This window comes from Corvus moneduloides, chromosome 5, assembly GCF_009650955.1.
Source record: "Corvus moneduloides isolate bCorMon1 chromosome 5, bCorMon1.pri, whole genome shotgun sequence".
NCBI classification, from domain to species: Eukaryota; Metazoa; Chordata; class Aves; order Passeriformes; family Corvidae; genus Corvus; species Corvus moneduloides.
In genome coordinates, this window is record NC_045480.1 from 70,354,761 (window position 1) to 70,498,939 (window position 144,179).

At 39.8% G+C, this 144,179-nt stretch overlaps 2 protein-coding genes across 5 annotated transcripts; one reads left to right on the plus strand and one right to left on the minus strand.

The window, feature by feature from the left end:
• Positions 1 to 265: 265 nt before the first annotated feature.
• On the minus strand, positions 266 to 79,409 carry SYNPO2 (synaptopodin 2). The gene is given in 7 exon segments (XM_032110369.1): positions 266 to 4,542; positions 4,544 to 4,675; positions 4,678 to 5,040; positions 16,895 to 19,077; positions 22,175 to 22,965; positions 27,202 to 27,353; positions 79,145 to 79,409. Coding segments are annotated over 7 exon segments (3,870 nt in total). The 5' UTR covers positions 79,274 to 79,409; the 3' UTR covers positions 266 to 4,422.
• A 12,311-nt stretch (positions 79,410 to 91,720) lies between these two features.
• Positions 91,721 to 136,655, plus strand: SEC24D (SEC24 homolog D, COPII coat complex component). 4 transcript variants are annotated; one of them, XM_032110372.1, is made up of 23 exons: positions 91,721 to 91,824; positions 96,883 to 97,065; positions 97,958 to 98,084; positions 99,479 to 99,627; positions 100,971 to 101,255; positions 102,016 to 102,137; positions 104,833 to 104,944; positions 106,246 to 106,373; positions 119,992 to 120,130; positions 121,311 to 121,426; positions 123,781 to 123,905; positions 126,364 to 126,555; positions 127,175 to 127,268; positions 129,176 to 129,292; positions 129,591 to 129,758; positions 130,229 to 130,325; positions 130,949 to 131,094; positions 131,673 to 131,811; positions 132,242 to 132,360; positions 133,029 to 133,208; positions 133,343 to 133,534; positions 134,030 to 134,119; positions 134,960 to 136,655. In XM_032110372.1, the coding sequence occupies exons 2-23, from the start codon at positions 96,927 to 96,929 to the stop codon at positions 135,098 to 135,100; spliced, it is 3,117 nt and encodes a 1,038-aa protein (XP_031966263.1). In that variant the 5' UTR covers positions 91,721 to 91,824; positions 96,883 to 96,926; the 3' UTR covers positions 135,101 to 136,655. The 4 variants fall into 4 exon arrangements, with proteins under 4 accessions (XP_031966263.1, XP_031966262.1, XP_031966264.1 ...); XM_032110371.1 differs by lacking the exon at positions 91,721 to 91,824 and adding an exon at positions 93,584 to 93,669; XM_032110373.1 differs by lacking the exon at positions 91,721 to 91,824 and adding an exon at positions 93,810 to 93,833.
• Positions 136,656 to 144,179: the final 7,524 nt, after the last annotated feature.

The window sequence follows — 144,179 nt, forward strand, 5'->3', positions numbered from 1 at the left end:
TAACCCTTTGTAAATCCTTTGTAGAGCAAACTCTTAAAATGCTGTTGTGGAGCTTTTTCAGTTCCCAAGTTTTACGTGCATCAATCACTTTTTCTTGTACTGGGGACAAAATCCTGCTTACTTTACAAATGCAAAAACTGCTTTGGGATTCATTTCATGTCAATAGTGAAAATCTGATCTGGCTTTCCACAGATAGATTGTTTATGCCATCCTTATTTCCTTAAGAGCTATTTATCCAAGTGGCCTGCATAGTGTAAAGACTGGGTTCACAATTTATTCACAATATTTATTTCACGTTTGAACAGTATGTTTTCAAATGAGATATGAACAACAAGAGAGTACAGCAAACAGAGGGTAGGTGCAAGTAAAGTAGGCAAGTGACTACAGTAAGTAGATTTTAGTTGCAGATTTTTATGGTTGGGATGAAAATGTTCAATCAATAAAAACAGTTCTGATTGTATTATTTAACCTGGGTAGATTGTACTTCACTGTGTTTCCTTCCTCTGCTTAGTCAGTATGGAAATGAAATTCCACTAAATTTGATAAGTTGCCTTTTGACCTGATGCTGATTTAAGCTTCTAGAAGCTCAACCAGCACGAGGTCACTGACAGGCAAAGTCAGTGAATCTAAAAATGGTGCAGAAAAAATGAGATTAGGCTTTACTTGGGTTCAGATTATTTAAACAAACAGACAAGAATTTTAGGGAAAAACAAATTGCTGTTTCTCATTCTGATTGGTCAAATCACTTTATTATGTGATACAATTTACATTGCTGGCATGCACTGTCAAAATAAAGTGTCCTTTGCAGTGAGCAAAAGTCTTTAGAAGTGAAAAGTCTTTTATAAAGATAACACAGTCTCTTGCTACTAGGCAGAAATGCAGTGTGAATAGATATTTGGTTGTGTTAAAGCAAACCAAAATGAAAACAAACTATGAACAAGAGTTGTGAACATCATCATCTAACATAACTAAAGAAACTAAGTTTTCAGTTATATTGTGTATTCAAATGCTCTGTATGTTAACAGAGACATCTCTGAGGGTGAGCACAAAGCGAAAGATTTAAAATATCATGAGAAGTTTTTCTTCACATTTACTGAGGCAGATCTGTGCATTCAAAAGCAAAATGTGAGAAATACTTGCATTAATATATTCAGAACTCTCACACATCCGTCACAAACTATTTGATAGAAAGATGCTTTGCTAGTGGAGGAATGGGGTGAAGAGCAGAAAGTGGAACATGCTGTGGGGTCCTTCTAAAAGCTCTGATGCATTAATATTTCATTTACTGGTCCGGGCCTGCTGCTTTCTTTGAAATCCCTACATGGTCTCAATCTGGATTTAGCCTGATTTCCTTCTAAACAAGGCTGTGTGATCTGTCTGCATGCCTGCCCTCATGTCTACCCTCCCATTAATAACTTCAAAAATGTTTATTAGTTCCATTTCTCTGTGGCAGAGGAACAGATCTCAGAGACAATCCATTGCCCGCAGACTTGTAAAAAATAGACGGCATCAGGGAGGCCAGATCCACTTACCAGTGTTGCTATTGAGGGAAATGCTGCAGTGGGAACTTATTCCATATTAGATATGGGACAATCCACATGGGAAAGAGAGCTAGGAAATTGTCAGCAGGAGGAAAAAAAAAAATCTGGAGTAGGTCGTGGTAAACACCCAAATGAAGTCTATGGTAAGATACAAAGCCACATGAAAATCAGCGTCAGGAATTCTCATGTTCATGGAAGTACTCATTGATTAATTCCTACTTGTGTAACTAGAATGAAATTGTAAGGCTGCACTTTTTTTGTTCTAGGGGTTTGACAGAAAGTCCATTATTCTGTCTGAAAACTCCTTTACTTCCATGTTTGTTGCATGCTTGGGGTGGGGAATTAGGGCTTCATCCTATAGAAAGTTTTCCCATAATGCTATGTGATCACAGCATTAAAGCCTTTCCAAGGTCACTTTGTATCATGATTTTTTTTTTGCCATATCAAATTTAAACCACTTTTGGCAATTTTTAATTGGCATGTTTCTTAAAATTAAGCCCACATTAGCTTCTGGTAGATGCATGACCTCAGAATTCACAGCACTAGTTTCAATGGGAATGTAAAAGTTAGATGTCAATTCTTAGAAATGAAATAATGGTGTTGGTAAAAATATGCCTCCACTGCAAACTCATTAATCTGGTTTTCTGTTTAATGATGTAAAGGAAACAGTTTTAAAACAGAAACCTGAACTTGACCTGAAACAGGGACTTGTTTTGTTATGGTAATATGGACCACAGGTCAGCAAAATATGTAAGAGGTATGCACTTTTCAGAATGTAGGTCTTCTGTGAAATGCATATGCACTGGTATTTATTAAATGGTTAAGGCCTTGATGACCTTGAATGATAAATTTCACTGAATTTCAATTTTATTTATAATTTAACTGAAATTAAGTGAAGATTGGCATGTACTTCCAAGGCAATAGGGTTAGATCTGAGGATAAGCCCTCAAGGATAAGGGGACTTCACAGTCCCATTGGTGGAATATTCCAATTGTGATAAAAGGGGACATTAAGGGACTCTGCAGAGAAACATATATTTTTGCCTGTGTGGCAGGAAAATTTATTCTGATTATGTACATGTATAACTCTGAGGTGCAAAGCTCATTTTCAGGCATATCATGGCAGCCTTGTTCATGTAATTTTTCTAAATCACCTTTTTTTTGCAAATTCATATTGTGAAATAAATCTGTAGTGCTATAGCAATATGATCCTATTCTAAAGGTTTACCACTCTCATATCTTCATTTCCTGACTGGGCAGAAGGATCAGTTGTATTTCAGGGAGACCTCTGCTTGGCTACAGAATTTCTGCCAACTTAAACTCATTAAAGCTATGTTTTTCATGTAATTATTTGCTTTTAGGGGAAGTTCCAGCTCAACTGAACTTGGATTTAATTTCATTTTCCTTTGTACCAATTATATTTTATAATTGCTATAAGTGGAAAATTCTTTGTTGATGGAAATGTTTTGTAATGTATTTTTTCTTGCTGCATATATGTTTTAGTTTCTTTCCAATCTAATCCCTTCACTCCCAGTGACAACCTTACTGAAACTAAGGATAGTTAAAAGTGCTTCTGCAGTAATGACTGCGCTTGACAGATCCTTCAAGAATTCCCACAAAATAGGAGGATTGACAGCACTTTGTAAAACTTGGGGTGTTCATTTAATGCTTTAGCAACATCTAAACTACCCAGGAAGCTTGGAGTACATACATTTTTAGCCACATAATTCTATTGTTTAAATAAGCCGTAAATGCAAGGTATGTCTCACCAGCAAAAATCATCCACCATCCCTTCAGATCCATCAACATCACTTAGGTATAGCCAACCACCCAAATATTTGCTCCTAGACTCGCACTGTGTACTACATGTCAGAAACCCTCTGTCACATACAAATTTCTACATAGAGCAGGAACTGTCCTTGACAGACAACTTATCTATGTCTTCCTAACTGAGGATACAACTCAAAAGCTTTCTAAACATTGAGTCTACCTTAGAAAACATGAATAACTGCCCAGCCAATCAGATTATCAGGCATTGGAGCAGTAAATGCTCAGGAAAGGAATTCATTTCACAGAGAAATAAAGGGCTGTTCAGCCTATGACATGTTTGATAGTTTATTACGAAAATTACTTGCAATCCAGTTTAAATACACTCCTCATCTCTTTTGTTGTCCAAGTATCATGGTATTGATCTCTATTAACAATGCCTTTCTTCCTGGTGTTTTCAGATAAATTGCAAGGTGTAAAACTTCATTGAAACTATCTTGAAATCCATCTGAAATGAGTGACTGTGTATGATTTCCTGTATCTACATATTGTGGCGATTCAGGTACCATTGCCACAGATGTATTTTAAGTGTTGCCACAGTAAAGATATTCACTGATTTACCCTCTTAGCTCATTATAGAAATGTAGTAAAAAACCATATGGCAAATAAGTCAGTGCTTCAAAGTCTTCCACTTCCATTATACCTTTTGCAATTCTGACTATATTTGGTAACTTGGAATCCATGTCAAACACACTCAGAAAACCTACAAGATCCTGTAAAATACTTCTTGGGTTTAAAATGCCCTTATTTTACTTTTTTTTTTTTTTTTCACATTAGCTTAACTGCAAGCATCTTTGCTGTCACTTTCTACTTCCTTGCTAGATTTTTGCATCGAGTACATGGAATGCCCCACTTTCATCTCCCCCCTCACCCCAAGAAATGCGTATTTTTGCCTTTTGACAAACAGAACAATCTTAGGTGTAAAACTGAGTCTATTCTAGAGGCTGCTAGCATTGCAGTCATGTGAAAACTGTGCTCCATTCAATTTCGTCTCCTCATTTTTTACTTCAGAGATTGCCAGGCCAGCAAGAAACTTTCCTTCTCCAACTCAAATCTTAGGGCTTGTTAAGCTGGAGGAAGGGAAAATGCACTAGGCCCTTCAGCTGCTCATGTTGACGCCTCCATCCCCTTGGCTGTGGATTGTAGTTTGAATCAGCTGTTGACAAGCAATAGTCCAGACCTGGAATCCATGGACATTATATCAGGATCTGTTCTGGAGCGCTGAGTGCAGTAGGGATACTGCAGCTTAGGGCCAGCCTGGGCAGGGACATTTGGGGCAGACAGGGAGCTTTTTGGGGTGATAGAACCCCCGATTGCTTCCCTCCTAGTAAGGCTACACTACCACTCGGGGCTGGAGCCTCATAAGAAACTTTAAGTTTCCATTCATCTGGTGGCTCAGGAAGTGTTTTCCTGCGAGCAGCCGATACCACGTTAGCAGCAATGGATTCCTGCATACTTTGGGGGCCAAAAGCTTCATCCACTAGGCCAAGGGGAGATCTGGCCGCTGCTTCCCAGGGAGTCAGTCTCTTGCCAGGCTTGTCAGCTGCTGCATCTGGCTTGCTGAAGTAATCAGGGGCAGGCTGAAATACAAGAGGAGAAGTAGGAGACATGGCTCGAGGAATGAATGAAGAAGGTCTCCCAGGAAGCGATAATGAGCGGCCACTGCTTCTTCCCTAGGAAGACAAAATACCAAATATAGTTACAGTTATTAAACAGCAAGATAGGAAGCCCCTTCTCTTCACTTCCAAACTGGAACAAAATACCCTGAAAGCATGTGACATCCTGGCAGTCCCTTTTTATGTTTACGAGTATCTTTTAGAACTTTAATTAACTGGAAAGGCAGGAGGTAGAGAAAGAAACAGGAACAAAGACGCAGCAAATTGAATTTTTGAGGAAAGTAAGCAGACCAAAGACAGGCTTTTACTGAAAAAGTACAATGGCGTTAGTAACTGTGCAGCTTTCCCACTACTTAGCTGGTGTGCCTTGCTCTGAAAAGACCATTCTTAATGCAAAGGGGAGTCGTGTTGTGACAGTTCTCTGTGTGTTTACAAGATTCTTTCTAACATTAGGCACAGCCTAATTCATCTGGTAATAGGCTCTGTCTAGAACATCTGTCTAAGAACATATCTTTGGCAATCTCCTTTTAAGAAAGGCTTTTCTTACTGAAAAATTATTAGACTTATCCTAGTTTTCACTTTTTGGGGCACAAAAATGAACACAAGCAATTAAAGGCGTTAATGCAATCATTCAGTTAATACCCTTACATGACACTACTTTTGGCTTCTTTAAAAGGCAATGCCCTCGGAATTTCAGTACATTCCGACCCACTTATAGGAGCAATCCATTCATTTTTGACAAATCCTAATCTTCTTAGTAATGCAGCACTTTGAAACAGAAACTGTGATCATGAGAAGGTTCTGCTGCTGCAGCCATTTGGCAGCACACAAAGCAGGTACAGCCTGTCCCCAAGCCAGACCTGCTCTCTGTGTTTCACAAATTACATTTTCTTAGAGCCTCTGTAAATGTGGTTCCTAAACTCACTGATTTACACTCATTGATTCATATCTTCAGGCTTAAATGCCTCTAATTCTGAAATCTGCTGTGAAATTCCTGGGTTGTTTTGCCATGGGCTTTGCTAGAATCTCATCTGAACAACATTGGTCTGTATTACTTTTCCTAATGAGCTTCCCAAACTTAAAATACTGTGAGCATGAACTAGAGAGTAGCCAACAGGTGTGTGGTCAGTCAAGGTATAGCTGATCTAGCAAAGATTCCATAGAAATGTCACATTTTAAGTTTTTCTGCCACAGGATCTTGCTGCATTTGAGAAACTTGACAGGCCACAGCTTCGCGCAGGCTTTTAAGTCATGTTCTAATAGCAGCCTTTTGTACGAGAGGTGGAAGCTCAAGAGACTTCAGATTTCATCATTTTCAGTCAGTTTGGTGGTGCTTAATCTGAATCGCTTTTAAAAAGTGTAGTGACACACAGAGGTTATGTCATGAAAGTTTTGACAAGTTTCACAATTGGTGCTTTATGACAGGACTATCCTTTCACCTCTTAGCTATGATCAGCTATTTCCAGTCTGCATTTTCAGAGAGGAAACTCCCCAACATTATTAATCCTACCCACACACACCCCTATGTTAGAAATTAACCAGATAACTCAAACCACAAGAAATTAAGTAGTAATTAAGAAAATAAAGCAATTGAGAAGATAAGGTTGTAGAGAGGGATGAAAAAGTTGATCAAACAGGTCCACCTCGTTAGTCTACCTGTGTTAGCTCCTCTCAGGAGGGTTCTAGAACATTGTCCATGCTGAGTAGATAGAAAAGTTCCCCTTTTTTAATGGAAATTCCCGTTCAAAGCCCTGTGAGTACTTTGTAGGATTTCAGAGATGCAGAGGGAAATGATACTGTTGAAACAAGTGTTGGATAAAATATTTGGCTTTTCAAGAGTCATATGAAGATACTGTTTAGTCTGTCCTGTTCAGAGAAAAACTCCAGAGTTCATCAAGTTATAGAAGCATCTTTTTGGCATAACCATTAGTGATAGAGCAGGAACTAATTGTCTTTGATGGAGTTTAATCAGAGAGTGATGAGTTATTAAGTGTATTTCACTACTTTTTTTATCAAAATGAGTCATTCTACTGTATTATTTAGGTAGAAGTCCTGGTCTGGTCTTTTCTTTCCCACTTGATAACTCGTCTTTAGAAAAAAGTTCTGGAAACAGTCTGGGTTTTAACTTTCAAGTTCCAGAATGTGAAATTGCATGTCTGTTTCCTCTAGCTTTGGTAAAGTAAGGATAATCTCTGCTTCTGTGAAGTAAGGACTGAACAGTTTAACTAACTGTTAACTTAGTTTAACTAAGCGTTTAACTAACAGTTGTCTTCTTGGGTTGTAAGAGGACGAAACCTGTGAGGGCAAATAGCATTCCAGATGATTTACCTGGAAGAAAGCTGAAGTATATGGAAAGATCCTTGTCCATTCCATAAGGGTCTGATGGAATTTGAGGAAAAATCTGAGATTCCCACTTACTAGCTAACACACTGCTTTGGTATTCAGCCCCTTCAAGCTCACAAACACAGACTTAGGAATTAAGACAACTTCCACTCACTAGAATTCACCATTCATTTGCTGCAGGACAGCAGCAGCCAGACGTGCTGACACTTTCTAATATTTCCCCTTCATATTTAAATCTTGGAGATACATCTTTTGACAAGCTTGTACTAAAAAGAATGCACAAACCCCAGACTGTAAGTGACACAGTGGAAAATATGGAGTGCAAGTAGAGAATAATTACTCTCCCCTCTGTCTCCCTTAAGCTACAAGAAAATCATAAAAAGAGGGGTAGAGATTTTCCGTTCTTCACCTCAGAAATCAAGGAACAAGGGAGAGAAAAGTGAAATGCTACCAGAATTATTGTTTTATCACATTTTGTATTCCTGTACTATTGTGGTAAAACAGTTAAGAGAAAATTGAAGTATCATGCAGCAAGACAAACTAGAGCCCTCTACACGGAATAATTTTGTTTTCTCCATTGCCTGGATGTTTTCAGAGGGAAAGACCTTTTCTACAATAGTTATTGAAGGGAAAGTGATTCCTAGGTGTGAAGAAGAGGAAAGGCTGTTCAGAGCTGTCCATGCAATCACACAATCCTGACAGCTGCTGACTGCCTTGGGTGTCTGTGCAAGCAGGTTAAACTGTTTAGGTTAGGTTTAGGTTAACACTGATTTTTAAAATAAAAACTAGTTATAAAATGCTCACTGAAGCGAGCATTTATTGCACTGCAAGAATCTTTGATATTTATGTGTGTTAATATAAACTAAAATTTATATAATATTACTTCCAAAAGTAACTATTTCCATATATAAGTGAATGAATGTAAAAGCAGTACTTAAAAAAGGTGTATGCATGTATAGATTTAGTTAATGTAAGATGGATGAGTGTGACTGTCTACCTTTGATTCAATACTTTCTTTATAGTCAGGAAAAATGGGTTCTTTGGAACTTAGAGCTATTTCAATTTTCTTGTTAATTATAAAAAGCTGAAAGACAAAAAGAACAATACTTAGGTTTATAAAATAGTGCAAATTTTAAAGGCAGGAGTCAGAAGGGTATTTTTCCTTTTCCAGACCAAATGTGAATGCAGCAGCTGTTTTCCTGTCTCAGGTGGCACAACTCCTTAGTAAGAGAAAACTCAGTGTGTGTGTGTTTACATGCCACAGCTGCCTTTTTACCAGTCAAGGAGACAAAAGTGAGTTGGACTCTGAATAGTCCAGTGAAACTCTCTCAACATAAACTCCTCCCTCATGAAGTCACTTGAAGAAATTGGACCTTGGTGTCCAAGTCATTAAAGCAGCTTTATTTTTATCTTTTCATTATGGTCCTGGTCTTTAATCCCATATCAAAGCATGCTAAAATCTGAGTTAACATAATGCCTGGATGCTGTTTACACAGGAAGGGGGGCAAAGGAGGAGGAAGCAGATAAAACAGTTGTTTTACCTCAAAAAGTCACTCTGTCTTTATAAAAAGCCAGAGTGATGCATTTCTCCTTTGGATTTCTGTGGGCTTGTAATGGCCACTGCAGTTAGAGACCAAACCACTGAGAAAATGGTAGGACAAAATAAATAATACTGAATTTTTATGCCTTTCAATTCTTTCCTTCTTTCCATTTTTTTTTGTAAAACAGGAAAGAAGGCACTTCAGCTTTTTAAACTGACCTGAGTATAGAAGGGAGGACATACTGTTAATATCATTACAGCTTTTTTTGTCCCAAACTATTTACTATTTAAACTTTATGTAGATGAAAAGAATAATTTCTCTCTGAAATGCTGACAGCTCTGCAGTAAATGCTACAGCTATTTGCAATACAACTACCAAAAGTTTTGAAATCAAATGGGAAAATCATATTATTTGAAACTCTTGAAATATTTTACAATTGAATAAAAATGGGAATGAAGAAAATTTGAGTAATGGCAGGGGAGGGGGGAATCTCACCTGTATAGTAACTAAAACCTTGTCAGTGACTGTAGCTGAGACCAAGGAATAGATTAGAATAACATAGTTCAGGGCCTGATCCTGACTTCCTCAAAGCTGTCTTGTCAGGGTTTGATTATGAAAATTTATAGGGAATTTTAGGACTGGAATCTGATTTATTCTAAATCCAGATTATTTCTAAAAATGGTATTATTTCAGGTGAGAACAACCTTGTTTTCATAATCTGTTTACAAAATAATGAAACAGGTACTGTCATTCATCTCACATAAGTTTTGTGACAAATTTTACTTTTGAAAATAAAGTGCTTTTTAGTTGTTAGGCCTTCACTACAGCAAAATGCCTGTGTGGTTAAAAAACATAAGACTATTGCTAACTTGTCACAAATAATTTAGTTAGCTCACTTTGCACCTTTGTGAATGAAAGAAAATCAGCTTTTCATTATCATTTAATCTTTATCCATATGCAGCTCTCAAAATACAATACATTTATGCCTATGGAAAGCAAATGGCTGAAACTTTTGACCATAGGCATCTTAGATTTCCTTGAATAAACCTTCATTTCTTGTAAGGAAAGAACATTTGGCTGCCACCTTCTGGATTTTATATTGCACAGCTATGAGTGCAAAGTTGGCCCTATTTTCTGACATTTCTACCTTGAGAAGTGGTACCACTGCCTGCTTTCAAACTGGTTTGACAGAAATCTTTGTCTGAAGTGTCCCATATTTCAGTGCAAATGTCCCTACGTGTGAACATTCACTCTGAGAGCCTTATGCAGGCTCAATAGGAGCACCAAGATTTTATAGCCTGTTCCAGTCCCATGTCCTGTGAGTCAGGAGGGTTTTATTCATTCCTACAAGTATCTGGTGGTTCAAGCCCTGCTGCAGGACCCTGTTTCAGTGTGCTCCATGACAGTATTCCAGGGTTTAGTCTGGGTCTTGAAAAGCTACCTTGAAGCAATGCTAGTGAAGTTGGAAAGTCAGCTATTCCAAAGCTCTGAAAAGCAAGCACCATTGCCCAGTGCTGATGCATTTTGATTAAATTTTAGGATTTCCGTGATATCTGGTGCCAGTTCAGGGCTTTATTTAGGAAATATTAGGATTCTCTAACACAGGAGTATATTGTGAACAAAGGTGCTTTTGCGGGTTGGGATTCATAGCTGGTCACTGAGGAGTTCCCTTTGTGGAATTCCACCTGGAGGGCTGCCATCTGTTAACACTCGCAGAAGGATGGTTGAGGATCACATTCTTTGACAGAGTAACTGGTGCATGTACTGCTGGACTCAGCAGATGCCTTGAGTGCCTTGAACTGGACACCCAAGGGCTACTGAGTGTCCTGTGTCAGTGCTGCTCAATTCATGCATTATTTAGTAATTTGTAGAATGCAGCAGCGTAAAGATGAACTCTGGCTTCTGAATGATTTGGGTGCTGACAGCAAAAGTCTGTAAGAAAATAATTCTGTATCAAGGGCACTTTTTGAAGAGTGTGCATTGAGTAAGGAATGGTGCTGAGCACGGGATGATGTCAAAACAAGAGCAGGAAGAGAGCTGTTTGTCAGATGGGCATTCCCTGATTGGAGTCCTACAGCAAAAATAGCAGACATGACATGATTGCAGATGTTCTGCCCACACGAAACACCCACGGAGGTTGGATTAAGCTGACACAGGCAACAAGAATTCCAAGTGCCTCACTTTGCAATCCAAACAGCAGTGTTTAAATATTGTTTTTCTCATAATTCTGTATACACAGCGTCAGTTGCTTTACTTCAGTACTATTCAGTACTCTAGGAAGAAAACCAAGTGTACCCAGATGCCAGATATTTTGCTTTTGTTTGCAGTGTAGAGCCATGTACCGAGCAACAACCTGCATAGTGAGAGCTCTGAAAAGTACAATTCTCACAAATCAAAGGCAAAAATCACTAGCAGTTTATTTATGGTTTTTGGGGAAAAAAAATCTTTCTTTTAAAACCTGAAAATATTTGTCCATAGGTTTTTACTGCATGCAAACTTTTTTTTCTAATAGAAATGCACGGAATTCATTGCTTCTCAATCAGTTAAAGCTCACGCTGAAACTGAATGTTGTGCTCCTTGTCACCCTTTGTAACCCAACATGTGCTCCCATGATTGGGAATGTATTTTAGTTCTGTAATGATTCTCTTTTTCTTCTCTTTGTTGTATGTTTATTAAAACCATTACAATCTGCTGTTTCACATCTAGATGGAAACATCAAGAGAAACACTCCTCTGTTCAACAGTTCAGTCTTGACACCTATTTAGAAAATGGCCTGGTTATTTTTCATAGGCATCTTATCTTTTGATTGCCTGGAACTGTGAGGAGGGAATCGCACGAGATTTCTGTCTTAAAAGTGTACAAAATAATCAGGATTCTTGTTTGAAAATGCTGTATTTACATTAATTCCCCACACAGGAAGCCTTCATCCAGCTAGTCATCTGTAAAATTCAGTAAGTTATTTCTCTCATAGCTGAGTTTTCTCAGCCTAAGGGAGTGTGGCAGTTATTATAATACCACAGGTGTTTGTGCAGGTTTCACATGCAGCTGCAGTTAAAAAGTTTGTCAAGATCATTACACTCAGGAATAGATTTTTTCTTTAAATTCTGTAGAGGATAAATGGAAACTTGATTAGCACATAAAGAAAAAGTCTTTGCCTGCCTTATTTAAGGAAGCAAATATTAAACCCATGGGGTTACTGTCATATGGCTTGTCTTAGCTTGTAAAGGAAGAGTTCAAGTCTGCATCTATAGAGATCCTTTCAACATAGAGCTTCAGGATTTTTCCTACTTTTTAAATCATTTGATAAAGAACCTGAAGTGCTTCCTTTAGTAAGCAACCAGCCTGAAAACCACTAATCAAACATAACTCTTGGGTGATTCCAACTCCTCCTTTTTGTAATGGCATGCAAAAGTAATGTCTACTGTAAAATAAGGCCAGTTGTTGTCATGGGTACTGGGAATTTGTGATGGTAGCACCAAGAGTGCCATGAAATGACCAGGCTCACATATTTTTCTAAGAGATCTACCACCAGTGGGTTCATTCAGAACTTCTGAATCCACAGGTTTTTGAAGATCTTGTCAAGTTCTTCTTCGTATAGGGTTTCCATTCCAAGCTGAGTAGAGTCATTATAAAATACCATTTTGCCAAGCTGTGTAATTAAGGCTTGCACTTGCCGTGCCAAACCACCAAAGCAATCAGTGGAATCCTGGGTGTTTGACTTCAGGTAAAGAAAGTTGCATCATGTAAAAAGGCAAGACTGGAAGAGGGAATCTTTTTAGAACCAAAGGGTTTGGAATTTTAAAGCTAGCAAATCTGGAAAAGGATCCTGGAAAAAAGGAGAAAGATTTTTGCATAGTGTTAGTTGTTGTCATTTCCCTGGTATTCCCCTGCCTCACAGTGTACAGAGCATTCCCTGGTCCAGAATGGCTGAAGCAGCAGCCTGTGAGGGGCAGGCTGGTCCTTTGTTGAGGTCTCATCCTGGATACTTGATAAGCAATGCTCCTCCCAGATCACATTATGTGGTGTGAAGTTGTCTTTATAACTGCTTACAATCTTTTATCAGGGTTCAACAAAAAAAACATTCAACAAAAGTCTGGAAATAGTCAGCCATCTCTATATGCAGAATAGGTGAGCCCCTCTTGCTGATTGTTCTTTTACCTTCAGTACTTTAAAATCCTGACAGGTATTTTATCCTGTGTAGTCACTGGGTTTTTGTGGAGTTTTCTCCTCCCAGCTTGCCTCCCTCTAATTCCAGTAGTATTTTCTCTCAAAATTTCTGCTCTGCCACTTGGCACTAATTTTTCTATTTGAACCACACACAAGCTCCACATTTCCTAATTTTTTTGAGCCTGCTGATACCTCAATCTCTTATTTTTTGTTTCTTCCTTAAGAGAGCAGAAACAAAAAAAAATGAGGCTTACTTGTAAGAGATGGTAGTGTTTACTCTGTAAATGTTCCTACAGGAAAAAGTCATTGAAATCTCTTTCTGGCTGTTTCATAATATATTATTTTTTGGTGGGCAAGAACATGGTAAGAGTGGTTCCCCTAGAGCAGGGGGGAGAAGTTAAGCAGTTCTTTGTTGAAGAACTAAATTTTGTCTTTGATTGTTGCGCAAAAATTTTAAATTTTTGTCTGAAAGCCACTCATCTCCAAATCAAAACTATTCAATTCAGTTTTATGGCAAGATGTTTATAACCAAATCATAAATTGAAGGTATAGAAACCCTTGACTGAGGTAGCTGTTTTTATGAAAAGGCCGTATAGAATGGGAGATCAAAACTGGTGCAATATAATACTTCCAGTATGTGCTGTAATTAAATGTGTTAAAATCATCATAAAACACTTAAATTCCTCTTTTAATGTGAACATACGGGAAGTATTGTTACAAATGCTGCCTTTAAATTCACTGTTAAATGTTCTTTCATAGTAAACATGACAATTGCATCTTGGCAGCCTTGCCATATTATATAAAATAATTCTAATAGCTTTTTCAGAAAACCATTACAAAAGCTCACTGCCCTTTCAAAGTGAAATTTCAGATGACTCTTCTACACAAACCATTCATTTCCTTGACACTTCAGCTACGTTTGACATTATCTTTAGCTTTTCGTCTGGACCCGTGACAATGAACAGCTCAGCTTTCCTCTAAATATGTGCTTCACGAGAGATTACATCTTGGATAAACCTGTTACTCTAGGCAGACCAGTGTCCTGAAATATCAATTAGAATTAAAGACTTACCTGGTCAGTAAAAAGAGCCTTGAAGCCAAGTCAGGTTCAAGTCCCATGCATGTAGAATGATGTGTATATAAGACAGAATTCAGAGTTGGGCTTTGAATGGGATTTTCAAAAGATCCAAACTGAGTGAAGAGCACTAATGTCATTGAGACTTTTGTTTTTAACTCTTACTGGTGCTTTAAAAATCCTTCTGTCATTGTTCTAGGCCATGTGAAATACTTGTATTTGAATCCAAATGTGATCAAAATTCCCATTTTCATCATAGATGCACTTTGTAAGCTCCTGTGTCCTGTAGCCACAGGCATCAATATCAACACTCGTGGTGGAAGGACAAAGCTGCTATAAATCTCCTCATTAAGGAAATATTCTTTTGGGGATGAACAAGTACAGAAGTGTGATTATAACTTACAGATTTGCTTTACAGGAGGAGACTAAGCAAAAACATGGCAATATGAGGCTGATTGGATTTCTTTGTCTATCACAGCACTACTTACCTTTGGTGGATATCTTTATTCCGAGTACATACTGGTGTCTTAAAGTCTACCTAAAACAGTGTGTGCAACTCCAGATTGAACTTGGAAAGAGGGGGAGAAAGGAGGGAGGAAAGGGAAGGGGAAAGGAGAGAGGAAGGGCAGGGAGGAGATTTCATATTATCAGGCTAGTATAAGGAATAGACTTCCCCCAAAAACATACTGGAAGTCTGTATGTGGAAGTGAAACAAAAAAATAGCAGCCAAACCAAAGAAAAAAGCCACAAACAGGCAGAGAGGAAAGGGACAAGTTTAATGATAGAAGAAAAGCACAGATATTGACAGTGGAAAAAAGGTAGAAGGGAGATCTCCAAAGGACTAAAATATTGCTATTTTCTATTTCCAGGTAAAGGCAGTATAAATATGTCTTGAGTTTTCCAGGCTTTTTCTCCCTGAATCTCCTATCACTTTTCTGAATTTTAAGGGGGAGATGGATCCCTTGGTCATTTTCTTCTAAAGCAGTCAGTATCCCAATCTAAAATTTAAAGGGGAGAGTGCAATTTTGGAGGTCTGAAATTCAGAGGAGTGTTTTTTATTGGCTTGATTAGAGTTTTGAGTTCAGCCTGCTTTCTGCATGTGCAACCAAATGCATCCTTCTCACCTTTGACTGAAGCTTGAGTTACCGTCGTGGGACCAAACTATGGAGATTTTGTTCATACTCAGGAATGTTTTCTTTATCGAGATAGATAGTTCTACAAACCCTGCTATGATATGCAAGGTCATAATCTGGTCTGTAACTAGCTGAATGATAGTTTAAACAAATGTATCAACAGATTCTGCCATTTTTATTCACAGAGTTATGCTTTAATCTTTAGCTTCACACCTGGGATGGATTTTGATTCCCTTAGTTGAGAGAAACAATACCTTGTTTCAGCCCTAGCACCACTGATGCTGATGAAAGACATGCTAAACTACTCAAATATAGCCCCTTGATTTCAGCAAAGCTCTGTATTCCCTGCAGGATTATGCAGTACGTTTCAAGACCACAGGCTCTGAAGAATTTTCCAAAGTAGCAGTATTTCAATCCTTAGTCCCCAATACGACAAGTAAAAGATAAAAGTGTAAGACCAGAGTAAAAAGATTTAAAGTGGGAAGAAGCATTGTAGAGGCCCAAGTGAAAATAATAAAGTGTGTACAAGAGACCAGTAGGAAGACATGGTCATAATCATGATTTACTGGTAATTTCTGTGGCACAGAGTACTCTGGGAGCAAGAATCAGCACTCTACACTATAGGTAGTCTCCAGCTTCACAGTCAGTACATTCAGCTGCATGCTCTCTCTGACAATGTACAGCAATGTCAGCACTGTGCTTTCACAAGAAACTGGTGCATTACATTGCAGCTGCAAAACCCTGCTCACCTCTCTGACTGCTCAATAATTTTGATTTACAGGCTTCTCTCATACTTGCTGGGTTCAAGGCAAACTCTGGCTAAAACTATGCCTGCACGTGGGATGTGAAATTTCCCCAAAATGGGAAATTTTTAACAATTTTTCCAGCTGTCTTTCCACCTCTTTTTAGTCTTCATAACACTCCAGCATCTCTTATAGCACATTCTCTGTGAAATCACAGAGGCAATTCATGATTTTGGATCACAGCTGATCCACATAGCTTACAAGCTAAGCCCCTGGCTGATCAATCAGATTCCTGTGGAAGGACCTTTGAGCCAGGACAGATTCTGAGTGAATTCAACGGGGCTCTGTGCAAGCCAAAGGTCTATCCAGTTGTGTTCTGCTAGTGATCAGTCAGAGTCTAACACTGTGTCTATTTTTCGCTATGTTAATAATACATATTACTATTAGTTAATAAGGCACTTCTTTTAAAAAAACAACCACCAAAGTCCTCAAATCCCTAGGTAATTAGAACACAGCTGGGGAGAGGGACAGGAAGAAAGGTGTTTTCTATTAATTTGACATACCAGGAATATTGCTTACTGTTTCTGTTATTGTAGTCCTAAAGCAAAAACCTAGTGTCCTGCTCACTTCACGCAATGGTACCTCTCCATTTCAGGATGTCATGTCTATAAAGCACCTGATAAAATGCATAAATGTGCTAAATTTTTTATCTGTTTTGTTTCCTTTAAAAAGTTCAAATATTTTGGACCCAGATTTGAGGTGATACATCTGACATTCTTAAGTAAGCTAAGGAATAGCACTGGCACAGTCTGTGCGCCAGGTGACCACTGCAAACCCGTGAGTGCAAGCAAAATGGACACTAAGTTTCAGCTACCAGGTTTACTCTTGAATAACCGATGGCTTCCACACCTGTGCAGTGACGCCAGCTTTCTTGGCTGAAAATTTTGGCCTTGGAGCAGTAAACAAAGAGGATGTGGTGGTTTCTGGCTTAGAAAACGCGGAGTAGCCTGTGGGTGAATATGATTCATTTCCTGGGAGAGAGGCATTTGACGAGAACAAAGGCTGGGAACCGTAGGCTGGCACGGAGTACACTGAAGAAGGCCGGGCCCTTGTAGGAGATCCAGCACCAGGTGGAAGGTAGGTAGGTAAAGGCAGTGTTTGCTTTGAAGTGGACAGCTTCGATGTCTGCTTCATAGCAAGGCTTTCCTTAGGTGGTTGGAAAGTAAATAAAGATGGATCGAGTTGATAAGGTTGATGTTTCATAATATCCAAAGCATTGAGACCTTTCTTAGGCTTTCTTTTTGTGCTTTTGGTAGCAGCAGCAGCCTTAGAGGAAGGCTTGGTAGCAGCAGGAGGGTAAGATGGGCAGTGGATGGGATTATAAGCAACGGGTGGAGGTGCTCGGACATTAGATGAGTATTTCCAAGAAGCTGGTAAAGATGGAGTTGGAGATGAGGCTCGTGCCATGTTTGCCTGCACAGTCTCTGAATCTACCACATACTTCTCCATTCGGGAATGCCTCCTGGCAAACAGCTGTGCTCCTTTCCCACTCATAGCTGGTGGCATCTCGAAGGGAGGCTTTGTTTCTCCAGCACTTGGGGTGACTGGTGTTGACTTGGGGGCAAGGTTTGGACTCGCCAGGTTGGCCTGAGGCCCTTTGAAAGGACCAGCAAGGTTAAGAGTGCTTGGGGGATGGATAGGAGAATGAGGATACTGTGGAGATTTGGGTGGTGCAGGATATGCTGCCTGAGGTGAGACTGGTGCTGGGAAAGAAGGAGGCTTGTTGGACGCTGCAGCTGAAGGTGACCAGACTGGTGAGACTGGAGCACCAGCAGAAGGAGACACCTTGAGTGAAGGCTTTGGAGCAACAGGAGGAGGGGCCTTTTGTTTAGATGCTTGAGTCTGCATGAAATTGCAAGCTTCTGCTCCCAAACTGAGGTAGTCTTCTTCAGGTCCTGACTCAAAACCAGCTCCGGTACCTTTTTTGCCCTCTGCATTGTGTACAAGGGACAACAGGGCAGGATTAGGACTTACTTTGGGTGCATCTTTGAAATTGAACATAGGTTTGGAAGTGCTTCTTCTCTTTGCCTCTTGCAGTATCCCGGTTCTTTTGGCTGGCACAGCAATCCTTTCATCCCTGGACGCGATGTGTTCTGTGGGCTCGGTGGCTGCCCACGCGGCCGGGGCAGCCTTGCTGGCCACAGGAGCTGAGACAGGTCTGTAGAAAGCCTCAGCTGGTGGGCTGACAGAGCAGTAAGGAGGCGGTGCTGCTGCATCTGAAAGGGGACTGGTGACATTTCTTACAGGTGAAAATGGTGCAGCTGCTCGGTTTTGAACCCCGGAAGGGAAGGGCTTTGCTGTTTTATTCAAAGATGCTGCTTTTTGAGCTCCAGAGGACTGAAAAGAGAGGTTTGTGCCAGGTGCTAAGCCAAAGCCATTTTGTTGTACCACTTTGTGATTCTGGCTCACATCTGTGTAGCTTTTGCTCACACAGGTCTGCTGTCTTGACATTTCCTCCTCTTTTGATTGATAGACAGAAGAGCTCACTTTCTGGAAGTTCTCCGTCATGGTGGTTTCCCTGTGCTCCTCTGTCTGCACTGTGTTTGCCTTCATCTCCTCTTGCTCTGCTGTAATCTGATCCATCCTCTGCCGCCTCTTGGCAAACATGAGGGCCCCTTTCCCTGTGCTGTCTGCAAGTGTCTGCATCTCCTCTCCACTTTTTGTCTTCTTTTCCACCTCGAGCAGACCGCTGTCCCAGTCAAATGTCACGATCTTCCCGTCCTTGTCAATGTCAGAGAAAAAATCTTCATCTATTTCCGACTCACTCGTTGCAAGCAAACTCACCTCGAAGGTGTTTTCCTTGTCCCCCTCTTCACCTTCACCCTCTTCCCCCTCGTCCTCGTAACGTTCTAACTCCCCAGTCCCGTAGCTGACTAAAGTGTATTTCCTCGCCCTTTGGCGGCGCTTCTTGAACATCAACACCCCCTTGGAATTGGGGTTGGGAGCTGCTGTCAGCAGCAGTGCAATACTCTTACATTTAGATTTGGCTTCTTTGACCTGCTTCTCCGACAGGCTCTCACTTCGTCGGAGCCCTGTGGAAAGAATCAAATTGCGCATTAAATTCATGCGGCCCACAAAATTACAAGGAGACTAACAAATGAATTTTTCTGTACTGAAATTTATCCAGTCCCTCCTTTTCCCATATTAAAGCATTTCTTTGCTTTCCTATGGAAATTTCACTCTACTCCAGTTTTTCTCCCAGTATCAGCTGTGTTGTAAATTCCATATCCAGCATTCCTTAGAGACGCACCCATGCAGGTTCAAAGGCTACATCACTTTCTTTAGGACTCTCTTAGTTCAACAAGAACATTATGTGTATCTTTATTTCCAGCATTCTTAATTTTTATTCCCAGCACCAACAGGCAGGTGATATTTTCGTATTTATTCAGTTTCTGATCTGGTATTTTCTAAGTATTTGACCACAGTTCCTAGGGTTACAGCAGCCAGTCCCTGCCAGCCAGGCCCATGACTGCTTGATATCTGAGACCTAATGAAACTGAGCATATTCTCTCTGACTCTGGTAGCAGCTTCTGCCATTCAGGTGTTTATTTTACACCTATAGATTGCAAACTTGCTAAAAGTCAGTATGCTATTATGTATTAGCTATTTAAAAGCAAGTATACATGCAGAAAGACATACACAGAAAATATTAGCATTAGCTTTCAGCCCCTTGGAAGATGTGGGAGTTTGCCCATGGTACTCAGTGAAAGCAGGTTTCAGTCTTTTAGCAAGCATTACTTGCCTGAAATCCAAAGTTTTATAAGATACAGCATATACAGAATATTTATTTTGGAACTGTGGCAAGAGTGAATACACATTTAAGAACAGAATCAAGGAGACTCAACTAACTTCTCAAGGGTACTCACTAGATTATCAATGGCAATATTTCTGAAACCATAAACTACTGGTTTTCATCAGGTCATGTGGAAGAGGAACTGATACAGCTGCAAAGCTAATGGATGTGCTGGACATCAGTGTGACTGCTTCCTTGTAATGGGACATGGAGCATGTGCCTCATGGGGCAACACTAGTCAGGTGGTGTCCCTGCTGCTTTCCCTTCCTCATACTCTGCCACTGAATCTCATGAATGACAGCCTCCAATAGCTCCTTCCTTCAAAAAGCCTGGAATTTAAAGCTATTCCTGACTAAATCAATAGTTGCAAGGAAAAAGCATGCCTCTGGTAAAAGAAAATAGAACAGTAAATTATTTAGTATCTTTTTCTGGCATAAATAAACCAAACTTATTAAAGAAAGCCATGCCATGTGTTTTCTAGTCATGATCCTTTTAGCCATGTCAGTAGATGGAGTCTGATGCTTCTCCTATTAATGACAATTGGAGTTTTGCTGTTGTGCCAGATGACAGCACAATTGGATGAATGGTTCTCACAAGAATCTATAAAAGAGAAAAGAGCATGGTACCCAAACCAGGAATTTGTCATATTGGTGGAGAGCCAAATCACAAAATCCTTGGCTCAGTCCTGTTCCAATTCCTTACAACATTCACTGAAGGTATTTTCCAAAACTATGGGCTTTGCTGTTAGAGTGCTACCTGTTCATGTAAATATAGTCTGAGTATTATTTACAAAAAAATAATCTGCTCAAGGGATCAAGCACCTATAATAAAAGTTCTGCTCTAGTTCAGACTTAAATGCTGCATTATAACTTCTATTTTTGCAGAAAGCATGCATAGTATTTGCTGCACACAGAGTATTCCCTATGCTTGGCAATTCACTTGTTCTAATGTGTAGGTAGGATTTTATAGTAATATTAAATAATAATAATAATAATAATAAATTTACATAGTAAATCAGTGGTTCCTAAGGATAATGACCTGCCACTAGTTTAGAAGACATGAGATTGTCATAGTTTACATGGGAAAAGGACAGGATCTGTATTGTACTTGAAAGAAGAGTTTATCATGTGAAAAGTAGTTCATACTTTTGCCTTTTAAGACAGGCACTGCAAGTAATTCTCTAGGAAATGCAGGCACAGTCCCACAGTTGGTTCTGACTTCGCAGCCAAAATGTGACGCATGTGCACTTTTCTTTCATACTTCATTTAATATGCCCAAAATATGTGGGTTGCATACAGACACTTAGGCATAAGTAACTGCCTAATCCACTTGCCAATGAGACACAAATGGTTATCATGCTAAAAATACACTTCCAGAGGAATTAGCAGTGGGTTAGCAGAGGAGTTCCAGCGCTGCATATGAAATAGTTTGTCGCTACAGTATCTCACTGCACACATTCAAGCACCTTTGGCATACTGCTACTAAATCCCCAGACAGGATTCTTCACATTGTTGGGAAGGAGCAAGCAACCAATAGAAAGGTCCCAGATGAATAAAATAACAAAGAAATAAATAGATTAATTAATTAATAATGCATATATACACCCAGTTAATCAATATTGGCTCCAGTGGCAAGTTTGCTTCCATGTAAACTTCTTGGACACATTTTGAAGCTGACCTCTGGGTCTGGGAGTCAGGAGAAATAACGTGTTCACTTTACAGTCTAGAGAAGGCTGACAAAACCAAAAGGATCATGTAACAGTTATACACATGCTGGTGTCTGTCAAAATCTCTTCTGCAGGCAACATCAAGCTTTGCTGCTAGACTTTTTTGTTAACTTTTCAAAGCAGTGGCATGGCTTTGGTTTTAGATGATGCAAATGACAACGCAAAGCTTTTGCTATAAAAGGAGAAATCCACAGGATTCACTTAGACATGTGCAAGCAACTTGCTCTTTTTGTTAATATTTTACAGATTGCCACTGTATATGCATTAGAAGACCAGCAGAGTTCAGCCCTTTCTGGAGATGTAAGTATTTTTAGTTGGACCAAGTCATGAGTTAATTTCAAAGTGTTAGTCTACTAAGCAAAGTTATTCAGCACAGTTAAGGCATGGGTACACTCTTGGCTCATCACCAGGAGCATTGTATTACCCTGAAAAAATATATAAAGCAAGAACAGAAACATCATTTGAAAGAAAAAGAGAGAGGGAAAGTTAGGAAACTGCAGAAAAAATCTCTAAACTTTTTTTTTCTAATGCATTCTAAACCCTGAAATTATATCTAAAGCTACAAAAGATGCCCTCAGGCAGTGCAAATGATTAGATGGGATATACTCACTTGCGTGCCTTGCCCTGTGCTTGAGAGGTCTGTGATCCTTTTCTGAGTGCTTGCTGTCTTCTCCCTGCTCTGTGGCTTCTGGTGAGATTGCAAAGGAGAGGAGGGAAGGAGGTGCTTCTGACTGCCCTCCTTCTACTTGAGAATCAACACACCCCCTTTCAGACTGAGACCTGGGTGTTTCCTTCTCCCTGTCTGAGCAGTCTAGGATCACCTCCACCCTGGGGATAGATGGAACTGCACCTTGGATCCTCTTGACCTCTTTGCTGCTAGAAAACTGGACTACTTTGTTTGACCACTGGATGTTGCCCTCCTTCACACCCAGGGGAACTGCGATGAGGGGGCTGCTCCCGTCCTGTGGTGCACCGGGTCCTTTGCCTGGAGGGGGGCACTTTTCTGCCCCCAACAGAGTCACAGCAGGAGCATTGGTGGCCTTGTGCACGTCATTTGAGAGGGACAACTGCAGCTCAACCATAGCACTCGGCCTTTCTTCTGCCGTCCCTCTGAAAGCAGCCTCATCTGTCACAAGCACCTTGGGGGTTCCTATCACTTTAGGAGGAATTCTGTGGCTTTGTGTGGTCTCTTGCTTTGTTTCAGAAAAGTGTGTGTTGCTTTCTGCTGCTCCGTGGTGAGTCCCACTGTAAATCTCTGTGATGCACAAATCTCCATGGGGTATCTCTTGCGCTGTGTTCATTTGCAGTGTGGTGTTCTCCCTATAGTCCTCAGTTTTTATGCTCTTGTGCTTCCCATTTTCTCTTTCAGCACTCAAGGTGTCATTTATTCCACTGGAGGATCTGCACATACATAAACAATTCAAGAAATTAAGCTGCTGTAAGCACAGCCATTGTAAATAGACAGTTACAAAGGCAATTTCTGCATAGCATTTCCCCACCCTAATTAATTGTGGTACCTTCTAGCAGATCCATTTAAATAAAAGAGTTTTTCCACAATGCAGAGGTCTTAAATAGAAGCATATTTGTATCTTTCAAAATTCTTCAACTTAGCAGTTCAGTAAGAGGGAAATTACACAACACTGGTAGAACCATGACCCCACTACTAACCTGAAATGTGGAACTGTATCATTCTTAACGTCAGTGTGCTTTCACAGACACATTTCTGTCATAGGATTTCCAGAGAAATGCTGCTGAGACTTTTGAGACAATACTTCTTCATATTTCACATGTCCACGAGAAAATTAACTTTGCATGACACCAGAGGAGTGGTTAATTTTTGGCTCTGTAGCCACTACTGCTACTGTTTTAGGCACCATCCTTACATGTGGTTCCTGTCCCAAATCATTCACTCTCTAAGGAATAGAGAAGTACTGGATAAGGATCAGAGGGAGGGAAATAAATACTTGAAATACACATTCAAAGAATTCCTGTGAGGATCATCATCCTTATATATCATGGATTAATTAAAATATTCTGGGCCTATTCCAGTGATCCAGCATAAAAGGGCAGTGAACCTATACAGTATTTCCTACTTGTTTAAAAATATATTATTTCTAACTGGAAAATGTTATTTTTATTTGTGAAACCTGCACTATATTTCAGCGTAGCTCATTTTTCTAAACTATTAAGTCCTCTGGCTCAGTTAGGCTGTTTTACTGGTGTTAAGGACACCTGGTATACTCTTTAGCTCCTTCTTTCAGTACTCTGGACCATACTGCCTACTATTAATTTGAGGAGAAACCTTGTCTGTACAGCAAGGCTGCAGCATGTTATTAAGAGTTTCTATTTGCTAGAAGGTAGCAAAGCACTTTTTCAAATGAGGGAAGTGGTAGGTGTCGCCAGTAAAGTATTAATATCAAGTACTATGGAGATTTTTGAAATCAACAGCAGCCCTGGCTATCTAAAACTTTGGAACCCCTTAGAAATAAAGGTTGGAAGAAGCAGCAGAAGGAACAAATCTGTCAGTGCGCTGAGAAACTTCAATATCACTTGCTTTTTAGGCATGCAGCTTACTGCCTGTAGCAGTCTGGGTCTGCCTCAAATAACACGAAATGAGTAACATCCATTTCATCACATATGGGGCTTTGTGAAGGTCAGACAGATTTTAATTTAGGGAGCTCCTTGTGAATGCTGCTGGATCCCATCGTATGATGCTATTTGGATGATCAATTGTACTGCTCTCAAGCAGAGATAGATTACAGAAATCTGTAAACATTTCCTTGTAAGATATGGACTGGGGGCTGGGCCAGCTAAATGTTAGCCTTTATTGGTAGCTGAGTGATTGTCTGTGTGGAAGAGAAAGATTTCCGCCTTAAAAGGCCCTTGCTATGTATGGATATACTTCTACTCTATATAGACATAAATGTGTATCCTCTGTCAAAAGGCAGAATACTGGGTATGATTTCCTTTTTGTCATTTCATATTCTGTTTTGTGAAATTTTTGTTTTTGTTTCGGGCCTTTCCAGCTCCCTGCAGGAACAACAGCCCTGGTGTAATTCCAGGAAGGAAGCAGAACTCATGGAGTCAGTGTGGCAGGGTTTGTCGCAGGCTCATGTTTTCCTCCCTACATGGTGCATTTCATGCTGCGTGCACTGAGCACTCCCTTCTTCCCCTAGAAAGGTTCTCTCCAGACTCAGCAGTAGCCCAGGAGCTGCTAACACTGATGTGAGGAGGGCAGGCTGGCGTTTCAGTGTCTGTCCCCTCTCTCCATGTTTCCCAGATCCATCTGCTCAGCATTTGCCGGGAAGGTCAGTGAGATGCTCCCCCACATGGCATCTGGGAGTGCCCGCCCTGCAGGGTGTTGCTTTCCTCTCATCCTGTAAACTGAGCATTTTCTGGGCACTGCTGCTGGTCAGTAACTTGCTGTGGCTTACAGGGCATTGGGAAAACTTTGGTAGACATCAAAGACCAAGTAGCATTTTAAAAACTACTTTAAAAGCCCAATTTTCCTCCCAGTAAGAGTTGTAAGAGCAGAATTAGGTCAATAGTTAGTGCCTGTGAAAATCGCATCCTTCATGCAAAAAGTTCAGGAACAGCCAGGAGCTTCCCAATGGAAATTATTCTTCCCTGCTAACAAAAGATACTTAGGTGAAAAGATCACCAGTGGAATACCACTTTAATTATTCTTTCCTCATGATTTCCAGCATTTTCTTGAGGTGTCTGCTAGAAGCTAGTCAGGAGAGGAAGGTTTGCTTCTCATTGCTCTCAAAGGATGCTAAGACACTTCCTGAAAAAATCCTTCTGGGGGTAGTGCTGAGAGGGATAGTACCCACAAACGAGGTGGGAGGGCAAGAGAAGTGTTTCAGTCTATTCTCCCATACCTGGGAAGATACTGACAGCAGGGTCTGGGATTTGGGAGAGATGAGCTGATGAGAAGAAATTTAAAAATTCTTACAGTGAGTTTCTTTAGAACATTTTAGTCACTTTCAGAGTGCTGAGCACTGCAATTTTCTTAAAATTCTGAATGGTTTCATTCCATGAAACACTGAATTATGTGGTCTAAACACTCTGTTTTGGTTCTGATTTTCAGGACATGCCTTGAATGTTCACCATATATTCAAGCGGGGGCAATGGAGAGTCCCTTTCAGCTGCAGCATCCTGTGGCCTTCAGACAACTGAAATATCAGTTATGGAGCAGCAACAGGCAGGAGTCAAAGTATGTGGAGCTATTTCTATGGCTGAAGAGAAGACAGCTGGTCAGCCACAAATATCATTCTTACAAGTGCAGTTCCAATAGTCACATTATGAATTAAAAACAGAAGAATGCAGCTATCACATGAGGAACACTCAGCTGGTCCCCTGTTGAGCCAGGAGCAAGAGCTGTGCACTCTGGGGGAGGTAAGCTCTAATCCTCAGTTACCATCGTCCCCCTGATCCTGTCACACTAATCCATTACTCAGCCCCAAACAGCCTGAACAGACAGGCCATGCAAAATGTCTGTTAAAATAAGCACTCCTTGAGAGCATCTTGTTTTGAAGGTAGATTGTTACTTTGAACTGCTAGGCACTTGAAGAAAACTCCTTTGTGCAGGTTGCAGGAACCATGAGGAATTTCACATGCTGTGTAGACATCCCTGGTAGCCAGAAACAAGTGCCTGTTTTCATCCTTTTCAGGGACGCTGCTCTGTTAGCTGTCATGACGAATCCTGATCCTTTCCTGGTCCTGCCTGTGAGAGGGAGCTGCAGTAGCTCTGGGGGAAGCCTAAGTCCTTACAAGGAGTGTGGGAGTTTCAAGACTTTTTCTTCCTTTCTTACCCCCACTGAAAGCCAATTCAGAGTTCATCCTGTCTGAATTCACTGTCTGGGAGAATGTGCTTTACTGTAGGTGGCTCTGAACTCAGGTTGCATTTATTACACTGATGGCAATTACAGAGCAGGCATTGGAATAGACTGATGTTCAGTGAGCTGGCCTGCTTGCAAGTTTGCATGAAGCTTCTCTGCTCTAAGAAACTCAAAGCATTTTCAAAGAAAACTGAAATTCCCTCTCACTATTTTACAAAGGCAGAAACTGAAACCCAGAGAGCTGTGACTTCCCCCACCTCATCGAGTGAGGTGATAACAGCTACAGAAATAGAATTCGTGACTTCCAGGCCCTCTCCTCCTCCTGACTACTAACACATTTTGCCACCCAAGACGACCATTTGCCATGTCATCATCGAGGCATATCTGTGTAACACAGTTTCTCCATGTATAAAGCCTTTGTTTTTTGTAAGCCTCACTTCCATATCTATGGGGAATAACAGCACTTCACTGCTTTAAAGGGGTGGAGAGAATAACTGAACTCAAGGCTCTGCAATATGCATATATGGTAGTGAACACCTTGCAAGTATTAATACTTATATTTGGAGACTGTACTATTAATTCTGTGCCTGACCGCTGCTGTTCAAAGTATATACATTAATTCCTTCAGCTCAAATTCTCTGTCTTCCCTCCCTTTTCCATCCTAGCAGCGTTACAGACACTAACAACAGGACTATCAGAACCTCTCAGTACAAGGCTGCAAAAGGAGTGTGTTCAAAGCCAACATTTTCCAGGTGATTCACTGAATTGCACCAAAGCATCCTGAGCATTCCTGTACCTCTTGACAAGCATCTGCAGGACGTCAGTCAGGCTTTCCATCAGAACGATGACCTCAGCATAGGTTAGGTCTCCACAAGGCTTGCCATTGATAGACACCACCTCATCCCCCTCACACAGTCCAGCCTTGGCTGCTTTGCTTTTGCTGCGAACCTACAATGAGTCAAAAACAAATTCCAAATTACACAATTAATGTTTGTCTGAGAACAGCAGTAACCATGTCCTCAACATGCTTTTGTCTGTACAAAAGGATCAGTAATATTGATCATAAACAAATTGGTGGTAACACAAATTAATAACCTGTCTCAGTTGAGGTTAATATTGTTCTGGTCAGTAAAATACAAAACCTTCTGCTTTAATGAACTTGTGAGCTAGATGTCAAACAGGCTGGATTGATTCTTTTAAAACTGGGAGACGCAGAAGTTTAGTACAGACAACAATCAATTGATCACAGTTGAGCAGAAATGCAAAAAACTCTCATTAGTTTCTCTGAAAATGAAGACTACTAAAAGCTGAAATCTGCACTGAGATTGTAAAAGAAGAGTGTGTAAATTCAGGCCTCTCTGGGCAGAGTGTCAATATCTACATTTCCTTAGATGCCCAACTGAAGCTTTAGTCCCCAAACTATAAACATCTGCATCCCTGGAGATCCTAAATCCATGTTTAGTCATGTGAGTAAGTGCCCTGATTTATTAAAGTTAAGGCACGCCTGTTATGGTCTAACCCTCCCTGTTAAGTTCTCATTCAAGAATCCTCTGCAGCTCAGTTTTTGCTGTTTCTCTTCTTTTTCCACTGGCAGTGTGTTGTAACTTCTCACAGTCTTTGTATAACAAAACTTGGACAGCTCTAACACCACTCAAGGTATGCCGTACAGTTGACTGCTATTTTTAAAGTATGTATTTGGCAAAGAGTGTGTTATATTAACCAGGATTCTTGCAGGAGTCTATTTTAGAATGACACATACACATAAAAGGGCTGGCCTTGGATTCTTTGATCTCAATCTGCTACCTGTTGGTGTGAGTACTTTGGCCTTATACCATATCCAGTTGTTGATTCAATGTGTTATCCTTGTTAATTCTCATAGTGTTTTCTTGAAAATTTTTAAAGAAGTAGCATAGTTCTACCACACTCACAGTGGCAGAGCCAGTCCCTACCAACTGTAAGGAAGCTACTTCTGATATACTCCAGATTTGAGGGTAGAACTGGCCCACAGACTCATGGAACTGTCCCAAACTTTCTATTAAGCCACTGGGCTGGTACCTAAGATGCATTTCAGAAAGGAAGTTCCTTGGAGTCAGGATGATGGGGCGCACAAAGAGTAAGACTGCACGTTTTTCTGTGGCAGGGCCACCACATCTATCTCTGCTGTTTTGATTTACACATTCCCATATGTCATATTATGGCTCTTGGAGCAGTGAAGGAACAGCAGCCTGGTGCATACAGAAGCCAGTTTCTACCTTGCAGAGTTAACATTTACAAATATGGAGTGGTATGCTGCTCTGTTTATCTGCCCTTAGACAAGAGCATAAACATCCTTGTGCTTTGGGAAGAAATGACACTTTAGACAGTGTTTAGAGGTTTTGCTTCATAAATGAGCTAGGATTTGGGTGGAGGTTTAGTTACTGTCTTTTTTCAAATAGGAGGGTATGCTATTAAAATTTTACAAGACATCCTAGACCTGAACATAAATATTTAATGTAGATGCCATGAAGAATTTTGAGTGACCCTTTTTCAGAAAATCTATAAACATCCATTATAGAAACCTGTGAACTCTGAAATAGTATAATGTGATACCTAGATTGTGAGAACACTTGTTTCTCTTTCTTTATTTAGTGTTTGAGAAGCATTAGAAAGAAAAAAAACAGACAAGGGGATTGATTTTCTTTTCAAAGATCTTAAAAGATCATTTCAGTCCATTTTTCTGCCTTGTGAATTATTGAGAGATCACAATTCTGATATTTGGAACTTCATACAAAAATCAGCCTTCCAAATTTGAACAATGTCTGTATAAAATCACCTCAGTATTGTTTTTTGGGGGGTTTTTTTGGTTTTGTTTTTTTGGTTTGGGTTTGGTTTTTTGGTGGGTTTTTTTTTGGTGTTTTTTTGTTTTGTTTTGGTTTTTTTGGTGCTTCTGTTGGGGTAATAAAAAGGAAGACAGAGCACTCAGAAAAAGAAAATCAGCAAGGCAGATTCAGGGATAAATTATGGCAGGTTGCTGCTAGGGTAGAATATCCCATCATCATTTGTGTTATTTCAACCTCAGCATAACAGCAGCTTACTCAACAATACGTAGACTGCTTTGCCAGGCAAGCTGTAATTGTTTCTGGCTTTATTTGTTTTCACTGGAAACCCACAAAAAAGAATAAATAATTTACTCATGTAAACAGAGACTTTTCAGATTTCTGGGAAAAATAATAAAAATAAATAAATACTAAATAGAAAGAGCCACCCAGAACAACAACAACAAAATTCCGAGAAGATTTGTGGAAAGAAAGATCTTCCTGGTAAAATGTATTCAGTGGACAGTTTTCTCTCAAAGGCAGTTTTGGCAGTAAGCCTTTGAGGAGGCCACTGGGAAACAAAAGCTGTCTTTGTTAGCAGAAATACAACTTGGTCACACAGAGGACAGTAAGAAACCTTTATCCAGTTCTTGGGAACTTAAAGCAAAGCATATTTGGCTGTAAAGCAGGAGAGATTCTTAAAAAACCAGTGATTGCTCTTGCTTCATAGTGCAGCCCTGGCTTTCTCAGGTACTTGTTTCTCCTATGCACTTGAAGTTTTTCTTAAGAAGAAGTGGGTTTTTGCATAAAGTTTTTGAGTAGGATCTCACTACAAGAATAATATGTTTGTAAAGATTTTCTTAGTTTTGTAATGCCTGCAATACCAGCATAACATAGGAAAACTGAGCTGGTGCTGTTAGTGCTGAACCTGTCAAGATACCAGCTGCTACTGGGCACCTCAAAGAGCTCCACCCCATTTTCAGCTGGTGCTGCCTCTATTGCTTTCCTGTTCCCCCTCAGTCAGGACTCTTTATTATTCAATGTACCTGAAGTATGTAATTTCTTTTTATTTCCAGACCTCTCCTGTATCCAGAATTTCTCACTATCAGGAGTGCCCTTTGCTGATTAAAATGTCAAGTCCTGAGCAATTCCTCATATCCACAGAAATATTAAACTTAGGAGAAACTTGCTATGTGAAGGACTTAGCCTGGATGTTTGCTGTTATCTGAGCACCACAGAAGATCCAGGACCCCCTGGCACCAGTTCAGAGGCAGCAGGGTCTGGGGGCTGTCCAGAGGCTGTTCAGAAGGGTCTGTGAACACTTCAGGTGGAAACTGTGAGTGAGCAAGGTCTGGGTGTTGTGCTGGCCTGGTGAGAGATCACCTCCCAAAGACACAGGTATGTGGGTAAAGTGTGGGATAGGAGCTTTGGTGGTGCCTGTGGGATGCTGCTGGGGCTGGAGTAGCCATGGATGCCTACAGCACATGACAGTTCCAGTCAGTTTCTTAACCAGTAAAAAAGGAATAAATGGATGGATACACAGTGGCTGTGCTCATGTTAGTCTGGGCAAAAGGGGTATTTTTTAGAGAAAGTGAATGGGAGTGCCCAGCCCTCATTCTGTGTATGGTGTAGTGCTTTTAATTTAAACTAGATCAAGTCTCCTTCTCCTATCCAACTGGAGACTCCTTCCCAAGTAACTAGATCTCCTTTGATTTAATCTGAAAGCACTCCAGTTTGTACAACCCAAAACTGTTCCATGCTATGAAGCAACATATGGTAAATCAGGAATAACAGAGACATTTGCTTCAAAAAATGTTATCCCGATAAAGCTGAAAAGCTGGAGTAGATACACCTGCTACTTGTTGTGGCTGCAAGTGGATGCACAGACAACAACTGGGGCTCAGCTGACCAGCTGATGATTTTGGGTGTATGTCTGAGCCCTATAATAAGCAGATCAGAGTTGAGGTATGTTGAACCTGGTAACAAGGTCAGTGAGTTGTAGTTTAAAGTGAGGCAAATGGACTTGAGGACGCTCTGCAGTCCAGTTCTCTAATCGCACAACAAAAAATTATTAGGATGTTTCATCATCTTGGTTTTACCAGTGATTTTTGGGAAGGATGATGTGTATCTTAATCTTATCCTGGACTTTGGTTTATTCTGGAGCTTGGAGTACACAACTTTATCTGGGATGTGTGTCTAAGTGCTGCGCATCAGGTATAGCCTGACTGAGCAACCAATCTCAGAAAATGAGCAATATGAGCATAAGCACAGTCCATTTAGTCTAAAATTTTATCTAATAAAATAAGATTTATGTAGGTTTAAAATACACATAATTTGCACAGTAAAATTCTGAATTTAAAGCAAGCTTTCCAAACCGTGAGTTATTTTCAAAATTATTTACTGATCCTTTTTTCAGTTTGACAGCAGCTTTTGAACAGCAGAACAGGAAATATTGCCACTGGAATGGCAATTTAGTAGTGGAAATATTCTTCCCTGCCATTTCAGTCCCCTTGCTCATACAGGCAGAGTAGTTTCTTTCATTGTGGGGTCACCTCTGGAAGAGCCTATTCAGGTGAATATCCTGTCTGACTCCTGAAGCCTCATCTGAGCTGTTGTTGGCCCTCAAGGCTCAAAGCCGATTCCTGTGAACCTTATTTACCTGTGTGTCCTCAGTGTTAGGTTTGGGTCTTTGGTGGCTGGCCTTGTGTTTTGCTGTGATGAAATATGTTGTCCAAAATAGCAAGGCTTACCGGGCAAGGGACTTCTGTAGATCAGTTGTCCATCCTTATTATTGTTTACTACTTTAGTTATGTCAGCTACAAACTTTACCAGCAGTGACTTTGTGTTTTCTTTTAAACTGGTGATTAAACATTAGTACCAAAAGGTGAAGGGTGCCTAACAAGAACATGTCCTTTGACTACTTTGAATGATTCCCTAGATTAATGTTACCTTCTCAGACCCAACAACTAGCCAGATTTTAATGCAGTAATTTTTACTACAGTAGCAAACTGTGCCCTTTCATGTCTTTTGATTATCAGTACTGCAGAAATGTGTTTAAGAAATTTCTATAAAGTAGCTTTTTAAAAATAATCATTAACCTAAATATTGGGATTAGTACCCTTTCTCTATAGAACTCTAACAATTAACTAATAGAGTGACTTTGTTTAAATGTGCCTTGTGTTGAGGTTTTTTTTAGTTGTTCTATTTCCAGAGATGGTAAAGAAGATGGTAAAGATGAAATGGTAAAGAAGCGGAGAAAACAGGTGTCACTGTGCAGGAAAGCGGGAGTGGGGAGACTCTGCTTCTTCTTTTGATGTTCATACTAATGTTAAAGCAGCAAGTGTTTGATACACTGCTTTCATACGTAATTTTTTTTCCCTAAAAGAAACAACTTACACTTCTAACATTTGACACCCTGAATACAGCTCTGATTTTTCTAAATCTATTTTTCTTTAATATGGTCAGTTACCTTAATTTTGACAGAAAGTATAATTATGTTAAAAATCCAAGTTGAATGGGGTTATGTGTCAGAAATAACAAGAAGTCAACTGACTTCAATATGACCTAGTCCTGGCCATAAAGGAGGTGGCAATTCAAAGTGAAAAGACAGGAGACGTGATGAAGTGATCCAAAATCTATGTAATTAAAGAAAGTTGTATTCTGCTTACTGACAAAGTGGCAAATCGTACTACATGTGAAAGTACACAAAGTGTAGTGGAACTCAGCTTTGCCACTTAACTAAGTACAAATCAGTATTACCACAGTTAAAGGCCTGCCTGTTGATTGCTGCAATAAATTTATCTGGCTAGCATGTTTTTCTCAAATATATTTGAGGCCAGCATAAATAAATTAATATATTCACTACTTAGTTTAATTTTATCAGACATTAGCTCATACTTTCCAGAAGTTATTTTTTCTCATTAATTGATTAGCTAAGTGTTAGTCATGAAGTTCAGGATCAGGGATCAAAGACCAGTGTTTCCTGGAGACAGTATTTTTAAAAAAACCCCAAAACCCACCAAAAAAAGCACTTCATCTCTTCCATTATAAACCCTTCCATTATAAACCCCTGACAGCAAAGTCAGGGGCTGGTAAAAGTATTTAAATATATTTAAAAGTTATCTATCACTCTAATAAAATGAACGATGTACAGTGCTTTGCTATGAGCAGGAAGCAGAAGCACTAAGGGACACTTGTTAGTGTATTAGTTGTTTGACTTGTATGAAGTTAGGGAATTAAAAATGAAGCTACAACTCGCATAATTCAGCCACAGTTTATAAGTAAGGCTCTAGGGCCTTGTTTTGCAATGGTTATGCATGCAGGATTCCTTTAGACAGAAAGGTAGCCTTCAGTAAGTGAGCTTTTTGGGGTTTAGATATGAAGGACTGTACAGTAAGCTAAGCCTACCTCCTGATGTGCTTGGGTTTTTTTAGGGATCTCTGTAGATCCTTTAAATAGCTCGGAGACTCCAGGCTAATAAACACTGCTATTGCTGAATCACAGGAGGTGAAGAAGGGACAAGCTCCCATCCCCTTGTTTTCTCCATGGTTTCTGGGTGGGTTTTAAGTCAGGTTTACAATGAGAACATCCAAACTTATTTCTACCTTAACGCTCTCTTCCCCATCCCCAAGCATCGCCATCACAAGTTATAGTGTGGGCTGTATAAATAATGAGTTTTAAGGAAAAAAGTGCCCATACATGAGGAAAACTGGAAGACCTGTGTGTTCTTAATTTTAATATGTATATAATGGGAAAGTAGTTGTCAGTAGACAGATAGCAATAAGCAGACAGGAAAGAGTCATCACATCTTCAGGAAGGGAATTTGAGCCACTTGTAGATTTAACTAATGGTAGCATAGTTGAGGAAGTCCTTGAGAGGTTTTAAAAAGCCATATAATTAGGAAATATTCTTGCCTAGAACTCCTGTCTGGGCTTTGCATCCACATAAATTCATTGCAAATACCAGGTTCTGGTCTACGCTGAAGGCATTTTTGGCAGGACAGGGCTCAAGCTTAAGGATTGCATTTTGAGTAAATGGGTGAAATGCTATTGAGATAAGAGTGTCATTGACTGGAGTTGTAGTGGGATGACCTACCTGGGTGTATGTATTCTGTATACAGACTCCACCATGGCTGCATGCATTTTACTCTTACAGAGGGCCTCTTTAGAGCCAGCATACCAAATTTTAGTCTGCTTTCATTAGCCATGCCTATACTTGAGCATGAGTCTGCTGCATAATGTGGCTTGAGCTATTTGCATCTGTGCTGCCTGGAGGTGACTTTGCGTCAAGATGATTCCAGTTCTCATCCTCTCTGGACTGAATTTCTCTACCAGATAAGCTACCTCCTTTCAGAATCAGTCAGGATAAAAGTCACAATGTAAAACCTCCAGACAGAGCAAATTCACTGGGATTGTGACATCCAAGCCCTCCCCAGCTCCTCTGAATGTATGGGAATGCAGTGAGGAGCCTTGCCCCAGAGCTATAGCTCAAGTGCTGTGACTTTAGCTACTCTAAATATAGATAATATGAATAGAGATAGTATGAGTATAAAGTAGTTTTCTATATTTTACCTTGAAGTCTCTATGTCCACTCCTTTGGGGATTGTGTATAGTTACAATTTTTTACACAGTAAGACTCGTGAGACAATGCAAAATGCCTGCTAATTAACTGGGTTAAACAAAGATACTTTTAAGTTATCTCCCAAATTGTTTTCCTGAGAGGAAGCTTTGAATAATGAAGTATCTTTGGCTTGTAAGGTAAGCACAGAATATTTCCTCTCAGCAAATTCTTCCCTGTACCAGGATAAGGATATGGGGAATTGGGCAGTTCAGTACTCTTCTCCTTCTGGTCTTACGGGAAAGCTCTTAGAGACATCCATTTTCATGTCTGTCTGTAAAGGTAATTGTATTTCTAAATGGGTTATGAGACAAAATAACATTAGAGACATCAAAGGAGAAAATAGTTAATGTGTCCACACATAGTTTTGTTACTAAATGTTCAAAAAGTCTTTCCAGAAGGGGAGGTAGGATATCACACTTTGAACGCATGGGGGTGCTACCACTGATTATTGCTAAGATCATCACTGGAAAAATTGAACACTGGTGTAAGATTGTATTAGCTTATGGCAAATAGGAGATCTAGGATGCCAAGCCACACTAAACAAAGGTACTTTTTAACTTTAAAATCCATTGATCCCATGGCAAAGGTTCTGGCTTTACTTAGCGACTCACAGCTAAAGCAGAATTTCAATCACGGTTTGCTCATGTAAAAGTTCATGGGACATTCTTGTAGAGGGGAGATGGTACCAGGTAGTTATTAGTCTACTTTTTGATTAACTCTGTCTGCAGTTCTTCTGCTGCACTGCACATGTGAAATCACATTTCTTGATTCTGGATCAGTTTGGTGACTCTTGTCTCCTCCTTCCCACAACATCAGAAGTACTTACATAAAAGATCAGTTCTCTTCAGTGTCTATTTGACAAATGCATTTTGGTACATCTTCTTGCACATTCTGTCATGGGAGGGTTACAGAACCTGTTTAGCCATTTATATATTGACAGAGCATTTGTGCCATTTGTACCCAGAGAGCAGACTGATCTCAGTGAAAAGAAAAGCCTGCTCAAATTCCCAAAAGCCTTGCCTAATGTACTGGTGTATCATCTTACTGGTAGTTGCCCTTTTCTGGCAGAAATCCAAAGTTAGCAGCTGAAGAAGGGATGAGGTAATGACCTCTGAAATATTGATCTGGCATGCTGGCGACGCAGCAGATTTCCCAACAGTGAGCTTGGGTGCACAGCACTTGAAGTCTGCTGTTCATTTTGTACAACACATCCAGTGCATAGCCTTTCTTGGGGTGTACTATTGCGTACTTGTAGATGATGTGTCAAAACTAAAATGTGCTGCTGATTTGCATTTTTACAGTGAATTTTTGCCATTGGGGATCATGCGGCAAGGAGAGGAATGATGCCATTGCTTTTCAGTAGGGTAGATGTACATCGTCTGCTCTATTTCTATTCCCCTTTTCTTCTTGCCTTGCTTGAGCAATGGCTGGCTGTGTGCTTCCTGCCTTATTTTTAAGTCCTAACCAACGTTGATCTCTCCATGAATGCTGTAGCTACATTTTCATTTCTTCCTTCTCACTGCTCCCCACGCAGAGAGATAATTGAATTGTCAAGGCTGAGATTGAGAAAATAGTGCACCTTTACTGAGTGCTTTAGTATAAAGGTAGAATCAAAAGTCTTTAACTGCAGTATACTTTATGTCCTGGAGATGAGAATTTCTGTGATAAGGTTAAGGGAGAATAAGCAGAGATTTAAAATGTCTTTATTATCTGCTGCTGAACACTTGAAGGCAACATGTGAAGTGCTACAATAGACAGTTCTTGTGGTGAGTGTATCCACTGCCTAATCTGGGGCTGAGCTCTTGTCACTGAGAGAGTAGAGGAACAGCAATATGCTTGTAGTATTTGTATGGTGCCAAGATCAGGCCCTGGGTGTTTCCAGTAGAAAAAGGGTCGCATTTCTTATACCAAAATTGCAGTCAAAGCAAGGTAAATGAAAGGTAAAAAGCAAAACCTGCCACCTGAAAGGACCTACCTTCTGGGGGTGCTAAGAGAATGATGGCATATAAATATGCACACTGTTACAAGGAACATTTCTAGCTTAGACTTGTTGCTGCTGGGAGAAAACAGCAAAGGTATGTGAGAAGTAACTAAACGCTTCAGTTTATTAAAAAAGGAAAAAAAAAAAGGAATTAGTTTGCTGGAGGTCTTTGTACTTTCCCCAGTTTAGTCCAAAGCATGTTTGTGTAATTTGATGCTTTGACTTGTGACCGGCCTTTCAGATTAAGCAACCTTTGGGGGGTACACAAGGGGCATGAGGGTTTTTTGGGGTGGTAGGAGTAGGGGAGATGACTGGCTTCTTAGTGACACACAGGCTACAAATCCATCCTACTGGCAGGCAAATGAGCCACTCCGTTTACTAGTGTGCACTTTGTCAAATCCACTCATTCCTAGCTTCATATCATGTATCAATTACTGTGTTCTGTGTGGCTCCCCTGTCTCATTTTCACTCCATTGGTCACCTGCCCAAATTCTCTTCATGCAGGGGGGACAGGGAACAGGCAGAGAAGGAAAGACAGGAGGGTTCTCATTACAAATCTGGATTTGAGACAACACATTTAATCCTTAAAGCAAAACTACTCCAGTGACAGTTAAAATGTTCAGTCTCCCCAGTCCATTCCCCAAAATGGTATTGTTTATTACAATCCCTTAACATTATGTCATGAGCTTGCAAATACATGAGCATGGCATATGATCATCCTCCCGAAAGGAATAGCAAAGGCAGCAAGAAGGAACAAATGCCACCTTACAGGTTTCTGTTTCAGTGAGGGCTGTAGCTATCACTGTCAATGATGTCAAGGTTATCCTGAAATGTGTGCGCAGTGATGTATTTCTTGCTGCTTGCCTCACTGCTGAGGCAGCAATTTAGTCAACACCAGCAGGATCATGCAGAGGTAACTGGAAGCTTTGCTTCACTCCCAGTGGAGAAAGCAGTGGCACTGTGTTTATTGTGGGAGCTTTCTGTGTGTACAAAGCTCAGCACAACTGAGCCAGATCTCAGATTATGGGGTAGGGGGGCTCTGGTGGCTGTATTAGCACAAATGAGAGAGATTGTTCAAAGAAACAAAGTAACATGAGCATCTGGTAAACGCAGCATCTAGATAATATACATTAAACAGTTATTGTGTTACACACAAGCAAAGTGCTCAATGCCAAATAATCTTCACAAGAAAGCACACTGTTCCAAGTCATTGGAGAAGCATGAATCAAACAGTGGCACAAACTCAGCTGAGAGCTCTATACAGGGGCTGTGTTCCAGCTCCCATTGCTTGTAGTCATCTTTAGCTGGGCTGTTCAACTAAATAAAATTTAGGATTAGTCTAAAGAAAATGGTCCTCTGTGAAAGCTTCTAGTTTTGTTTACCAGGGTTTCACATGAAACCTCCACCATGTTGCTCTCTCTTGAACTGTATCTATTCCTTTCACTTCTCAAAGTAAGTCAGCTAGATTCAAGCTTCCCTACTTCCCAGGAAAGTTCTTACTGACAAACTTCAAAACTGCCTGTTCCACTGAAATTTCACTCTTCCTTGACATTTCTCTAATCGCTCGATTCTTCATATCTTTGACAGGTAGTGGATAAATTTATATTGACTAGTAGCTTTAACCATGAAATAGAGTTTCAGACAAGTCTCCCAATTTAAACAGTCAAAGAAAGCATGCAGAATCAAATATCGGTCTTTTAATTTCCTTAGCATCCCTCGTGCTTAGGGTGTAGTTGAAATGTGTTTTGAAACAACCTTTTAAAACTGAGGCAGTCTCAGGCCAACCCAGCTTGATGTTTAGGAGGAAAAGCTCTGCCAAAACAGGTGAATGTTTTGTGAGCGCCAACACGTAGGTTCATGTAAAGGCCTTCCAGTGTTGCCTGGCTGCTGTCCTGGACAGCTCCTGTTTTGTGACTCATCAGGAAATTTGGATGTTCATCAGCCTCACCTCTCCCTGGTGGCCAGGAAAGGAGCAATGATGGCTTGGAGGGTGGATGTACACTAAGGATATCAAAGCCTGCCAGGGGAGGTCAGTGATCTACTTCTCCTCCCAGAAGAGGAGATGAGGTTTCTGTGCTTGTGCTGGCAGCCCTCATGATGGGGAAAATGGTGGCTGGAGAATCCTGAGAGATGTTTCCAAAATCTCCAGGGAACTGGGAGACAGAAGTATTCGCTCTGTAGGCTTTCTCACCCACCTGGGCAACAACAACGGACAAGTTTTTTAACCTGTGCTTTTAACCAAAAAATTAAAGTCCATAATCTGCCATGAAGATTTCCTTATCTGAGTCTCAGTTTTTAAAGAATATATCTGGAATTTGCCTAATTTTAATTTTATCAATTTTATCAAGCTCTAAACTGGTCATAGATGGATTGATGCAAAGGGTCACAAGAATTCATCCTTCTTTTCCAGTGGCTTAATCTGAAGTGGCTTTAACCAAAGAGAACTATAAATAGGAATAAGTATCTCTACTGAAAAGATCACTTTGTCACCCCCTTAATCCTTTCTTGTGAAGGCAACCCTTGAACACATGTAACAATTTGTGCAGGTTTCATAAAATTGACATAGAGATTAGTAATCATGGTCTGCCTTTCAGCTCTTAAATAAAATCCTGTGTAAACCATGTATCAGAATTCCAGTGTGGCACCAACCAGAATAAAAACTAAGTATTTACAAGTAGAGCATGAGACCTGCCCTGGAACTGAAGGCTGAATGAAGAATTAATGTCTCACAATGTAGGGTAGAATCATCATTCTACCATCTCTTCATTCAGATTTTAAGACCAGTATTTAGTTATATTTCATAATTTGGAAATACCAGCACTTTCAAATTCATGTTAAATATGCTGCCAGGGGGATATTACAGTGCTGGAAGAAGAACTATTTTGGCATGGCAAATGGATAGTAGTAGTCAGAACACTGAGGAAATGCTGTTTTATTCAGACGGTAACTGTGGAAGCTGAGCCAGACTTCTGGCTCCCATGTCAATAGTCCAGTAGTGGCTGTTGCCCTTGCACATTTGTGTCTGAGGCCAGTCTGACACAGAGGTGCTGAGCTCTGTTTAATGCTCCTGGACTTAATGCTCCCAGGAATTAGACCTCCTATTCTTACAGTCTCCAATTCAGGCATGCTGGCAGACTTGGCTTGTTCTGTCCCTGACTTTAGTAAGAGCAAGTTGTCAACATCTTCAAAAGCTGGATGGAGAGGATTTGTGTTCCCCCTGCCCTTCCCTTTCTGTGTATTCCCAGGAGGAATGTCTGCCTGAGAACTGGAAAAACTGCTGCCCTGATGTGTGAGATTTCTGTTTGTTTGTTTTCGTCTGTCCTGTTGTCCTCAGTGCAAGTGTTGGGCTTAACTCAGGGTATCTTGCCCCGTCAGGCAGTCTGGGAAAAGCTGGCAGTTGTGTCTGGGGGTGGGGGAGCGGGACAGAAAGAGTGTTATTTTTGCAGAGCTGTAAATCCAGCACCTTTTGCCAGTGCTGCCTCTTTTTTTATTGCTTGTTTCTGAGAAGGTATTGCTGCAACAGCATCAGCTACAAATAAAATCTTGTTTGCTCAAAGTTCATGACAGGACAGGTCGTGCATTCTGGACATTTGTGGGACACTCATAAAGGAAATACAGAGCACACTTTCCAAAAGCTTCAGCTTGAAATGCAACAGTTTCCTTGCTGCCCGGAGCTTCAATGTCAAAGAGATTTCTATTTTTAGAGAGAGATTCTACTCAAAGAACTATATAAGGCTGTGCTGGGGAGACCATTACCTTTTTATTATAGATAAGGGTATTTGTTACTCAGTTGGGAAGAAAAATTCTGTATAAAAGTGGAAAATACAAAGATACTCTCACTTGGTTGTCTTTTGTGGGGGAGAAGGAACTGAGATGAAAACTGAAGACTGAATATTTGCTTTTCCAATATTCTAACTTCTCTCAACTTTTTTTGAAACCACGTACTTTAGCCATTCAAATGTCAGACAAGGCTCTTGATCTGAAGTGATGATGCAAGAGGGAAGAGATAGTTCCAAGCAGTGTTTTGGTGCCACAAAGAAAACTTCTGCTATGCCAACATGTGACAACACTAGGAAAACGCCACAAATAACCATCATTTCCTTCATGGGGAAACTAAGTAAGGCTTGATGTTACAGATTCAGCCTTTAAAGGTACAGATTTATTAATTATCCTGAGTACACAGTGCACCTAAACTGAATGGGTATTGCAGCAAAGCCATCAGAGACAGTGGTCAAGTGGCTCAGAATAGTAGTCACAGTCTATGGCAACAGAAGTGGAAAATAGAAGAGTATCTGAAGTCTGGATTTGCTAGGGAGCCTTCTTCTGAAGCCTGTTTTTTGGTCACGTAGAATCATCCAGGAAACACCTAACTTCATTAGCCTTATCTCTGGGTTTGTATTAATAGACAGGAAAAAGGTCTGTACAGAATTGGATGAACCTGTGTTCTCAGTTAACGTTCTCAATGTAATTTCTCCCACAGTTTAGAGAGAAGCTGCTGGGCTTCTGGTCTGGTTGGACTTTCAGAGGCAGCCCAGGTGACACTGGTTTTAGCAGCTGTCGCCAATGTTAGCACAGCAGCTAGGGCCAGTATGGTTTTGCTTAAGTAAGGACTAGATGAGGTAACAAAACTAAATTAAGGACACTGGTTCCACTTCTGCTGTAGTCCAACACAGCTCCTGCAAGGAATTCTGAACTGGGAACGGGACTGAAATTATGCTGGTCTTGACTTGCCTGGGGTTTCTGCTTCTGTTTTTATATTGTCTGGCTAGCTGTGACATAAACTCTTTGGCTTCAGGTGAGTAAAACTGGGAACAGATACACTGAATGAGGGGTGAAAAAACCACATCAGCTAGAAGTAATGCGTGCATTCCAGTAACAGAAGGAAAGACAGTGGTCTTGGGTTGTGCAGGAGGTAAGACAGGGCAGACTGATTGGTGGCAAAGCTGAAGCATAGGCAGCAGTAGCTGAACAGCTTGAATGAGGGGAATTCCTTCATCCACTCAGTGCACTCAGCTGGGAATAGGGAGAGAAATAACAATCTCTACTTTGACATTTGTTATTCAAAAGAAACAAAGTTACTGGCATTTAGATGTGCATTTAGAAACACACGGCGTACTGATCCTGGCGTATTATTAACAGTGTGAGAAGCAGTTCAAGTATGTTGAGGCACGCGGGTACCTTTGCAGAGTTATTGGTGAAATCAGCTTTAATTACTAACAGTACTGTGAGTATAGGGCAGGGACGGATCAGTCGGCTGGCACTGAGGGCATTTCTTGTGCTCGAGTTTAGGGGCTGCACCTGAGGGAATGAACTGAGGGATGGGGCGGGGGGGGGGGAGCGGGCCCCGCTTCCCGCGCTTTTTCGTGGTGTTGCACTGCCCCCTGGCGGCGAGCGCTGAGGGCCAACCCGCGGTCAGAGAATTGCAGGAATTGCGAGGGGTTATTCCTGAAAAACCTGAGGAAACGTGGCCGTAGCTCTGCAATAACCGTTCTGCTAAGGCCTTTTGTATTGGTCGTATTCATTCCTGAAGCGGCTCTACACACAGCAGCCCCTCACCCGTCGCAGTCCCCCTCTGCCCTCTGAGGTGTCTCTGCCCTTCCTCTGAGGAGGACCCCAAGAAAATCTCCCCATGGCCGTCCCCTCTTCCTTCCCAAACGTTTCGCTGTGCCGGCGAACCCTCCTGCAAAGGACGCGTTCCTCACTCCGATCCCCTTGACAGCTGTCTCCAGGCAGGAATCCTGGGCTGTCTTTCCACAGTTCCTGGACAGTTTCCTTCTGGGATTAAACAAATCCCACACTGTTTCCCGAACAAGCAACCGGCTGAGGGTTTAGTAGGTAATTCTGACTTTCGCTTGCTGTGCATTCAGATGGCAATGAACATTTTCCTTCTTGCTTTTATTAGTAAACGCAGCAATTTTCTGAGATTGACAAGCCATTTCTTAAAATGTTACACAACTGCTCAGTCATTTGTCTTACTAAATGTATTCTCAAGTAACTTCTTCAGTGTGATTTCCACTGAAATTTTCATGCTCCACTTGTAAGATACTGTTCTGCACTTGAATTTGTTTTTATTGTTAGCTACTGTCCATAGGGAGATCAGAACTGATAATTGCTAAATAACTAAAAGCTTCCATTTGATCAACACTACCTTTTTAATAATGACACAAATGTATTACATAGTGTTTCCACTTGTAAAATGTAAATACAAACACATTAATATACAAATGTCTATTCCAAGGCAATAATAAAGGACTATAAGCGCCAAGGTTCTTTTTCAGATATGAGAAAAAGAAGTATTAACTGAGACAAGATCTCTTTTTTGTTTGATTACAGCAAGGTATATAATCCTGCATCACTTGAGCTTTTTGCGCTACATTGGCTGGGTACATTGAAGAAAAAAGTTGAAAGACCTGAAAACCAGGGAGACACAACATCACACCTGAAATTTTAATCATCATCGATTGATAGTCTAAAATGGTTAGTACAAGTATATATATTTGATCATTTAAATTGGTTTATATTTATATTTCATTTGCAAACTCTTTTTTTATATTAACTTCAAAATTCTGATGAATGCCATTATAAACTGAATCTGCAATTTTTTCTTTAGCTTTGTTCTAATGTCTGTATCTCATGCCCCTCTAGATAAGCACATGTCTGTTTTCTGGGCACAGAAGTCTGCAGTCATGTCGGACAGTAGCATATTCTGCATGCTAAAAAATTTTTAAATAAAATAGTGAGCCCAAGCTCTTCTTTAAGAAACGAAGCAGCATCTTCTTACTGAAATGCTGCTGTAGGAGACAAATGGGATTAAGCAATATCAATGTGCTGTAAACAAACACCATCAGTCTGTAAATCGTGATTGTACAGTGATTTCCTCAGGCCTCCTCTTATTAGCGGAAGGTTAACTCAGCAGCACAAAATGCACAATGTTACAAAAACCAGCTGCACTGTGCGTGCGTTTGTACAAGCCTGAATTAGTTAAGGATAAAGATTTCTTTGAAAAGCCACCAGTTTCCAAAATATTTGTAAAAATCTTACTACTCCCGGAGTCCTTTTGTGTAGCTGTTTTGAAACATACATGCTGTGATACTTGTACTGAGTGTCCAAAAAAGAAGTGAACAAACTGGGTAAAAGAAATAAGATTGAGGGGAAATGCTAAATAGTTATTTTTCTGTTGAGTACTTTTGAGTATTGTCTGGTTGTATGTGACCATAAGTGTTTGCCATTCAAACTGAATATTCAAACATCATATATAGAGAACACCAGGCAAATGTGGGATGGTTTTTTTTGCCTTTTACCCCACTATTCTTGATTTCTTGTGATGCCAGAAAAAAATATGAGAAAAATGTATGGAATTATCATAAAGCATGCATATAAAAATGTAACTGACACTGTTAAGATCATACTTTGATGAATTTAACTTCTATCTCTAGCTTTATAAAGTTCTGGATTTATATGGATGTTGATCACTACCAGAAGGCCCAAATCTCTCTTTGAACAAGTTAGATTATGTATTCAAAGTAGGGTGCTGGAATTTGATCTGTTTTGATGGTTACTGATTTTTTTTGCTCCTGTAGCTTGGGTGCACACACACGTGCCGTGCACCTTGTACAATGCAATATAATGTAGCTTTACTTTAATGAGATGATAACAAAGACCTTCACTGTAACTGGATGTTATTTTAGTGGAAAGCTTTGCTACTTGTACAAAGTTTAATTCTCCTTGTCAGGTGAAACTGCTGTTTTCTGATTACAGGTTTCACAAATTAGGTTGTGGGTACAGCTGAAGTTCATTGTTCCCTGATTGCTCTGTGCTTGTCTCAAGCAGTAGAGGGCAGTAAATCCACTTGTCAGGAAAATGAAAATGTCTGATCACAGAAAAATTATTACTCTCCTTCCTTATAATCCCACTTCCCACTCATTCCCTATCAGTATTCCCTACATGTATAGGTATCATGTTTTTGTCTTTTTTTTTACTTAATAGACCTAATACAGGAACAATTCTAAACTAGGATGATTTTGTAAGTAACTGTAACTTGCAGGCCAGAGTACTGTTTGCTACACTGCGTATCTTGTTGTCTTGATATATTGCAAAATGGAGCAGAGAAACAAGGACAAGGGAAAAAGAAAAGGAGATAAGGCCAAAATGAAGACTCAGGGAAAGGAGTACTACAAACACAAAAGATATTAGCTGCAGTTACAGTAGTGGGTGGCTTTTCTGTAATTTTCCATGTCTCAATATTTTTTGACAAAGTGAAATATGAACACTAAGATCTATTCAATTAGGCTGAGGGTATTAACCCACAAACCATCAAAACCCAGTCAATCAAAAAACCCAGAAAGCTTGGGACTTTCCCTCATTAAAACTCTTTGCTCCCCAAAGCTACTGACTTCAAAGCTCAGTTTTGCAAAGAGGAGTAATTTGATGTGCAATATTCAAGCAGCTTTATTAAAAGACATAATTTCTGATGGAGGTAAGCACATTCATATTGCGCATTCAAAGTATTGCAAATACTTCAGTACCATTTTCACATTTCTTGATCTGTTTTTACAGTCTTCAGATTAACAGTAAGAATCACAAGTTTGATCTAGCTGAAATAGGGACATTTTACCCTTTTTTTTCCTCCTAAGACCATTCTGATGGAGCATTTCTTGTGCTTCTCTGTCTTCTTACGTGTTATTTGATGTGAACATAGGAGGATTTTCACTAAATCTCTCTAGGCAGGAAAATATCCCCATGGGATTGAAAATTGGCTGTTATCATTAGTGACAGATCTCCTATGAGTTTGTGTATTTCCTTACACGAAGCATACCACACTTTACTGCCAGAAGATTCTATCTTTGATTAGAAAACTACTAATGTACTCATAGACACCAGGGAAGGAATTTCCTTACAAGTCTTTGAAGGCATTTATCATTATTGTCTGACTTTGCAGGGTTAGATCCTTTGGAAAATGTTGGGGTTTTTTGTTTTTTTTTTAAAGTAACATTCTACATCCAAGCAGTGTTATATACTTAAAACAATAAAAGGATGCCCTTCTATTACTTCTTTTCATTAATCCCTCACTGAAGCAAGAGTATACACATATAATTGACTGATGAGAGCCCACGAGGTGTGATTGTTGGCATTGTAAAAGAGCCGCATTCAAAATGATCTGGCAAGACAAAAAGTGGATTTTTGTAATTCGTTAGAGTAACACAAACTGTTTCACTTGGAAAATGGAATTTATAAACCAAGAAGTGTCTTGTGGACACCAGTTCAGCTACAGAGGTTCTGGGGGGTGCTTAGTGTGGCTCTAAACTAAATCAGGTAAGCCTGGGGCAGGAAGCAAGTGGTAGGGTTTTATGTTTTTATGTTGGGCTTTTTCTGTAGGAAAAGAGGGAAATGTGATCCTGGGCCATATTAATAGGATAGATCAATCTGCAGAACATGGGAGGTAATTATTCATCTTTACTTGGCACTGTGAGTACCCTGTCGAGTTCAGAAAGATGTGGGCAAATTGGAAAGAGTCCAAAGTAGATCGGTAACTATGCTCAAAGAGTTAGAAAACATGACCTATGAGGAAGCTGGGGAGGAATTTACTGTATTCAGTCTTTCTCTTTTGGAAAAAAAACCCCACAAAAGCAAGTACTGTGATGGGAGGGAGGACTTAACCTCTTGACAGCAGGAAACTATTATAAAGAAGGCAGTAAAATTGTTGGTTCTTGTTTGTAGGCTTAAAACAGCAAGAAATCAACTTTGCAGTGAAGAAAATTTAAGCTTACATATTCAGTATTTCTGAGGACAAAGGAAGATTTTGCTAAGTTAGGAGTCCTGGAAACTCCTTCACTGAAGGATTTTAGAAGAGCTTAAGAAAATTTCTGACAGGAATTGCCTATGCTCGTTTAATCCTCTGGGCTAGAAGCTGGTTTCAGTGGTTCTTGAGTGAAGTTTTACTCGGGCCACAAGTCCTGATTTATGGTGACTGAGGTTTTGACAGAGTCCCATTGCAAGAGGTCATCAGTGTGGTTGGTAGATACGAGATGGTTTCAGCTCCAACCAGTGGAGTAATAACCTCTCAAGGCTCAAGCAGCCCCACACATCTCCGCTCAATGCTAGCAACCGCCTAAATAATCTTATGGAAAAAGGAGAAAACCAGCCAGGAGCCTGGTCTACAGGACCTGACTGAATGCGTAGTTGCCACAGTAGCTGAAAAGGCCCGTTACAAACATGTCTTGAATTGTGCCCTAAACAGCCTTGGTTCCTCTTATTTTTGAGAGAAAGAGTGCCTGCAACATGAATACTTGAAAATGCAGAGCCACTTTACCTCTGTGTCTGAAAAGAAATAGCATAATAGAAGAGAAATGCATTCCTTTCTGGAATAACAGCACAGAATTGAGACGCCATAAGGCCCAGGCTGATTACACAGGAGGACAGCAGCCACAGAAGAGAGTGAATCTCTCCCATTCTTGTGGGGTCAATGCAGGAAGCTACAGTCGGTGCTAGAGAGGATTCTGCAATCGTCTTGGAAGGGTTACTCCACTTGTTGGTGACTCTAACAAGGTCTGGTTACAGAAAATAAGACTCCTATAGCTCCCAGTGCCTTTATCAGGCCTTTCTTCTGGACTCATCTGGCAAAACAGATTTCAGATCACTTTTGCTATTGGGAGTGTAACTACCTTCCAAACTATGGCTAAGATGAGTTAAGTGTCTGGATGGTTCAATGAACAAGTGCTTCATTCCTTTCCAAGTTCATATCTAATATGGAGAATCTGGAATGACTTTGACGTCACCCTAATCCCCTGCAGATGCTTGCTCACCTTGCATTTGGAGAATACTTCATTATGAGTCATCTGTATTGAAGAGGCCCTACACGCTGAAATTTCAGCTCAAGACTGAAATATTGAGGCCAGAACAGGCACACACACACAAAAACTTCTGGGAAGTTTCTTCTTATTACTGTATTTATGCAGTGAGATGTAAGAAACGCCAACAATTCCTGGCATGGGTAATGTAAGGAAATTAGCTATTTGATTTAGCACTGCTGTCTATCCTCTCAAACAATTGCTGCATCTAGACTTGCTCTGAGCACGGTGTCACAACAGCTGTATTGGCTTCCTATTCAGACTGTCGAGTACCAAAATGGCAGGAGATTTTCTCAAAGACTAATGACTTGTAGAGAGTCATTGGATATGTATAAACTATAGCTTCAGCTCTGAGCAATAAATATGGGAATGTTATGTACTGCCCCTCAGGTATATACAAATACGTGTGGACCATGAAATGATAAATTCTTTCCCTACAATTAATTATGGCCAATGTAGAGATTTATGCTTCATCCAGATCTGTTCTCCAGATTTTCCTTAAGGGAAAGGGAACAGGATCAATGTATTTAGAAGAGGCATAGCATGTAACAGCAAAGTTTGCAACGTGCAAGATACATTCTTACAAGGCACCAGTCACTTGTCTTTTAACACTTGCTTGTAGTCCAGATGGGTATTTGTTGTTAAAATGTTTTCTCAAAATCTCTTGCAATAAAGTAAAAATCAATGTTATTTTGATGACTAGCTTACTTGGAGGAAGTTGGCTTAATTATGTCAGTTATCATTACAAAGACTGCAGCAGTTCCGAATATGATTCATAAAAACTGAAACTTCTTATACCTGAAGATACACCTTAAAAAATGTGGTGGAATGGAAATTCTGTTTTCTGTCCAATTCTGACAGTGGTTTAGTTTTCATTTTATATTTCCTTTCTCAGCAATTTCTTCTCTCCCTCTGGGCATTATAGTAGCTTTGCATTCAGCAATACCACCTTCAGAAGACCCTGTTTAACCTATTCTTCTTCTTATTATTATTATTATTATCAGAGAATCCTCTTGCTTGATGATTTTTCTGAATTATTCCTTGCTTTATGGTACATTACAAAAAGAGGGAATACCTGGAAGCATACTATGCTATATGGAGATGCATACGGTTCATCTGCTCAAGTTCGCATGCTGAGGAAGATGAGGAAATCATCAGCTAAGCTGAACATAGACACGCACACAAGGCACAGGAGCTCGCTATTTCTGGTACTGTTAGGGCCCTCAGACTTCTCTCCTCTATACCCCTGCTTCTCATTTTTCTGTAACTCAACTTTTCCATTCAAAGCACTAATAATTTTTAATTATAAATTATTTTGGTAATGTCAAAAGGAAATATGAGTAGTTCAAACCAGTTTTGACTACCCTGAAGTATTGTGCTTAGAAGAGTGAGAGTACTGCAGGTTGTGAAGTGAAAAATTATTCCATTTTCTTCTGGAACAATATTTGTTCTCTGCACTTCATTCCTGTCTGTTTTCACACTCAAATGAAATGAAGTGAGAAACCTTAAACCGAGATATTAAGAAGTTTTCTTACAATTAATCACTCTGAATAAGAAGCATCTGGTTCTGAGTGTACTAAATTTATGGGAGAAATCATAAATGAGATGACATCTTACAGCAGGGCTTTATCTTAATATAAATAACTCTTGTATTTCTTTTGGAACTCTGCTGTCCCCAGTCAGATATGAGAACAAACAAGACATTAGTTTTATTTCCCAGTATAAAAGTCCCTTAAAGCAGTCTACTGGGAAAAGTGAGTCTGGAAACCACTGGCATTGTCTCAGCCTAAGCTATTGGGGTTGTAATGAATTAAAAAAGGACAAAAATCTAATTTTAGTAGTGTTTTAAGTAGACTTGGGAGAACTCAAAAAGAGGATTGAGATTGCTCGCTCTTAATAAAACTTTTAGCTGTGGTTTGATTTTTTTTTCCTAAGAAGCAGCTTAGATGATATGAATATTGATTAGGGCATTGGTACACATCTCCCTGCAGATAAGGAGATGATCAGAGGGCATTACCTTTGTGTTACCCCTTTCTATCTCACAGTGCAGCCTGAGAGAGACGAGTTGCAAGGGCGGTTCCAGCAGGGAGCTCGGCAACGATGACGACGATCCTACAGACAGTTTCCTTGCATGTTATGTGCTCCTCCACAGTAGATTGCACCCAACAAGTAAATGAGACCATCTACTCCATTCCCTCATAAAGGATGATATGCTGGATTTGACATGCAGCTGGAAAAAGCATTTGTTCTAGAGGCTGTCTGCAATGCAGAAACCCAAGAAAAGGCAAGGCAAAAGAAATTTCTTTCCATTTGCCCTCTATGTAATGGCAACCATTGTAAACCAGCTGTAGAAAAATGTCCCCTTACTTAAATTTTGTTTGCCAGATCAAACATTTCTCTTGCTTTCCACTTAACACATCTCTAGCTATACTTTGTTGAATCAGCAGTGTTTCCTTTGTTTAAAAGAAATTAGTCTGTCCCGTAACAAAACATTCCTCACTGTTTTTCCTTCTTCTGTTTAGCTGAAATGTGCAGGCTTGTTCTGCAAGCACAGACTCAGGGATTTCCAAAAGTTAAAGGTCAGCCTGAAATCTCACAGCATACTTACTGTACAAAAGCCAAGCAGAGAAATGTTCAAAGAGTCTTTGGAGAGCATTATCCTAAAATATAAACTTAGAGTCACGGCAATCCCATGTGCCTCATGGTCTGTATATTTTCTTTTTTTTTTTACAAAGGATGTTATTAATATGAATTTCTTCATATCCTGAACTCTCAAAATAAAACATATTTAAGAGATCATTTTTACAATTATTCCTTTTTCCACAGACTGTGGCTATCACCTTTTAGGTGAACCTTTATTTACGGTTTTAAACAGCTTGGACTGTTGGTTTTGTTTAATGGCAAAGTGAGTTATTTTTTCTTGAGACTGTATCTTGCCCTCAAATGCCTTCTTTTGTGATGTGTTCTTAAGATAAATAGATATAACTATTGAACATTTAGTGTTCTATAATTACAGTGGATGGTCTTAGCAGTGCTGCCCATCCCATGTAATTCTCTTATCAGGGAAAACACTGGTATCTCCCTGGTCTCAAATAGCTGATTTACCCTGATGATAGAGATATTTATTGATATTTTTGCCTGCTTACTGCAGCTTAAAGCTATCAGGGAGAGTTCCTTTATGAAGTACAGAAAAATATAAGTGCACGGACACCCACACACATTTTCAGATGACTAATGCTGTTGCTGAAAAGAAAATGCTTCCTACAAATATGCTTGTAGTTGGACCTGACTCAGTGCTGATTCTTCCAAAGCTGGCTAGAAAAATATATACTAATTCCAATCAAAATTGCTCATATTCTGCTGTGAGAGAGTGGGGCTTACTCTTTAGTATCCTTAACATTCTCCACAAAAAGATGAAAGTAATTGTGAAAACTGATAAAAGAAATGTGTTCTTTCAGTAAGAAAATTGTACTGAATGCATCTCAGTAGTTTGTGGACCAGGTTTAAGGAAATGGGAAATTGAACAGGGAAAGGAGATCCTCAGGAAACTGTTGCCTAAATATGTCACAAACAAATGGGATCCAGTTAGTTTGGAAGCCTGGTTCCTTGTGATGTACTGAAGCTAAATAGCAGGGGAATCCATAAATCATGTTAAAGAGTGAGGCAAGTTGGAAAAGTTTAAAGTCATTCTGTACAAAAGTCCTCATTAGCTCACTAGCTGTTTGGGGGGATTTTTTTCTTAATATTTTTTTCTCTCTAGATAAATCAGATATGAATAGACATACAATATGGGGGAGATCTTGCAATGGCTACAGTTGGAACAGAATCCACCCCTTATACAGCAGTTTCACATTCCATTTTAGAGACTATAAACTCTTCTTTCTAAGCTTTTGTGTTAGCTTTCATCCTGACGATTTTCTATGCTAAAACAACTGCAGTTAGCGTTACTTGCTGCATGCATTTTCCTCTGTAACTCTGCCCTTCTGGTGCTCCGCATTGGAAACATCCATGGTGCAAGATCCTCGGGAAGGATTGTCTGGATCTATATCCTCAGCAGTGCTTGACAGGTTGTGTGTGCAAGGAACTTCTGAGCTGCTCAAGCCGAGCCCTTGAGTTTCCATCATCACTGCCCTAAAAGATAAACTGATGATTGGCAACCAGACCATGCCAGCCCAGCTCTGGGCTGTAGCGCTTGTATAAATCCACAGGCAACTAAGGCTCAGCCAGACACCAGGCTGCCAGACCAGGCTTCATTCCAGCTCTCTTTGATGTAAAGGCACTGCCTGGACTCTGTAGAAAGTGATACTTGTATAAGATTAAGGCAATAATTTTTAGTGCTTTACATCTATATTACACTTTTAAAGTTTAACAAGACTCAGGCTTTTTATCTATTTTTTTTTCTCTGTGCAATACCATATTCACTCCTACCATTTTATCATTGTATGTTTTTACCTACACACTATGCTCTTCTGCTGCTAAAAATTCCTTCACTCAGCTCTATTCTCCTCTTTTCCTGTGTTTATCGTTTATGTAGATACATCCATTCCCAAGATATCTTGTTATCTCTTTGCATATACATGATAGCTTCTTTTTTTAATTATTCAACCTATGTCTCCTAGAAACAAAAAAAAGAAAACAATCATGTCTACGTGTGTTCTAGAAGATGGGAGAAGAAGAGTGCCAGGTCTCTGAGCACAGAATCTCCAGGCAGTTGGTTTATTCAGTTTGGACTATGTCTAAACAAAAAATTTTGCTGCCATAATTATTTTTCCACATCTACATTTCTAAATCCTGTTGATGGATACCTAAACCCATGGCAGCGGAAACACGGTATCTGCACCTGTCTGGCTCCATGTTTCAGCTGCAGAAACCTACCTTTCCCATTGTTGTTGTCACTGGGACTCAGCATTTCCCCAATGGTCTGTGTGAAGCTGCTGTGTAATTTCTATTCTGTCCTGCTCTTCAGTACAGACAGAGGTTTGACACTTGGTATTGCTTTAGCAGATTAAAGATAGAACTCAAGTTATGATTCTCTTGCAAAATGAAAAAAAAGATCCGTGTGTTTTAGCTGCTGAGAGGATTTTCTCTTTGGACCAGTACAGCAAACAGCACCACCATCAATTTGTGGAGTCTCATATGGGCATATGAAAACCTCCAGTTGTGTGGCAATAGAAACCTTATAAAGAATTTTTTACTTCTGCTGGCTCTATTTTATGTTTCGTTGCAGGATTGTGACTGTGTAACAGTTCTGTGTGCTGTGGTTCAGCCAGCTGTATCAGCATTAATCTGAGCCTAAGCAGATAGCTCTTGTGTAAATTAATGCTGGTATATTTACACAAATTATGTGCTTGAGCACTCTGCTGGGTGATGCCTATTGTTAGTACATGTCATGTGCCACTTCTGGCTGAGAGAGTAGATAGGAATCAGTGTTTATGAGTTATAGATTCGGTCCCAAAGGATCTGAAAAACACATCTTCCAAGATTTTTTGAGAAACCTTGTTCCTCATTACATTAGCACAGCATAATGCTCCAAGTTTTGTTAGTTGCTTATTTATGTCTCCAGATTACAAGCACAAATATTGTTGTCTGTACATTTTATAATTGCTCTATGTATAGCTTGTGCAAAGATGCTTGTTCTATAAGCATAACTGACCCTAATGTTTAAGAAATCAAATATTGTGATAAATTAGCTTTATTTTTTACAGATGTTGAAAAGAGGAAGGCAGCAGTGACACTTGTCCTTCATTTAATTATAAACTCTTAAGTATGTGGTTTTTATAGCTTCACGTTTCAAAGTCACAAGCATGGCTGTGAAAACTTAAATTTTGTATTCTCTGGGTATCTCCATGTAAAAAGGCTAAACGCTTGGTAATTGAATTTAAATGAACTAATACAAATCTCCTTGCAAAATTCTATTAAAATTGCTCTGTTTCACTTGGTTCCTCATGGAAACTGAAGAAACAACAAAGCAATTTCATGCTTATTTGAAACTTAGCTAAGCTCCTCTGAGCTTACTTATTTGAAGATGTTTGCACTACTCTATGAAATGCAGTACTGAAGTCTATTATGGATATTTGGCGTTCCTTCAGGTGGTCCCCACAGGAACATTTGCTTCCTACAGAAAGTGAAACCACAATTTAAAAAACAGTATTAAATTACTTTTCTGTTTTTAAAGTGATTTTAATTTTTTTTTAAATCTGGAATTTAATGTTAGGCAAGATTAGAAGCTCTGATGGAAAATTAGTAAGACTGAATTGCTTTCTGGGGCTCATAATGGGTTCCTGTCTCATAATTCAATGAACAGAAGTATTTCTGCAGCCAGAATTTGAACTATTAGAGGATCAACTGATTTTACACAAAGTATTGTAACTGTAGTGGCTGCTTTATGCTTAGGATTAATTATATGAGGAATTTGCCTTTAGCCTTGGGGATAATTAGTACTTCACAACCTTGAGAAAACATTGACACACCTACAGACAGAAGGCAAATTAGAAAGTCTCTGTCTTGGTTGGTGTTTTATCAATTAAATCTTCTGTCTGCATTTCCTTCTTTAAAGAAAAGTTATACAACTTTTGCGAGGAGGTGCCTAAGATATTTCTGTGTCCGTGCTTAATATATTCAGAGCACAAGGTATTACTGTATGTGCTGTGATTTAGTCTACACTGGTTTAGAAGTGGCTTATTATTGCAACAGATACACTGTGAAAGTCAGAAAAGCACAAAACACTATACGGTGCTCTCAAAAAAAAAAGCAATCAGAATTAGTTTGCTAACCAGAAGCCAGAAACAACAACTAAATTTTAGAAATTAGATATTATCATATTGGAGGATCACTCACACAGTATTTCATATCTTTTATACTCATTCTGGATTATTCTTGAACATGTTAAACAGTGATGATGGAGTTGGGGATCTGTTGACACTTTAGAAATGCTTGATTTATTTATCTGTTAAAGTGCTAGGTGGCACCCTTTTTTTCCCCCAGGAAGAGGAAAGATGGATAAAAAGATGTTTATGTGGATATGAGCAGCAAAGCTGTCATTATTAATCAATTTCCAGAAGTGTCTGATTGGACTGAGGCATCTCCAGTGCAATTTCAAAAACTTTAATTGATATAAGGCCTGGAGGATCAGAGCAGCTGCTTTAGAAGGAAAGAAAAAGGTGTGGGTATTTAAATGGAAATCACAAAACTATGATCATTAAAGATCTTACCAGCTTTTCATAAACCCTCCGTGAAAGCCCTGAGAGAGAAAGACAGGGGCCAAACCAACAGGACTTCTTTGGACCTCTAAGCAAAAAGAAAACAGCAGTAGTGAAGGTAGTGATTGCTCACAGGGAAAGAGAATTCACAAAGGGTGGTCTTTGCTGGGTTTAGGTGCCCTGTGTCACTGTGATAATGTGAATATGGCCATAGTTTGGCTTATGTTGAAAAGCTCTGTATCATATTTGTTGATATTGTCTTAAAATGGGTGATAAAACCACAGCAGCTCCTCACATTAAATTCTTTAAGAGTTTTGGAGTTACTGGTGGTGGCGGTTGTGTGTTCCCTCCTTTTTTTCCCTTTTTTGAAATTTTCAATTCCCCAAAGAGCTTCGTGGTTTTTCTCTTGCATTCTATGTTCCTTTCTTTTCCTTCTCCTCTCCATTCTAGCCAGCTACTTTTGAGAGGGACAGGAGTAGCCACCGACTTGAAGTACATGATTTCATCTTCTTATAACCCTAGGGAAGATAATAGACAGTTTACTTCTGTAGAAGGAAAGAACAGGAAATCTTGTCTTATAGGAAAAGATGTTTTTGTCCGTGTATTTAAAATGGAAATTACTCTGCTCCTCATTCAGGAGGAATGCTTGTGATTGTAATAATTGTTTGGAGCTGGAACTGTGAGAGACAAGGTTTAAGAAAATGTGACCAACATAAAGATGAGTTAGGGTAGTCTCAATACAGGCTTTTTGTGTGTTTGAGGAAAGCAGGCGATACACTAGTGCAGGGTTACAAAGATGAACTTGTTTCATGTGGTTTTAATCAAAGCCAGGATGCCTGGAATTAAGGGTCATCACCCTGCGAGGCACCTTGACAAGAACTGCTGTTTCAAATAAGGCCATTGCTGACATGAATGTGGACTGAAAGTTATTCTTTGTTAGAAACCAGGCATAACAACCAAACCAAACAAAACCAGAAAGAAAACCCACATATCAACAGGATATCTCAATTTGTGTTTTACAGTAATTTATAGTACAGAAAAGAAGGAATATTGTTTCATTGTTCAAGAAAAGGAGAAATTTAACTTGTTCAAGCACATCTAATATATGATACAGTAATGATTCTGAGCAGTTCTGAGGCCAAGCCATGCTTGAAAAAATTGGCCAGATTTGTTTTCTGTTATATCCACTTCACCCTGCTCCCACAACTGGCTGCAGCATCCTCCTTGCCTCTGCTGGCTGCAGCCACAGCCCTGAGCTTGGGCTCATAAATCCGGTTCCATCTGAATGAACACATCCAAGCAGCTTCTGCGCCCCTCCTTGGTGCTCCCCAGTACTCCCAGTTGCCAGACTGGGATACAGGGGCAGATGAACCTACCTTACACTCAGCCTGACAGACTTCACACTTGTGCCTGGCTCTTTAATATGCCAGAGCCCCTTTGCAGGGCCACAGCTCATCAGGTACCACACACTTCCTCTGGCAAGAGCTCATTTTAGGTGTCTCAGAGGTCATGATGCGTTGCTCTCTATGCACTCAAATGGGCACTAGGTAAAGATTAATCAAAGCTCCATCTTCAGCTGATGGTAAAAAAGCATATGTGAGTTCAGTGTGCCAGGAGTCTGCAGGATTTGGATCAGAAGTTAAAGCTACAGTTGTTTCTGTCAATGATGCCGGGTGGTAGCAGCATTAATTTTTTGAAAAAAGAGATGAAGGTAACATTAGAAACCCACAGCTCCATGGCTTTGGTCTAGATTTAGCATTTGATTTAATCTCGACACTAAAAAGAGTTGGACACAGCTTAATACAGTGCAGTTTTACCAGGTCACGGGTACCTGTTCCCGTGTTGCCTAGCTATCTTGAGTACAAATAAACAAACCATTCAAGGTAGGCATAGCTCTGGATGAGGAGAAGGACTTAAATGTTGTTCTGGAAGACTTAAATATGCAGATGAAAATAGGTTCTGACACATTTATCCTGGGCTTTTCTGGCACAGAACTAGCCTTGTTTTTTGGCCAAAAATCGTATCAAATTCATGTTAGGATTGAAAAAATTAACTCATCCAAGGAGAAAAAGCTCAAAGACAAGACTGCAATAACATATGACAGCCCTCTGTGTGGTGTTGCACCAATGTCTACTGTGTCCAGTTACCTAGGAAAGAGGATTGTCAGATGGCTCTATGGGACCGGAGCCATCTCCCCCACAGTGGCCACGGGAGATCTAATACCACAGCTACCAGTAGGGCTTCATAAAGAAATTCCAATGTGCTTTACCCCTTGCATCCTTCAGAGATTCAAAAGCAAGTTTGAACAGAGAACTGGAAGCCTGAAGTTTCCAGGTACCTCTCTCCACACAAAAGATTTAATGATGAAGGACTATCAGAAAAAGGAGGAGGTAAAGCAATTATCCAGATGTGGCCAAAAGATAATTGCACATCTAGGCTCATTTGAATCTGAATCTCTAGTAATCTTAAATTGAAAATTTAGATGTATGTAATGCAAGGGACGGAGAAAGAAGAAGGAAAATAGTAAACACCTTCCAGTGTTTCCACTTACTGCTTTCCACTTATTAAGTAAGGGAGCTATCATGCCCACTGTTGAGGAATGGGATAGTGTGGGCCTGACTTGTACTGAGTAGCATCACGTTCTTGATACAAGCCCATAAAACACTGCAGAGCACATCTGGACTCTCTTGCCTTCTGGATTTAGCTGTGCAGGAGGAACTGTTATTTTTTTCCCCCCAGAACACTGAATACAATTAAGTGTTTCCAAGCATCATGCTTAGAACATTTATGTTGTATGAGAGTTTGATACGCTATCTTGAAATTAATGTACCTTACTGTTTTGTGTACAAATATAGCAAATCAGCAATACTGGCAAATTCTGCCTGAAAGGTGCTATCAACAGACTTCTTCCTTTAGGAGCCTAACAGATCCTTTGCAATCCTCCTTATGGACAAGCAGTGAAGCAGCACCTGTGTCTGTGTTCTCCTACTGCACTTGGAGGTTAGCTTATTGTCCTTTTGGATCAGCTTGCAGTTATAGAACCCAAACAAAGAAATCTAGACAAAAAAATTTCCTAAATAGGACATAGATGGTTACATGGCCTAATGCTCTAAAATTCAGCATGCAGTAGATTGCCAGAACATGGACATATTTTTGTATTTCCTCCTGCTTGCCAAGCCCAGTTAAATACTGAAGCATAATGTAAGTGGATGTTGCTATTTGCAAGCATCTATAGGTGATTTTTCCTGGGAATTGGTAAATTCTGTATTTCATATCAACCCTTTCAAAGATGTGTTTGGCTGATGGTTGGTTGAATGCATAATATGTAAGCTATTCAATTTTTCATTTGTATACTGTTCTGTTTTGTGATACTTTATCTATTCGGCCATAAAAGTTCTTACATGACTGTCCCTGATGCTGTTTTCATTTGGGGTTTATTTTTGGTGTGAGGAGCAGAAGTATTATTAGGATTTTTCTAGAAGAGCCTTAACTTTATTGAAAGACAAAAAACCCCAAATAAATTTGGCATATCTTCAAAGCTCTCTCAGCTGTACAGATGTGTTCTTGTTCTACAGTCCAAACAGTTTTCTTAGACCCCCCACCCGCTGGCTGAAGTAAATTTGCTCAGCTGCATAAATGAAAAAGAATGTCATACTGAGTACGTTTGGAGGCTTGTGAACCAAGTTTAATCTACTGTCATCAACATTTACATCTTCTTGTGCACAGTGTTTGTAGTGAAGCAGTTAATGCATTTAAGTTACTGTTCTTCCCTGTTTGATAACCCTCACAATCCCAGACTGAACTGTTGTATTCATCATGTACCAGGGCTTCCCAGTACCTTCACCTGGAGTCGTTTCTTTCAAACATGCCTGTTGAGTTCCTTTCCTTAAAACACCTGACAGATGAAGGAATGGGAAATGTCAGGAAAGATGTGTAAATGCCATTAAACAGGGGGAAGCACAGTGGAGCTGTTTCCCCTGGTAGAAATGACCAAAAAGATGACCCTAACACCCCAGCTGATGTTAGAGTTGATGTAGTTGATCTATGTGGAAGGATATAGAGGGAAAGGACCAGAAAACCAAGGGGAGAGTAGAAGAAAATAGGGTCCAGTTTAGGAGTTAGGTTAGACTAAGCAATGCAAGGTGTTTGAAGACACCTTTTTAAACGAAGGTAATTTAGAAGTAGATAATTCAAGGGGGGAAATTGTGTGCTCATGTCTCTGTGCAAAAGGAAATCAGAGGAGCACACTATGGGTGTTAGAACCTGTGGACGGATGAGGGACAGCAAGACATTAGATGAGGCTCTGACTGCAAAATGTGTTCAGAACTGATCCACTTAGCAACTCAGATGTGATAAAAGGCAGGTTTGCAGATAAGAGCAGTAGTTGGAAACCCAAGTCATAACTATTTCCAGAAAAAACTGTATCTGACTCAAATTTAGGCACTGGCCTGTAAAGTGGGACTATTCTGTGTGGATTCATAACTCGTCCCAGCCCCTCATCAGCTCTTTGTAACTACTGCAATAATTACTGGAACCAGCTCTTCCAATGGAGCCATTCAGCATCGTTGCATTGCCATTAATCAGCTCTGATCACATCAGTGTGAAAACCAAACATGTTTCTAAAATGAGTTTGCTGGAGCAGTTTTGGGCCCAAGCTAAAAATTTGGTCTTGGCATTCAAATGCCTCAAAATATATAAGCACAAAATATTACAGACTTCTCACCCACATTGCAGGAGTTTAAAATGGGTCAAGATAGGAAGTGTGAATAATATTTTTTGAATTTTTGGTTTGTACTGCATCTTTAGCTCTTTTAGAGTACACTTTGGTTAATAGAACCTGCTGTCGCTCTTGTTCTGTGCATCAGGCTATTTTCTTTCAGAAGTAATTATTGCAGCTATACAACAGGCTTTGAAACTCGCTGTGCTTTTTCTTGCAGTTTTGATTTTAGATATTCTAAGGAGCATGCTAAAAATGTTGTTTTACAGCTGTGGCCATATCTTGCATGTGTACTGTCAAAAATGGACTAGATTGACATTTAGCAGTTTAGCTCCTGGCAAGAGTTGGCTATTTGTCAGCACCACTGGTCCATAACCAAAAAAGGTATTACTTGGAGAAAAAAAAAAATCTTTTAAACAATTTAGGTTTCTGCTTCTGAGTGCAAAAAAGCAGGAAAAAGATATTTTATATTGTGAGCGTGGAGATTTTCCTCCAGCAAAAGTATCCATTAAGTTTTCTCCCATAGGGGTTGGTTTAAATTTAGGCTTTCAAAATACACCAAGTTGGAGTTCTGGTGGTGCTGTGTGTAAATTTGTGGTGCCACGAGCTGAGGCTGCCAACTAATGCATAGGAGAACTCAGAAACCAAGAGAGTGGAGCACTAAGGGGAGGCAGGAAAGGGACTCGGGGAAAGGACTTAACTTTCAGATTGTATGCTTGACCTCTGTCAGTCATTTGCTTTGCAGTAGGAAAAATATAAACTAAACCACTGGCCTCTCGCAAGCTTTGAGAACCCTGCTTTGCAGAAACTTGTCATTTTGAACCTTTGAAGGAAATGGGAGCTCAACTGCAAATTCCAGAGCTGTTTGAGGTAACAGTTTTATGGACTATCACTAGACTTTCTTTGGGGTTATCATATACAAAATGTATGCTGCTTCCTGCCCTATTATTTTTGATAAGCTTGTTTCCTTTATTTCTGGTTGTTAACTTGTGTTTATCTTCATTATTCTTTTCCTCTTTTTGGCAGGAAATGATAATTCCAGAATACCACCTAAATGCCAAGGTACTTCTTTATTCAACACTAGTAAGTACTTCTGTTGTCTCTGCTGGACATTGTATTATTCCCCTGAATACATGACCTAGCAATCTCTTTCAGTGTGTGCTCTTCTCATAGCTATTGCCGTGTATTACTATGTTTTTTTCACCGTGATTTTTCACTTAGACATAACTATCTGCAAAAGCTACTATCAAGGAAGTCTAAGCAGTAGGGAAATGCACTCCTATATTGCTCAAAGGACCCACTTGTCTCAATTGCAAGCAGTACTTTCTCACACCCAGTTCTTCCTAAATCTTTGGCTTTAGTATAAAGTGTAATGGCTGTTACAAATTAAAATTAGGTGTTTGCTTGCTGATGAATACCTTTACCAATGCCAAACAAATTAAATCTACAGTCCAGGAAATACTCAGGAAGCTTCCTTTTAAATCAAGAAAATCTCTCTCATTAAATCAATTAGGTAGCACTTAGAGGAAAATTGATCCAGGATATCTGAAGGCATTAGTAAAGTGTTGTGTTATTTCTACTCGATTAGGGTTATATCCTGGCCAGTGGTTTGATCAGGATATTTGAAAAATCTGGAGTCATTCTACCAGAGGAACCATTGCCCTCTCTGCAGGTGTTCAGCAGAAGTCCTCAGCAGAGGAAGAAAGGAAGGGTTTGCTCACAGTCCTGTTCTCTCATGCCATTACTTCTGGTTCCCTTTGATCCACAATCCAAGGCAGCAGCTGCTCCGTCTTTGTGGGGAAAAGAGCCTTGCTGCATCTCTGCCTGCTGTGGATCCTGAAAAATGACCAGTGTCAGAGGGGCCAAGGTGGGTCTCTGCCACGTGTGCAACCCTAAACACAATCATGTCCTCAGCACATTTGCAACTGTGCAATGCAGTGGCTCATGTTAGAAAGCATTAATAGCTCAATATGGTATAAAGAAATCTGTAAAGGCTCCAATTTCTGTCGTTATAACCCTTTCTGATTTAGGGAAACTGTTTATTTTAATAGTTCACTTAGTTCTACTGATGCACTCTAATTGAATTCAGCTGAATTGTTTCCCTGTCTGCTGCCAGCCTTCTCCCTCCTGCAGCTCCCTGGCAACCAGGTCCAGGGTAGGCCTTTAAAAGACTCTCTTTTGCAGTCTGTTGAAATGTCACTCCCCTCACTATCAGGCAGAGCACTCTCCAGACTATTGTCAAGGAGGAGCCTCCTATCGCAGCTGGCCTCCAATTCCCAGCAGCAGGACCCTTGATCACCCCTCCCAAACAGCAACCTTGTGGGTCCCTGCAATGAGCAGCACTTTGGGACAGCAGCATCAGCAACAACGGTTTCACCCACACTTTTTTTTTTTTTTTTTAATGCGAGGTCTACAAAATATATATTTTTAAAATCCATTAAAATACCCAAATTCTATATTTTGTCTATCCACGGTCTACTGCAGTGGTAAATTATGGCTGCGCCTGTAGATCTCTCATCATCAAAGGTACCTCATAAAGCATCAGCAGTGCATGTCTGAGCTCTACTGTAAAGCCTGGGCTAGACTGTAAAGCATAGCGTCATCATTCCTTCCAGAAAACTGAGTGCTTGTGACACATCCATGAACCCTGTTTGGCCAGGACATTCCCAAATGGTCCAACACAAGCAAGTTGGAAGTGGGGTGGAGAGGTCCTGGAAGCATTTTTCTTTTAAAACAGCTTTGAAGACTACAGGACATTCTAGATATATTCAGAAGAAGATTCAAATGGAGTTAGCCTCATGGAAATTTGAAATGTTCAGCATTTTCCTGTAAAATTCCTAGGAATGGGAGTTCAGATACATCAACAGTATTGCCAAAATACAGTTGTGTTTTTGCTTTCCAAATGTGAAACTCCTATTGAAATCACTTGGTCACTTTCTATTAACTTCAGCCTCAGTTGGAGCGATCTTAGGAGAAACATTCAGGGAAAAGTTTCATAGTACTTCAAGCATGAGAAAATAATAAAAAAAATGCTACTAGCACTTTGGGAAACTTTATATAAATGGCCAACATTGGACATGAACTTTCAAACCCAAAACCATGTAATAGTCTGAAATTTAAGGGAATGTGCCTTGACTACGAGGGACAAATGCGGCAAATTTCTTTACAGTATACGTACAGTAAGGAGAAAGAAAATAAAAATCTTACAAAATTCTCTTGCTAGATTAGCAATATGCAAATAGCTAGTGCTGAACTTGAAAAAAATTTGCGTTTTTCCATGATTTGCATGGAACACTTGCTAAACAGTCAGCATCCCTCCCCCAGCTACCACATCAGCTAGCCTGCACTTTTTCAGTGCATATTCCTAAAATGAACAAATCACAAACCCTGTTAAAACTTTGCTTTATGAGACATAACCCCAATTTTTCCCCCTGAAGGACAGGATACTTGAGTGCTGCAGCACAAAGAGAAGCAGAACTTTAAGTGGCATGCTGAAGACACAGTTTCATTTATAAAACTGTAAAAACTGAGATGAGGGCTGTGAGGAAAGGATGCTGAATCATAAATAGTAACAGAAGTTCTTCCGTCCTAACTTTACTATTGTATCCTTTATGACATTGCAGGGAAAACAATGCAGGGAGTAATACAATAATGTTTACTTGTAGCATTGGCAGTCTCTACTGTGCACAGTATTAATATTGTTTTATTGAAATAATTTTGTAATTTTTAACAGTTTGACTGACGGTATTGGGGTTTAGGGGAATTTCCCAGTAGCTGAAGTACGTGGGCTGCAGTAGTAAAGTCCCATTATCTGTGCACAGCTCAGGAAGGCATCGTTCCCAAGCTCGATGTCGGGCTTTGGCAGTGGGTGATCTGTCCTGGTGCATGCAGGAGCTCAATGTCAGGCTAGGCCAGATCAGAATAAAGTAAATTAGAATTTCCTTAAGAAAGGGGATTTCTGTCTTATCTATAGAACTGAAACTAGGGGAAAATGTTTTAGTATTTCCTGACCTTTTCCCCCTTCCCTTCAAAACACTACAGTATTAGGTTGACTTACAGCATTCTGAAAAACTTAATATTTTGCTCTTTAAAACTATCCTTATCATGCCCGAAACAGAAGATAACTTGGTTTGGTTTTATTAAAATCCCTTCTGAACTTTTTACACTGTAACTATTCTTCCCAAATGAGTCATACAATAACCATTCCCAGTTTGTAGTCAGTTCTCCAAAGAAGCAGAAGAAAAAAGAAACAACTTCCTTTTAAGGGAATGAGACCTGTTTGTAAAGATAAACCTCTTTCTATTTCTATTTGAAGACATTCTCCATAACCCAAGAATTGATAGCTATAAAAACACTACCTACTTTATTTGGACTACAAAAACAGTCCTAGCTATAGAACATTGTTTAATGTTAGCCTAAAGCATCTGTATATACACTCACATGTAGGGGCATTGTTGAAACGACACATGCAACATGTCAAACGAGCAGCAAGTTTACCAGAAATCTGTAAGAAACAGCTTGAAAACTGTTTGATTTCCTTTTATTTAATAGTTTTAAATAAATTAGTTTAAACAAATGAGTTTTTAATATTTATGTGAAGTGAAAACAGTTCAGGAGTATGTAATTGTATAAGTAAGCTAACAGCAATTTCTATTAAAGTGCTCTGCAATTCCCAAAAGGAATGCTTGAATGCTAGAGAATTCACATGCTCTTAGGATATGGGAAAATATCTACGTGCCATAATTCGCTGTGACAATCTCTGTAACCTCTGTAACCTCTGAAAGCCGCTGTTTTTTTAAAAGCAGTTTTGTTGTACTACTCAATTTCTGTCTGTAGAAGCTGTAATAGGTATTTAAGTGTCCTCACTGGGCATTTTGTTCTCAGTCTGTGGGCCTGCCAAGCTTATTCCATTAGCCCTGCAACCAGCAAATACCAGTTTATCTAGTACCACATGAAAAAAGATTGAAACATTGAAAAACTTGGGATTACTTGGGGTGTTTTCCCCCTTGGGGGTGGGATCACTTTGCAATCCAGGATATCCAGAAATGGATTTGAATTTTAATGAAAGCTGAAACTCTAGTAAGAACCAGATTCCAGTAGCTGGTACCGTAAGGAAAGTTGCATTTGTCATGAGACTCACAATAGGTTTTTTGAAGTTGGGCAGATAGTCACAGTTATTTTACAGGGATTCTTTAAGATATCTGGCTATAGGTACATTCTATTCAAGATATTAATTTTTAAAGTGTAAAATGTGTGATTGCATGCAAATTAAAATATCACTGGATCTGTTACTTATATAGGAAGGTAAGAATAGAGTTATAAATTAGTTAAAGGCTGAAGAGGAAAAAACCCTGATATTAATTCAGACACTTAAGCAGAGATGAATTGTTTAAGTTGTATTGCCATCCATTTAGCTCTGAATCCCTGACACTATAGTTTATTAGAGAGGTGGAGACAACAGAATCCTTTGTAACAGGTATTTATATTACCAGAGGAGCTACAGCAGACTTTTTCTGTGTTGTTAAATTAATCAAAAGCAGCAGGGGAGCGTCCTTGAATTACAATGGTTGCATTATTCAGAAACTGTAAAGATTGAATTTTTAAGGAAATCCAAAAGGCATGGAGCCTGGGAAGGAGCCAATTGGTTTTTATTTTAATGCTGCCGTTTTTGACAATTCTTAATATAAGAAGTTGGAGTATTGTTTCAAGCAGATCTTTGGCATACACTTTCTATGATTTTATTTAATTTTCTTCCTCTGAATTATTATTTTTATGTACTAACACAAACATAATATGGCATCTCTCACCCCAAGTAGATCCTGAAGTACTTTCATGATCTTTTCCCAAGATCTGTGCCAGCTTTAAGACATCTGCTAAGTCAAGGATGCAGTTCCATACACAGAAGGCTGCAGCCCACGCATTTATGAAAAGCATCAATCCTATAGCAAGAGCAGCCCTGTGTATTCCTTCTGGGAGCTAAAGTAACATTTTCCTAACAAACCTTTCACAGAGGAAAGGGATGCAGGGTAACTGATGCCATTAGATCATAGGCATGAGTTGGAAGTTTAGTTTAAAATATTTTTTAGAAGTGAAATTCCTGCAGAGGGTCAGAACCCCCAAGTGCACATTTCTTGCCAGGATCACTGAGGGACGGACTCTGCAGGGAATGGCCACGTGCTGAATACACAGCGTTGACTTTCTGCAACATTGGTTCTGTCAAGGAGGAAGGGCCTTGGAAAATATCACCATTTGAAGTGGTATTATTTATGTTGAGGCACAGCTTTTATTTTTAGCATGGATGTAATTTTTATAAATCCATACTGCTAAATATGACAGATAAATATCACTGATGTTGCTGATTCCCTCAGATGAGTGGGGATGAAGCCTAGGACAAAATTCCTACTTGCTTAATCAGTTTAAATTAAATCCTGGTTTCTTCCAAGACTATAAATAATAGAAATAAGGATTAAGAAAGATAACAGAAAAATACTATGAGACTAAGATAAAAAATATTTTCAAATCTTAGTCAGATGTTAGAAAATAATGTTTTAAAGAATTTCCTAAAAATAACAACAAAGGAAACAAGCACATGCAAATGAACAAGATAATCTCAACTGTATCAAGCATCTGGAAAATATAAGTGCACATGAAAGAGCTTCTCATTTTAAGGATTTAATTTAATCACTCATAATGCTCAAGAAAATTAACATGTGGCTATAAAATACCTGCTTGCCATCAGATTTCACCCCGACATGGTCATAGAAAGATTTCAGATAGCCCTAGTTGTTTTACTCTAGGATAGCAGCATTCCTTTTCTTTTTTGTGTGGCTACTGTTGCTCCAACTTTGCTCCAAGATATCCTGCATATTTTTCAACTATTAAATGATGCATCCGACTTGGCTGCATTGTTGTGGAACCTCCAAGTAACCTTGGAAAGTATAAATCCTAAAATGTGCCAGATCCTCATAATTTTATTTTTACAGTGAACACTTCATAGGAAGGCAAGAAACAACCGGATCTTGTACCAAGAGGCACCTTTTGTAAGTACTTCTGAAAGGAAGAATGTGGCAGCTAAAAACCCAAAATCCTCCATGTAGCATTTCCCTATGGAAAGTGCATCAACTCCCAACAAAGGTCAAATACCAACTTTAAAACAGGAGACAAAAGCAGAAGAGGAAATGGACATCACTGCCTTCTCCTCTCATGTGCACTGTGCTGCTTTCAGAGTTTATTTGTGAAAGTAAAAGCAGGCTGAAGAAACATCTGGCAATATGACAGCATGGCATTCATGGGTGATTTTTCAAAAGAGTGTCAGAAAGGCCCTGGTAATGTCAAAGTCAGCCCTGATCTGCAGCATTTTTCCAAATGCCAAGCACCAAACAAAGGGAGTAGAGGCCAGGAGGAGCTTGTGAAGGCACAGGTAAAAAGTGAGAAGACATATTTGTGATTTGGTTCCATAATTTTGTATTTGTTTCCTGAGCAAGTGCTTCCCTACAATTCAAATTACTATATACATTAATAATTGATGGGTTGTGTAGCTCCTTATCTCATAGCACTGATTTTAGCTGTTTAAGAAACCCTTATAGTCAAACACAGTTTTCAGCACACTGGTGATGTAAGGAGTCATTTAAAAAATGACTGAAGATCAGGAGTGACATTTTAAGCAACAGAATAGGAATGTAAACATGTACAGTGCTCTTTTTCACCTGAAAGAATATACACTGACTCAGATTGCCTCAGAAGACTTTGCTGACACCTCTTACTAATATAATTTTGAGGGAAAGTTCTTATTATATGAACTGCTAGTATCTCCTCAAGTTTCTCTGGGAAGCACACTTTTTAAGGATTATGTAGTCTTTAAAAAGGTGTCACAGGTCAGCACCTCCATAAATTAAATTCAGTGTTAGAATCAGTGTCAAGTTTCCTTTACTCTTTATTATTTTGCCCTGAAACTTACCTTTTTCTTATTAACTTTTACAATTAATTCAAAAAACACAGCGAAAGCAGTTTAATGTCACTGTGTCAGAGAGTATTGTACCTTCTTTTAGCATGGAAGAAACGAGTCAATACCAGCCAAGTGCAGCTGTGTCAGGATCTCTATTTGAGATACTGGTTTAGGGTGTGACTGTGTTAAAATGATGGACAAACTAGAGGTACACCAGTCCTGTGTGAGCCAAGTCAAATGGCCAAAAGGAAACCCAAGCACATGAAAATATCACCTGGACTGAGAGCATCTTGCAAATGTAAAGCTGAAGAAATCCACAAAAGTCCCAAGAAAACTTTTAAATGAAACTAAACCCACTTGGGCCTAAGTGTAATTTTTGCTTTAAGTGTCATACAGATATAACATGAGGTTATGTGAATCCCCATAGGTGAACACAACTTTCTGTATTACTACAGACCTTTAAAATCAGAGAGGACTTCCTAACATATCATTTCTTCTCAAAATTGTCTGATGGAAAGCTATTGGAAGAAGCTTTTTAGTTGGATATCAGAAAAGAGAGGCACTGCATGGGGCTGAGGCAGTAGATAACTCCTACAGCTGTCAATCACTGTGTCTGCATCCGGCACATTTGATCCAGTCACTGAAATAAATCGTGTTCCTTGCTCTTGATGGAACACACTTGCATACAAACATGGAACAATGAGTATTTTCCAATCTTTAAAAAAGTATTTGGGTCTAGAGCAGAAAAAGGTTTTGGGGAAAGATTTGGTTTACCCCTCATTTTTGGTGAGCTCGATTGCCATGCCGTTGCCTGTGGCAACACCCGAAACACCCGAGAAGAAAGCATTTTCCATAAGAGGAAGGCTTCCTTCCCAGCCTTTTCAGTTTCAGCTGATAATGCTAAAACATTATCCTGTTTCTGCCTGTCTATTTTTATCCCAGGGCCCAGCAGCTGATGAACCATGCCAGGGTTTAATTCTTCAGTGCTGGATGATGCAGGAATCCAGAGGCCTGAATTCAAGTCTGATTTTAACAGGTCAGTGCATCTTTAGTTTTTGCCTGAGTCAATTAGCAGCCAATATCAATTTGTGCTAATTCCCAATCTCTGCAACTTTTCCAGGCCTCTTATGCAAATCAGGCCTGGAAGCAAACAAGCAGTGAGTGACCCAGAAGGCTGGTGGGGCTGGGCACTATTGTTCTCAGGCCATGCATTTCAGTGCTCTGTTTGTTCATAGTGTAACTCTAAAAAAATGACAGGCCACAGCCGTAACTACCTCCTCAGGCTTAATTATTGTAGCCTTTGTACTGTTCTTGCCAGTGTAGAAAAAGAGGCATTCATGGGCCTCTCACTACATTTAGATTCATTGCATTGTTTCTTACTGTTCCTGTAAATATAGAGGAAGAAGACTGAATCTAGAATGATAAGAGGATTTAAAGTCAAACCCTTTCCATAGTCACAAATTGTGCCATGAAATACTTTGGTAACATTATCCTGGGGATCTGGAAAATGACTTAAGAATGTAGCACATTTAGGAGCTGCATCAGGGTCCTTCAAATGAAGATTCAATCATGAAAAATTTAGTTAGATCACACCTGTACTGATCTGTTAATTTAAAACTATTTGAGTGAAAATGGGCTTAAGCCGCAAAACTCAGGTAGATTTCCAACACCATAGGTGGTGAATGATGCAGTGTTGGATTCGGTGTGCTTCATGGGAGTCCATTCTTCATCAAATTAGTAAAATGAAGATCTAATGTTACAGACTGAAGTAATGACTAAAAGTGAGGGCAGAGAAAGGATAATGAGGAATTTATTAGAAACACTATTTTAATATAGTTCAAATTTTGATTTAAATTGGATACAAGCCCTGGGAGAGTTCTTACACCTCCAGGGCTCCCAGCCCTGTCTGCTCAGGCTGTCATATTGGGCTGGAAGAAAGCAAGGTTTGAGATAATATTTTTTATACTCTTTTTAATTATTATTTCACTGCATGTAATCAATAGTTGTGTGTAATATTACTATTTAATGTTCATAATATGGTGTCAAATAGGTGCAGAAATATTTTTGTTTTCTCTTTAAAGGATTACAACTGCCTCTTTCTTCTAAAGTACCACTGAAATATTTTTTAGTCAGGTTTTTTCTAAGATCAAAATTTGTCCTAACTATAGCGTTATGAAACCACAAGCCAAATCCTAGTACAAATTTATGGAGCCCTCCTTACGGGGATTACATTCTATTTGTGTGCAGGGAATAGTAAGTAGAAGTGAAAGAACGATTTGGAATTACTAATTTGATGTTATGATTTTGATTAATTGATATTCTGTGATTCTTGACTTGGTTTATATACAAGTTTTCCTGAGGGCATTAATTCTACACTTTAAAATTATGTGGTCTGAGGGGAACTGAGCTGAACGATACTTTCAGCTTCAGTAAGAGAACATTAAGCCTTTGAACTAAAATTTCTCCAAGGCAGAACTGTCTTTACGTTCACTCACCTGTGATTTTGGGGACTGTGAAGAGCACCATCTAGTGATAATCAATAATGTCAGTATTGTGAAAGGGTGATTATTTAGACTGGACATAAAGGCACACCACTAACTCATTTGCCAAAGGGACTGGGAGGCTCCACTGGAAAGAGTGTCCTAGTTGTGATTTTCAAATGTCAAGTACCTTCCTTCAGATGCCCCCAAAAATGCACAATGCATCCAAAGATGGACTTTGACTAACAGTATGGATACCATGAGATAACAACTTTAATACTAAAATTCTGTTTCAAAAGCTAATTATGTAATCTTACTATGTATTCTATAATGCAACTCTCCACTTTCGTGAATGGCTTATTTTATACAGATCAGCATAATATACTTATTCCACTGATGGAAAATTTAGGTGAAACACTTCTAATTTCCTGGGTATCCCTTTTTTTTTTTTTTTGGAAAGCCAACCATTCTGAAACTTTGGTCTTTTTTTCTATGAAGGATGTCTAACAGCTGCTCCTTCATAAGGATCTTAGGCATTAAATAGTATCACATGTTGGAATTTGCTTAAAACATCCATGCTTAATGATAGTTTTTCCTAATTTTAAGGATTTTGCAAGCGAGTCTTACACTATCCAACCTGCAAGTATTATTTCAGCATGAAGAAAGCTCATTATGAATATATGATAATATAGAAAGCTATTTATCCCTTTCAGATTACTTCCATATGCATCCTCTGTAATTAAATCAGTGCCTTATGGCAGCTGGCCTTTGAAGTGATCTCTGCAAAATAGGAAAATGTCATTTGTGGAACAAAATGCTGATCACTCTATTCCAGCCACATCTGTTAAGCTCTAGTAGTTCAGAGATTTCTGTGCTCAGAGAGTTCATGAAAGCAGAAAGTTTCCTGTATTTCTTTCAGTCCAAAGGAAATCCAATGGAAGTGGTGGACACTATTCTAACCAAATAACAAGGTTTGAAGTCAGAGGCATTCTTGCCCACAATTTTCAGTGAATTCACTGAAACTGATGTTTAAGTAAGTAGTTGTAATTGTGTATTTAAATAAAAGTACTACAGAGAGAACAATAAGATAAGGCAGAGCAAGAATTCCTGGCAGAAAAGACAAGGATTTAGAGAGATAAATAGAGAGATGACTGTTTCAGTGGTGGTGGATGAATAAAGCTGTTAGAACTCATGACGTGATTCCCCTTGATAGCAGCACATCTTGGAAATACCTTCTGTTACACAGGTACAGACAACCATTGCAGTTACTGTTGCACAATTCCACACAGAGATGCTTTTCTTGTAGATGAAAAGCAGGACCCTTAGAGCCTTTCCAATGGAATGCCAGTTAAACTGTTGGAGATACATACATACAAGATGGGTGTGCCAAGGAGTTACTGACTTGTCTAGCCACAGCTGCGCCTGCTGAAAAGGTTGTCACCCCCAGCTGCCTGGCACTCCTCTCCCTTTCCTCCTTCCTTTCCTAACCCAGGGGTTTCTACACTTCAAATCTGACAGATAAACTGCTCGTAGGACTGTTGCCTGAGCTGACAGGCAAAATGAGGTGAGTTAGCAAAGCCCTGAAATCTAAATTGTTTAGGAAATACCGTTCAGCCAACACAGGTCTGTCTGTTTGCAGAGTTGAAGAAAGCAAGAGGGCAGTTACAAGGAGTGCCTTCAACCAGTAAACATTTGCAGCTGAGGGATATGCCCATTGTCTAAATGTCTTCCTCAGCTTACATCGATACAGTATCAGTCCTTAAATAAATGAGCTCTGGCTTCTCGTACTGTCAGTCTACGCTGTACTATTAGTGATCATTTCTTTCTCTTACAAATAAGCAGTCTGAAATGTCTTCAGGTCAAGTGAGTATCTTTGTCCTCACCAAGACGTCCAAGACAGCTTGGAAATGAAATGTACTGTTGCCAAATAATTTGAATGAAAGTTACATTATGTAACAGTGTTATCACAATACCCCAAAGTCTAAGGTGGTTTTTTGTTCCTTAGAAAGGAATGACTTCTGCTAGACACAGAAACCTGTACTAAATAGATCCATAGCAAAATCTGCTACACCCTTCCCAATGAGGATTTTTATTCATGATATCTGTTTCTAATTAAATAACTGCACTATATTATACATACTAAGGCCCAATCCTTTGCCCTTCGAAGTCAATGGCAAAGCTCCCATTGAGTTCATGGGGAAATAAAAAGTAACTCCTCTGTTAAGGCTTCCTTTAGTGCAATTTCAACTGTTAGGTTTTTAAAACCACCTCTTTTTTTTGCCACCTTTGCCTTCAGACAAAAAGCAGTTGCTGGTATTCCTGTATTAGGTAGAGAGTACTAGGAAGGGCAAATTTAGTCTTATTAAATTATGTTCCCCTGTCATTCTGTTTGCTTTTCTTTCTGTTATTGTAAAGTGCCACACCGGACATATGGTGTCTTACATTTTTTTTTTTTTTTTAAACTTTCTGGTAATTCAATATTGCAGCAAAAATTTATGCCATACGTGGCATGTTTATGCTATAGAGAACATATCAAATGAAACCAACAGTATAGAACACTACAGTTTATCTGCTTTCTTCATAGTTTTGACCCATCACCAGTTCATCTGCTAATGAACTGTAATATAAAACATGCCTTCAAAACCCAAAGCAACCAGTTTCCTAAATAGGACCATATTTCTAAAATATACGTACAAAAAGGCAAGTTTATAAAATAATGATTCCACAGCTACTCAGTCCAGGATTACATAACTCTTTTGAAGCAAAAGGTTACCCATGCATTCAGTGCCCAGTCCCAGATGTAGGAAGGAGATGTAAAACAAAGAAGGAGACTTAAAGGATTCAAAATATATTTCTATAAAGTAGAACGACAACTTGCATACAGTTTCCCTGCTAGACAAGAGAGGGACAGTCTGTGCTGTCTCCAGGACTGCAGCATGGTAGAGAGCTCAGGGTCTAAAGCTGTTGTCTCTGGCGAGCTTAGAGCCAGATTTTTGTTAGAATTTACCTTCCACATAGGCAACAAATAAGGCAGCCACTTTTCACTGGTTTTGCTCTTCACTGACAGCAAGGTGCTGTGATGTTTTGAAGATTTTTGGCCTTCATGCTCAACACCAGGTTGTATTGGCAGGTAATTAAAACAGCACTTTGATTTTGGTGCACACTGAAGTGTTCCAGTCTAAGCGTGCATTAGTCTCATCCTAACATTCCCACTGACTATGGCCTACAGATTCTAATGAAACAGTGCCGATGGGAAAAATTACAGAAAAAGAAATGCACTGTGTAACTTGTGTACATTGGGTTTGAAATTTAAAACCTTCAAGCTGATATCCAGGGTTTTTTTTACTGCCAGTTTTGTTCCAGCCAATGAACAGTGCTCCTGAATACTGGTTGCAATCTAAATGTTATCATTTTTGTCCATAGCTAATTCCGTGCACACAATTATTCCTCCTAAAGCTGAAGCTATCTCTGCTAATCCATCTCATTTTATAGAGTGCTAAGCACTTAACTTATGAAATATGGTCCCTTATAGTAATTTCTGCTCTAAATATTTCTGCTGCAAATAGGAAGAACACTGAGTTCTGCATTTGAAAGAAAACCCTTCTGTGATATGCATAAATCATAAATTGTTAGCTGTGTCCTCTCAAACAATCTGACACAATCCTAGAGGAGTCTGTAAATAACATTTCCTGTTGTGATATTTTAATGTGAACTTGGCCAGAAGTCTTACTATTACATTCACATTCACAATAAGAATGCAATGGCAGAAAATACAGAACAATGACAAGTAATAATGTCTTGCAGTGTAATTTAAATGTTTCCAGCAAAGAAACTACAAAATGAAGCAAAGCTCTATACAAAGCAGCTAATCTAATTTAGTAGGAATACACTGTTTGGTTTTTTTAGTTTGTTTAGTTTAAATCAGTGTGAATTATGGTGTTCATTCTATTCCATTGAAAACTTGCCTAGTGTGAGAGTTGGAAAAGCATCAATTGGAAATAAGCAGAAACGAATAATACCATGTATCCAAAACATGCTTGTGTTTGCCTAAATACTGTAGGAAGCGTGCCAAAAGCAGTTTGGTGTGTAGTCCTGTATATCCAAAACAGGGTATACACTCATGTGCTTGTTCAGCGGGCAGCTTTTAAACAACTAGATGGGACTCCAGTACTAAACATTTCCACTGGCACAATGGCTGGAATGCAAAAGTTTGAAAGTAGGGAACACAGAGCCCTAACCTTTAGAAGAACATGTAAACCTTTGGTGGTTAAGGTGTATGAATATTTTTTCTTCATTACTTTTCTAACTAGCACTTGCAGATTTTTCAGAACAGTTATTTACCAGTGGTCTATTTTAGCTAGATTTGGGGAACCTTACTTTGTTCCTCTATTTTGCAAAATAAATTAAATTAACCTCCATAAAGCCCAGCATCTTCCAGTCTGTCAATGGAAGTTTTATAAGTTACTTAAATAAAAGCTGAATTATGTCATCTAAACACATCCAAAAGTGTATTGGTTATTTAATTGGGTCAAGGCTTGTAACACAGTCAAAATCCTCTCCAGAAAAGATAGATAAACCCACAACTTTCCACATAACTCCTTGTGTAAAAGAATATGTAAATATGCCTTAAGGGGTTTTCTGAATATCAGCAAATACCAGCTGTGTCAGATGGTCTGAAGGGTGAATTTGAGAATAAGAGTCTGTCCAGGCTGCAGAAACAAACTATGTTTGGAAATGTATTAGCCAGCAAATTTAAACAAACAGTTTTAAATACAGGCCAAGTAAGGCAAGTTGTGTTTAAAATCATGTAGGTTGACTCTAAACTCCCCTCCTTTGCTGCCAAAGTTCAACCAGCATGTTTTAAACATGGCTTGTTCTGCTGATTGCTATTGCATAAAGTTGAGTTCAAATCCTGCTTGAAATGTCAAGTGATAAAAACAAGGCAGTATCAGCAGGGTCGTGTCAGCACAGTGCTGAGCCTTCATCCAGCACACTGAGAACTGCAATTCCAAACAGTGGTGGAGAGGAAAATCCTGCTTTTACTAACCTCATTTACCTGCCTGCAAGTGTAAGCATTTGCCAGGGATGACAATGTAAGAGCATGATAACAACTTTAAAAGGTTTCCTTAAGCCCAGCAGCTGTGATGTCTTTCGTGGCTAGACCAACTGTTTGCTAATATATACATTACACATATGTATGTGACTGTGATGTGCTTTGCCTTACCTCAGGATCCAAAGCATATCTGCACTAACATGTCTCACCCCGTTTTTTTTTTTTTCTGCTAGACAAAGTGTAGAGGTCAGCTTGATGAGAACCTCTTGGGGTATGTGTCAAGTATTTTGGATAAATGCAGAGAAAAAGCCAAACTACCACAACACAACCCGCCTCCGTTTACATCCAGTATTAAGTAATCATGTTCAGACACCACTTTTCACACTGTTGGTTCAGGTTGTTCACAAGTCTTTGAGTTTCACTTTCTGTTTCAAGTTCCAGTGAATCCAAAATGATGAAACTGAGACTTGAAATCTGAGCACGTTGATGGACAAGGGCACCAGTCTAAAATGACCACGCAGCCATTTGTCTCATGTCATTACTAAGCCAAACGTAAAGCTACAATTTGGGAAGCAGCAGCAGAAGCCTCCTTGCAAGCATCTGTTCAGTTTTACTTTTAGGATACTAATCTGAACTTCCTTTGAAGTGCTTATACATCTGAATCATGCAACTTGCCTCCCTTAAGTATTAGAACTATTTGGTTAAGTTCCCAAACTTAAATTACCAAGACTTTGACAGATACAAACAAAGAGTTCATCAAATTATGTTTGGTGCAGGTAACAAATATGCTGAGAATAATGTACCTCTCCTGCAAAGATAGTTTAATAGTCACATTGCAGTTGAATATAAATCTAAATCATCTATAGGACAACTCCATTAAATTACCAGTTGTAAAAGAGATGCTTCTTAAAGGATATAACTTCACTGTATATAACATAGTTATAACAAACTATGTTGATAGTTCATTGTTAAGTATTAATAGAAAAAATCACAGGACTTTCTTTCAAATGCTATTCAGAAAACCAGCCATTATTTTTTATGTATTTTAAATTAAAAACTGCAAATATATTTTCAAGAAAAAACCCATAATGATATTAATAAAAAAATATTCTTTCATATATCCCATGGTAAAATGGAAAGGACATCATGTGTTGCTTTGCTTTTATATATTTTTTATATATATATATGTATATATATATATTTATATATATATTTATATATACATATATATATATTTATATATTTGAATTCTTATCCTTCTAGGGTCACTGCTACACTGAGATTTCCCATCTCCTGCTTTGGTACAGCCATCCTACAGGCCAGCACTGACACAATTTAGTGAAGGGATGCACATAACCACTGTTTTCCTTAGCTTTGGACTCATGATTAAACTTTTTTTTTAAAATAACATCCATTTATTAGATAACCTTCTTAGCACATATGTCTTTGGGCATAGTATTTAAAATATTTCCTTTTAAAGCCCTTCTGTTATATTGGGACAGTATATAGAACATGCAAATTTTTTTAAACTGAAAAGAAGTTGTTATGAAGTATTTGCAACATTACTGGACTTCACGAAGTAAGTTGGTGTACACAGCCAGGGTTTAGAGGAGGAGAGTTGTTAAACACTTTTTATGTTTTTACAGAAAATGAGTCAAATTTCTGTTTTGAATAAGGGTTTTAAATGGACAAACAGAATGATACTTTCTCATACTTTAGAAAAATCCATTTGTTGCAATCTCACTCTAACTAAAGTTACTGAAAAGTCTTGAATCTAATTTACTGGTTGTAAAATTATTTGCTGATGGAAATTGTCTATTTTATCTGCAAAAGTGCTTGTGAAAAAGTACCAAGATAGTTTTTGGTAAAAGGTTTGTCTTTATCTCTCCATTAACACTTTGCATGGTAATGGAAGAAAATAATTTATACTGCAGGCAAAACTCTCATGGATTTCTGTGGGAATGCTATTTGAATATATGCTTTAGGAGTTAGGCAGTGGGGGGGATGGTTTACATATTCTTTATAAATTTAATAAAACTATTTTAAAAGGCACAAAACAAACTGGTAAAAGCTGCTTCTGGCAGTGAACTGCAGTGACTTATTCCATCAGCTTTAAAAACAATGTTTCCTTTATCAGAGAGTAGGTAAGTGTGAGTTTGGGAATTTTATGTCCTGACATATTTTAACGGATTATCTCATTTCCCTCCATTTCACATCCATCTCCCCTTTAGATGTGTATCACAATCACTTCTCCACTCATGACCAGAGACTGAGTGCCCTTCCCTCTGCTCTAACAAAGGTAAGCAACCCTGCTGAAGCCTTCACTTCCATTTACAGGAAAACAAACTTGTACCAGTGGTTTTTTTCTAAAAATACATATTGTTATTTTTCTAAATGTGGGTATATTTTCCTGGAGATTTTCCCGTTAGAAGTAAGGCACAACTGTTCCTGTGTATATCAAGTCCCAACTTTAGTCCTAAAACAGAACCCAGACTTAAGTGCCCCAGTCTAGGATGCAAATATGAAAAAAACCACCGTCCTTGAATAGGCCATTATCAGGAAAACTAAAGTTTAGTCAGAATCTTGTGTTCAAACTGCTGTGCTCTTTACTTTTGGTTTTATGTAATCAAGGCCACTTGCCTTTTACCGTTACTTACAATTTTTTAAAGTTCTAGCTACAAGTTTTCACTAGATGGCAGGAGTCCACTGCCATCCGTTATCAGAGGCTTTACTTGCACAGCAACAGTTGCCTAACGGTAGGGAAAAAAGTGAACACGTTCAAGTTTTGCAAAATATAGAAAAAACAAATAAAAAACTCAACAGGAATGAGAAAAATTATTCAGACCTTCAATAAATCATAGTTCTGTTACTGGATATGGTTAATACGATAGGCTGGAAATAAGTGAAAAGAATCGTGAAAGATGTTCTTTTCTTGACAGAGGAGCTAAAAGGACCTTCTCTTACAAAATGAGGTAGATTTATTGTTTCTGCTGTTTGTGAGAAAATGAACAAATCCAGTAAATTAAAGTTAACTAATTAATAACTAACTAATTGACAGCTTGAGAAAGTTACAGCTTAAATACTAAACTGCTGATCTAAAATACTGTATCAAAGTAAAACCAAAACATTCAGTGTACTGCATTACCAAGATACTAAAAGGAGATAAGATACATTTTAAACTTTCTCCCTCAGTTTAACAAGGCAGAGTTCATGGGATGATGATCAGTCCCAGTACCGTTTCAGCCAGTGGTATTTTGCTGAGCTCAGAGCTCTGGACAAAATTTGTCCCTCTTGTCTAGGAGAACAGAATGCAGCTCCATACAGTTACATAAGCCTTAATGACTGTGACAAATCTTCATTGTTGCACCAGGGGAGAAGCTGTTGCCCTGGAGTGAGCCCTGATTTTTAACAAAACTACTTTTGAAATATTATTTTTGCAAGTTGGGGCTACCAGTTCCTATCCTTAATTTATTGTCAATAAATTTATAATTCTACTGTGTGTCTTGCCCTCCTTCTGTACGTGCAGATAATTTATAAAGTGTCCAGTAATTTTCAGTGTTGCTCATGAAATATAAGAGGGAACGTTTGGCATCTATTAAAGCTGCTTCTAAGACTGGATAACTTTCCAAAACCAGAGATAAGTCAGTGTAATTCTTTGCAGGATTCCCAAAATAGTAAGAACATTTTCTCATGATAAAGCTGTATTTATTCTATGACCAGAGTAGAAAAACTATCATAAATAGATGACTGAAGCAGCATTTCCTAATATGAGATTGAGTTTTGCCTTGTGCCGAGTGCACTCAAAGCCACAGAGCAAAGCAAACAGGAGCTGAAAGGCACACATCATGTCACAAGTGAAACACTCAGCATTTAACGAAACTTTGGCAACGCTTGCAAGCTACCAAAAAGTAATAATCCCATCCTATTGAAACCAACAGAATCAGCACCTGTAGAATCTCTGCAAAACATGCTAGCGAATTCAAACAAGCGTCACAGCAAGATCCACACCAACCATTTCCCTGGAAGCAGGATGGATTTAAACAAAGTGGTGCTGTCACCCGTGTCCACAAAACTGCAACAACATCTTTCTGTCGTGCTCCTACCTTGGCGATTTGCAGAGGCTGCTTCTGCTCCTTGCCCCCTTGCAGCCTGAAGCCCCACGGCGCCCCTCCGCTCATAGCAATGCAGAGATAATCCCCTGTGCCCATTTTCCTGGTGCAGTTGGGCAGCATTCACATAAAGGACAACATAAAAAACTTGGCTTGCAGATGTTCAGCGAGCTGGAGATTCGTCTGCCGGGCAGAGCTGGAGACCCAGAGCACCACACTGTTGCTGCTGCTGTGTACTGCACGAGCAAATGTAGTCATTGAGGGGAATGGAAGAGCTCCCTCGGACGGAGGGCACAGCCCACTCTTTCGTCAGATTCCGATGCTCAGCCCACCTTCAAAGTAAAGTAAGTGAACTTGAGGGAATGCACACAAAGACACTCGGCCATGAGGCAGGGAAGGCTGGCTTTAAACACGACTCTCCTGACAGCTAAATCAAAACAACAGCAAAAAGAAGTGTACATTTCCCTGTGACAATTTGGGAAATAAGTTTACTTTAGTAAATGGTGCCAGACGTTTTAAACTCTGATTTACCCATTTCTTGTATTTTTACTCCAAACAAAGCAAGCAGAATCTCAAATGAAACAAACTTGTTGATGCACGTACATCCTCAGAATAACTGACACATTTAGATTGAACTGGCTTTAGGATTTTCATCTCTACTCTGCATGCACTTTATGCAGCACTGCAGGCATGTAAGCAAAAAAAAAAAAAAAAAAGGGGGAAAAAAGCTTTATGATTTCCTTGTCTTGGAATTGCTTCTTTTTCTAGTTCTCTCTAACCTCAGTATAGTTTAACGTGCACTGCTATTTAGCAATTACCTGAGTTACTATTGGACCCTAATAAGACCTGTTCTTAAGCAGCCCTTTGCCTTTCCTACCAGAGAGGGGAAGAGAGTTAGTGAAGTGAAGTATCAGATCCCTCTACAGATGCTATCAATGGATGATTTGCATTGTGTCATTAAAGGGGAACCTTACTATAAGCACAAAAAAAAAAAAAAAAATTCATTGGGGTGGTTTAAGAGTTGACAGTTCTTTGGCAGAGGATGAATATTCCCCTAGCTGAGTGTTAACAACTGGCAGCATGAACTCCTACTCACCTCAGACCAAAGTCTGGTAGCCTGCCTTAAATCACACTGCATTTTGAATTAAGCTGGTTCTAAAGGAGAATGTTCAGCAGCTGGGCCAGAAACATCTTTAATGTCTGAACTGGTTTCTGAAAGAAACACCTCTTGCTTTGAGACCCAGGGTACTGGGGCATCAGATTCTCACAGCATAAATTCACTGAGGTCCCTCTATGAAGTGTTTCCACTTGGTTGGTTCTAAGCAGTCAGAGATGTCGTGGCAACAGGAAACACTCATCATTTAAATTGCATTACTTTGCATCTAAGTAGCAGGTAACCACTGAGGCTTTAAACCTATCCAGTGCATCTGTCAATTAAGTGACCCCTGGAGTGATGCTTCAAAGGCAAAATACCAAGGTAGAGACAGGATCTTCTGTTAAATATTCTGGCTGGAAAAAGTAGACAGGGTTTTAGGAGCTTGAGTCCTTCATTAGTCCTCTAAGACACTAAGGCAACACGAAGCCTGGGTGAAGACAAGATCCCTAGTCAAACAGAGGAAAATGTCATTCTCTCAATAACAGGATTTAGTAGGAGGAAGAGTGCTTGCTTTATTGACTACAAGTCAACAGCTCTGGAGAAGCAAAACAAGCACAGGTTGACATATAATTAAATACTTCAGGAAAACACTATCAGAGAAGCCATAAGGGAATGGCCTTCAGAGGGACTTTGCTAGACAACCTTTGAGTGCAGACACCTCATTTGAAATAGTTCAAGGTGGCTAACTGGTTATTATCTCCTGCAATGTTGATATGTTGCTGTAGCAGACAGATTTTTAATCTTTCCCTAGGCAGAATCTTGCTTTAGACAAAATTCTCTCCCTTTTACCTAATAATGCAAGTTTTTATAGATTTTATGGCAATAAAATTCTTCCATATATAGCTGCAACAAATGCTCTGTGACACTCTGTTAAATACAAAAATTAAACATTTTGTGTTAGGAGAATGTATCACGGAATTATCAGCCCTTCAAACGTCACAACTTGGTGATGAAATGCTTAATTACTGTTAGGGTGTTTTGAGCTTGTATTAGTCTCTTATGATTTTGGTAAAAAGGAATAATCAAATCCGATCTCTGTTTCTGAACTCCATATGTTTATTGCAGAAAACAAATTAAAGAGAATCACCCCTGCATTAGGATGGTCATATACGTGGTGGGAATTTGTACTGGATACAGATGCTTCTATCACTTTTGACCATATGACTGAACTGTATGAAGTATTAGAACAGAACAACCTTGATTAGTTATTGCTCAGCTGAAAGAATGACCAGTCAGAACACCAGGATCTGATTGGTTTTGGTGTATGACAAAGCTTTGGGGATATTTAAACCTGGTACATTTAAAGTGATATAGGACTCTTTGCTTGAACTGACAAGAGCTGTGGTCCTGACAGGAGAGAAAAAACCAGGAGAAATGGCTTTTATCTAGTCAGCTTGTTGAGGGATTTTTACAACAAGAATTCCAAACAAGTTGCGCCTTCCCTCTAAGGAATAATTTCTTGTTTGCTCTGCAGATAGGAAACCATTTGAAGTCTGTAACTAAACTATTCCCGTGATGGGGAGACCCAAAGTTTCCTATGTCTTAATCTCACAAAGAAAATTCCATAGGCCTTAACAATTCCCATTTGCCCTATATGAATTTCTTAAATGCTTATCTGGCAGAATGTTTTGCTCTTTAATACTACTCATATCCTTTCGTACACTCTTGCCTCCTTTGGGATTTCTAAATGCTGGTCCGAGACTGGACATCAAGATAAAAGTGGAGTCAGTCATGGGGTTTATGATTTTTTGGTCTCTCTAATTTCTAGAGCTCAAATAAATTGCATCAATTCTGAGATTATTTTCAAACTACACTGAAAAGTCTCAAGCTAATATCAACTACAGCCATTTAACCACTGCTACCATCTCCATTGTTCCACTAAAATCTAAAGATCCAGTTCTAGGCAACAAGTGATAAAACTTCAGTGTCACCAAAAAATCCTATGGGCTGGGAAAATGACAAATGGCAGAACTCACTCAACATCTGTCTGCGCCCAAATACAGGGAAAGCTTTGGCTTTAATCTGATCTTGTATGATGAGATCTGTATTAAAAGATTTCCAGGTCAAACCTCCCCTTGCTCATCTCCTTTCAAGAACAGCCAGTCAAAAAACCCAGCATACTAGCCTTGATGAGCTGTGATAAGGTAGGAATAGCCATACTTGTAGAATAGCCAAAGTGAGACCATCTGTCCTGAAATGTTGTCTCTGATAGCAGATGGAAAGTGGAACATGGAAAATGGTGCATTTCTTTCCTCAGGCAGCTTCCGCTCAAAGACTTCCTCAGCTGGATGTGGCAGCTCTGTACTTTGTAACAGGAATTTCTCTTCCATGTACTTTCATGTGTTGTTTCCTCTTGAGCCCACATAACTTTTAGTATCTTTAGCTTAGTGCAGGAAGTCATCCCTAACTAAATAGTGACATAAAGAATCACTTTCTCTGCCTTGAATCTGGATCCTACAGATTCATTTGATGTCCCCTGGTTCATGGATCGGGGAAACTGTGACCAAGCAATCTCCAGGCACACTTCCCAGGCACTGATTTTACAGACCCATCTTTTTTCAAACAGAGAATAGAATAATTAGTCATCCTTTATAGAGGAGCTATCTTGCACCTTTCATTCTCCTCATTTTCTTTTTCTACATCCTCTATAGTTCTAAGTCCTTTTTGAAATGAGGGTCTGCAACACCACACAGGCTTCAGACAGCAGACAAAGCTGGGATTTATGCAATAACATGATATTATCTATTTTGTTCTCTAGTTGCTAAACCAAACACTACTAACACCAATTTTTGCTTTTTCAGACACTGCTGAGTTAATATGTTCCTGGAATTATCTTTCTAAATTTTAAATCTTGTCTGATGCTGCTTAGTTCAAAGCCCATAGTTTTATATGTGAATTAATGTTTTTTTCCCCAATGTGTAGCACCTTATACTTCTAAGCCATGTTATGGTATGGCTGCTTAGTTTTCTTAAAAGCCTTTGGTGAAGGAATTTGTAGAAAGCCTTTTGTAAATCCAAGATCAATCAGATCACCCTTATCCACGTGTTTTTTGATCCCCTCAAAGAACTGCCTTATGTGAGGCAGGACTTCCTTTTATGAAAACCTTTTTAACTCTTCCCAGATAAGTCATATTTATCCAGATGTCCACTGTTCCATATTACAGCTTCCACCTCTTTGTTTTGGATAGATATCAGGCTGACAGGCTTCTTGTTTTCTGAGTCTCTTGGAACACTTCAGTTAAAAAATGGCACTCTCTAATCTCAGTAATGGTCAGCTATTTCAGCCTTGAATTCCTTTAAAGCTCTGTGTGGTCTTGGTGACCACTTCTTAGGTTTTTTTGCCTCATCTGCTGCCACTTGTCCATATATTTTCTTGTCGTACTGTAATAATAATTTATCGTACTGAACAGTTTTACTACAAGTGGATTTATCTAAAATCTAATTTAAATCAAGTATTTCTGCAGCTGATTTCAGAAGACATCCTCCAAGTGTGAGAAGAAAGAAGACATACGTTTGTCTTTTCATCCAGCAATAAAAGCAAAGCTTTCATTTCACCTACAGTTTCCTACAGTAGTATCGTAGGTCTGTGGATTCTTTAAAAATGCAAACATTTCCACCCATTCCTTAGTAATGAGGAAGAGACAGAGAGAAAGGGGATATCACGATCTCTAATTTATGGGCAGCATTTTACTGCTGTAAGTACCCAGATGGTCTGACTTCCTTCTTTTTCTGCATTTCTTTTTTTTTTTTATGTCTGTTCTTCTCCACATTAAAATCAACATAAGCTAGTCCCCTAATAATACCTATTTTAACAGCTTTCTAGTAGATTTAACTGTATCATCTGTAAGCAATTTAATAAACTACCCAATTTATTGTAGAATGTGATTTTAGCCAAATGGGAGAATCAGCGGGGGGGGGGAAAGGAAAAAAATGCTAGTGCTTATTTGTTTGGTGGGTTCTTTGTGGGGTTTTCTTTGTTTGGTTTGGTTTGTTTTGTTAATTACATGGAAAAAAACCCTCACTTATAAATATATAGCTGGTTTAATGGAACAAAAGATAAAATCACAGCCATGCCACTAAAGAAATCACGACACACAGTCTCTTCCAAATGAAGGGAAGATGACCTCTTCCAATATATCCCTTCAAGTGATTTTTTTTAAAGTGGCTTCTGCAAGCTGGGCAATGCCAGATGCCTCAGCACATGTTATTTTCCCAAATCATTGCCTAGTAACATACCTTGTTTCATAGTCCTACAATTCAGTAGTTACATAAGGTAAAAACAAATTTTGAAGGCGAATCTAAACATCATTTTCCCCAAACCTTACAGAAGTAGAAAAACACATTTCTGCTTAATTGCTACCCTTAAGTTTTGTTCCCCTGCCTCAAGAAGCAACAAGGAACAGAGACACATGGAAAGGATTTAATTTTCAAAAGAAGTATAAAATGACAAAGTGAATTAAATATACTGACGGAAGGTTCAAATGGATGGCTCCAACTAACATCCATTAAAGCTGATTCTCTTCATCTTTTCCCATCAAAATTCTCTTGTCCTACAAGACAAATTAATAAAATCCAGATGTTTGGATCGTATGAGGAACTTTGCAGTGCACTGCCAGTTAAGAGGATTTGCTCACTGAAAGTACAGACATTGAGTGGCAAAGGTACCAAAACCAGTAATACCAAGTTCTTAGTGAAAAGAAATTAAACATACAGGTCATATATAATTCTTAGCTACCTTTAAGGCCAGACAGGAAAACTGCTCACACTCATAGGAGGCATGATGAGCAGTTCCTCACCATTAAAGTAAAAGCTTTTAATTTTAATCCCTAATGTGGATTATGAGGCAAGGTACTGTGTCATGGGTTGGAATTTTAGAAGTAGTTCTACTTTCTTGTTTTTTTCCCCAGCTTCAAGATTGGCAAATGAAGTGTAGTGGAAGAAGCAGAGAAATGTACAGGAGGGTATTTCTCAGCATTTAGGTTGCTGAGTGTCATCCTACATTAGGAATGTTGGATTTATTGTGAGGAAAAAAAAACCCAAATAAACTGGCAAAAAGAAGCCACATTCCTCCAAAACACAGAAGCAATGTTGTTAGCATTGAGCATTGCTGAATTATACCAGAGTAAATAGAAATGTGTGTAGGGAATGTAAATACAATACAACATGTTAGAAGATAGATTAATGAGCAGCTCTCAAAGCATGTACATATCACAAGCCCTCTGCAGCCAAAGACCTGCACCATTAAATACAAGACATAAAAATGTATGGATAACTCAAAGAGATAAGAATTTGAGGAAGAGATCTCTCATGTCTTTTTGGTGTTTGCTCTACCTGTTCCTACTACAGCCAGTCTCAGATAATCAGGAAATACTTTCCTAAACTGGCTGAAGAGAAGTAAACTCCTTTTCCTTCCTGGACTTCTTGGACAAAAATCTTTTGAGGTTTTCCTTTACAAAATGACAAGGATTTCAGATTGCATCCAAAAACTAATACACCAAATAGCTACAAGATTTTATTGTGAGAAAAAGTAAAACACATTCACTGCAAGGTTTATGAGCATGGAAAAAAATTTTGTGACACTGGAATTACTACCTGTTTCTTGTTAATCTAAAAGTAAGGTTTTGGGCTAGAATTCACGTTTCCAGGTGTCATTTCACTGCTGGTTTTGCTTATTCCTGTGTTTTAGCAAGCAAGAACTAATTTACTCTTGGGACTTGGAAAGACTCTTAGGTGTCTACTTCCCTTTCATTTTGATTCCTAGGAGATGGGATGACTACATTTTTGGCTTCAGTTGATGGAAAAATACTGATAAAAGCCTCTAAAGTAAAATGAAAACTATTTATGTATAATTTTCTTTCTGTTTTTGGCAGGGAGATGCTGCATCACATTCTTCCTAACAGAACCTGTGGGAATCAAAATTGATCTTTCCCAAAGCTTGGAAGAGCCATGAATGGAACATGCATGTAAGTAATGCAAGCAGGTGTTCCACTTTCCTCACCTCTGACCTAATGCTTCATCCTGCTCTTTGAATTGTCATTTAAAGGTGTCAGTTGAGTAACACAACACCTTTTATCCATCTGTTCATCTTAGACAGTCAGATTTTATGATCTCCCCTCTTGCTGTTGAAAGAACATTTCATGCCAACTTGTTGGGCCAAAGAAATACACCATGCTAAACTCTCCTCTGATGTACTGCAGTGAAATTAATCAAGAGTAACCATATCATATTCAGTTAGAAAATATATTTTAATCATAGCTGAGATATGGATTAGGCCCAAATAATCTACTAGATTTTGAAATGATGGCTTAATGTGGAACATAAGATTGAACACGAAAATTTAAAATTAGTCTGATGAATACTCACCTGCATCAGATTTCATCTTTTAAATTTTGTTTCCTGTTAGCAAGTGTAGAGGTGATTAACTCCTCTTGACTTGTTGCTTTGAAAGAGCTCAATTACATGCATGGCTGCAGTCCAGCATAAAATCAACTATTTTTGCATTGCAGTTTAAAGCAGGTATTGTTTGTTACTTGGAAGGCTCCTAAGAATGAATTTTTCCATCCTGAAAACAAGAACAGGAGAAACAGAGAACAACTGAGTTATAGTGCGGTATGGGTCTTGGGAAGTTCGGGTTCTGTTTTTACACTTGAAAACTCTCATTTTTTGGTCTGGGTCTGGAAAATGGGAGAAATAGCTGCTGTATATACAGTGAAACCTTGAGAAATATAAAAACTTCTGAAATTCTCTGATTGTAGTTTGATAGTTTGAGTCCTTCTGGAGTATCCTTTTCTTCCCTCTTTCCTCTGTATTACAAAATAAGCTGTAAGGTTTGTGAAGCAGTTTCTAACACTCACTTTACAACTACAGTGAAGTATTTTGCTCGGCATCTGCGCCGGTGGGTCTGATGTTGGTGGTTTCAACTACAGCATTTGGCAAAAGGACAGGGCATAAAAAGTTGCCTTGGCATCAAGTTCTGCCTGCAAAAGGCAAACAGCATTGCTCACTCAGCCTCTGAATGGTTCTGGTTAAGCTTTACCAGAGAAGCAGAGGTGACACAACCAGGACCTCCCTGCACGAAATCTTACCCCCACCCAAATAACTGCAATAGATTAAAAAGCAATCCAGCTATCTTCATTCCTGGCAATAGGAACAAGAATTCCAACTCTTTGATAACCAATTCCTTTCCAAGCAGAGCACATTATACTGGAAAAATCCGCCCTCCAAAAACACCTTGATACTTAACCCCTGCTGATCCTGCAGCCTTGCCTGTTGCTCTGCATCTTCTTGCCAGGAACCAGTTTCCAGACTTCTCAGCTCCTTCTGCCTTTGGTACAGGCCTCTGCTTTTGGTGCTCGTGTACTGTGTAGCTGGCCTTGACATGGATCTGCCTGTTTTCCAGACAACTGCTCATGTCTGCAAACATTGAACAAGTGTTTTATGTGCCTCCACAGTGCAAATCTACCATGCATGTTGTGACAGCAAGCATGAAATAGAATTTTGCTCCTACTCTTAAGTTTAATGCCAGCTGCATCTCCTATCCTTTTGTTACTTCTATGATGTAAAAATAACATGATGGATTTTTTAAAAAATTAATTCTGATCTTTATTTTTTGTTGATCATGGGGAAGGCATCAAATGCTTTATACTAAAGGTATCCAAATAGCACAAACCCAGTATTTTGAAAAATAGTTTGTAATCAAGACTGATATTTTTACAAGTAACAGAGATTCTTTTCTTGTATGTAAATTTTTCCATGCCCAGGTAGAAGATTTTTTACTTCTACATTAATGGTAGAATAAAGCAGAAGCACAGTCAGTGTGAGTAAGAACAAACATAGGAGTATTTGCTTCTTAAGTAACTTAATCAAATAGCCAGTTTATTATGAAGTATTAACTCAGTTACTCTTTTTTAATGATAGTAAGTTTATTTGAGTACTGCTCTATACCAAGACTCCACTAATACATCAGAAATTCTAAACACAAGCAGGAAACATAAAATGAAAGCCTATGTAAACAAAGCTGCTTCAGATGCTTTTGAATGTAAAAGTGAAATATATCAATGTTTGAGAAATTCCATACATTCAGCAAGCAAACACAGAAAGGATCATTTTAACTTTCTGCTGTCCTTTCTCAGACTGGTGGCCTAATGTTTATTCACAGTGCTTTATAAGTGATACATTATTCATCAGAATATAATTAGACCTCATCTTTGTTTTCATGTTACAGTTCATTATGTAGCAATTACAGCAGGATAATCAAGTCTTGGGGTTTTTTTTTGTTAAGAACAGGTAGTGCAATCTTCCACTCTCATGCATCTTAGACAGCAGTAAATGAGTTAAAAAGATAATTGAAATTCCCCAACTGAAACATCACAGCAGTTTTCTCAGAACACATCTATCTCCTGTAAATGTTCTGGATGAAGTTGCCAGAATGTTGATTTAATTAGAAAACCAAAATAGCAACAATCAGGGAGAGTAAGCAGAGGAGTCTCACAATTTGCAGATATTGGGAAATCCAGAGGCTTGAACTAGCCAGAAAGTACTTTTTTTGGAGAAAGCAGCCACAGCCATTTTTTAAAAGAACCTTTGCTTTTGTAACGTGTGGCTTGCATAGAACTTACCACATGTGGACCATAAAGCATTTTATAAAAATTTCTGTTTTATTAAGTTTCAGGGAAAGAAAGTAGTTTTAGCTAACAGGGACCAACTTAACAAAAGGTCAGGCCCTTGGCTTTAAGGCAAGTGCCCTGCTCTCAAGACCCAGAGTGTCTCCTAAGCAAATAATAGCATTAAGTACTCTTTCCCTTGCATATAGTTTTTCGTGCCCAAATAGAATTTTTTGCTTTGCAAAATGCCAGTAAACTCTACCAACAGTCTCTGAGGTAGGCAGTGAATGCCCTCTGTGGTGGTCGATTTTTGTCTTCTGTTTAGAGGAGTTAAGGAGCACGGAGACAACAGGGGCTGTCATTGTGGACTTACCAGCTGCCAGTGATGTTTAAAAGGGTTGGGGCAGGGAAGGAGTGAAGCACTCCCAATCCTTCCATCCTCTGCAGGGTATAACAAAATTCAGCCATTTCTAGGGTGAAACAATGCAGCTGTTCAAAAGCTACCAGCAGCCAACAAAATATCCCAGCTCACAGCAGGGAATAGAATGTATAATCAGTCTAAATGAATTTGTAGATTAATTCAGACAAACAGAATACAAGTTTATGAACTGGAATTGGATTTACACTTCTTCTCATCTAAAAACACTTTTTAATGAGCATGAGGAGCTAGGACCTCTTTGTGCTGAAAGCAGCCTGAGGGGTAGCAGAGCTTTACCATCACTGTGGAGTGGGAGGTCAGCACGCAGCAGAAGGAAAAAGGGAGATTCGCTGGCATGATCCGTGTGCTCAGCAATCCCTAATGGCCTCCCAGTGGCCTCCCTGACTGGGCAGGACCCATTGTATTCTGGGTGCTCTGATTCACAGCCTGAGTTACCTCAGTGAAAAAAACCAACAAACCAGTGAGGAATTAATTCTTCCTTTATAGTGGCCCCATACCACTATACTGGGTTATAGTGGACAGTCCCTCCAGGAAGGACTGTGCCCTTTTTTAAGTACCCCTATTAACACTGAGTACTTAGAAGATATACAGCAATGAATGTATGCCCAAGATTTTAACACTACTGCGTTGTTTTCCCTGAATAACAACACCTACATTAGTCTGGTATTCTGAAAACCCTTTGCTGTTTTCATTCCCTATAGGGCAGTGTTTAAAGGGTGCATTCCAATAATATTTTCTAATTGCCTTTGAGACTGTCTAATCAAAATATCACTATTCACTTCTGCTGTACCCTCTTTCAGGTTTCTACTGTGCTTAGCTTTCTATATTAGAAATGTAGCTGACTCACAACGCTGATGTGTTTCTTCTTACAGTAGTGTTCTAATTCCTGAAATAGTACATCTTTTCTTTTTCTTCATGTAGCAGTTTCTAATCTGACACGATTTGTTTTTTGAGAAGAACATAATTACTTCAAAATTTTATTTGTTTTCTTTATACCAAAGCCTTTGCTTTCATTTTAATCAAATACAGTATTTTGAAATATAATTTCCATTTTTCTTGTAAAGCGCTTTACACTGAGCTGTATGCTGTTTTTCATAGACGTCAAATATACAGTAGGCAAAATATTAAAGAAGATTGTAGGGATTATATGTAAGCAAGACAAGAAAAGAAAGTAATCTTTTTTTCTGTAAATAGTTCTTAGGAGCCTTCTGATGTGCAAAAGCAAACCTGTAGCTTTGTCTGAAGGACATACAAATGAAATTAAAAGAAGAAAAACAGTTTCAACAAAAAGAAGTGCCTTTTAAAATGCATAATCCTTGGAGTTTTAGGAACTATTCCTTGTGATGAAATAGTCTTTTCTTTGAAAAACATACCCAATATTGACCATATCTTCCCCTAGAGAAAGGTTATTCTGATTCTTCCTGGCAGCTTGTAGCAAGGCCATATTTTAAGGACATCCTGTAACTGGAAAGGTTAGGATAGGATTTAGGTTTCCTGGAATCACACGTTGTCTTAATGTGATGTGCTATGAGATAGAGACAGGAGATCTGCACAGTTTGTTCAGCAGGGGCTTTTATAGATGTGCAGTAGTAATTTCTGGGAACAGTCAAATCTCAAATTATTTGAAAAATAGCAATAATTAAAAAATAAATTTAATAATGGTCTCTGAAATATTTGACCTAGCCTTCTACAGAGCCTGTGTTGGTTCTGTAACCAATAATCTCCCAAGCTGATGGCTATGTGTTTTCTTAGTTTCAGAACTAACAGAAAAAATTGTAGTGAGAACTTTAAAAGTGAGATTTTAGAGACAGGGAATTAGTTGGGTTTTTTAACATAGAAGAAAAAAACATATAGATTTAGACAAATTCGATTTACTTCACCAAATTAGGTCTGAAATATATGAAATCACATTGGTTTTCAGCAGCATTGCATAGGTACCACTAGAGGACAAATTTTCCAACCAAATTGATTCTGTTAAGAAAGGTAATTTAACCTAAAAGGTCACCATTACTGACAACGACAGAGAACAAACCCAGTCTGATTCTCAGATTTCATAGTACAGTTTAATTAAAACGATTTAATAAAATTACTTACAATAGTTTAGCAATCCTGCGTTCTCATTTTTGTGAAATTACTTTCTACATCAATAACACATTTAAACCTTTAATGATGTTTCCATGTTTCTGAAACTGAAAACCTTAAATTACTTTTAATTTTATGGGTGTGAAAACTGTAAATAAATCCTACTTGTAGCTTCCAAACATCCAGACTGTGACATGCTGCATGCCTTTTGTCTCAGTGTGCCAAGCTAAAGGACAACAGGGGCATCCTTGAAAAAAAGAGGCATCTTGATCCATTTCCAGAGTGGGCCTGAATTAAGGGAAGAACTGCCAATGCCATGGCTTCTTCTTGCTATCTTTTGCTGATCTCATGTTTCGGTTTCACTGGAGCTGATTTCGGGGAGGAGAAATCTGATAGTAAGTATTCAGTGGCCAAGCAAGTGCACGGTTCCTCAGTGCTGAGTTATCCACAGCGGCTTACTGTTAATAGCTCGGAGCGAGACACAGCAGGACTGGTGGGACAGTGGCTGCCTGTCTCCCTGGCGAAATAGGGAATGTCCAAACTTAAACCCATTCTTTTCCTCAGCGGCGTGGTATTTCAGAAGAGTTTTGCATAACTTCCATGTGTCTGTATAACCAGGAAAAGAGATAGGGGCGAGGGCTGAAACTACAGCACAGCAATGATGAAAGGCATTGGTTTGCATCCTGCTTATGAAAGAGTCACTGATACCCTGCAGCCAAAACCACATCCAGTTTAACTGACGCTTTGCACCTCGGGGATGAAATTTTCCATTCTGATTAGACAGTTGGGGGAGATTTGAAAGGTTTTAGACTTTTCCTGACATATCCAACAGTATTGGCTCTGATAACACGCGGAAAAACAGCTTATATTATTTAATGGTGAATCCATTAAACATCCATCAATTATTTAATGGATAGCAAGAATAAGATAGGTCAAGCCTTTTTTTTGCCTACTTTGTGTTGTTTGTTGAGGTTTCTAGTGAGTCTTTCATGTAAAGGATGCCACTGTGTATCTTCATTTTGACATCTGTTTCAAAGGCACGGTTTTGGTTTTTTTTTTTTTTTTCCAAATTATTTTGTACAGTAATGAATGCTTTGGACAGTTTGTTTTGAGGTCACAGCCATTACTGAAGTACTTTGAAAGTACTGTTTAGTACTTTCAAAAGCTTTATTGAGGTTGTAGAACAAGGATAAGAAAGCCTCTGGAGCCTGAATTCCAGATGCATGTAGGTTATGCAGCTGTTGTAGCGTGATTCTTGGGGTTGTCCTGTGCAGAGCCAGGAGATGGATTTTGATGATCCTTGTGGGTCCCTTCCAATTCAGGATATTCTATGATTCTGTGCTTCTTTGAGTGATTGCTTTTTTTCATCTGCCACTTTCCTTTCTTTTTACTTTAACACAATTAATGTTTATTTGTGATTGGGAGGAAAAGTAACTTTACAAATACATCTTCCTCATGTTACTTCCAATCTCTCTCATGTTACTCCCATGTTTCTACTTTGTTAATTAGAAAAACATTGCCTATCCTGTAACCACGGCAGCATTTTTAAATGCATTTGAACAGTAACTAAAACCGGAGTATGCAAATGGACAAAGTACCTGCATCATATTTCACTGTAGATATTCAGGTAGCATAATTTTACATACATATATGCAAGATAAATATGTGTAAAATGTAGTTGTAAATATACACGTACGTCTTCGACCAGGCAGCTGACGACAGGATGAGAGGACACTGTCTTAAGCTTCTCCAGGGGAGGTTTAGGTCGGACATTAGGAAGAATTTCTCACAGAATGGATGATTAGGCACTGGAATGGGCTGCCCAGGGAGGTGGCGGAGTCACCATCCCTGGAGCTGGAGGCGTTTAGGGAAAGCCTGGACGTGGCACTGACGGACATGGTTTAGTTGACGTGGTAGTGTTCGGTCACAGGTTGGACTTAATGATCTCAGAGGTCTTTTCCAACCTATTTGACGTGATTCTGTTTTTCAAGCACATACGAGGGGGAAAAAAAAGCATCCCGCTTGTAGCACTGCTCCGTGTTTGGAGAGGGATGCGGCCCCTGGCGCAGAAAGCAATACGGTCCTTGACTGACCGCCCCGGGCTGCCCTTCGCCCCCGCCCGTGAGGGCACGGCCCGGCCACGGGCGCGGCCTCGCCGCCCGCACTGCGCAGGCGCCGCCTGCTCGGGCCGCCTCAGACGTGGCACTCGGGCGCGCGAGGGAGCGGGCGCGCGGCCGCAGGTAACGGTCCCAGCGGGCGCCCCCGGCTGAGGCGGCACCGCGGGGACAGCGCGGGCAGCGGCGGGCCGGGCACGGGCCGGGCACGGGGCTCCGGCCGCCCTCGGCAGCGGGCAGCGCCCAGCCGCGAGCACCCGGCGGCGGAGCGCGGCCCCGGGCAGGCACAGGTACCGCCGCGGGGCGGGCGGTGGCTCCGAGCGCGGGGCCGGACCTGTTGCGACCTTACCTTACGGCGGCTTAAAACTCGTAGGCGATGGGGATAGAAAAAGTTATATGCGTAAAGAAGTGTAGAAAAGCTTTGCAGGCTTGGCACTGAATGGGGGGAAGTTAAGATTTTGCTTTCATAGCTTAGTTCGCTGTATATTACTGATATGTATGTAGCTATATTGCATTCTCTGTGTGTGTGCAGCGATATTCCATTATGCGTGCGTGAGCCCGTGTAGATAAAGGTGCACACCCCCGAGATTGGGTCCCACATTGAGATTGCAGCGTGCCGTGGGAAGCGACAGCACCTCTGCCTGGATGATGTGTTGGGGAGCACCGCGTCTCCGAAGAAATACAAAGTTAATATTTCTCCTTCAAGGAGCCAAGGACGCGAGCCTGTTCTTGTTTCTGTTGTCTTACTTCAGCTTGCACACTGCTGAATTTTACATCTTCACAGAGGCACCAGAGTGTTGCATAGGTACAGTCCTCTGGAAAAGATGACAACCTATTCTGTAATAGAAATGAATTAAATTCTGCAGCTGTTCCTCACTGCTGGTGTTGTTCCCCAGGTTATGGGGTATAAGGTAAACTACTGTTTGAAACAGGGAGAAAAAAGTTTTCATGACCTTCTGTGTGAACTCTTTTCATGGTGTGGTGGTGCATCCACACCCTCCCCCACAGCATAATTTCTGAAATGCTCATAATTCTTCAGGCGACCTTAAAACGCTCATTTGTGATAGTTGGTACATATACCTATCCTGAGAAGAGATTAAATATCCTTGGTGCTAAATAGAATCTGGAACTGTGTTCGAAAAACTTGTATTATTTTGTCTATGATTAGAGCTCTTGTCTCACTTCAGCACAACCTCTGTGTGTTTATACTGTCTGTGGGAAGTTTGACGTGGCAAGTTTTTTTTTTTTTTTGTGTGTGTGAGTAAGCTGTGGAGGAAGTAATTTCCTCTGAATGCTCTTGCAGCTTAAGGTGCTGGTTGTTGCAGCTGCCTCTAAGTGAAAATCTCTTCCTTTATATAGATATAGAACACATGTATGTATATACCGGTGTGTAGGTAATGTAATGCTAATTTAGTGTCTTTTGGAAGAACTAAAGTTCTCACTGCCACGTCTTTTCTGATGGAGGTGGGGGAAGGAAGAAGGTACAGCTGGCAGCACCAAGCCTCTGATTAAACATTTTTTTTTCTTCTCCCTGTGTTTACCTTTTTAACTAATAAATAGGAAAAAACTCCATAGGATTAACTCCCAGAAGCAGTTAAGTACTGCAACTGAGAAATCTTGTGCTGCATTGAAGAGTGTGGTTTAGTGGGTTACGTGGGCGGTGTGTGGGGAGGGCCAGGCCCTGTAGACAGCTCAGAGTGGTTTCATGTTTGACATGGATGATCAGTAAAACTGTTGAGGTTTTTTTCTTCAGAAATATCTGTTTAATATGAGAAGCCTAGGAGTGGGCTTTCTGATAGGGATAACTTTTCTCTACTGACATGTCCCAGTGCAGCATAAATTTATCTGTGTGTTCTTGGAGATATAATTTTGAGGTGCTTTTGTGTGTGCTTCTGGAGCACAATTTGTGATTTATTTTCGTCCAGTTTCCATGTTTAAAGATGACTTCACAGCTTGAGCTTAAGAATGTAAAGTACAGATTGTTGGGAAAGCTGTTTGAAAGGAACACTTAACACCTGAAATGCTAATTTATGCTGTGTGTCTTTAGTTCTTTGGGGATGCCTGGCCTGTATGCTTGGGACTGTACAGGGGTAGCAAATGCTCATTCAGGGTTTGGATCCTCAGCATTTCTCATAACAGTTTACTTTGGGCCTCAAGAAAGTGAAATTCTGTTATTACTAAATTCATTCTGTTACCAAAATAGAAGTTCTAGCGTGCAAAAGAGGAAGCTCATTATCAAGGCTGCAGAGTGTACAACCTTAATGACTTTTCAGATCCCTTCGTGGCAAGGGCACTATATCTGAAAACTAATCTGGTGAAATACAATCATATGGTTTGGTAGTGCAGGATTCTTCAGATTTTCTGCTTCTAGAAATGATGGAAATTATCAGGGCGCTGTTTCCTGAAAGTTTTCTAAAATGTTACTCTGTCCTGTTTAACAAAATCAGACCACAAGAAAGAAATTACGTGTCTTGTGAATGCTCTCATTAGAAAACCCTTTCTGAATTGCTTTTTTCCAAATGCTGCGTTTTGCTTGTTTCATTTTCTTTAACAACCACAGGATCAAGATGTGAAAGCTTAGGGAAAAGATACCTGATAACAGCAAGGGCAACATGCAGTGCTGGGGCCATACTGCCTTAACTCTCCCTTGTGGAATATATTGTGCTCATTTTCATCACACTGTGGAGTTCTGGAGTAAAAAGGCTGCTCAGGCCTGGGCCAGTAATGCAGAAGACAACCAGAAATAGGAGCTCTCTCTATCCTGTACTTTATTCTCTGTTTCACCAGCATCAAAAGCAAGGAATCTTCCATCACTTGCCACATCAGTGGGGCTGATGTTGAAGGTTTGTAAAAGGTTTGATGGAAAACTGGTGGAAAACCAAAAATAAGGTATGCTAGCGCAGGAGAAGGATTTAATAGGGGAGTTTTCTACTCTGGTCATTTTGCCTTTCCTGATTTTTCGGTGTGTTCTGTGTTCTTTGGGATGGCTGGTATTTGGGGAGCAGGATTCAAAGTGTATTTTCCATGTGTAGTTGAAGTCAAGGTTCTCCTGGTAAAAGGAGTAGTTTGGGACTTTCCTTTGAGAGTTTTTTCTATCTGCACATCCATTGCTTACAGTTCTCTCCATGGGCTTAGGAGATATGAATCCCATTTAAATGCAGTACATGGTAATGCTGAGAAAACTAAGCTATCAAGCAAAACTATTTTTTGCCCCTAACTTCAGGTCATTTTTTGCCTTCAAATGTGTCTTTTATCTTTTTGGGAGGGAATACAATTCACAGTCTTTTAAAATGCACAGAGAGTGATGAATAGTAGCAGGTGTCATTTTTCATTTTGCAGATTCCTGAAGAGGACACAATACTTGGAATGAGAAAATTGCCATCATGAGTCAACAAGGTTATGTTGCAGCTCCTCCATATTCCCAATCCCAGCCAGGAATAGGACGTTTTGGACCACCTAATTCTTCAATTCATTATGGACATTATGGGGATCCTAACTCCTCATACTCAACACCTCAACCAGGTATTATTTTGGCTTAAAATTTGTTTTCAGAATCTACTTTTCTATGAAGGTGTTTTGCATTTCTTTCTACCTTGTGTAAGTTTTACACTGATACTGCAACAGGAAATAAAAAAAAAGTTTTACCCAGTTTCTCTGAAACTTCGTATTAAAGACAGCAGGAGTTGTGTTACTCTAATCAAATGCAGAATATAGTCAGAATTCTGATAGAAATGCTTCTGGTAATTGACTTATTAGAACACTTGGGGAAAATACTGGTTTCCATACCAGATAATTTTTTAATGTTAGAATAATTTAAAGGGAAAAAGAGTTCAAGAAATACAGTTTGAAAGGCTGCTCATTCAACCCTGCTGTTTACATAAACTACAGTTTCTTCACAGTCACTATACTAGATCTGAATTAAGAACCATTTTCAGCACAGGAGAGCAGGTTCTACACATGGAAGCTCTTATTGGTTTTTATTTTTAAAAGTTGTTTAAAGTTTTCATTCTTACCTTGGTCTCTGAAATCAAAGGCACCTCTTGTTTCTACCTTGAAATCTAACTGGGTGACAGGGAATTACCACTGTCCCAAACTGGCAGTTGCAGGGTCTGTTTGTTCATTGCTTTTTCTTACTGTCCCTCTTGGGTTCTTTGCTGGAAAGTTATGAACTGCTATTTGTTTCCTTTTTACTCTCTCTTAGTTTTTCGTATCTGCTTTTATAACTGACCAGAAATCTGTGCTTTCTAACAGAATCACTGAGATTGGAAGGGACCTCTGGTCCAACCCCTCTGCTTAAACAGGGTGACCCAAAGCTGTTACTCCAAATGCTAGAGCAGAGCTGCAGACCTGTATTTTCTTGTCTATCTTGTTCTTTCTTACAGGGTTTTACATAAAAGTGCTTAATCTTTTGCAGGTGTGTCAAAATCAGCTGTGCCTTTTGGATCTCCACCTCCTGTTGGGCCTCCACCACCTGGTGCACATCAGTTCAGCCAGACCAGTTTCCAGAATGGGTCTGGTACACCAGGACAGCAGCCACACAGGTGACTGGAAGGGATTAATACCTGGCATCTGAGCTATTTGATCTCTGTTACCTCTTGGTGAAAGAGACAGGAATGGGAAGGGGAGAAAACAGGGATGGGTGAAAGCTGTAAAAAGAAATCTTTGAAAAAGGGTTGTGTGAGGGGATAGCCAAGCTTTATTACACAATACTTGTGTTGCAGGTAAAGTGGGTCAATATGCAGCTTTTTTATTTAGTTCTGTTGAATATTATTATTTTGCACGTCTCCCAGGAGTGGCAAAATCAGTTTGTGTACTCATAGCTCCTTCAGTTTTAGTGAACTTGACACCATGTAATAACATTCTTCATGTAGTTGATTGAAGTCTTAACCTGCTTCTGTGCTCTTTAGTTGTTGTATAGTTATTTCATGTCAAAGTAGGGAAGCCTGTTTGTTACCACTGTGTGAAGGAGGACCCAAAAAGACTCGTGATCAGTTGTTCAGGATGGTGTCCTCATGCATGGGGAGAAGTGGTGTCCTGAAGATGAAAAAGCAAGGTGAACACAGTCAGGTTGACATGACCCAGCAAAATACTGATTCTCTTCCTGAGCTTCCAGTCAACTGCACATCTCCTGTTCTTCACCTGATCTTGTTTTTTTTTTCCAAAATTGCTTAGAGGTCCTGTTCTAGGTCAGGAAATTTCCAGATGAAATTTCAAGTAAAGTGAATTCTACTTCTCTTGAAACATCTGGGCCCATCCTCAGTTTTCCAAGGGGTCACAGGAAAAGCTGTGTTGATTGTCTCTGGAACATAGCCTGAGATCTTATTTTACCACAGTGAAATAGTCTGATAGAAAGTAACTTTGTAGGCCACATGTCTATTACTGCTTTCTTTTCTTCAGCTATTTTCTTGCATTCATGTTTTCCGTATCTGATAATCATGAAGTTTTTCCCTACCCGCATCTTCTTTTTCTTCTACTACAGAGAACTCCTCAACAGTTTCTCAGTTCCTTTTCTTCTCTTCACAGATTTTTCTCCTAATCTTCTTCACCCATCCCTGGTAGGGAATCTTCCTTTATAAGCTTGGAGAGGGGATGGAGTGCTGTGATATGTTCAGAAGCTTGTGTTTCCTAATCTTCGGGCTTACAGTTATTACTGCTCACTTGCCATGGCATACTCACTCTGCTTTGTTTCTAACAAGTGTGCAAACAAACATGGACTGCCTGTTTTTATTAAACAAGTCTGCAGTCTCTCTGTCCTTCGTGTGCCTCATGTATTTTAATACAAGTGTATGTTTTCTGAGCAGAATGTGGGCATACTCTCTTAGGGTTTTGTCCTAATTAATTGTTTCAGCACCACCTTGAGGAGGTGTGAGATCTTCGAGAGTTATGATTGGTTGATGTAATTTTTTTGCATAACTGCACTATTTTTTCCCTTTAGGTTTCAAGGCCCTCCACCTCCAAGCAACACAGGACCTTCCTATCCTCCCTACAGTCAACAGTCACAAACAGCCTTCCCGAATACTGCATCTGCTTCATCTACAGCACAACTCGCTGACCAGTTCAGCAGCATGCAGATAAATAGCTATGGTAATCGGGTTTATCTGATTGACTTTTTCTCGTTGAAAGCATTAGGACTATGATAATTAGAAACTTACTGAACTTCTGTATAAAGAGAAAATGAGACCTTTGACCACCATCATTGGCTTAAGTTCTTTGAATTTTTTTATCTCATCCAGTTCCTTAAATCAGTATTATGGGCTTAATTCTGAATTGATGCTTGACAAACCTTCCATAAAATTCGGGTATCCCATCAGTCATTTCTCACATTACTTAGTGAACCTGTCAGTAACAGCCAAGGCATGAGCAATAATATGCAGACAGGGTTTAATTTTTCTCAGCTTTTTACAGTTTCTCAAGTTATGAAACTATTTTCTTTTTTTGTCTAAACATTTTTGGGTTTTAATCTAAACTTATCTGCATTTATTTTGATGTTATACCATCTCAAACCTAGGCCATGAAGATGTGATCATGTAATGCTTCCACGTAAATTAATTCCAACCACAGGTTTTGATATGTACGTAAATTATGCAAAATACATGATATAAACAATTTAAAAAACAATTATGTAAAATATAGTGTTCTCATATATGCTGGGAAGCTTGTGGTTTGCATGTAAAGTCTTTTTTTCAGTTAACATATGTGACAAAAGATGTATTTCAGTGTTTGTATGTGAACACATTGGTCCTTTTGCTTCAAACCTAATTTTGGTTATTTTTTTAGCTCTCCTTAAAATTATCTTGCCATAGGTCTTTGGGGAAAAATTTGACTAAAAAATGTAGGTTTTGTAAAGTAATAAGTATTTACAGATTGTATGTCTCAAAACCCCGTTTCCAGGGTTTTCTTAATTCTGATTGGACTCTGGATCTTATACAACAAACAATTCATTGCCAGTGTGTACAAAATAATTCCCACGTTTCATCTTTTAGTATCAAGTGGATTTATTTTCCATCAAACCTGTAATGGTGAAATACAAATAGCAGACTAGCAAAAACATGCCACATAAAAGAATTGCATTATTGAGCAAAAAGAATGTTGTTTCACATTCTGAAATGAAGTATTATTTTGAAAGCGGAGTGATGTATGTGTGTTCTAGTGAAGAACTGTCTGACTCTGGCTTCCCTCTCTCTCTTTCCCCATCTACCCCAGCTGCAGGGTTTTATTGCAAATAGCACCAAAAGAAATAAAATGAATGAATCAGCTGAGACTTAAACCATGATTTGTCATGTGGACAGTCACACAGAGTCCCCATAAGGCAGCGCTGTCAGTAGGGGAGACTGTATTGTCTATGTGTTACAGAAAGGTGTTGAGCAAAACTAGAGCACCTTTGACACAGATTTGGTAGGCTATCACTTTTGACTCATCTGACACAGTTTCTTGCTCAGGTCCTGCTACTGCTCCGAGCTCTTGCGTGTCTCCTGGGAATCCAGCAGCTTTCCAGGGCCCACGACTGCCGTCACCAACCCAGCAGCAAATGGGTTTGCCACCTGGAGCACAGCTTCCTCCTCCACCAGCAAATAGTGTTAATGGCCTTTGTGCTCAGCCAGCATTGCCTCCTGTGGCCAGGCAGGGTGGAATCCCTGGACCTGTCCCTCCAAATCCTAGCTTGCAGCAGCTTCCAGGACAGCCTCCAGGGCCTGGATATCATCCTCAGCAAGGTAGGGAAGGATGTTTGTTTTGTAATTGAAAACAAAGCATGGAGGGACACTCGCTGGTGGAACTGTGTCCATTCATGGCTGAATGTTCAGCTGACTGGGAAAAATGAAATTTGAATTCCCCTTCTGTAGAAGGGAAAGATGTGCATTGTCAGTCAGTACACTTGAGACAGGCTCTGCTTTTTGCTCACAAGTTTAGCCCTCTATTGAGACTGTAACAAGAAAAAGGAGATTAATTTGGATCAGAAACAGAATTATGTGATTAGTAACTGGTGAAGGCACAGCATACTGTGGGAAGGAGTTTTTCTTACACTCTATAAAGGTATAGTCTGCTTTCTGTCTTGTAGTACTGTCATGAGCAGCTTTCAAAAATGCTTTTCTATAGCAATAATGGATTGTAACTGAATACAAAAAGCCAGTTAATGACATCAGCTTGCATTGACTGAGGTTGGTGGAGAGATTCTCACTGAGATAATGACCTGGCATGAAGTAGCTGTGGTAATCTCTACCGACTGTCCTACTTGACATAAACCTGAAAACTTTGGAGCCAAAGTTGTCACATCCAGTGTTGTTCTTAGTTTTTAAAAACACAAACTAAAGCCAAACTGAGCCAAAGAAATCCATTTCTTTTAGTTGCTGAAAACAGAGGGGAAGGAGGAGTTGTGTTTAGCTGAGTAAGAATAATTGCATGGCAGAAGTTGATGCTAAACATTGATAATAGAACTTAAATACTTTAAATGAATTGTCATTTGTGACTCTGCAGCAAACTATGGTCCTCAGATGGCAGCATCTCAGCTGTCATATCCTGGTGCTTTTCCTGGTGGTCCAGCACAGCTCTCAGGCCCACAGCAGAAGAAGCTTGATCCTGACTCTATTCCAAGCCCAGTAAGTAATGTGGCACTAATTTTTTATAAAAGTAACTTTCTGCTGCATTTAAGATAAAGGAATGACATTGCGTTTGCTTTCGCTGGTGAGGGTTTTCATAACATACATGGGTTGGTGCTCAACATACGTTCTAGTTTTTGCAGTTTCCTAATTTGTGCAGTTTTGTACTCTGTGCTGTCAGTTTTGGATCAATTAGTGCATGAAATTAGTTTGAGTACCGAAGACGTTTTGTAACTTTATCTAACATGGGACATACTCATATATATATGAGTATGTCCCAAACACTTTATAGGAAATACTTTACTAGGAATTCTCAACAGGATTCTTAATGTGACAGTGAGCAGTACTGAAGAACTACTTGTGTTCACTGGAGCTTATCACATTTCCTTTTCACTCTGAAAAGTTTGAAGGCTTAAACTTGGTAACAGATACCGGAAGTAGGATGTGTGCAGAATACAGGTACGTGAACTCTAGAACTGCAGTCCTGGCAACGCTGAGAAGTCACATGCTCAGAAACCACTTTGCCTTTTGATTTCAAGAGTTTCCCAGGCAACTAGAATTATTTGCCCCAGCCATCCTTCCAGTTGCTGCAGCCTTGTAAAGATTTCAGTAGCCTGGGATATACCTGATGCTTAAGCTTCATGCAAGCTGAAGAGGCTCAGCTGTTGAACATGCACTGGTGGGGCAGTGTCTCTTAGGATGGTGCTAGAGAAAACAAGGTCATGGTTGCATCCATCTTTCTGAAATAAAGTAGTCTAATTGGTATGCAAAGAAAGGGCTGATCAGGCTCAAGCAGCATTTAACTTCTTTGCTGGAAACAGCTAATGGAAATAAAAACCAACAGTGTGCTAAACTCATGGAGAAAGTGTTCTGGTGCCCAGAGTGGTTCTGGCAATCATCTGGCAGGTCAAAAGGTCCTCAGAGAGTCAGAATTCTTGAAGCAGGCTGTGCCCTGCAGCTTCAACCTAGAACTTTTTGCTTTAAAAAATGTTTTCACCACCACACAGCAAGCTAGTCTGGGTGAAACAATCTTCCACTTCTTGGTGAGGCAGGTTTGCTGTACAGGAAAAACATTTTTGCAAAAGCCTCACACTGTGTAGGATGAAACTGTCTTGCTTCTTTAAATTGGAGTATTCTTCTGTCCTTCCAAAAAAGATTTTTTTTTTACCCAGTGATGGATTTGATGTAAACACACCCCCCCCCCATAACTTTGGAAAAACTCTTGTTGATAATCCCCAAGGATTAATGTAACAATTGCAATTACCTTGTTAAAGGCAATTTTTAACTGAAAAGCATTGTGTAAAAAAACCCCTGAATCAAGTGTCTGTATAAATAATAAATGCCCTTAGGTCAATCATTCCTAGTGTTTCAGTGCAATGCTTTTTACGTTAGAGGGATAAAATGATCTTGTCTAATTTAAAAAGAAAAGGGCAGGGGGAGAAGGAGGTCTGGCATGAAAACATGGGCTGATGTCTTGTTTCAATTATGCACATAGCATAAACAGCCTTGACTACAACAGCCATGTTAAAATAGGTTAAAAGGTTTGTTTAAGCAGCACAGAGAGGATCAGAATGAGTGTTTAAAAGAAACATGATCTGGGTCAATGTCTGTAAAGGACAAAAGGCTAATTCGGAATGAGGAATAAGTATGACCATGTGTATTTCTGTTGTTATATTTAGATTATATAATTATAGTAGTGTTGCCAGATAAATTTACTTATTATCTGTAGCCATTGTTGATTTGTATTTCTCTTACATATGTTAGAGGTTGATATGTACCCTGACAACATCTATGAAAACTAGCATCTGGACTTTGTCAACAATTATTTCCAAGAACAATGATATATTTAGGTCAGTTAGCTGCAGAATACCGTGGCACATTGATCCTTTGCAGAGCTACGTCTCAGAGTGGTTTGCTTTCTTCAGCTAGTGGACCTTTTTAGAGCAAAACCTTTTTCCTTCTAATGCAAGAGTTTGCTATAAGTATACAAGCCAAGGGGGCAGGGAAAAGTAATCAAGCAGAAGATCTAACAAGCTCTCTGAGGAATGTCTTGTATATTTAAATTGCAGTACAAAAAACTTCATTGATGAAAAAAAAGTTACAGGCCCCAGACTATTTTCAGTGTGTTAGGAAATACCTCTTGGACATTGATCAGTAGACTCTATGCAACTAATTTAGTTTTTCTTCTCTGTTTGCTTTCCAACTGAGGCTTCTGAAGTTCCCTAGTTATTATTAGAAGTTCATGTGCAGTGTAAAAACACAATTCCATGAGGTGCCAGCAGCAGTGGCAAAGCCAGTTTCAGAAATTCCCTGTCTCATTCTTCTTGCCTCCCACAGCTGTTTGGCTGCACTCTAAACCAGGTTGCTGAGGGAAGAAGGGGAATGATGGTATTCTCTCAGTGATTCGATTTCTGGTGTGGAACAAAATACAGCTTTATATAACTTTGGGTAGATCCTAAAAAGTGTCAGACTTAAACCTGAGTGAGGGACCATGTAGAAGTAACAAGAAGCAGTGTATGGGAAAGGAATTTGGGCAGTAAAGTCAGCTGCATGAACTTTCATGACATTATGTTGTAAATTGTTATAAACTAGGCTTCAACTGGAGTCGTACTTATTGTAGATCTTAGCCTGTTCATGAATGTAGCTGAATGCATGACTTAGCTTCCTCATACTGTTCTTGCTTCTAATTCGTCAGATTCAAGTAATTGAAAATGATAAGGCTGCCAGGGGAGGGCAGGTCTATGCCACAAACACAAGAGGACAGGTTCCTCCCCTTGTCACCACCAACTGCGTGATCCAGGACCAAGGTAACTGTCCTTGTTACTGCTCTGGGAGTCTTACTAGGGGAAATAAAATATAATTTAAAAAAAAACCCCTAAATTCTCAAATTTCTCATCTGAAAACGATGGTATTCGCTCTAAATTGGATGTGAAACTGCAAGCTTCCTTTGAACAGAAAAAAAAGGGGGGAGGAGGAAAGTGGGAGTTGAATTCTTACACCTTGGGTTAACATCTCCTCTACCCTTCCTGGCCTTTAAAAGAATATGAATAGTTGAGACAACTTTCCTTTTTAACTTAAAATTTTTGAAGGTGTTACATTTCAAGTTGAAAATCCTTTTTGAATTATTCTGAAAATTTAAAAGATGGACACTAGAAGAAGCAGTAAGACTAGGCTAGCACTGTTACCTTTTAAGATACGAATTTCTATTCAAGTAATAGGGGCAGTGTGCAAGCTGTCTAGTAGATGTATGCCGGCCAAAGGAAAAATTTATCTGCCTTTGCTTCTGCCTGGAGCCTGGAAGTACAGTCTTCCACTTGCTGCTCTTGACAGCAGGCTCAATATTTTAATACAGGTTAAACTGGTGGTGTTATTCAGCCCAGCAGTAACTTATCAGTTTTTAGATAAACTGTGTAAAATGTACAAACACACCAAGATTTTTTGGCATTATCTGAGAATGGGATAATGCTGTTCTGATGATCCAAGAAATTCATTTCAAGAAACTGAGCAGAGCTGGAGCTTGTTGGTTACAAAGGGAGCCTCAGGAAGCTGATTCCTGAACTCCTTTCAGTGCTCTTGTTTGCAGCACACAGCAGTTTCTCATTGAGGGACCTAAGCTAAATGTGCTCCTGGAAGTGGGGTGATGACTTCCGCACCCTGTATTTTGCAATATAGGTGAGCATGGTGATGTTAAGACAGATACAGTGTTTTCTGAATCAGAGCTAGCTCATTAGAGCAGTCTTAACAGTAGGTATTAGTCTGCCTTATTCCTTTATGTACAGTGTTGACATGTCCACTGGGATATCATCCATATTTTCTTTTAAGATCTTAGATATGAGATGTTTCAAAGTCATCTACTGAGGTTCTTGTTGCAAATAATTGTGGGGTTATTCTTGGTGTGTTTAAATCTCTGCTTTATACTCAGACTGCAGGAAGAGATTTAACCAGAGGGAGGGGCAGTGGGCAGAAGCCTGCATGGGAGGAAAAACAAGCATGTATTTAATGTAGCACATGCACTTGTTGCTTTGTGTTGTTTGGGTTTTTCTGCTCCGTGTTGGGTTGGGCAGGTTCCTTCTGCCAGCCTTTCATTGTGTGCTGTTGTGTTTTGCAGGCCACGCCAGCCCCCGGTACATCCGCTGTACCAGCTACTGCTTCCCAGTGACTTCAGACATGGCCAAGCAGGCCCGCATCCCCCTCGCAGCCGTCATCCAGCCCTTTGCTGCCGTTCCACCAAACGAGGTACGGCGTACTGAGTACCAGTCCTCTGTGCCTCTGTCTCCAGCTTATTGCAGGCTTGTTCTGTGCTTGGGTTGGGGGAGAGGGTGTTTTATCTCAGGCTATGAAGTGGTATGACCATAAAGAGGTGGCGGAAGATTGAGATTTACTTGGGTCATGGTGCAACTTCCAAGGATAAAAATTTTTGTTTGGAAAAGGTACAGGAGTGATGATTCTCTAATCTGAACTACTGGATTCCTGGTATTCCCCCAACTGCCTCTAGTTTATGCCAGCATTGTCAGTTGCTTGCTCTGCTGGAACTTCATAGTTTTAGGCAAAGGTATTAAAAGATGATGACCACAAATTGTATCAAGTTAATTTTAAGATGTGGAGAGTTAGATTTGAAGAAAGACATTTTTCCATTGAGGTCTTTACAAAATGATTTAATTTCACCACAGACCAAGAGGACAATTTTCTACTTGGACAGCCTGAGTCATAGAAAGAAGACAAATGTAACCAACCATTTTTAGCACTCATTTGAAGGCACTAACCTTTTCTCACATAACCATCTCTAACGACCCTTCATATTCAAAACATATCCCTAATTCTTCTGCAAATTATGTCTGCAGTATTCTCTGGTCTTAAGACAAATACATAGGTTTCCTGGCACCCCCAAAGGATTTTATCAGTGACAGGGATAAATCCATTATTCAAGTGCAGCGTTTAGCTACATCATCTGTGGGATTACCTTTCTTGGTCTTCATCTGCTGTGTTCTCCATTGCTTCTAAATTCTTTAGCTTCTAAACTCTGCAAGGTCTGCAGATTGCATTTCCTTTTCATGTCCTACGCTGATTTACTCTCAGAGTGCTGCGTCATGGGAAAAAAGCAGGGATTTCATCAAAGTTGTAGTATGTGATTGTGTCTTCAAAAACTCCTCATAAACTGCCTGCACAGGAAAGCCTAATTAAAATTGCTAGGACATTCAGTGCTTGGTTTTGCAGTCTGATTTTTCTTTAACTTTGTTTTATTGCTTGTAAATTCTTAGTAGTCTTTTTTTTTTATATATATGTTGGAAAAAAGCAGATGTTGCTCTTCATCAGGATGGATAACTTCCAATCCAACAGACCTCTGTAGGTCTGTAGAATTGAGAGTATTATTTTAACAGGGTAGAATGTAGTTATCTTCTCTGGTCCACAGGGAAATAGGATGTATTACTGATGGCTCTGCAGATACAAAGTCTCACCATTTGTCTGCTAGACAGCAACTTCAAGTTTCGTTCCAGTTCTTGAGGTAAATGTCCAGGCTTGGCTTGCTGCCCCTCGCCGAATTTTCTCCTAGATGAAACTCCTCCTGTTGCTTCTCCACCCCTTGACTTTATCAGCCAGCCTTTGCTCTTTACCACCCTTGATCATAGTTTCTGTGCCCAGGTAGCACTTAAAAATTCCACTTTCATGTTAGCTCTTCATTTGTGCTTCTTTCACTCAGAGTCTGCCTCTAGTCCTTTATGTTTCCCACACATGGCTTCCTTGTCTCATGCGTTGTGTTTGGACAGGGTGATCAGTGAGTTGCTAAAATCTAAATCTCTTCTGCATACATAAATTTGCAGTATGTCCAAACATTTGTGCTTGGCCAAGTTCAGGGGGGTTTTCCTGGGGTTGGCAAAAAGATATGCTCGGTGACCCACCCATTGTGAAGTGTTAGTGCTCTCAAGCTGTTGGAAAGGTCAGTGGGGCTCATTAATCTGTAAAGAGCAGTGTGTTTTTCCCTAGCCTCTCTTTTGGAGGAGCCTGAAAAATGTCTTTCAAAACTGGCAAAAGCCCAGTGTGGAAAATTTTAGTCAGAACAATTACAGCTTGGTAAAATTGTAAGAACTAAGGAGATAGTGTTAGAGTAGGAAGAGCTGGGCAGTCTTAGCTGAGGCAGTTTTTCCAAGGCTTGCCTGTGCCCTTTGTCTTCACTGCTGCTGCCAAAATAAGATCTTGCTCTTAAGATTTCCAAATAAAAATGGTCTTCCATATGGGATTTATAACTACTTTAATTTTGAAAGGCCACTTAATTTGAAAGAACTGGGCTTTTTATAGAGGTAAAATACATTCAGGGGCTTATTCTTGCTTCTGAACTTCCTAGTATGGTGTGTTCCACCTGAAACTGACTGCACGGCACAGGAAGTTCTTTTTTTCAGAATATCCACCCTATTTTAGAGATAGTGCCTTTTAGCAGTGTCTACAGGTGATGCTTATCACGTGCTGTTGGGTTACAAAGTGAAAATCTGTTTAATTTCTTTACTTCTTGATAAACAGCATGTTATCCATAATAGCTGCAGAAAAAATTTAGTTAAGAAAAAAGAGAAATAGCTTAGTCTTTTGGCACTGGCAGAATTAGGTATATGTATGAAAGGGAGAGCCCAGTTTTGTACAGACCTTACTCTCTTAATTGAGCACAGTCACCCTTTGGGTAGATGACTTGTAAATGTAATGAATTTTTTTAGAAAATAAGCTGTCAGTTGCATTCCCGGAATCAGTAACTCAACTGGAAATTGAGTTCTGGGGATTTGCTTCCTTTGACTAAGAATACAAGAGGAGTTGGAGATACAAGATCCTGTGAGCTTTCAACTAAAAGGTTTAGATCTAGTGATTTGACAGTGTTCACACACTTCCAGTTGGAAAGTTTTCCAAAGGGGAAAAGGTAATTTGGGATTTCAGAAAGTCTGAAACGCAGATTTAAGTTCATTAGTCACTGTGGGTTCTTTTTGGCCAAGTGGAATGTCTACACAGAGGAACTGGTGTCCTGCCTCCAAAAGTGAAGTGGGAGTATTAACATGCAAAGTGAATTCTATTTTATTTTTTTTAGCTAAGATATGAGAAAGCATTGTCAGGAACAAAAAATTGTCGCTTGAACAGGAACATCTTTTGAAGAGGTGTACGCCAGGTATCTCCATTTCCAGTAAATAACAGGATACAAATTATATCTGTAGGAGAAAATAAGAACAGAAAGTGAAATCATAATGGTGGCAGATAAGGATGTTAAATGAAAAGATCTCATGCATGTCTTTGAATAAGTGTAATGTGTTTCAAGTGAACCCCCAAACAAACAGGGTTTGCCACTACAGTGAGAAAGAAATGAAAAATGTAACCTTGTAAAGCTGCGTAATGAAAATGTTGTAGAGAAGCCATAATTAAAATTGAGATAGTAACTGGTCACACTGAGGAAAAGGTCACAAATGAGGCTTTATTTCAGAAATGTTAAATCACACGTGAGAGGGAATTTAAGACATAAGTGGAGACCACTCAGTAGAGATGGTTGGAGGGTTGTGTTCAATATCCCAAGAACAGGTGAGTTAGCGGCCCTTGGCATGCAGGCACTGAACCTCAGAAGAGAGTGAAAGGTATTTGTTCAGAAAAACCCTCAAGCTGAGAGTTAGTGGGGGAAAATTCATGGTGGGCACACAGTCTTTTAGAGGTTGCTGCAAAAAACCTGCAGCCCATCTAGAAAACCACAAACTGGTGAACATTGCATGTGCACTATTTATCACTGGAAACAAAGGCTGTTAAAGCATTCATGCCTTCCCTCCTCTGCCAGTGTCTTAGAAGCACTACAAATTTCAGAATCTTATCTTCACCAAGTTCTTATTTATTATTTCTCAAAAATAACAGTTCATTTTCACTGTCCTGATTTGGATGATCTATGGAAAGTATTTGTTTGTTACAGATTGAGAGTACAGTATCATTGTTTGACAGAACTTATTTTTAGTCCACCAGTGCTTTAGCAACAGTCTATAAAAATAAACTAGCTCTCACAGTTATCATCCTAAACCAAGCCCTACATGAATTTATTTTGGAGATGGATGAATGTTTCCAGAGCCTAAATAAACCATGTGATCTTGATTTAGCATTAATACTACTTTCCATCAAAAGTTAGTTAAAAGAGTATTTCATGTTGTAAAATCCAGTATAAACAATTCAAAATAATTGTTTTTAGCTTTAAATATTTAAATATCTAAATTGCTGCCTTCTTTGCTCCTTCATAATTTTGTGTCATTTTTCTCTGCCATGCTCTTTCCTATTTATTTGAATTTATTGGTTTTTTAGAAATATTTATTGGTGGGAATCTAATATTTCACTTCCATTTTCTCCTCAGTTAATTAGCTAGTTAAGAGAATGGAATTGCTTCTCAGAAATGCTGGTGTTCATGAGCTAAAAGCCATTTTACCTTTTTAGAATAGTGAACTTTGATGAGGCCCGGTGCAGCTGAGATGTTTGGAAAGCCATGATTTTTACAGGGATGATAGTACGGGTGCCTAGATGGAGTTGTAAGGTTGGCAGCAGCTAAAAATCAAGTGAGGTGGATAACTAATGATGTGATCCAATGCTATCAATGTCTTTTTTGTTTTAGGGATGTCCTCATGCTCTTCCAATCTACTTTGGACTCTGTGGTACCCAGGTGCTGTTGTCCCTAATTTATAGCTAGTGAGAAGGGCAAGCAGGCTGTGGCTTTAGTTTGAAGCACATGTTTGGACAGACACACACATTCATTAGCAGTTATGTGCTTGTGCAGAACTTGGGTTTGAGGAGAGCGAGGAATGCTTAGTCTGCAAGATGAAATAATTCCTATTGAATGTCTTGCTGAGGGCTCCTTTGTATTAAGAATGTATTAATAAGCTGGCTCTGAAGAACAGATCCTTGAGGTGCTTGCTGATAACATCTACCCACCATCGTTTGAGTTTTATGCTTTGATTTCTGTCTTTTATTTGGTTACTTATTCACAGGAGGCTGTTACCCCATTAGAGCATGAGAGCTTGGCTAATTTAAGAGTTCTTAACAGGGGATTCTACTGAAAGGTTCTTCCTTCAAAAGGATTACATTATATCAACTAGGTCGTGCTTATCTGTGTGGTGGCTGACTCCTGACAGAACTGAGTAATCTCTGTCGTGACACCCCTCCATGTGAGCAGGGTTAGACACTAAAATTGTCCATACAACTTGTAAGATAGTAGTTTTAAGGAAATTGTTTGAAGAAAAGGTTCTCCAAGAGATACTGTTGACACTTCTGTTGTGCTGTCTGTATTGGTTACTTTGTGTGTTCTGGTGTCTAGATTGTCCAAGATCCAGCAGAGAATGATTTTGTCAATGTCTTTGGGTTGTTGTGTTTGTTCTAAAACATGGTGGGAGTAGAAGCCCTGCATATGCGATGTACCTTAATACATGTTTCTGTATATCATGCTTGTGTGAGCCTAAACACAGATTTCCCAGGTATTAAAATCCTTGTTGGTGCTCTCATTTGGGAGAGAACTGAGACTTTGGGCTCATAGTTCTGAGTCTGCTTGGAGCAGGACATCTTTGTTGCTCTGTCAGAGCTATTTTATTTTCATTTTTTTGACTAACTAGTGGCAGGTTAATGTCTGGGGGTTTTGCTAAGCTCCTGTGAGGTGCTAGACTCTGCCATGCATGGTGTGGAGAGCCCAGAACTCTCAAGCATCTCCAGGTGCTTCACCCAGAAAGTGTTATACCACTCTGGAGGTCAGTGCCTGTAAGCTTGGTTTCACAATGCCTAATTTAGAGGTGCATAAATCCTGTATTAGATGAGGCTTCCTTTATGGAGTGTGCCCTGTGCTAGCCTGCATTTGGTAGTAAATCATTTGGAATTGGATTGCTTCCCAAGACTGCATCATCATTTTTTGTTAGCCTGTAACTACACTCTGTAACTAGAATGAGCATTCAGAGACCGGTTTAGCAATGGCTTTTGCAGCAGAGCTTCTTGTAATTGAAGCAAGTTTTCCGATTTACTTTCTTCTTTTTGTTTTTAATATACATTGAAAAACAGTCCTAAAATGTACCCTTTAAAATACTTCTGTGGTATGTTGGTCCCTGCACCGCTGTTGTTATGGTAAGGATGTAATTCTGACAGAGATGAGGACAGTGACTTGAAAATGTGACATTTATATAAATCTTACTCATATTGTAATTGGAGTTCCTGACTAGTTTTATACAAATTTGAAATTTAGACTGAGAAGAAGCCTTTATAAGGATGTTGCAATTAGCTTCTGGTAAGTTGGAGACTCTTGACTGTCTTTCAGATTTGTAATGGCAGAAGAAAAATCTAACTAAGCAGCAGTACATAGAAAAGGGAAATAAAAAGTAATAGTTAAATCCATTTAATTAACTGGCCAATAACACTGATAATTTGTTTTGCCAACAAAAATGGCACTCAAGTTAAAAATCACTTGGGCTATTGATCTATTCCTTGGAAATTTCAGAGAGTCAGAACACACTGGTATTGACTAAGTTCCAGAGAAAAGGTTTGTATTTCGCTTTTTAAATTGGAGTTTTTCTTGCATTTCCAGCTTACACATATTTTACTTATCTATGCATATTATGCAATGTTGTATTTTGGATGCCACCGTGTAAAGTGTCATTACAATGGAAGTTGTGTGCTTGCTAAGGTAGAGGCACAGATCATCTCCTCAGCCCCAGAGTGCGGATCAATAGAGCAGGTCTGTCCTTCACAGGATTGCTTTCCTCATGTCATGGTTTAACCCTAGGCAGTTCACTCCCCCACCAGTGGGATCAAGGACAGAACGGCAAGGGTAAAAGCTGGGAATCTCATACCTTGAGACAAAGATTAATAGGGAAAGGAAAAGCCACGCACGCCAGCAAAGCAAAACTACTAATTAGTTCCCACTTCCCATGGGCAGCCAGGTGTTCAGCCATCCCCAGCAGAGCAGGGCCGCATCACAGTAATGGTGACTTGGGAAGACAAACACCATCACTCCAAGTGTCCCCATTCCTCTTTGTTCCCCCCATTTTATATAGTGACCATGAGGCCATAGGTCTGGAATATCCCTTTGGTCAGTTGGGGTCAGCTTTCCTGGCTGTGTCTCCTCCCAGCCTCTTGTGCACCCTCAGTCTCCTCACAGCATGGCTGTACAGAAAGCAGGAAAGGCCTTGGCCCTGGGTGAACCCTGCTCAGCAAGAACAGAAACATCTCTGTGTTATCGTCCCTGTGTTCGGCACATGTCCAAAACACAGCCCCATTCCAGCCACTATGAGGAAAACTAACTGTACCCCAGCTCAAAGCAGCACACGCCACAACTCAGTTCCACACAGTTGTGACACTCAGCTGTGCTACTAAAAGAGAGGAGGGTAGTTACAAGTCCCATACAAATATTATTTATGTTTGAAAGTTCTGGAGTCTGCTTGAAGCATCCCAGCTATCATAGTAACAGAAGTATTCATGGAAGAGAGACTCGGAGTGGGAACATTTTGACCTGATGTGGTATTTGTGAAGTAACAGTTAGTTTTACTATTGACCTTCAAAACTGCCATCCTAGAAAGTATTTGACTTTTATAAAGGGCATTAAACTCATCTCAAATGTCCTTGCTACAGAGGTGAAGTTGTTCAGTGCTGCTTTTTGTTCACATAGCAAAAATTCTCCTTGTACTTTCTAAGTTCTCCTGTGGCAATTGGCTAGCTCTAGTTGGCTTCGGAATGCAGAATGACACTTCAGCTATGCCCGGTTCTTTCTGATTTCAGTGGAAATAAATTAATTAGTCTTAGAGGTATGTTTACTAATAAATATTGTCCAGGAAAGGCCGTACATAAGCAGAACTATTATTTCCATCTCCAATTAAAATACTCCTAAACATTTCTATGCTTTTTTTCTAATTAAAATTTCTTTCTCTAATATATTCAGCTGTGCAAAAGTAGGAACCAGACAGTTCCTGTTGTGAAAGTTCTCAGGAATGCAAACATGAGTAGTCAGTTCAAAAAGTCACAGTAATGCCTTTTAACAAAAGAGAAACAGCCCTGGTTTTGAGAAGGAAGGAAGCCTTTCACTCATTAGATTTTCATGCATGATCTTAGGTCAGCAATTGCTTTTCTCTCATATGCTGATAAAATATATTAGTATATGTACACACATCTGTCGAGCCACTTATATATATATATATATGTATGTGTGTGTGTATAAAAAGAAAAAAAAATCCCAACATCTAATTGGCCCCTAAAGTTGCTAATAGCCCAGCAGGCCAAAATGGATCTGAAATCCAAAGTGGGGTTTTGGTTTTGTTATTGCTGTGAAGACGTGAATAACACTGATAATGTTCTAATACAGAATTTCATCTAGGAGAGTGTTGCCTCAGAGGTCACTATACCACACTTAAATTCACATATAAACTGAAATAGTTGTTCTCTAAACCTAGAGCTGCATGTTCCATGAGGACTGTTTGGAGTGTTGCTTTAATGCCTGTCCTAGGGATATAGAAGTGGTCACAGCTTTGTTTGCATTAAATGGTCTTGGACTTTTTAAAACAGAATGGATGTGCCAAGTAACCCATTGTCTTTGTGTTTTACAGGCTGTGCCTGTGTTTTAAATTGTGGTGTTAGGTTTATCATTTATTTAGCCATATTAAAAAAAATCATGAGAGGATAAACTTACCTTGATAAGACTATACAGCACCGTACAGTAAGAGACTGGACCTGTTAGGAAATCAGTATTTAGTGCCCAAATTCAGTCTGACATTTTGAAGATCCTCTAGAACTTTCCTGCAGTGATTTGCAAAAAACCAGAAATCATACCTGAATGAGGTGTCTTTAAGAGTTCTGTTTGGTTTTGTCAAGTAAGCCAGATGGAGATCATATCACTGAAAATCCAACTTCTAATTTTAATGTGAAAATCTTATGACCAGTAAAGCTAATCCCTTGTAATTATTACTTATCATTTCTGCAGAGAAGCTTTCTGAACCTTGCCTGTGTTACTTTTCAGTGGTGTTACAGCCGGTGTAACAATCTTGCCTAGAAGTCTCAGACAAGGACTGCAGTGCTGGACCACCTGTGATGCTGATAAGGTGGGAAGTGGAGCTGTGGATTGGTACAGCCATGGACCTCAGCCCTGGCATGTGATTTAACATGTGCTTATCAGCCTCAGGGGTGCTAACAGCAACAGCAGTGCTGTCCTAGGGCGGTTGTGTCTGGCCCTTGTTCTTCCCTTGCGTTTGTGCCTCTGCAGCAGCTCCCACTCCTGCTGGGTTGAGGATAGACTGGGCTGAGGCAGGTCTGGTTGAGACCTGATTGATTTCAAGTGCTAACATTGTGGAAGCGTGTTGTGCAGCACCGTTTCTTGATTAGCCAATTTCACGCTCCTGCTTCTATCATCAGTTAATCCTGGCTGCTGGCTTTCCCTCGAGATGCAGCATGTCCCTGCATCCAAAGAGCAGTCAGCACTGCAAAGCTGAGAGGTGCTGCAGGGCACTGCCCTGTTAAATGCTTGGGGTCATGACCAGCAGAACTTGGGGTGCCTCTCTCAAGCATGGGTAGTGAACTTTTTTCCTTTTTTTTTCCCCCTCTCCTCCTGTCACCTGTATGATACAGGAGTTCTAAAGAAGTAAGCTAATGAACTTTGGTATTTCTTTACATCAACGTTTTACCATTATTACATGTATTTTCCCCCCATCCTCAAACTTTTAAGAATCCCTCTTCTCACGTTGAGTGGAGTGTAGTCTGTATCTATATTCTTCGTGCTGCCAGCTCTATTCAGTTAATTGCAATATTCCCCTTAAAAAGGGAGTGCTGAGTGAGGATTTCAGGAATAGGCTATGGTGTGATACGCAGAAACTGGTAACTCGTTTCTGTTTATTTTCCTAAACACTGGGTCATATCCCCTGTGCAGTGTCCACTTGAAATTCAGCTACCGTGCCATGCTGTGTTTCGCAGTGCTGTGTGTGCAGGGGAACGTGCAGCCTGGGCCTGGAGGGGCTTTGAGCATGGAGCTTTGAACATGCTTTTGGCATTTTTATGTGGTCTGTGAAAACCAGGATAGATCCAGGAGACCCTGTGTATCATGTGGATGATGCTTTAACCTTGCTGCAGTCTTGGAAGCAAACAAGGAAATCGATGGAAAAGACGTGTGGTATGGAAAATACTTGAACCTGCTGTGAACCTTGCAGAGGAGATAGTCCAAATTGGCCTGAGTCATCAGCTGAGGAGGCTGAGCATGTTCAACATCTGAAAACCAAGAATAGGCAAAATAACTGCTGCCTTCAGAGGGAATGGCTTCTGATAAAAGACAGTGGGAACATCACAAAGGGAAATGCTTTCTTGACGTTTTAATGTGAATCAGTAAAGCAACTCAAAAGCAAAGGATTATTTGTAGACTGGTTAATGTTTCTCAAAAGCAATCTATGATGATAGAATAAAAGAAAACAAACCCCTTCAACAGTGCTAGGAAACAGAGACACTTTGGTTCATGACCTAGTTTTTTTCCATAAACATCAGTGTTATACTTCAGAATTCTCTTTGATTATCCAGAGGAGTTTTTTGTCATCTTTTTGCTGTACTAATTAAATACAGCATTTTCTTGGGGCAGCGGTGCCACACTTGGACAAAGCCTTCTCCTTTGTTCATTAGAAAGTTATGTTGTATAGCATATCTTGAAATTCTCATAGGAATATTTTAGTGACTAGATTTGCATCAATGTCAGTAACAATTCTAGAAGCACTGCTGACACAGTGTAAGGGTGTGATAGAGACACTGTCTGATAAATGGCTCATTTTCTTCAGTATCTGTATGTGCCTCTCTTGTTCTCCAGAGGATCTCTCACGCAGGATTTTTCTCTTTAAGATGCTTTCCCAGAGATGTGCCATGATGATCTGGAGCTTTAGCACAGTCCTTACTTGTACACTTACAATTTGCAGCTGTGGTCCAGATCCTGCAATATGAGTATGGTGATAGTTTGCAGGCATCACCCTCAGGAGCGTGTCAGGACTTCATTTTTATAGCAAGCAATAGAAATTCAGCTTTCTCAGACTTTAAAGTGCAGGTTACAGTCCCTTTGGAAATTTTTATGGATGTGTTTTATCTTGGAGCTGTGCCACCAATGTCTGTCTGTTGCTTTGTGATATTTTTCTGACTCCTGAGAGATGGTCTTGCTGAAATATTTCCAAAACAAAACTCCTCTTATTGCAGCTACATTTGGGGTTAAGTTATGGTTTATCAGATCAACTTTCAGGGCTTACACTTCAGTAGGGCCTCAAGCTTCTAGAGAAATTAAAGTTTGTGCAGGTCCCTTGCAGGATTTTCCATTTCCTTTGCTTTAACCTAAAATTACAATGTTGTGCCTCTCAGCAAAACTGATTCTTTCTGAGAGAGGAGAGGAAGAAAATGCTGATACTTTTTAGGTGGAAAGGTAAAAGAAACAGGAGTATTGCATTTACTTAAAAAAAAAAAAAAAAACAAAAAACAAAAGAAAAGCCCCCAAAATTAAAAAATTGTTTTTTAATTTTATCCCATTCCTCTGCTCCTGTGAGAGTTTGCCACTGATTTCAATGGGAACATACAGATCTCTCTGCTTTTTTTTCTGGTGAACAGTGACATCTACAGAGAGTGGAGCTCAGCAAACAAGACTTTCCCATTCAGTACCACTTTTTTTTTTTTTTTTTTACTGGTCTGATTTTATGTATTGTTAATTTAAACTCAGGACTTTATGCATGCACAGTATTACTTACCTTTGTACATTCCCACAGAAATCTACTCTTTTTTTAAAAGTTATTTTACCCTGACAGAAATTACTTTGATGTTTGGAAGTGCAATAGCAGTTTACACACTGAGCTAGAAATTCCTTTCTCTTGATGTGGTGGTGGGATGTCTGGTTCTACAGTGCAGTGCGCTGAAAGATTGCAGCTTTTTGGAGATAAAGTTTCTTTCACAACTGTGTTGGTCACATCAAGAAGTGGATTTTTGATGCTTTTGGTCTGAGTTCTTATTCTGAAATTATACAGATAGCTTTTTCAGTACATGTGTTCATTATTGATGTAAAATATTTAAAGAAAACACTAAAATTTAAATTCCATTTATTTTCAGAAACATTCAAATTAATAAATCAGTAAGGGTACAAATAGGGCTTTTTAAAAAGAAAACTATTCTTTGTTAGACAAACTCCTTAATTCTGTCACATAGATTTTAGGTTGGCTTTTTTCATGGGTTTATTTTTTTTCCCTTTAATTTTTTTGTCTTCAAGAAGGTAATTTATTTCATATGTGTAAGAATGCAGATACTGCAGCTCTGAACTTCATGGCATTTATTTTTTTATTGTTCTTGTTTGTGCCTTTTATGTAAAACTATTAATTTTGGTACATCAAAATGTGAACATTTTGGGGGGAATTTTTCTTGGATATCATTAAATGTATCAAACCAAGGTTTAAAGTTACTGAATCAGTGTGTATAAATGCATGAGGAGTTGGTTTAATCTTGGGTTTTTCCCCTACCAGGTCAGATATTATGGTAGTATTAACTGCAAACCAGATCCAGGTCTCATTAAACTAATACAGTAGAATGATAATCAGAAAATTGCCAAGTAATGAACAAAACCCAGAACTTTTAAACCTTATTAAGCCATTGTGGCTGATGAGCAAGTTTCATAGCCAAGGCTTTCATGTCTGAAAAATGACCCTGGTATTTGCCAGCTGGCATTATTGGTTAATTTGGGTTAGACTCAATTTGCGTAGAGGAAAGAACACAAAGTAGAAGAGTATCTCTGTGGAGCAGGAGGGAGCTCTTAAAATCCGTGTAGTAAAAATCTACTTGTATGTAGAAAATCTTTGGCAAAATGCATCCTTATGCAGCAGTAAAAGATAAAGTGTATAATAAATTACATATACCCATTCCTTAAGAAAAGGCAGAATAATTATTTAAAAAAAAAAAGAAAATAAAAAAAGAATGTACTAGTGTGATGTGTTCGCATTGAAAGGCATTGTCAGCATTTTTTCCTCTTGTAGGGATCTGCTGTGTCCAAACTCTGGATATTTCTTATTCTTACCTCTTGAGATATTTAGCTGGGGATGAAGGGAGTGGAAAAAAAAAAAAAAGGCATTTCATCAATAATTGAGCAAACTTCCATTTCTGTAGTGGTTTCAAGTATGACTTTTCTAACTTTAAGAATAATCACAGGAATCTTTCATTTGCTGCAGTTTCTATGGAAAGAGGCGTCTGGAAAATGTCTTCTCTTAGCTGTGGGTTTTGGCAGGGGCTGTAAGCAAGTGTGGTCAGTGTAATTAAACTGACAAGTGCTTGAGGTACTGTACTTGTTTGCTGTGTGTACTTTCCTTCAGTAAATATTAGTATTTCTCCTAAATCTCCCCCTCTAGCTGGTGACTGTGACGTCATTTAAACTGGAGTGTAGCATGTAACAAGGCAGCATGGGAAGCAGCATTTAGGACAAAATATTAGAAGCTTTCTCAGCAAATACCCTTTTGCAATTGATGAGCAGTGGTAGATTTCTTCAGGAAAAGCTCAATCTAACAGAGAAGGCAAAAGACCTGACTCCAGCAGATTTCTCTTAGTGAGCTGCAAAAATTATCCTTTGCTGGAGAAAATCAACCTGGGGCCCTAAACTTCCAATGCTTGCAAAACATTGTAGGGTTTTGGTCTGAATCGTTACTGTTTTTCTGATAAACATCAGAATACGGCCTTGAACTTGTAAATTTAGCCCTGAGGGGATCTCTGGGGCTCAACAGTTTTTGTGTGAGTGCTGAACAATAAGTGATCTCTTAATCGGATGATCTCTAGCAAGAATTAAATCTGAATTAACTCTTTCTATCTCTCCTTGGTTTCATGTTTACATTGCTCTCTCTCTGTACCTCTTCCTCTACAGACGCCTCTTTATCTTGTAAACCATGGGGAGACTGGACCCATCCGGTGCAACCGCTGCAAAGCTTACATGTGTCCCTTCATGCAGTTCATTGAAGGTGGGAGGAGGTATCAGTGTGCATTTTGTAACTGTATAAATGATGGTAAGTAATGTTTTCTCTAATCTGGAATTCATGCAAATTCCATAAGACTAAAAAGAAACTGTATCCCTAAAATTATTTTCTTGACTTGATGAAAAAATAGTTTAGGGAGGTACAGTAATTTGGCTTATTTCACGAATGAAAAAAAAAATCACTTCCCAAGAATAGTAGAGGGAAACATTTGTTCAGTACAGTTTAAAAAAAAAGTATGAAAAATAATGCTGACTCATGAAGTGCAGTCTGGTGTGATCAAAACTTTATTTTAAAAATTTTATGACAACATAGGATACAGAACTGCTTGTGTTGTTAATTGAAAGCAATTTTTGTGCTGAAAGAAAACATTAATTTCTTCAAGAAATGCAAATACATACAGCAAGAAGCAAATATTTGGGCCCATGTTAGCTTCATCCTGTGCATGACTGTGGATGCAATGGTTAAATAAGCTATTAATCTTACTGTGACAAGTGTTGGTTTTCACAGAAGATGCCATGCCATATTTGTTCAAGTGTGCTGCATGTGACTCATAACTGTTCTTGTGCTCTTGGCGAAATCCCAAATCTTTGCCAGAACTAGCCTTTCTAGACATTTGTATCGAGCTGGATTTCCTCAGCTGGATCACAGGGGCATGGTGCTTTCCCTAATACAGTCATCTTTTCAACTCTGAAACGTGAACCTCGTCAGACTCGGTCCAACTGCTTTTCTGCCTGGAGCTCTAATGTTTGTGCAGGCATAGCAGATAATAAATTTCATAGTTTGTTAACAATTTAAACTCTCATAAAGGGAAATTTAAATGCACTGGGAACACTTAAAGAAAGACATTTAAGTTGCAGTAGCATTTTAAATCATGCTGGTATTACTATGGTGTCTTTTATCCAAGTCAGAAAGCACTTAAAAAAACCCCCTTTGATAAGGACTAAAAGTGGCGAAGAAACTAGGTTGATATTCCCCTCACTCACACACACATGCATGCACTTTGGCTGGCAAAAATGTGAAAAATAAGCATTCTGAATATGTATTCATTGAGGACCCATGAGACTAGCTCTGTGTAAATTGTTGGTGCAAACCCACTTGATTTCTTACTGCTTTGGAGTATATCACATCTGCTAAAAGAATCTTGACTCAGTGTTGTTCCCCTCTTTCCCCAATTATAAATGTTTTTTCCTGTTCTTGTGTTGGCTTGTAGTCCCTCCATTCTTCTTTCAACACCTGGACCACATGGGCCGGCGGATAGACCACTACGAAAGGCCAGAGCTGTCCCTGGGATCTTACGAATACGTGGCTACTTCAGATTATTGCCGAGTGAGTATTGTCAGTGTGCAAACCAGTGTACAGTGTTATGGCAAAACAGACAAGCTCCTTTAAATCCTTAGAGTAAGTGCACTTGTAAGATGGATATCAGCTTCAGAAACATTCTAGGAAATACGGGTAGGTGTGGAGAATACTATGTTTTATTCTTTTGTGCTGCGGAGTGTGAGACAAGCAAAGTAAGAATAACAAGCAGTGCAGCAAAATCGTGGATCACCAGTCTTTAAGTGAGGCATGTGTTTGGTCTTACCCAGCATGTTGTGCTGTTCAGGGGATATCTTTGAAATTCTGCTGCATTGTTGCATTTTAGATGTATGTCTTCTACTGATTTTGAAGACAGACACATGCCTAAATTGCCTTCCCAATACCCAAAACCTTAGCAAGGGAATTTGACCTTGTAATCCATTCCTGGCAAGAGTCTTCTTAGTGTTCCGACCAATAAGTTACAGTGGAATGGGTTCTCTCTCCTAATATCAACTCACTGAAGAACTCAATCCAGAGCCCACTCATGTTACTCTAAATATTTGTAGTTGGTTTTATTACAGAGCTCTATTTGATACTTCTGAAAACATAAATTACTTAATCTTTTAAAACTTCAGCTCATTTTACAAAACTACAAGTGTGACTTCATCTGACCACAGCATGGACATATTTTTCTGTTCTTGCTGGAATTAGGCAGAATTTTCTTCCTGTGAGTCGAGCCATGATAAGGTTAGAAAAGGCATCTGGGTCCTACACAATCTTGAAGTAGCTACCAGTAACTTCTTCAGACCATCAAATTACTGCTGATATGAAGGAAAGGAAAAGGTTCGGTTCTGCTTGCTTACTAGAGCACTACTCCAAAATCCAGTGAGATCTATGAGATAACCTATAAGATTTGATTGAAACCTGGGTTAAACCCCAAAACAGGAGAGACTTGTGGTGAGATGTTGCAGAAATACAGTGTGGGACGCTCAGTGTACATCCAGTGTAACTCCATCAAATTCTGAAGCCTCAACTTCTGCCATGTAACTAAATCAGGGAGTTTCCCTGAGAAGTCATCCAGTATGGTCTGCCTGCTTGCTACAAAGATGCATCCACATACTTACTGCAATGTTACAAAAAAGAACCTCTTAAAAAATAACACTCTGTGCTGGAAATGCTAAGTCATTAAATGTTACAGAAGTTAGCATTATTTTGTAATTCACTTCTCATTTGGCTCCAAGTTGCAGAGGTTCCCTTCTTTTATAAATTCAGTTCAAGACCAGAACTGAGAAGTCATTTCCTTATGTGCTTATCAAATGACAAGGATGAACAGCTACAAAAAATTTTAACAAATCCCAGCTGGTTTGCATTATTGCACTCCTGCTAAGCGGATGTGGTGAGAGCCACAAGTCCGCGTTTCTGCCATATATTTGTCAGAACTTAGGCAGAGATTCTTTCGAAATGCTGATCTGATACAATCGTTTAGAAGCAGTTTTTGGTGCAGTTTCTGAAATGAGAATCCAAGTAGAGTAAACAGAACAATTTTGAAAAATACTGCCTGGTTTTGGTTCCGTGGAATTAATCCTGATTTACATGAGTCAAATGAGTGAGATCAAGGGTATAATGTTTAGTTTTGTTTAAAGTTTGCCAGGGACTAAGGATAAGTCATGACTAAAGGGTTAGATGAATTTTTCTTAAATGGAATTTTTCTAGGGTTTAGTTTAACAAGTGTAATTTGTTTAAGAGGTCAGAACTCTATATGAAGGCAGTAGAACAGTATAATGAAAAAGCTGTCCTGAATTTGACACCAAATAATGACTACTACTCATTTAATGGGAATTAAGAAAACTCATTTTAGGGAGTATGATGTTTACTCTTGCTCCGTTCATTTCATGTTAACTTTCTAGGTACATCTCTTGGCATTACTTTTTTTTTAAACACACCTTCCTCTTACTTTTTCTTACTTACAGAAACTTGTGTCAGTACTGTATGCACAATTTGTATGCCACTTACACTGTGGGTGAGAGGAACTCCCAAAGGAAAGCAGGGATACAGAAAAAAGCCAAAAGGCAAATCTGTTTAAACACTTGAGTTCCAGCAGAAAAGTTTGTGCTTCAACTTATCGAATGAACTGTTACCCTTTAGATATTTTATTCTGTTAGGATGCTGTTTTCCAGGGATAATGTTTTATTCCAGGGCTGGACTTTAGCCAATGCATGTCAGCTTTCTGCAATAGTTACTATTTACGATACACAGCATTTTTCAAACAACTGAGCACTGTCTTTACATTGCCTTAAGGTACCACCTCTAAATTTTTTCCTCATAACAGGACACTGTCTAATTTTCCTGGTGAATGGTCTTTTTTTTTTTTTTTTTCTGTGTAGGACAAGAAGCCTCCAAATCCACCAGCTTTTATCTTCATGATTGATGTATCGTACAGAAACATAAAGAGTGGCCTAGTGAAACTCATATGTGATGAACTGAAGACTCTGCTAGATAAACTTCCAAGGTAGAGACATTAGTGTGCTTGGCTTAACTCAGTACACTGCACTTCTCATGCAGCTTTGCATGCTGAAAGGCAAAAACCAAGCTATGGAAAACGTCAAAGTTTCCAGTACAGGAATTTTTTGAGTGATAGTGACCAAATGTTAATTTTTAGCACTGCTGGCAATTCTTACATGTGGATGTCTGGGCTTACTGTATGAACAGAAAGAATCTGCCAAGCTACTGCATGTGGAGCTTGCATTCTTTTCCTTTCTTGCAGTGAACTCTAGTGGTGATATCAGCTCAGTCACAGCCCGTAGCTTTGACTTCACTTGCTGTGGTTGTGTTCACTGCAGTCCTGCTTTTCTCAATGATTTAAACAGGGAAGTACCCCAAACAGAATACTCGGGAGTAGCCCGTCTCTCTAAAAGCATAGTGTTGGTGGCTTGTATCTTTAGCTCTTACTGTTTATTAGCAAAACTTTTAAAGCTTCTTGCTGCACTGTGAGACTTCTCTGTCCTGGTTTGTATCTGAGAGGAGAGCAAATCTTGTAGGCAACAACCACTTTATGAAATAGAGCACATGTGCTTTGTGAGCGTGAAATACACAGCAGTAGTATTGCTACTGGTCAATATTATTGATAGTGTATTTAGTGCATTATTGATAGTGTATTTTAGTGTAGTTTAGTATAGTTTTTTGTGTATTTAGTGTAGTTTTCAATAGAATTTAAATAACGCAGACATGTAGTGAAATGAGAGCAGTGGAAGACTGAAAAATGAAGTAGACAAGATGTTTCTTGTCTACATATAAAGGTACATAAAAAAAAGAACATCCAAAAAGAAAATGCATTCTAAGTAACAATGCTTGCACAGGGAGAACAGATTTAAGAAATGGAGAGAGCAGTGTGAGGAAGGGTGGGAGATGACATCCTTGGGACAATCTGGGATATGTTAAAAATCCTTTTTCTTATGGTCTTCTGGGATCCCTGTACTGAAAAGAAATTCCAATCCAGGGTGAGGCTTTAGCTTATCAGATGCCCATGTAAGGCCGTCTTTCAAGTAGTTTTTCCCTGAAGATTACACTGGAGACACAAGTGTTTGATATTATGCTGAACATCTCTCAGAGCTTTCCATGAGAATTGGTCATGACTCTGAAGAAAATAAGAGGCATGAGTGGGAGTAACAAAAAGCATTTGGCAGTTTGGAAACTTGACTAGGGCAAGTAGAGGAGGAATGAAAGCAAGTATATCCAAAAGAGACGTATTCATCCTTCTCACCAGCACTCTGCTGAGATCTGCTGTGAAATAATTTGGCCCAGGGTTTTCATGTCCAGTGAAAAAAAGCAATAAAAGAAATAGAGAAAGCCAGGCCCTTCAGTTTCCTCAGGCCCTTCAGTTCCTCAGAACAATACTAATTTAAAAGAAGACAAGCATAAGGCATTCCACCAAAATTTGTGGTGAAAGTTTTACTATGTTGCTTAGACACAGAGGTCACTATATGTTCATTTTCTGTTGCTGGACAAAGACACCTGCAGAAATATTCTGCTGTTCCCACATGAGGGAAAATCTCTCTGCAGGGAATTCACCTTGAGCTTCTGTCTGTGAGAGGAAGGACTTGGGGTAGCAAAAAAATCTGTGGCACAAAAAGTCCTTGCTCACTGAAATTTTTGAGCAGATGTTTTCAAGCCTGTGTTCCAAACCAAAACCCCACCCCTGACTGTATTTTGAGAAAGACTGAGAAATGTGTTTATAGAAATTGTGCTTATGAGCTCAGAAAATCAGATAATGAGTTGTGCAGTTATGATTTTTAGGTACATAATTAAAAAACCAAAACAACCAAAGACCATTTGAATGTGTTTCTGTGCATATGAGTCAGGTTCTCCTTGTGAGACTTCAAAAAGAACTAAACAGTGAGCTCCAGAGGCAATTGACTGTTTAAAGCTAACCTTTAAAACAATGATAGAACTTGGTTGAAGTGGGACAGTGCAGACTGACACTGGTAAGAGCAATATCTGGAATAAAGGTCCTAAACACCTGAGGTGTAACACCTTTGGGACTGGGGTGATGCAGATGCTTCTTTTTGAAGTAGGAAAGTGCTGTATGTATAGAAATTCAATAGGCCTTGGTCCTCATCAAGCTCCATAACTAATTGTCCTGTTCTCTCTTTCCCATGTTAGGATGTCAGCATGGTTTAGTCTTTATCTTTGGGATTTTTGACTGTTTGAATGGGATGCACCATTCATAGGGTTGATGTAACTTTATAACTTTTGAAAAAAAATAAACAATAGAGCAGTTGATTTTATTGGGGTGTTTGAATTTGACCTAAGGCAAAGATTGAGGCCATTACATCTGCTTGGTTGTTGTTTGCTTTGTGGTTCCCAGTACAGATAATAATCACAGAGCAGCCTTGCATGTCAAAGGAATGCTTTTATTGCAAGGTCAGGATTTCAGAATTATAACCAGTTGAGTTTTGTTTTTCTTACAGAGAAGAGCAAGAAGAATCCTCAGCAATTCGAGTTGGTTTTGTCACTTACAACAAGGTCCTTCACTTCTTCAATGTAAAAAGCAGCTTAGCTCAGCCTCAGATGATGGTGGTCACAGATGTGGCAGAAGTTTTTGTTCCTTTGCTGGATGGTTTCCTTGTTGACTTTGAGGAATCTCGATCAGTTGTTACCAAGTAAAGTACAATTATACTTCATGAGAATAAGATGTGAATGCTTATGATGTGTATTATGCCTTCTAGTCAGTTGGGTTTTGGGCCATACAGGTATCCATTGAAGTACTTCAGAAGCCAGCAGGTGCTTCAAGCTCTGTGTTTTCACCTATGAGGCAAAAAAAAAGCAATAGTCACAGCCTCCCAGTGATGAACTGGAAAGTTTATGTGGGCCAGGTGTAAACCATCTTCAGCTATGCTGCCTCAGAACTGGGAGGGAGTGTGGCTCTGAGCCATATTGTGTTTTCCCTCTTGCAGTGCACATGATGTGCACATGATCTTAGGACTCTGAAGTCCTTACAGCACACCAGAACTACTTAATGGTTAGCTATTTTTTATTTATTGCATGTTCCTTTAGGTTACAAGCTTTGAAATAATGCATCTCATAGAATTAAAAAACATGTATTTTCTTTTATTCTGTCTGGGGTCCTAAGAAATTGAGGAAGGAACATATATATTATCTTTTGCACTATAAATTTTTATGAAAAACATCATTCTGTGTGAAGACTTGGTATGTTACAAGGTATGTTTGGGGATTACCATACACTGACCAGTTGAGACACTGATCCTTTTTCTTTCGTAGCTTGTTGGACCAGATTCCAGAGTTGTTTGCAGACACTAATGAGAGTGAGACCATCTTCGCTCCTGTTATCCAGGCTGGCATGGAGGCACTAAAGGTTAGAACATTGCTCTCTGTCAGAGAAGCAGCTTGAAATTGGGTTTGCTAAAAGCCAGTCCCATCACAATGGGAAATTAGGGGATAAAACGTCATTGATTGTTTCCAGCGCTAACGTTCCGTTATTCTAACAGTACCTCCGAACTGCTGTAGTCAAAATAAGAACTGACAAGCATAACGTCTGTTCCCAGATGTTCCTGTTGAGGGAAACCAGTCCCTAGAGTCTGTTCCATGTAAGAGGGATGTTCAGGAGAAGATGAGGAGCAGGAGTCCGTTTCTTGTTCAGCATTTAAGAGAAACAAAGATGTGTTTAGTTACAACGGAACAAATCAATACTCTTGTGTTTGCACAGATAGCCAGCCCTCACAAGTGTGAGCAAAGGGCAGGAAAGTCAGTATAATAACAATAGTAATAATAATAATATCAGACTTTGCTCTGGTTATTCTCTTGCTTCTGCAAAACTTCTTGTGCAAAACCGGATATTTATGACTATCTGTCTGTGACCGAATCAGGCCGTGGCTGGAGGGTTTCCGTTCAGCCGACAGTTCTCCCAGCTTGGATATAGCTGGCAGGGAATCCACAGGCCAAGGTGCTGCCTAGTTGCTGTCTGTATGTCCGGGATATCCCCTGAGGTGCTGACATTCTCATGGAGCATTGTCAGTCAAATGCACCCCACCCTGGTTCACCACAAGATCTGTAGGGGCAGAATACAGCCAGCGGTGCTTTAAAATGGTTAATTTATCTGTGAGCTTTGTATGAGTAAAGCATGAACTTTTAGTACATGAATTTGTCGAAACAAAAATTAACATTTCTCAAATCTGTTTCTTATACATTGCTTTAATACCTGCTTTCTTCTTATTTATTCATACTGCCAGCAAGTATGTGTGCAAAGCACATCTGAATGCTTTTTCCTAATACTTGGCTTCAACAGAACGGATTTAAGGGGCATAATTGTAAATTTCCTTTGATGATGGCTATAAAAGAAAGCAGCTCTTAATTAAGCTTTTTATTTGGCTCAGTATTTTTAAGTTAAAATTTGTAAGGATTTTCACTGTGAATTATTCATCTGCATATGCCTTTGCTCAAGAAAACAGTTCTTGTCTAAAAAGAATAAATAGATTGTGTTGATAATATGTATATTTTAGAAGTTTTGTCAATCCAGTAGCAGTAATTCCTGATGCCTGTCAGGATAAACAGGTATTTGGGAAATCTTTCATCCTTTAGCAGAAGGCTTCTTAAAAGGAACTGAAGAAATTGACATTCGTGATGAAAAGTAACTGTTCTTGAAATATTAGGGGTGAAACTTCAGCTCTTTGAAAAGTCAGTGCTGTCTTCAGTTGTGTTCCTGCCATAGCAGAGGGATTTCTGGTTTCCCAGAATGCCACAGCTTATTTTGAAAGGTGGAATGTCCTGTGAACATGACGATTTCTGATTTGTGTCTGCCGTCTTGGCAGTGTAGATTTCAATGTGCAATCTGCCACAGGGATGGAATTGTCACCCATTTATAAAACTGTATGGAACACCAGTGTGCCTGAACTGAGTTTTTCTGTAAAACTGCATTTCCTTTTAATTTGATCCAATTTGAGTATTTGTATTTTGATGCCTGTTGCAAAGTGCTTGTATCCAATTGGAAAGTCTCCAAGAGAGGCACTCCTCCTTTTCCTCAGGAGGACACGGTGTCAGAATGCCTGGGCCGGCAAAGCTGTGTGTTGGACTGCTACTTACTGAGAGAAAAGCCCCTGTTTGTTTGGGGGCTTATTCCCTCAGGCTCTGAGTCTGGGAATGAATTCTTTACCTCCGAGGAGCTTGCAGAAAGCCTCCACTGTTCTCTGAGAGCCCCGCAGTGTGTGAGTACGGGCTTGTTAACCTTGCAGTAATAAAGGTGCCAATGTGGTGTCTTTGGAACAGGCTGCAGAACGTGCTGGGAGGTTGTTCATCTTCCACTCTTCACTGCCAACTGCGGAAGCACCGGGCAAGCTGAAAAACAGAGATGACAAAAAGCTGCTCAATACAGATAAAGAGAAGGTATTTTCTGCTCTGAGCTAAGAGGGGACTGCTATTACCCTGCATTTCTCTAATAGGGCACTGACCTGTTTTCATTTACTTTCACACAGATGTGTTTGGTTATACAATGCCTCTCTAGTGGTGGGTTCTCCAAGAACATACTGAGGTGTTCCCTGCATCCATGGACAGGGGAAGCATGTTTTTGATGGTAGCCATGCCTCACTTCAAACTTCCACTTCATCCTTTTGTCTTCATCTGGTCCTTTTTGTTGTGACTAGTATCTAATGTGATGGCACTTGTATTTTTTATTCCTGTGCAGACCCTCTTCCAGCCCCAGGGAAATTATGAGGCCTTAGCTAAGAATTGTGTGGCTAACGGCTGCTGTGTGAATTTGTTCCTCTTCCCAAATCAGTACGTGGATGTAGCCTCCATGGGCCTTGTCACAATGTACACTGGTGGAACACTGTACAAGTACAACAATTTCCAGGTAAGTGGTGTAGATTTCTTGCCTTTGAGATAGTGACAGCTGGGGGGTTGTTGCTGTTCTTCATCTCCTTTCATTCAGTGTGTGCTCGGACATTTAACTGAAAAGCAGAGTGAGTCTGGAAAACCTTGTTATCAATTCCAGGGGATAAAATTCAAACTTAGAAATGGCAGGTCAGGCTCAAGTTTGTATCTTGAAGTAGTAATAAGCTGGTTGGCATCCTAAAATTTTGCTGAAAAGTGCAGGAATGTCCAGTTAATGTCCAGGCCTAGTGATGAGTGGTGGACACTTGCATATGCCTGATTCTGATACCAACAGTCCACATTTGAAATCCTTTTTAAAGGACTCGGAGAGCTGTTAAATGTGAGCAGTTTTGCTGGGGGGAGTTGGGGATCATGGGAGGGGATGTTGGGTCACTGCTGTGCTGCTGCCCTTGGGTGTTGAACCTCTGAACTTCTGCTTTGTGTTCACAGCTTGATGCTGACAGCCCCCAGTTCTTAAGTGACCTCAGGAAGGACGTCCAAAAAAAGATGGGATTTGATGCAACAATGAGGGTTCGGACAAGTACAGGTAATAGGACCCATGGGAATGAATTTTAGATAATATAGTGCTGTGCAAATCACTTGCAAGATCAGGCTGGTTTAATTCCATTACATACCTCTTGAAAACTAATTGAATAGACTGATAAAATGCACGGCTGTGTGTATATATGTTGTTACTTATATACATATGTATATATACACACACGTACTTCCTGTATATGTCTTCTTAACAACCAATTTTCAAGTCTGGGGAGGGCTTTTGCTCACTCTGCACACAGCATGGACTGCAAGGAAGTTGTATAAAAAGCTGTTGCTGCTGGACACTGACCTGTGCCTTCATTTTCATACTCAAACGACATTCCTGTGTCTATCCAGCTTCTTTTATTCTTTCCTTCATTCTTAGCTCAATTGCAAGTGTTACAGAAAGAGACACACCCAAAGAGGCCAAGCCAGCAGTGCAGAAGCTCTGGGTGTCTGAGTCACAGCTTTTCCCTTTCTCCAGGTCTTACAAATGCTGTTAGTAAGGACAGTTCGTGGGACTCATGGGGCTGTAAAGTAAAGCCCTGAGAGAAAAGGGCTCCTGCCTCAGTAAGTTATGTCAATTTAATTTGCCATTTTTAAATGAAGTGCTCTGTTTTAATCTGGCTGCAGGCTTCAGGGCTACAGACTTCTTTGGGGCAATTTACATGAACAACACCACGGATGTGGAGATGGCAGCGGTTGACTGTGACAAAGCAGTGACAGTGGAGTTCAAACACGATGATAAACTGAATGAAGACACTGGGGCCTTAATTCAGGTAAAAACCCCTAATTCATGTAATACCATAAAATGGTGAGCAAGACCTTCTGCAGCCAGAGCAGAGAAGAAGTGATGGTGTAGGAGTGATGGGAACAAGGCACAACTTACACAGACTCTTGTGTCATAACACCACTAGTCAAAAGTGTGTTCCCCTACCTCTGTGTTGCATGTTCTATTCAGCGGTACTCAAATGCTTTCTAAACATTCACTGACACTTCATCAGCTGTTCATTTTTTTTCACTTCACTGTAAATAAATTTATTTGGAGTAAGAAATCCATTGCTACTTATATGGCAGTTGTGATTGCTGTGGCATTCCTTGTAATCTCTCTATTCAAGAGCAGTTCTCTGTTGCTGAACCTCTCCCAACTCCACAGACTGTAGGACTTTTTATAATGTTAGTATGAATAATTTACTTTGCAACGTCTTGATAGACGTCCCTAAGAACCAGAGACACATATGCTGGTGCCATAGCTGCCAGCAGCGCTGCCAGGCTGCACTGGCTGCAGAAGGCATCATCTGCCTTTTGTGCACAGAGGGCGTGGCTCCAGTGGTGACAGTTTGTGCCTCTGTTGCAGTGTGCTGTTCTGTACACATCGATGAGCGGGCAGAGGCGAATCCGCATACACAACATAGGTTTGAATTGCAGCTCCCAGTTAGCTGATGTCTACAGGACTTGTGAGACTGATGCACTTATCAACTTCTTTGCCAAGTCAGGTACAGTTGCAACAGACCAGTTTTGTTCCCTTTTTCACTTTGGCGTGGATGAAGGGGAAGGAAAGGGGGCTGAAGTGATTACCTAGTGGGAAATAATTTTTTATAACTTGCTGCTCCACACCTGAGCAATTCCTGAAGTATTATGAAATTGAAAAGACAATATTTGAAAAGACAAATAATTACCTATTTTAGACAAACTGTCATAAAAGTAATACTTGTGTGTAGGTAATGCACAGAACTGGGCAGGCACAGTAAGTGGCAATGGATATCCTACCGCGGTGCTGGGGGCTTGGTGGGGTTTTTGGCTGTCTGTAGAAGAGACTAAAAAGCAGCCCCAGTCCTCAGGTCTGTAAAATCAGAAACGAGCAGCAGACAAAGATACTTTGAGGGAGTGTCCTTTTTAATACACACTTTTATTCTGTGTTTGTAGCTTTTAAAGCCATTCTGAGCCAGCCCCTGAAGGCAGTCAGGGACATCCTGATGAACCAGACCGCTCACATGCTGGCCTGCTACAAGAAGAACTGTGCCAGCCCAGCAGCTGTCAGCCAGGTAAAACCCACACCCAGTCCTACCCACCCAGGCTTTGCCACATGTGGACAACCACCCTGCAACATCAGCAGAGCCAGGAAGGAAAATTTCAGGACAGACGTGTCCTTTTCTTTCAAGTACAGTTAATGACAGGTGGGAATTCAGTGGTGGCACTTAGAGCACAGCACGAAGAAACTGTTGTTCTGGAACAAAGGCAACGCCACTGATGAAACTGACGCCTATATTCACACAAAGGGGCTCAGCCAGCCTTTTTCCTGCTGGAATTACGCACTAACTCACAAAGCTTTCATTTTTAATTGTTACGTTGTTAAAGATGGTTGTAGTATTCTACTTTTTGACAAAGCAGAGTGACTGATTTGTTTCCATTTGATTTATTCAGTCACATCTTAGTGATTCAACTCAAAAGACAGACTCAGGCTTTTCCATCCCAGCAGTGCTGCCAGTAACCACAAACCTGGGCAGTGAATTGTTCATTGTTGGTGAGGCCCAAATATATCAAACAAAACCAGAGCCACTTACTGTGGACCACTGTTCCTCTCCTTAATTCTTCAGAGAGTGCCTCAAAAATTAACAGGGTAACAGGGAGATGGCAGCAGCCAAAACAGCAGCTACAGCTTATAGAGCAAATAATTTCTGTTGGATTCTTATTAAATGTGTTGTTTTCTCAGCTGATCCTGCCAGACACAATGAAGGTGCTGCCTGTGTACATGAACTGCCTGTTGAAGAGCTGTGTGCTGGTCGGCAGGCCCGAAATCCCAACCGATGAGAGAGCTTTCCACCGCCAGCTGGTCATGGCCATGGGGGTGGCCGACACACAGCTCTTCTTCTACCCCCTGCTGCTGCCACTTGTGAGTCAGTGGTGGATTTTTTCACTTGAACTTCTAACCCCTCTTACCTGGAAAGGACCCACTAAGATGTAGCAAGCTGTTCAATAGTTACTTTTCAAGTCAGTTCTACAGCTCTTGTGTCTTTTGCCCCGCAGCACAGCCTGGATCTGAAGAGTGATGCTGTCCCAGCTGCCGTCCGCTGCTCTGAGGAGCGTCTGTCTGAGGGAGGGGCCTTCCTGCTGGCCAACGGGCTGAGCATGTTCTTGTGGCTGGGAGCCAGCGTGTCCCCAGAGCTCATCCAAGGGCTTTTCAACGTGCCGTCCTTCGCACACATCAGCACCGAGGCCGTGAGTAGATGCGGACTTAACAGTTGAGGATTTAGCAAGACCAGATGCTAATCAGAGAAACAAGTGAGGTCTTTTTTCATCCTTCAGCCTTAAAAGCATGAACGGGTGACCAGCAGAATGTGTTTGGACACCAGAAGTGCTTTAAGTTACATGAAACTTAACACTTTGACACTCTGAGCACTAAGAGGACAGAAGCTTTCACAACTTTTTTAATGTTCTTAAACTTTGACTGTTGCAGATATTAAAGTCCTTTGAACTGTGTATTGATAAAATTATAACAAACACTTTGCAATTGTTAAGTTTCTCCTGATGATGCATTTTCATATAGTGATTATTTTAAACTGAAAAATGAGTCCTCAAATGAGACCTTTTAGTGAAGGAGGTGAGGTTTATTGGTTTAATATGAAATCCACAGTACCTTATAACATAACTGTCAGCAGCTAGTCTTGGTTAGAGATGTGATTGCACTATAACAACCTGCTTTCCTTCTCACAGACATCCCTGCCTGACCTGAACAATCCATTTTCTAAGAAACTGAAGCATATCCTGGAGCAAATCCAGAGCCAGAAGCCCCACACTATGAAGGTAACTGCTTTCTGCCTCAACTCATTCCTTGTACTTGTTCAAAGGAACACTCCAGGCTTTGCCAAAACTTACCAGTGGCTGTAAAAGGTTTTTTAGGTATCAAGAGTGTGGATGCTAAAAGGCAGGAGCAGAGAAATTTTCCAGCTCTGTAGCATTTGTGAAGTCTTTCCTTTGTCATGCTTCAGCTGAGAAACAGAGAAATCCAGCTTCTCACAGCTTCTCTGTGAAAGTTTTCGTTCTCACGCAGACTGCATGGACAACAGTTTGAGAGAATGTAAACTATTTCTGCACCTGCCAGTTGTTGTGAGAACAGTGGAATTGTTTTCAGTCTTGTGAGAATAATATTTGGAAATGGGTGTCTTACTGCTCAGCCTATCACCTTCAGAGGTGGTGAGTGAATAAGCCAATCATGTAATTTCTTCATTGCAAACCACACTATCAAAGACGAGTTATTCATTAAATGGGGTCTTAGCTCTTGCTTTGGCCATATCATCTGACCTACCTGTGTTGTGATTTTGCCGTTCTCTGGGGATAACAGCTACACAGGAGTCTTCCTGCGCATGGGTGCGTTCCAGTATGATTTGTAGGCACAGACATCTCAAATGTGCTTAATTCCCAATCAAAACGGATTTTGAAAGGTAGTCAGGTTTAAAAGGTAACCATTTTATTCTGCAGTCCTCAATTCACATTAGTCTCTCCAGCTTCTGCACTGTGGAGATTTATTCGTTTTGGGGGTTTTCCCCACCTCAAGAGCATCCACTAAGAGATGTAGGAAAACCGTGCTGCCATCTAGTCTGACTGTATCCTAAAACTATCTGTCTGTACCTGTTGTCTTTGCAGCTGATGGTAGTGAAGCAACGGGAGCAGCCAGAGATGCTTTTCCGCCAGTTCCTAGTAGAAGACAAGGGTATTTATGGAGGAGCCTCATACGTGGATTTCCTCGTGTGCATTCACAAAGAGATCAGCCAGCTGCTCAGTTAAGGCAACTCAAGTAAAATGTTCAGTTCCTTTTTGCCTACGCAGGAGGGACAGTTTTTGGTGCCTGAAGGCTGGCCCACAGCTCCACTGGACCCAGGCCTTCTGCTGTGCTTTACTGGCCCTTTTCTGTGCTCTTTTTGTACGGTTTCATTTGATCCCATCTTTCCCTGAGTATTTTGCTTACTTCTTAAGCTGTAGAATAGGAAGTTCTGCACTCAGGTATTAGTCTTCTGGGAGTCCTGACTCTTATCTCTACATGAATTGCTAGATTTCAGACTGCCAATGCTTAAGAGCATATATGGTATACATTTCTTAAAAGACAATTTAGAAAACTCTCAATTATTCCTTTTGCTAGTCATAAGTTGTAGCAGAGCTGGGAAAGATGATCAGAATCTGTACAGAGGAGGAAAAAAGACAAAACACTTCTTTTTCTAAGTGAGGACATAAAGTTGAATCAGATTGGCAGTAAACATGTAGTTCAGTTTGAAGGATTTCAAAGTCCTTCCTGTGAAGCAAATCTCTGTAGAGCAAATCCTTTTTTTCCTGGAAGGGACAAGTGTTAACTTTCTATGGAAGCAGAGCTCTAGGGACCCTTCCACAGCCAGGGTTATCCAGGAGACAGAAATGCCTCAGTTTTATAACTGGACTTGAGTAAGTGTGAAAACAGCAGGGATCACAGGAAGAACAGTAATCAAACAATCCTTTTGCCACCTTTGGCAGATAATGCCACACTATTATGGTACAACTCTCTCCTCGTGGGGGCAGCAACTAGTTTAGCATACTATTTAATTACATTTTCAAAATGGCACAGGTTAGGCTTTATTTAGTACATTTGCTAACTGGAATATTCGCAACACAACTCAGAAAAATCTGTCCCTCAAAATTTCAGTGGCAGATCAACTGTGAGACAGTTGACCCATTAACCAAAGGTTATTTGTGGTGCTATAAAGCCTCTTGCTTAATAGCAGTTCTATTACATTGACCTCCTCTCCCATGACTGATGTAATCAATGGTAACTGCTTTTAAAAACAAGCCTTTGTTAATACCAATATTGAAGGTAGAATTTAGAAAGCCAGAGCCTTTGGAACAGCTGTTTACCTCAGATACTTCATCAGTCTCTCTGTCTCTTTACGACCAATGCCTCTGAACGTGAGGTTTGAACTTTGCCAAACTTGAAAAGCTATTATTAAAAAAAATAGTGCTTCAAAGAAAGCAAAAAACACTCAAAAGTAAGGTTAAGCCTCAGTAAAGGAAAAAAGTGCCTTTAAACATTTTAGTGTTGCTACTTAGTATTAATTATTTAATATCCACAATAAGCAGTCAAAATGCATAATTTTTTGGTTCGACAGCTTATCTATACAGTCCTTTTCTTGTCATTGTCCAAGAGCTCTTGAAATAAGTGGCTGTATTATAAAAAGGTCCTCGGCCTGAACTCAGCTGCCAAGACAAGCACTTTTGAGCTGTAGACATTACCCTGTAAAAAGTATTTGTTGCCATTTCATTTGTAAAATGACACCAGCAACATTTGTGTAAAGAAATAAGCAATTATTAAATATAATCTGTGTGTGTGTTTATTCTTTCATACATCCCAAGTTCTCCAAGGTTTTATGGCCATGCATCCAGCAGTGAGTACACTCTAGGTCACCTTCTCGTACTGTGACTCTGAAGACAGGCAGCTTACATGGCCTCAGCATTTTCAGTGTGTTTCTGCTGTTGTCATCACCCATGGCTATGGTGAGAAGATACGATCCAAGTGGAGCAAAGTGTCCCAAAGAGAGGCAGTTCAGAACCAAGCTCAGGTAAGCCAAAGCTGTTTGTGGCAGAGCTACTACAGCAGAACTCTGGCCTGCCATGGGCAGTTGGTTACCTACAGTAAAGCATCACAGTGGAGAAAACAGCACATGTTGACAGCAGTCATGACAGTGACTGGTATCACACAGACATACTACACATGCAGTGCTTGGCTTCACCATAAACTGCAGGACTGTAGTATTTAACTGAGATTTACAGCAATTAGGCCTTTTTTTCTCCTTTTTCATTGCTGCAGTAATTATGTTCAAAATTACTTTTTATTTCACAGAACTTGCCCACTGCTTTCTTTTAAGCCCATGAGAATGACCCTGTTATGAAAAGGATTAGTGCAGCTCTCTTCCACATTAAGTTGACATTCAGCCCATTACACGATTGCCATTTCTGTTAAAGCAATAAAGTTGCCACCAACTTAAGCAATTCTGAAGGAGGAAACACCTTTTCTACTATATACAGAAACAGTGGGTTCATTTATCTGTCACTTTCATATTACTCAAGGTATCTTTATAAAGCCGCAAGGCTTAGAGATGTTTTCAATGCAATGGGCTTGAAATGTTCATGTATCCTTTTTTAGAGTGCACTCTGGATATTAAAATGTATAGCAGGGCATAGAAAACGAGCTGAATATTCTAAAATTAATTCCGTGACTTAATGCCAGTTAAATTCCATGATCATCTCAAAACTGCTCATTAGTTTGGAGCCTGAATTCCACTCCCCTGAACAAAGCATTCAGCACCTATGAACACACACAACGTGCTGATGCTGGGGAAGAACCTCAACCCCTGGAGAGCATTGACTGCCAACCTGCACAGCACAGGCAGCATTCCAGCCGGCTTCCTGTAACCAACACTGTCAGAGAGTGGAGGACACAATTCTCCAGCTGGTGGCTGATTTACAATGATCTACAGGTGACTGGGGTCTTAAATTCCCTCTGAAGCCAAATGCTGAGACATTCTGAGTACCTAGGCAGTGCAGGTGTTGAATCCTTCACTGAATTCACAGGGTGCAAGATAGTCCCAAGTACTCTAAGCCTCCTCCAGAATGGAAAGACACGACAAGATCTAGACAGGCACCCCAAATGAGACTGGAGGCATTGTGCGTTTAATAAAAGTGGGAAGGAAGAAACTCATCAGGCTCTTCATCTTCCAGGAGAGCATGCTCAAATGAAATCTTCATTTACTTGTGGTAAGTGAACACTCATCAGCTCAGTGATTCGGAGCCTTATCCTCCTGCTCCTGTGCAAGTGTTGTAAGTGAGAATTCACCTGACAACCAGTAATGCAATTAAAAGCTTTTCATCTCTAGTTACCATTTCTATCTGGTTCAAATCCCAGTGACTAAGAAAATGACCTGCTGTTTTTACTGTATAAGGGAGTGCGTGGTCAGTTGCTTGTTAACGACATGGACGTCACACTTTGCTGGCAAAAGTTGCCCATCCGACAGCTCGAACCGAACTTAAACTCTTTTCATGGGCATAAAAAGAGCTGGTTCTGCTGTTTGAGGGCCTGGGTGGCTCTGAGGCCTGATGAGCTTTGCTGAGGGCAGTAGGTGGAGAGGTGGACCTGTGACACTGCTCATATTCTTACATTTTCCACCTAAAGCTTGGTAGTCTCAATGGAAGAATTTTCCAACCAAGCATCATATTTCAGTGCTGGCTGCTGAAAGCTTGGATTCTGAGGTGGTGGGAGCTGGTGTGGCTGGAAAGAATTGGAACCCCCAGGCCGGGTCAGAGCCGCCTCGGGCTGGAAGGAATTGGAGCCCCCAGGCCCGGTCAGAGCCGCCTCAGCCTCAAGGGCAAAAGCGCCTCCTGGTGTCCGTATGAAAATGGGATCGACTTGTGGGAGCTGCGGTCCCTGGCAGCTCTGCTCGCCGGCTGCCTCCCAGGAAAACCTAATTCCTACGGATTTGGGGAATCCCGGGATTCCGTGAAAACCCTGGCTGCTGTTTCAGTTGCGAGTGAGCCCGTCTGGCCCTGCCTCAGGATTGCCGCCATTACCACAGCCTCATCAGCTGTGGTGAAATGTTACAGTCCCGGCTCCAGAGTGGAAATTTCCTCGTGAAGTGTGGAGAAAAAAAATTTACAATTGAGTTTATAGCTCGGAAAGTGGTAAAACTACCCTTGAAGAAGTCATTAAATGTGAATTGACTCAATGAGTTCTGCCTGAATCATCAGCAAGTGTTGCACACGCACAATGTGTGTGTGAGGGGGAAGGCAGGAGCCCCGGCTGGGGACTGTTCCTGAAATCACACTGACTTTGTAGTGTTTGTTATTTTCTATTATTTGTATTTGTCTCTGAAACGTGGCTGGAAGCTGATAAAAATGCTTTGGCTAGACACAAGGGGTGCAAAGGACCAATAATATCCCACGCAGACTCTTTGGATGTGTCCCACACCAGCATTCCTCATCCACTGCCTCTGTCTCTTCCACTGAAGCTGTGACAGCACGACCAGGTATGTGCTACGTTTTTAAAAGATATTTTCTTTTTAGAGCTTTTAATTACAGATGGACAAAACCGAGAAAAAATGCAATTATAAAAATGCGTGAACTATAAAATTCTGTTGGAATTTCTCTGACCTGTAATAATTCTAATGTTTTTGTGTGATTTGTATGATGACTATTTTGCAGGGGGGGAAAAAAGTTTATATGAAAGTGTTCCATTATTATAAATGTCTCCCACTCAGTATGGGAGGGTTTGAGGGGGGCTGAAGCTGATGGTAACTTGCAGCCATCAGATCCTCTCAGCAACTATTCCTCTAAGTTTTTTTCTAATTCATGAAATGGGAACTTCATGTCCTGGGTAGCTAGAAAATGTCTCAGGCTTTAATTGCCAAATTATCTCCCAGCCCTAAATCTCCAACAAGCAGCCAGTGTAAACTACAGTTCAAAAGAGCCTGACTAAGAAATAACATTCTCCTTTTGAAAATATCGAGATTTTTTTTTCCCTAGAATTGATGTTAATCTTTATACCAATTATTTCCAGATAATATTTATATTTTGAGAAGGGAAGATTTTAAATTAAGCCTTATTTTGTAAATTCTTGCTCAGCCCTTAGCGTGTCACTATTTTGCAAACAGTGGTCCCTTGCTGAGAGCAGTGGTTATGAGCCACCATCTCTCATGGCAAGGCTGAGAATCACAGGATGGAAAAATATGTAATTCACTTATGAAAATGATTGGTATTTAGGTATAGTTCTGAGAACATGGTAAGAAGGTGGAAAAAAGGAGAAATCATTTTCCTCTAAAGAAATCGGGCTTACAGAGTGAAATCTTAGCCTTTGGGAATTAATGTTATATACAGTGGTACCAGCAAATAGTTGTTAAAAAGAGGTGAACACAGGTAAGTAGCTTTATTTAAAATGAACTGGAAAGCTGTCAAAGAATCCAAGTATCAAGGAGGACTTTGAAAAGGAGGAAGGCACCTAATTTGTGACTCTGCACATCTTTCAGGTGAGAAATCCAGTGTTTTCATGTCCTCAGGAACACCTTTGTGTGCTTTTCAATACAGTTGAAAGGAAAATAACCAACAAAAATATTCTTTTTTTTTTTTTTGCTGCTGCGTTTCTTGACTTTGTGTTCTATATCTTTATAAAGGAGCTGTTTAGAGGTATTCAGCTGAGCTTTGTTCTGTTTGTCTGCAAAACTCTAAAATGTGTGAAGTAGCAGAGGTGAGATTTCTGAGTTACAGAACTCCAGTTTCACTTGTTGATACAGAGAACTTTGTGGCATTTTCTTAAAATGAAAGAAGAGGAAAAATTAGGGATGTAGTTGTGGATCCTGTTAACGGAGCCATCGGATACAGCCAGATTTAGAACTGTCTGTGGGTACAGGAGCCAGGAGCCCCCAGTGTCCTGAGCTCTGGCATTCCTCAGAACCTGGGCTGGCAGTGAGCTGTGAGAGAAGAGAGATAAAAAGATGAGGGGGAGGGAGGAGTTCCTAAGTGGCTTTGTAAGGTGGTTCCCGGGCCCCTGGAGGAGGTGGGAAGGTGTTTCCAAAGCCGAGGGAGGACGGAGAGCCCTGGGCAGGTGCACTGAGCTGGCACAGCAGAGGAAGGGAAGAATATTCCTGGTTATGATGGAAATGCATTGATGGGCTCTGCCCTGTCACACACGTGTAAGGGCTGCTGCTTCCAACCACCCCAGCCATGCTTTTCCATTCTGATTAACCCAGGCCTTGAGCCAGCTGAGGGTGCCTTGGAAAGCTCCCTGGAGCTGCTCTGGGACAAAGCAGATCACAAAGTGTTCCTCAGTTCCGACCCTCCCGCTGAGCCCCGTGTGTCTGAGGGCAGCAGGAGGGAGCTCCGTGAGCCTCTCCCGCCGTCGCTGCGAGCGAGTTTGTTGCCTGTCCCTGGCAGGGCTGTCACTGTGTCCTGCAGTGCTGTACCTGCTCCTGTTCTGAGGCCTGGAGAGGAAAGTGAGGTGCAGGAGAGAGCCAGCTGGCGAGGGCTGATGTTCACCAGATGTTCGCTGTGCCTCTCTCTGGAGTGTAAAGCTGGGAGAGCGCAGTCACGCTGCTGTCAGGCTGCCATTTTGGATTCAGTCAGCTTGTGTCAAAGGTTTCCTGCTGCTCCACACCTCATCTTCAGCTGTTCCCCACCCCTTCCCTAGAGTCAGCTCTCGGATCTGTCAGTGGAACTGCGTTTGGAGTCTCTCCGCAGGCCAGTTGTGCTGAACTGAGCTGTGTTGGATAACCCCCATTATTAAAGTGTTTTAGCTGCTGGAGTGATTTAACCAGAACTGGGTTGGAAGCAGTTACACAGACATTGTTTGTTCTCAGTCCACATCCTTTTTGTCTTTGTTTGTTGGGGCACAGATGGGGGCAACCTCTCCCCTCCTAACTGAGACAGGAGCTGTGGAAGGTGAGATGGCACTGAGCATGGGAAGGAAATTAAGTGCTTGTGTCACATGGGAGACTTTCATCCAGGCTGGAAGATAAATATAAAACAAAACCTAATTAAGTAGGTGCAGGCACTTGGAAGCATATCAGCATTTTCATGTTTACTTAGATTCATGCCTAGTTAATTTAGTTCCTGTAAATTTCTCTCAAGGGAATAAATTATTGAAAGAAATCCCTTTCCAAATACTGTATTTAGTGAGGTAAAGCAGCAGATTAAAAAAAAAAAGAAATGGTACATTCTCATGTGAAGGATCATCCCAATTTTTTCCAGCAGGAAAACAGTTTTGTGACAGAAAAAAAAAAGGGAGCAGAACTCCAAGAAAATGAGGCTGCTTCTGACATTCAAAACCAGTATTTAAGTGAGGATGTGGCAGGGCATTGGCTTGCCTTTGAAGGTGGCACAGTAAACTCTGTGTTTCTGCTTCTCTCCTCCCAAAGAGAAACATTGGAATTAGACCTTGGCATGTGCTCAGTAAATGTCCTTTTCCACAGCATGTGGACTTGAGAAAAAGAAGGGTTCCCGAGTGCAACTCAGACCTGGGCAGAGAATTGACTGTAGTGCTGTGCAGGCTTTAAAGTGTGTCCTTGCTGGTGGAAGTCTGGTTTGCTGGGACAGGTGAAATTATCACCTGATCAGGCTCCATGAGATATGCTGGAACTGTCATCTCTTATCACTGAAAAATCAACAATTGTATTTAGCAAAAAATGTCCCTGTCCAAAGGCTCTAGTGCCACCCATTTCAGAAACTGTGGTAATTCCAAAAACCTGCTTCTTGCAGCAGGGAATGATCTGTGTAATCAGTAAGAATGCTGTTGTATGCATGAGAGTGTGGGGCTGTGAAGAGGTAGGGTTTGTAAAGAGAGATAATAACTTTTATTAGAGTAGAATACATAGCTGGGAAAAGCACAATCCTATTTGGATCACAGACTGAAAAAGAAATAGCAATCTTTCATGTGAAGGTAGTACTTAAATAGTTTAATTCCACAGCAGGAGAGATGAAAGGAACTCACATTTTTCCTTTCTGGTAAAACTATTGTAAAATCTTGGTATGTTTATTTTTGTTTGTGCTAGTTTTAAAAAAAGCATTTTTAATATATATCTTGTTTAATATTCTATGAAATTCTAACAAAAAGGTGCTTATAAGTGTCCTTGATCAACAAAGGTCAAAGTTGATAAATTTTAATTCATTGTAAGGGAATTCAGCGATGTCCTTCAGTATTTCAGCTAATGGCATTACGTGCCTGGATTCCTCAGTGTCCTCCCAGAATTTTTCCCCTGCAGCTTAAATACTGAGCACTGTACATAAAGTTGTCCCTAATTAAAAACTGTCATTGTGGATACTTGCTGTTCTGGGAAAGAAAAATCTTCCACTGTAGAAAACCCAAGTAGCCCAATTCTACAGAGTACAGTTCCTCAAAACCTGTTGTCCTGTGCAACATCAGATCACAAGCTTGTTCTGTGTGATGAATGTGACAAAACCCTGGTTACAGGTATTAATTCTAAAGAAATGAACATGGAAACAACTTATTTTTGGTGATTCAGTTTATTAGCACGCACTTCTCTGTGCAGCCAAGCCTAAAATAAAGCTGTTTTGGAGCTTTTATCCATCACTTAGGAGGGTTCTTTGAACGGCCATTCAGCTCAGCAGTGTTCCCAAAATGCCTCAATTCCAATTTCACTTTGTATTTCCATTCATGAGGCTTCACTCTCCCTCCCCCTGCCGTGTATTCTCTGGAGATCCTAAGCAATCTACAGAAATTCCATTTTATTGCCCAGGTAATGGTGTTATTTGAGGCTTCAAATTGTTTAGGTGCATCCCAAGTAAAACACTTAGCAAGTGCTGGAACTCTGGAATTGTAGCGAGATGAACGGCAGGGCCCTTGCTGCTGCTGTTCCAGACTAAAGCTGAAATTCGGATGGATTTTGGCGTTCCTGACACTTCTCTGGGTTTAGATTGCTACGAGCAGCCCAAATTTAAACACAGTTCCACGTTAGAGAGACAGCAGGCTCTCTGCTCAAATAAAGGATGTGGTTAAATACCTGTTCCCACCCACCCACCCACCTTTATGGCAAATGCAACGGAAAGACTTCCCGCTGACAGCCCTTTATGACAAGTATGGCAGCAAGTAGGAAACCTGGATGTTGATGTGACAACTGGGCCGGGCTTTTTTAATCAGCTGGGACAGCTCAGAACTGTCTTATTGACAGGGGTCTTTTCCTATTTCTGTGTGTGTGTGTTTTAACCAAGTCACGAGCAATGTCATGTACACTTGAGTGCACTTAACTCCCACTTGTTTGTTTTCAAGAATCTGCTTTTAAGATTTCTGGGCAGAGAAGGTCACTGGGAATCATTAGTTCCTGCTGCCGGTCAGGATTTTGTG

What these genes read in the sequence shown, in the direction of transcription:
- SEC24D (XM_032110372.1), top strand. Translation starts at nt 96,927, where the DNA reads ATGAGTCAACAAGGTTATGTTGCAGCTCCTCCATATTCCCAATCCCAG. An exon ending in TTGTAACTGTATAAATGATG is followed by an intron (nt 120,131 to 121,310) that starts GTAAGTAATGTT and finishes GTTGGCTTGTAG; the next exon opens with TCCCTCCATTCTTCTTTCAA. An exon ending in AGAAGCCCCACACTATGAAG is followed by an intron (nt 134,120 to 134,959) that starts GTAACTGCTTTC and finishes TTGTCTTTGCAG; the next exon opens with CTGATGGTAGTGAAGCAACG.